General features: G+C 48.2%; 2 protein-coding genes across 2 annotated transcripts; one reads left to right on the top strand and one right to left on the bottom strand.

Annotated features, from left to right (window-relative positions):
• Positions 1–7,650: 7,650 nt before the first annotated feature.
• Positions 7,651–58,297, bottom strand: LOC137541075 (zinc finger protein 182-like). The gene is made up of 4 exons (XM_068262217.1): positions 58,193–58,297; positions 16,981–17,104; positions 7,855–9,021; positions 7,651–7,757 (listed from the first exon to the last, which is right to left on the bottom strand). Exons 1-4 carry the CDS (start codon positions 58,295–58,297, stop codon positions 7,651–7,653), a joined length of 1,503 nt encoding a protein of 500 aa, XP_068118318.1.
• Positions 58,298–76,540: 18,243 nt separating this feature from the next.
• On the top strand, positions 76,541–87,527 carry LOC137540724 (thymidine kinase, cytosolic-like). The gene is made up of 7 exons (XM_068261857.1): positions 76,541–76,635; positions 80,843–80,874; positions 81,140–81,253; positions 82,393–82,486; positions 82,565–82,654; positions 83,635–83,754; positions 85,916–87,527. The coding sequence occupies exons 1-7, from the start codon at positions 76,570–76,572 to the stop codon at positions 86,105–86,107; spliced, it is 708 nt and encodes a 235-aa protein (XP_068117958.1). The 5' UTR covers positions 76,541–76,569; the 3' UTR covers positions 86,108–87,527.
• Positions 87,528–103,130: the final 15,603 nt, after the last annotated feature.

Genomic DNA, 103,130 nt, shown 5'->3' with positions numbered 1-103,130 from the left:
GGAACGGAGTCTTCGAAAAGCCTTTGAGAGCCCGAGTGCTCTTGAAGATGGGCCTCTCTACACTGCGCATGCGCGAGCGGCCACTCATGCGCACTCGTGTGTGCGCAGTTTGGAGCCTCCTGTCTTCGGGAGGACTCGGCTCCTGAAGACTTCTGAAGTCCCGCGCAGCAGGGGATTTGAATGAATGGAGGAGCTGCCGCCTGAACGAGAGGACCGGTAGAGGAGAGGGAAAGCTCATTAGGACTCATAGTCTTCCCTCTCCTGGGGTAAGTATCCGGCTTTGTATTTTAGGGTGGCCACTAGCCATCCAATCTTTTTCATCCAATCTTACCATTTCTATGTAATAGAAGGGCCTGCCTATAGTATCTGTTCAAGTATAATCACTCAGTTTACTCTTCTACTACATAGATTTGGTAAGATTGGATGACAAAGATTGGATCGTCAGTGGCCACCCTTAACCCCCGGTTCCCATTGGCTTTAAGTAGATGCCCACCTTGCCATCGCACTCACGTAGTCTAGAGTGTTCTGTGCAGGTGCAGTAGTTCTTCACCTGCACATTCCAGATTATGCGAGCGCAATTGTGAGTGGCACGGACACGTGCTTGCGCAGGCGATGACGACCTGGCAAGATGGGCATCTGCAGCGGAGGGGATCCTGTGGTCACAGCCACGGCGTTCCGCTTCTGTTCTCCCCAACCCTTCCAAGTCGTTCTCCTTTTGGTTTTCCCTCTTGACTATACCAAGTAGTTATTCCACAGTTGTTGTAGTGCTCTCAGCTGGTGTTTGTACACATACCCTGAGTACGCTGTCAGACATATTCTAATGCTGCAAACAGGTTACTTGTCCCTTCAAAAGGCCACAAAACAATGGCTACTTGCATAGCCGGGACAAGGTCCTCCAGCACCCAAGGCTGAGACACCAAAGTGCGCCCCTCCATCCCTCCCAACCCAGCTGTCACACATTGATTACTATTGAACTAAGAGGCGCCCCAGGGCCCCCAACCCCTCCAACATCTTAAACTTTAGTTACCTGGCTTGTAGTCACTGCCATGTATACCCTTTTCTTACTCCTCTCTGCTTCAAACACAATAGGGGACAGATAGCTGAGTGAGTTGTGCGCCCCCTCCTACACTGCGCCCTGAGGCTGGAGCCTCTCTCGCCTCAGCCTCGGCCCGACCCTGGCTACTTGTTATCACTTCCAGCATTTTCATAACAATGACTTTTTTGTGTACAATGTTCATTGAGGCTCCAAAGGTGTGTGAAAATGTAATTGCTGGCTAGACAGTACTTGCAACCTCAAAATACTTTCAAACAATAGTTATGAGAAAACTGTAATTGTTCCTTTGAAGTCTTGTAATACGAATGTGGAATACACTTATATCACCACCTCTAGCAATGCCTTGTGCACAAGTGGAGTAATGGTAACCATACATCAGATGATGGTGGATGATCGACCATCCAATTATATTATTATAATCGAATTAGATGAAAATCTGTGGCGACAAGTGCTGCGAGTGGCGTATTCTCCCCTAATGTTAAATGTTCCCCCACTGCCCAGTGCAAGTGATACATTACCTGTCCGTATCCTCCACTGGCTCCGTTCTCCTGACAATTGCGACCCACCTGGTTGCCTAGTAAGGACGCGCGAGTGATGTCAGATGTCACACACGCGGGCATGTTACTAGGCAACCACGTGGAGCATGCGTGTACAGAGAATGGAGGAAGCCAGGAGCCAGCAGAGGACAAGTGGTGGACACGGCAGAGAGGTAATGTATAACTTGCAATATGGGGTGGGGGGGGGGGACATTTAACATTACGAGGGATATAGTATCACAAGCAAGATGGCCAGATGCAGTGTCACAAGGCCAATTCGTGATCAATTTCAGCAATGTTACAGTGGCATTTCAGCATGAAATTGACTGGTGATCAGCCTCAGTGTATTGCCAGCTGATCGATCTCTCTCTAATCACATTCCTAAATCAAATTCGGTTACAGAGAGATTTGTATTTTGGTCGGCTCATCATCGCTAGATATATGGTTGCCTTAACCATGGCCAATTTGTTTGCCAAGATGTTTGTGGGTTTTTGTGGTTTGTGGTTCCAAACCTTTTTGAAGTCATTAGTAACAAGACTAGGTTCTATTTAAAGCGTTGTGGAAGATGTCAGCATTATACAAATACTAATTAATACTCATAACACCCAGGTATATCAATGGAAGTGTAAAGGGGGACCAACAGGAAGAGCAAAGGGGGGTGGAGCCACAAGACCACCAAGGAGAGCTATCCTCCCCCTACACCATCCTGTGCCACCTACCCTCTCCCCTACACCATACTGAGCCACCTACCCTCCCATGAGGTGCCTGCTACATTCCCCAACACCGTACTGTACTTCCTGCTTGGCCGGAAGCCAGAAGGGGAATACCGCATACTAACGCAGTATTTCCTGAAGGCCTGTTTTTGATGGTGCGGTGGGCGTGCCGCAATGCTGACACCAAAATACAGTGTGAAACCGGCCTTAAAATAATGGAATACTGTGCATCAAGTTTGTTATCAAATATAGGTGACTTAACGTAATCAAAATAAGGTGTGGAATACATTTTGATGTGTCTTTCAGCTCGGACCCCTGTCATATAAAAAATAGGAAGGGAAAAACTCAATCCTACATCCCAAAAAAATAAATACAAGTATAAGTCATAAATTATTGTTACCTTGCTTTTGAAATATGTTGCCATGAGGGTGTATTACTGTTGTTTTTGCAAATAAGGGTTTGTAATTAATAGATTACAACGAGGGAGAAAAACACAAAATGGAAAACAAATACACCTTTATTTCTAAATACAATAATGTCATTGTACTAGTAACATAACCTAAATGTTGTGATAACCAGGACAAATGGGCAAACAACATGTGTGAGTTTTATCTATAATAGCATTGTTTAATGAAGACATTGTCATTCTTCAATTTCACCCCTTTAAAATGCATAGAAAATAGTAAAACAAAAAAAAAAAAAAACACAAAAACCCTAATTTGGCCCTAAAAAAAAACAAAAAAAAAAACAAAACATAGATTGTTTAGGTATGATGAGTACCGTAATTGGGCGAATGAATGAAAGCAGCGCTGCAATGTGAACAATAAAGTAAAAATGTAATGTTCACTAAGGAGATGAAAAATTAAAGGAACGTGCCCAAAAGAGTAACCAAAGAAAATGGCTCCTTTAGGCCTCTTTTCCACAAACTGTTGAACTGTGTGCTCATCAAGCAGTTGCCAGGCAGCAGTGAGCAGTTACCAGGCAGCAGCGAGCAGTTGTGACAGTTATCTCTGTAAATGACAATGTTTTGATTTTTTTTTTACACACAATTGTCCATTTACAGAGATATTTCTCCCACCCAGCATGGGTATGGGTAAAAATACACCACAAAACATATTATACTACTTCTCCTGAGTACGGCGGAACCACATGTGTGGCACTTTTTTGCACCCTAACTGCGCTAAGGGGCCCAAAGTCCAATGAGCACCTTTAGGATTTCACAGGTCATTTTGAGACATTTGGTTTCAAGACTACGCCTCACGGTTTAGGGCCCCTAAAATGCCAGGGCAGTATAGGAACCCCACAAGTGACCCCATTTTAGAAAAAAGACACCCCAAGGTATTCCGTTAGGTGTATGACGAGTTCATAGAAGATTTTATTTTTTGTCACGAATTAGCAGAAAAAGATTTTTATTGTTTTTTTTTCACAAAGTGTAATTTTCCGCTAACTTGTGACAAAAAATAAAATCTTCTATGAACTCACCATACTCCTAACGAAATACCTTGGGGTGTCTTCTTTCTAAAATGGGGTCACTTGTGGGGTTCCTATACTGCCCTGGCATTTTAGGGGCCCTAAACCGTGAGGAGTAGTCTTGCAACTAAATGTCTCAAAATGACCTGTGAAATCCTAAAGGTACTCATAGGACGTTGGGCCCCTTAGCGCAGTTAGGGTGCAAAAAAGTGCCACACATGTGGTATCGCCGTACTCGGGAGAAGTAGTATAATGTGTTTTGGGGTGTATTTTTACACATACCCATGCTGGGTGGGAGAAATATCCATTTGTCCATTTACAGAGATATTTCTCCCACCCAGCATGGGTATGTGTAAAAATACACCCCAAAACACATTATACTACTTCTCCTGAGTACAGCGATACCACATGTGTGGCACTTTTTTGCACCCTAACTGCGCTAAGGGGCCCAAAGTCCAATGAGTACCTTTAGGATTTCACAGGTCATTTTGAGACATTTGGTTTCAAGACTACTCCTCACGGTTTAGGGCCCCTAAAATGCCAGGGCAGTTTAGGAACCCCACAAGTGACCCCATTTTAGAAAGAAGACACCCCAAGGTATTCTGTTAGGAGTATGGTGAGTTCATAGCAGATTTTTTTTTGTCACAAGTTAGTGGAAATTAACACTTTGTGAAAAAAAAACAATAAAAATCAATTTCCGCTAACTTGTGACAAAAAATAAAATCTTCTATGAACTCATCATACACCTAACGGAATAACTTGGGGTGTCTTCTTTCTAAAATGGGGTCACTTGTGGGGTTCCTATACTGCCCTGGCATTTTAGGGGCCCTAAACCGTAAGGAATAGTCTTGAAACTAAATGTCTCAAAATGACCTGTGAAATCATAAAGGTACTCATTGGACTTTGGGCCCCTTAGCGCAGTTAGAGTGCAAAAAAGTGCCACACATGTGGTACTGCCGTACTCAGGAGAAGTAGTATAATATGTTTTGTGGTGTATTTTTACATATACCCATGCTGGGTGGGAGAAATATCTCTGTAAATGACAATGTTTTGATTTTTTTACACACAATTGTCCATTTACCTTGGGGTGTCTTCTTTCTAAAATGGGGTCACTTGTGGGGTTCCTATACTGCCCTGGCATTTTAGGGGCCCAAAACCATGAGTAGTCTGGAAACCAAATGCCTCAAAATGACTGTTCAGGGGTATAAGCATCTGCAAATTTTGATGACAGGTGGTCTATGAGGGGGTGAATTTTGTGGTCATAAGCAGGGTGGCCCTTTTATATGACAGGTTGTATTGGCACTGAAGTGCAGGAAGCGCAGGATGTTCTCAAATTGTGACCTGGACATGGCAGCAGAGAACACGGGAATGTGATTGATGGGTGTCTCAGGGGGTGATTAGAGGGGAAGATAGATGCAATCAATGAACTGGGAAAGTGATCGGAAGGGGTTCTGAGGGGGATCTGAGGATTTGGCCGAGTGATCAGGAGCCACACGGGGCAAATTAGGGCCTGATCTAATGGGTAGGTGTGCTAGGGGGTGACAGGTGGTGACAGGAGGTGATTGATGGGTGTCTCAAGGTGTGATTAGGAGGGGAGGGAATAGATGCAAGCAATGCACTGGCGAGGTGATCAGGGCTGGGGTCTGAGGGCGTTCTGAGGGAGTGGGAGGGTGATTGGGTGCCCAAGGGGCAGATTAGGGTCTGATCTGATGGGTAGCAGTGACAGGTGGTGACAGGGGGTGATTGATGGGTGATCAGTGGGTGATTAGATTGCAGAACAGATGTAAACAATGCACTTTGGAGGTGATCTGAGGGTGGGTCTGCGGGCGATCTGATGGTGTGGGTGGTTAATCAGATGCCCGTAAGAGGCAGGGTAGGGTCTGATCTGATGGGTGGCAGTGACAGGTGGTGACAGGGTGATTGACGGGTGATTGACAGGTGATTACAGGGGAGAATAGATGTATACAGTACACAGGGGGGAGGTCCGGGGGGTCTGAGGTCGTTCTGAGGGTGTGGGCGGGTGATTGGGTGTCCTAGGGGCAGATAGGGGTCTGATCTGATGGATAGCAGTGACAAGTGGTGACAGGGGGTGATTGATGGGTGATCAGTGGGTGATTAGATGGCAGAACAGATGTAAACAATGCACTTTGGAGGTGATCTGAGAGTGGGTCTGTGGGCAATCTGATGGTGTGGGTGGGTGATCAGATGCCCGTAAGAGGCAGGGTAGGGTCTGATATGATGTGAGGCAGTGACAGGTGGTGACAGGGTGATTGACAGGTGATTACAGGGGAGAATAGATGTATACAGTACACAGGGGGGGAGGTCTGTAGGGGGGGTCTGAGGTCGTTCTGAGGGTGTGGGCGGGTGATTGGGTGCCCTAGGGGCAGATAGGGGTCTGATCTGATGGGTAGCAGTGACAGGTGGTGACAGGGGGTGATTGATGGGTGATCAGTGGGTGATTAGATGGCAGAACAGATGTAAACAATGCACTTTGGAGGTGATCTAAGGGTGGGTCTGTGGGTGATCTGATGGTGTGGGGGGGTGATCAGATGCCCGTAAGAGGCAGGTTAGGGTCTGATCTGATAGGTGGCAGTGACAGGTGGTGATTTACGGGTGATTGACAGGTGATTACAGGGGAGGATAGATGTATACAGTACACGGGGGGGGGGGGTCTGGGGAGGATCTGAGAGAGTGTGTGTGTGTGTGTGTGGGGGGGGGGTGATCAGTTTAGGACCGAATCATAAAAATAGTGTTGACAGATAGTGACAGGGAGTGATTGATGGGTGATTAGGGGGGTGATTGGGTGCAAACAGGGGTCTGAGGGGTGGGCAGGGGGGTCTAAGGGTGCTGTGGGCGATCAGAGGGAAGGGGGGGTAGATCAGTGTGCTTGGGTGCTTACCTGGTTGGCTGCAGCCTGCCCTGGTGGTCCCTCGATCACTGAGACAACCAGGGCAGGAGGCAGCCTGTATAATACACTTTGTATACATTACAAAGTGTATTATACACTTTGTAGCGGCGATCGAGCAGCTAGTAACCCGCCGGCGGGTTACTGCGCCAGGTGGGCGGAGCCTGTTGCCGGCGGCTGATCCCGCCACGTGATCGCCGCATAACCATGCCCGCCGCTGCCGCCGATGGGCGTATTGTGGTCGTTTGGGCCCAGCCCTTGCTGCCGCCCATTGGCTGTGGGCGGTCGGCAAATGGTTAACTATCCCACTGACCGAAACTGGTTTTGAATTAATAGGTTTTAAATTAATAGGCAAATTTGCATGCAAAAACATGCATGCAATTTGACAAATGTTAACACTACCTAAAGCCCAGGTGTGGAGCTCCAGTCCTCGGGGGTGTAAGATCCACTGGCTGCTGATGGTGGCGGAACGCTGAGATCCACGCTGAGGCGCAAGCCTCTGGGTCTCGGCCTGTCTCTGCCATCACTGGAGCGCATGGCGCTCAGCTCCCTTTGGATAAGCGGCGGACGCGCTCTCCATATGCGCTCCGCCGCTGTAAACAATGAGTTGGGTTATATGTCAGTCATATGGGCATACAGTCTGACTCATAGCAGGTGGCCAGGCAAGCCTGGGGGGCACGTGTCCTGGAAGATTACTGGAAACAATGTTACCAGGTAACTAATAACTCTAGTCTTCCCCAGTAATCTACTAGCATATGTACACTGAGATGATCAGCAAGAAATGAGAGGTTAGGGCGAGTCCCCAGCTTGGAGAAAGTCCTGAATGTGGAGCAGGTGACATCTATAGTGTAGTTCCAGCACTGTGAGGCCACGTCATTGCTGCTGCTCTAATAATAAGTGCTTCCAGGAGACTTGTGCTTGTTTCCCCATAGCTTCATAAGCTGCCTGACTGTCACTTTCCTCCTGACATGACTAAGGACGCTTTCCTGTGTGACTTCTCTGAAGTTTAATAAAACTAGCTTTCTGGCTGAAACATTTCCCACACTCTGGACATGAATAAGGACTCTCTTTTGTGATGTCTAAGAAAAATACATTTACAAATGAAACATTTCCCACATTCAGAACATGAATAACGACACTCTCCTGTGTGACTTCTCTGATGTATAATAAGACTACCTTTCTGCATGAAACATTTCCCACACTCTGGACATGAATGTGGACCCTCTCTTGTGTGACTTCTCTGATGTATAATAAGACTACCTTTCTGCATGAAACATTTCCCACACTCTGGACATGAATGTGGACACTCTCCTGTGTGACCTCTCTGATGTATAATAAGACTACCTTTCTGCATGAAACATTTCCCACACTCTGGACATGAATGTGGACGCTCTCCTGTGTGACTTCTCTGATGTATAATAAGACTACCTTTCTGCGTGAAACATTTCCCACACTCTGGACATGAATGTGGACGCTCTCCTGTGTGACTTATCTGATGTATAATAAGACTACCTTTCTGCATGAAACATTTCCCACACTCTGGACATGAATGTGGATGCTCTCCTGTGTGACTTCTCTGATGTATAATAAGACTACCTTTCTGCGTGAAACATTTCTCACACTCTGGACATGAATGTAGACGTTCTCCTGTGTGACTTCTCTGATGTATAATAAGACTACCTTTCTGCGTGAAACATTTCCCACACTCTGGACATGAATGTGGACACTCTCCTGTGTGACTTTTCTGATGTATAATAAGACTACCTTTCTGCGTGAAACATTTCCCACACTCTGGACATGAATGTGGACGCTCTCCTCTGTGACTTCTCTGATGTATAATAAGACTACCTTTCTGCATGAAACATTTCCCACACTCTGGACATGAATGTGGACCCTCTCTTGTGTGACTTCTCTGATGTATAATAAGACTACCTTTCTGCATGAAACATTTCCCACACTCTGCACATGAATGTGGATGCTCTCCTGTGTGACTTCTCTGATGTATAATAAGACTACATTTCTGCATGAAACATTTCCCACACTCTGCACATGAATGTGGATGCTCTCCTGTGTGACTTCTCTGATGTATAATAAGACTACCTTTCTGCATGAAACATTTCCCACACTCTGGACATGAATGTGGACGCTCTCCTGTGTGAATTCTGTGATGTGTACGTAGACCAGTTTTCAAACACAAACATTTCCCACACTCAGAAGATAAAAAGGGATGGGTATTTGAGGTAACAGGATGGGATCTATCAGAAGATTCCTCAGGATTGGACAGATGTGGCGATTTGTCCTCATGGTGACGTCTGCTGTGTATATTTTCTGCAATGGAGTTTCCTGCTGGTAAATGTAGTGTGCACTAGGACTGCACGGGTTTTCGGTTTAAAACCGAAACCGCGGTTCGTGTCAAGATGATCTGGTGATCGTCAGCAGGGGTGAGCCTGGGGTGCCTGGCACCTGGGTGCAAGATTTTCTCTGGCGCCTATGGGAGTGGTTAAATTAACTGTGCCCAACAACATAACCACACCCATGTCCTGCCTAATCACACCCACACCTTCCACCTCTTTACGCATGCATGTGATACCCCATTCCTACCCCTCTTCCATGGGCTTGCTCCTGGCTGGCTTTGGCTGCCTGCGAGTCTGCTAGTCTCTGGACTGACTCAGGTTGAGAGGCTCTGCGAGTGCGACGCAGTCACACACTGCGTATTTATGGCTGCCTGTGGCCACCCTACTCTTGCTCGCTGTCGTCGGCTCCTCCCCCCGCCAAGCCCAAGCGTGAGGTGGGCTGCCTGTATCTTTCCCGTTGCGCCGCACAGCCTGCCAGTGTTGCCAACCTTTCACGTTATTTTTTTTACTGACAAATACCTAAAAATTTACTGACAAAAGATTTTTACTGACAAAATTTCCCCACTAAATGCACATAAGAGAAAGCGTTTCACCAGTAAATGCACGTAATGATGGACAGCCTTTCATCAGTAAATGCACATAATGAGAGACAGCTTTTCCCCAGTAAATGCACATAATAAGAAACAGCTTTTCACCAGTAAATGCACATAAGAGACCTTTTTTTCACCAGTAAATGCACATAAGAGACCGCTTTTCACCAGTAAATGCACATAAGAGACAGCTTTTCACCAGTAAATGCACATAATAGGAAACAGCTTTTAACCAGTAAATGCACTTAAGAGATCGATTTTCACCAGTAAATGCACATAATAAGAGACAGCTTTTCACCACTAAATGCACATAATAGGAAACAGCTTTTAACCAGTAAATGCACATAATAAGAGGCCGCTTTTCACCAGCAAATGCACATAATAAGAGTCCGCTTTTCACCAGCAAATGCACATAATAAGAGGCCGCTTTTCACCAGTAAATGCACATAATAAGAGACAGATTTTCACCAGTAAATGCACATAATGACAAACAGCCAGTGTCCCCAGTATATGTAGCCAGGGATATATGTGCCCAGTAAATGTAGCCAGAGGTATATGGCGTACATTTGAAATCGGCGCCGGTAGACTTGGGCGCAGGATCCAGCTGTTATATGGCTGGTCCTGCTTCTGCACAAGTCCGGGCCGTTTTAATTACTATTCCCCCTCCAGGCCGCCATGGATAGTGGGGGAATGAAATAATTCGGCTTCCAGCAATTGCTGGAGGCCGAATTATTGTGTTTTTTAAGCAACTTCGGCTCCGACCTTCCTCACTGAGCGCCGCTATAGACTGATTCCCATTACAGTCTATGGCGGCGTTGGCTGCGCCCAAAGCTAGCAGCGCTGAAAAGCACTGCTCCGGGTATATGTCCCCAGTATATGTACGAGGGGTATATGTGCCCAGTAGATGTAGCCAGGGGGTATATGTGCCCAGTCGATGTAGCCAGGGGGTATATGTGCCCAGTCGATGTAGCCAGGGGGTATATGTGCCCAGTAGATGTAGCCAGGGGGTATATGTGCCCAGTAGATGTAGCCAGGGGGTATATGTGCCCAGTAGATGTAGCCAGGGGGTATATGTGCCCAGTATATGTAGCCAGGGGGTATATGTGCCCAGTAGATGTAGCCAGGGGGTATATGTGCCCAGTAGATGTAGCCAGGGGGTATATGTGCCCAGCAGATGTAGCCAGGGGGTATATGTGCCCAGTAGATGTAGCCAGGGGGTATATGTGCCCAGTAGATGTAGCCAGGGGGTATATGTGCCCAGTAGATGTAGCCAGGGGTATATGTGCCCAGTAGATGTAGCCAGGGGGTATATATGTGCCCAGTAGATGTAGCCAGGGGGTATATGCGCCCAGTAGATTTAGCCAGAGGTATATGTGCCCAGTAGATGTAGCCAGGGTTATATGTGCCCAGTAGATGTAGCCAGAGGTATATGTGCCCAGTAGATGTAGCCAGAGATTGTATGTGCCCAGTAGATGTAGTCAGGGGGTATATGTGCCCAGTAGATGTAGCCAGGGGTTATATGTGCCCAGTAGATGTAGCCAGAGGTACATGTGCCCAGTAGATGTAGCCAGGGGGTATATGTGCCCAGTAGATGTAGCCAGGGGATATATGTGCCCAGTAGATGTAGCCAGGGGTTATATGTGCCCAGTAGATGTAGTCAGGGCGTATATGTGCCCAGTAGATGTAGCCAGGGGGTATATGTGCCCAGTAGATGTAGCCAGGGGGTATATGTGCCCAGTAGATGTAGCCAGAGGTATATGTGCCCAGTAGATGTAGCCAGGGGGTATATGTGCCCAGTAGATGTAGCCAGGGGGTATATGTGCCCAGTAGATGTAGCCAGGGGTTATATGTGCCCAGTAGATGTAGCCAGGGGGTATATGTGCCCAGTAGATGTAGCCAGGGGGTATATGTGCCCAGTAGATGTAGCCAGGTGGTATATGTGCCCAGTAGATGTAGCCAGGGGGTATATGTGCCCAGTAGATGTAGCCAGAGGTATATGTGCCCAGTAGATGCAGCCAGAGGTATATGTGCCCAGTAGATGTAGCCAGGGGGTATATGTGCCCAGTAGATGTAGCCAGGGGGTATATGTGCCCAGTAGATGTAGCCAGGGGGTATATATGTGCCCAGTAGATGTAGCCAGAGGTATATGTGCCCAGTAGATGTAGCCAGAGATTATATGTGCCCAGTAGATGTAGTCAGGGGGTATATGTGCCCAGTCGATGTAGCCAGGGGGTATATGTGCACAGTAGATGTAGCCAGGGGGTATATGTGCCCAGTCGATGTAGCCAGGGGGTATATGTGCCCAGTAGATGTAGCCAGGGGGTGTATGTGCCCAGTAGATGTAGCCAGGGGGTATATGTGCCCAGTAGATGTAGCCAGGGGGTATATGTGCCCAGTAGATGTAGCCAGAGGTATATGTGCCCAGTAGATGCAGCCAGAGGTATATGTGCCCAGTAGATGTAGCCAGGGGGTATATGTGCCCAGTAGATGTAGCCAGGGGGTATATGTGCCCAGTAGATGTAGCCAGGGGGTATATATGTGCCCAGTAGATGTAGCCAGAGGTATATGTGCCCAGTATATGTAGCCAGAGGTATATGTGCCCAGTAGATGCAGCCAGAGGTATATGTGCCCAGTAGATGTAGCCAGGGGGTATATGTGCCCAGTAGATGTAGCCAGGGGGTATATGTGCCCAGTATATGTAGCCAGGGGGTATATGTGCCCAGTAGATGTAGCCAGGGGGTATATGTGCCCAGTAGATGTAGCCAGGGGGTATATGTGCCCAGTAGATGTAGCCAGGGGGTATATGTGCCCAGTAGATGTAGCCAGGGGGTATATGTGCCCAGTAGATGTAGCCAGGGGGTATATGTGCCCAGTAGATGTAGCCAGGCGGTATATGTGCCCAGTAGATGTAGCCAGGGGGTATATGTGCCCAGTAGATGTAGCCAGGGGGTATATGTGCCCAGTAGATGTAGCCAGATGTATATGTGCCCAGTAGATGTAGCCAGGGTTATATGTGCCCAGTAGATGTAGCCAGAGGTATATGTGCCCAGTAGATGTAGCCAGAGATTATATGTGCCCAGTAAATGTAGTCAGGGGGTATATGTGCCCAGTAGATGTAGCCAGGGGTTATATGTGCCCAGTAGATGTAGCCAGGGGGTATATGTGCCCAGTAGATGTAGCCAGGGGGTATATGTGCCCAGTAGATGTAGCCAGGGGGTATATGTGCCCAGTAGATGTAGCCAGAGGTATATGTGCCCAGTAGATGTAGCCAGGGGGTATATGTGCCCAGTAGATGTAGCCAGGGGGTATATGTGCCCAGTAGATGTAGCCAGGGGGTATATGTGCCCAGTATATGTAGCCAGGGGGTATATGTGCCCAGTAGATGTAGCCAGGGGGTATATGTGCCCAGTAGATGTAGCCAGGGGTTATATGTGCCCAGTAGATGTAGCCAGGGTTATATGTGCCCAGTAGATGTAGCCAGGGGGTATATGTGCCCAGTAGATGTAGCCAGGGGTTATATGTGCCCAGTAGATGTAGCCAGGGTTATATGTGCCCAGTAGATGTAGCCAGGGGGTATATGTGCCCAGTAGATGTAGCCAGGGGGTATATGTGCCCAGTAGATGTAGCCAGGGGGTATATGTGCCCAGTAGATGTAGCCAGGGGGTATATGTGCCCAGTAGATGTAGCCAGGGGTTATATGTGCCCAGTAGATGTAGCCAGAGGTACATGTGCCCAGTAGATGTAGCCAGGGGGTATATGTGCCCAGTAGATGTAGCCAGGGGATATATGTGCCCAGTAGATGTAGCCAGGGGTTATATGTGCCCAGTAGATGTAGCCAGGGGGTATATGTGCCCAGTAGATGTAGCCAGGGGGTATATGTGCCCAGTAGATGTAGCCAGAGGTATATGTGCCCAGTAGATGTAGCCAGGGGGTATATGTGCCCAGTAGATGTAGCCAGGGGGTATATGTGCCCAGTAGATGTAGCCAGGGGGTATATGTGCCCAGTATATGTAGCCAGGGGGTATATGTGCCCAGTAGATGTAGCCAGGGGGTATATGTGCCCAGTAGATGTAGCCAGGGGGTATATGTGCCCAGTAGATGTAGCCAGGGGGTATATGTGCCCAGTAGATGTAGCCAGGGGGTATATGTGCCCAGTAGATGTAGCCAGGGGGTATATGTGCCCAGTAGATGTAGCCAGAGGTATATATGTGCCCAGTAGATGTAGCCAGGGGGTATATGTGCCCAGTAGATGTAGCCAGGGGGTATATGTGCCCAGTAGATGTAGCCAGGGGGTATATGTGCCCAGTAGATGTAGCCAGGGGTTATATGTGCCCAGTAGATGTAGCCAGGGGGTATATGTGCCCAGTAGATGTAGCCAGGGGGTATATGTGCCCAGCAGATGTAGCCATGGGGTATATGTGCCCAGTAGATGTAGCCAGGGGGTATATGTGCCCAGCAGATGTAGCCATGGGGTATATGTGCTCAGAAGATGTAGTGAGTGACAGGGACCCCCTTTAGTTAGTTAGTTAGTGAGTGACAGTACCCTCCCCCCCTAGCCGCCCCCCCCTCACCTTGCAGCAGCGCCATCAGACCTCGATCAGCGGGCGACCCGACCAGTAAGAGGGCGCCGGACGCACCCGCTCTATATGCGGAAGTGATGTCACTTCCGCATATCAGTGCGGCGTGCTAGGTCCTAGCGCCTGCACTACTGGTCGCCGCCTGATCGAGGTCTGACGTGGCGCCAGTGCACCTGCTGCTAGAGGGAGGGAGAGAGGCAGAGCGGCGGCCACAGGGGGAGAGCGACGCCGGGCGGCGCCTCTCAGAGGCAGGCGCCTGGGTGCCTTGCACCCACAGCACCCACCCAGGCTCGGCCCTGATCGTCAGTATCCTCGGTTTTTCTGAGTGCCCGCCCGCTGCCTGCATGCTTGTCTGGCCCGCCTTCCGCTGTGCGCCGATTGGCCAGAGCCGCCACAAGCAGTGAATATGTATTATTGTTAATGAGCGAGCGGGGGGGGGGGGGGGCGGGTCCACTCGAGCGAGCGACACACACAGCTTTACCAATCGCTGGATAGCGATGGAATGACGGCAGCAGTAGGCAGGCCAGACAAGCGTGCAGGCAGTGGGCGGGCACTCAGAAAACTGCAGATAGTGATGATCACTATATCGTCTTCACGTGAGCCACCCCCCGCTCTTAAAAAGGAACTCCAGTGAACACTGCTGACAGGTGATGTAGCTGCTGCATGGTGTTTGACAGTTGGAAACAGCTGTAACAGCTATTTCCCACAATGCAACAAGGTTCACAGACAGGAAACTGCCAAGAGTACGTACTTTTCTTGTTCTTCTGGGAGGGGTTTCACCACAATATCAGCCATACAGAGCCCCCTGATGGTCTGTCTGTGATGGGGTATCAGCTACTGATTGGGATAAAGTTCAATTCTTGGTCGGAGTTTCTCTTTAAGCAATCGTCCGCCTGCAGTATCTGGCTAAACTATACTGGGGGCATAGTGAATTTAGTGCCAAAGCTCGATTTGAAAAAAAATCGTGAAAAAAAAATCGAAATCGTAATTTTTGAAAGAAAAATCAAATTCAATTTTTACCTAAAATCGTGCAGCCCTGGTGCGCACCATTATCGTCTGCACCATAATCTGTTGGAGAAATAATAACAGAGAATAGTCATTGTCCTGTCAGCAGTCGTGTGTGTTGCCGTAGCAGTTACAGATAATAAAGACCGGGTCAGACACAAACTCAATAGATAAAAGGATAAAACCAAGAGAAAAAAACAGCGACCCACCCATAAGATCCAATGTCATAGAAAAAAATCACATCAATCAATCAATCAATCAATCCAGTCCAACAATAGAGCAGATGCCTCCCGCCTTGCAGCACATGTACTGTACAGACTGGGAGCCCCAATACACAGCAAGGTGCCACATAGCATCACAGATAAACCACCCAACACATCATACCAGTATAGAGACATAAATGTAAGTGCTGAAGGGTTAAAGCACTGTGTGCCAAAAGCTCTATAAAGGTGGCCACAGACCATCAAATGTTTCCTTCAGCTCTTTTAACCACTTCCGGGTTTCGGGTGGTTTGGCTGATCTGTGCTGCGGGGGCTCTTCAGCCGGCAGCACAGATCAGATATCAGGCAGGGCGATCAGACTTCCCCCCTTTTTTCCCCACTATGGGGATGTCCTGCTGGGGGGGTCTTATCGCCGCCGCGCTGCTGTGCCTAGCGGGGGCTCCTCAAAGCCCCCCTCCGCAGCGCTATTCCTCCCTCTGCCTCCTTCCCCTCTTCATTATGGGCTGCGCAGGACGGAAACCCATTCTGCGCCGCCTCAGATAGGCTTCAGCCTATCAGATGCCGGCGATCCTCGGCCAATCAGAGGCCGGGGATCGCCGATCTCCTTTACGGTGCTGCTGCGCAGCAGCGTCGTATGTATGTAAACAGCGTGGAAGATCTTCCCTGCGTGTTTACATTTACCCTGCGAGCCGCGATCGGAGGCTCGCAGGGTGTTCACGGAGACACCCTCCGTGATCTGACATGGAACGGCCGCTCGTATGTTTCCATGGAAACCGCTTCAGGATTCAGGGGCGTACTTATGCGTACGCAGAATCCTGAAGTGGTTAAATACAATCAGTTTTCTTGATTGATTTAACAGTTCGCTGCACAGACATACAACTTATCACCCAAATGAATCTTGCCTCCTTTTCTTTCTGTTGGTGGCATCTGATTGTTGCTGCCCACAGAATAACGTGAACTTGAATATCAGGGAGGGACTACTACTCCAGTGCATGATCTGGCATTGTGTATGTTACTGCTTATTACCTGCAGTGTATTGTAATCTTATTTATCGTCCAGCACTATAATATGTTGGTGCTATATGAATCCAATACACCTGCGAAGTGAAAACCTTTTCAGGTGACCTCTTGAAGCTCATCAAGAGAATGCCAAGAGTGTGCAAAGCAGTAATCAAAGCAAAAGGTGGATACTTTGCAGAACCTAGAATATGACATATTTTCAGTTGTTTCACACTTTTTGGTTATGTACTATACTTCCACATGTGTTAGTTCAGAGTTTGGATGCCTTCAGTGTGAATCTACAATGTTCATAGTCATGAAAATAAAGAAAACTCTTTGAATGAGAAGGTGTGTTCATACTATTGGTCTGTACTGTACCTAATGCGGTACTTTACCAAACTATTATTTTTTACCAAACCGCTCTGAGTGATTGGAAGCCAATGTGAAGGCCGGAGGGATGGTGCACATGGTCTTGTCTGGGGCACCAAATAGGTGGGAAATGGCCCTGGGTGTAAGCACATTGTTACATATGGCAATGGGCAAGGCTGCTTGTTCACCTGGAAGTGGCATCCCTGAGTCACTGGTCCCCATCATGTCACTCTCCTCTGCAGATTGCGGCTCCTCCTTCACATGTGTCTCTCCATCTCCATCCTCCAGCTTCACATTTGTCACTCCTTCAGCCTAAACACAGGAAATAACACTGTTACAATGCAATCACTGATGAAGTGAAGTCATTCCATATGGAGTCAATGTTATGTTTACAGCCTCAGTTCCATCTACCTGATGAGGGTGGGGGATGGTGTGATCTTCCTGTGTACTATCCTGGGAATTAAGAGGACCTGTATATCCCTCCGGTGAGGTTCTGTTACTGGACAGACACACTGCTGTTGGCACATTAGGGGCACTGGGGTGGCTGATGCTGGCACATTAGGGGCACTGGGGTGGCTGATGCTGGCACATTAGGGGCACTGGGGTGGCTGATGCTGGCACATTAGGGGCACAGGGGTGGCTTCTGCTGGCACATTAGGGGCACTGGGGTGGCTGCTGCTGGCACATTAGGGGCACTGGGGTGGCTGCTGCTGGCACATTAGGGGCATAGTGGTGACTGCTGCTGGCACATTAGGGGCACTGGGGTGGCTGCTGCTGGCACATTAGGGGCACTGGGGTGGCTGCTGCTGGCACATTAGGGGCACTGGGGTGGCTGATGCTGGCACATTAGGGGTACTGGGGTGGCTGATGCTGGCACATTAGGGGCACTGGGGTAACTGCTGCTGGCACATTAGGGGCACTGGGGTGGCTGATGCTGGCACATTAGGGGCACTGGGGTGGCTGCTGCTAGCACATTAGGGGCACTGGGGTGGCTGCTGCTGGCACATTAGGGGCACTGGGGTGGCTGATACTGGCACATTAGGGGTACTGGGGTGGCTGCTGCTGGCACATTAGGGGCACTGGGGTGGCTGATGCTGGCACATTAGGGGCACTGGGGTGGCTGATGTTGGCACATTAGGGGCACTGGGGTGGCTGCTGCTGGCACATTAGGGGCACAGGGGTGGCTGCTGCTGGCACATTAGGGGCACTGGGGTGGCTACTGCTGGCACATTAGGGGCACTGGGGTGGCTACTGCTGGCACATAAGGGGCACTAGGGTGGCGGCACATAAGGGGCACTGGGGTGGCTGATGCTGGCACATTAGGGGCACTGGGATGGCTGCTGCTGGCACATTAGGGGCACTGTGATGGCTGCTGCTGGCACATTAGGGGCACTGGGGTGGCTGATGCTGGCACATTAGGGGCACTGGGGTGGCTGATGCTGGCACATTAGGGGCACTGGGGTGGCTGATGCTGGCACATTAGGGGCACTGGGGTGGCTGATGCTGGCACATTAGGGGCACTGGGGTGGCTGCTGCTGGCACATTAGGGGCACTGGTGTGGCTACTGCTGGCACATTAGGGGCACTGGGGTGGCTGCTGCTGGCACATTAGGGGCACTGGGGTGGTTGCTGCTGGCACATTAGAGGCACTGGGGTGGCTGCTGCTGGCACATTAGGGGCACTGGGGTGGCTGCTGCTGGCACATTAGGGGCACTGGGGTGGCTGATGCTGGCACATTAGGGGCACTGGGGTGGCTGCTGCTGGCACATTAGGGGCACTGGGGTGGCTGCTGCTGGCACATTAGGGGCACTGGGGTGGCTGATGCTGGCACATTAGGGGCACTGGGGTGGCTACTGCTGGCACATAAGGGGCACTGGGGTAGCGGCACATAAGGGGCACTGGGGTGGCTGATGCTGGCACATTAGGGGCACTGGGATGGCTGCTGCTGGCACATTAGGGGCACTGGGATGGCTGCTGCTGGCACATTAGGGGCACTGGGGTGGCTACTGCTGGCACATTAGGGGCACAGGGGTGGCTGCTGCTGGCACATTAGGGGCACTGGGGTGGCTGCTGCTGGCACATTAGGGGCACTGGGGTGGCTGCTGCTTGCACATTAGGGGCACTGGGGTGGCTGCTGCTGGCACATTAGGGGCACTGGGGTGGCTGCTGCTGGCACATTAGGGGCACTGGGGTGGCTGATGCTGGCACATTAGGGGCACTGGGGTGGCTGCTGCTGGCACATTAGGGGCACTGGCGTGGCTACTGCTGGCACATTAGGGGCACTGGGGTGGCTGCTGCTGGCACATTAAGGGCACTGGGGTGGTTGCTGCTGGCACATTAGAGGCACTGGGGTGGCTGCTGCTGGCACATTAGGGGCACTGGGGTGGCTGCTGCTGGCACATTAGGGGCACTGGGGTGGCTGATGCTGGCACATTAGGGGCACTGGGGTGGCTGCTGCTGGCACATTAGGGGCACTGGGGTGGCTGCTGCTGGCACATTAGGGGCACTGGGGTGGCTGATGCTGGCACATTAGGGGCACTGGGGTGGCTGCTGCTGGCACATTAGGGGCACTGGGGTGGCTGCTGCTGGCACATTAGGGGCACTGGGGTGGCTGCTGCTGGCACATTAGGGGCACTGGGATGGCTGATGCTGGCACATTAGGGGCACTGGGGTGGCTGCTGCTGGCACATTAGGGGCACTGGGGTGGCTGCTGCTGGCACATTAGGGGCACTGGGGTGGCTGATGCTGGCACATTAGGGGCACTGGGGTGGCTGCTGCTGGCACATTAGGGTCACTGGGGTGGCTGCTGCTGGCACATTAGGGGCACTGGGGTGGCTGATGCTGGCACATTAGGGGCACTGGGGTGGCTGATGCTGGCACATTAGGGGCACTGGGGTGGCTGATTCTGGCACATTAGGGGCACTGGGATGGCTGATGCTGGCACATTAGGGTCACTGGGGTGGCTGCTGCTGGCACATTAGGGGCACTGGGGTGGCTGCTGCTGGCACATTAGGGGCACTGGGGTGGCTGCTGCTGGCACATTAGGGGCACAGTGGTGGCTGCTGCTGGCACATTAGGGGCACTGGGGTGGCTGCTGCTGGCACATTAAGGGCACTGGGGTGGCTGCTGCTGGCACATTAGGGGCACTGGGGTGACTGCTGCTGGCACATTAGGGGCACTGGGGTGGCTGCTGCTGGCACATTAGGGGCACTGGGGTGGCTGCTGCTGGCACATTAGGGGCACTGGGGTGGCTGCTGCTGGCACATTAGGGGCACTGGGATGGCTGCTGCTGGCACATTAGGGGCACTGGGGTGGCTGCTGCTGGCACATTAGGGGCACTGGGGTGGCTGCTGCTGGCACATTAGGGGCACTGGGGTGACTGATGCTGGCACATTAGGGGCACTGGGATGGCTGCTGCTGGCACATTAGGGGCACTGGGGTGGCTGCTGCTGGCACATTAAGGGCACAGTGGTGGCTGATGCTGGCACATTAGGGGCACTGGGGTGGCTGATGCTGGCACATTAGGGGCACTGGGATGGCTGCTGCTGGCACATTAGGGGCACTGGGATGGCTGCTGCTGGCACATTAGGGGCACTGGGGTGGCTGCTGCTGGCACATTAGGGGCACTGGGGTGGCTGCTGCTGGCACATTAGGGGCACCGGGGTGGCTGCTGCTGGCACATTAGGGGCACCGGGGTGGCTGATGCTGGCACATTAGGGGCACAGGGGTGGCTGCTGCTGGCACATTAGGGGCACTGGGGTGGCTGCTGCTGGCACATTAGGGGCACTGGGGTGGCTGATGCTGGCACATTAGGGGCACAGGGGTGGCTGCTGCTGGCACATTAGGGGCACTGGGGTGGCTGATGCTGGCACATTAGGGGCACTGGGGTGGCTGATGCTGGCACATTAGGGGCACTGGGGTGGCTGATGCTGGCACATTAGGGGCACTGGGATGGCTGCTGCTGGCACATTAGGGGCACTGGGTGGCTGCTGCTGGCACATTAGGGGCACCGGGGTGGCTGATGCTGGCACATTAGGGGCACCGGGGTGGCTGATGCTGACACATTAGGGGCACCGGGGTGGCTGCTGCTGGCACATTAGGGGCACCGGGGTGGCTGCTGCTGGCACATTAGGGGCACTGGGGTGGCTGATGCTGGCACATTAGGGGCACTGTGGTGGCTGATGCTGGCACATTAGGGGCACTGGGGTGGCTGATGCTGGCACATTAGGGGCACTGGGGTGGCTGCTGCTGGCACATTAGGGGCACTGGGGTGGCTGATGCTGGCACATTAGGGGCACTGGGGTGGCTGCTGCTGGCACATTAGGGGCACTGGAGTGGTTGCTTCTGGCACATTAGGGGCACAGTGGTGGCTGATGCTGGCACATTAGGGGCACCGGGGTGGCTGCTGCTGGCACATTAGGGGCACAGTGGTGGCTGATGCTGACACATTAGGGGCACCGGGGTGGCTGCTGCTGGCACATTAGGGGCACCGGGGTGGCTGCTGCTGGCACATTAGGGGCACTGTGGTGGCTGATGCTGGCACATTAGGGGCACTGGGGTGGCTGATGCTGGCACATTAGGGGCACTGGGGTGGCTGCTGCTGGCACATTAGGGGCACTGGGGTGGCTGATGCTGGCACATTAGGGGCACTGGGGTGGCTGCTGCTGGCACATTAGGGGCACTGGAGTGGTTGCTTCTGGCACATTAGGGGCACAGTGGTGGCTGATGCTGGCACATTAGGGGCACCGGGGTGGCTGCTGCTGGCACATTAGGGGCACAGTGGTGGCTGCTGCTGGCACATTAGGGGCACTGGGGTGGCTGATGCTTGCACATTAGGGGCACTGGGGTGGCTGCTGCTGGCACATTAGGGGCACTGGGGTGGCTGCTGCTGGCACATTAGGGGCACTGGGGTGGCTGCTGCTGGCACATTAGGGGCACAGGGGTGGCTGCTGCTGGCACATTAGGGGCACTGGGGTGGCTGCTGCTGGCACATAAGGGGCACCGGGGTGGCTGCTGCTGGCACATTAGGGGCACTGGGGTGGCTGCTGCTGGCACATTAGGGGCACTGGGGTGGATGATGCTGGCACATTAGGGGCACTGGGGTGACTGATGCTGGCACATTAGGGGCACTGGGGTGGCTGATGCTGGCACATTAGGGGCACTGGGATGGCTGATGCTGGCACATTAGGGGCACTGGGATGGCTGATGCTGGCACATTAGGGGCACTGGGGTGGCTGCAGCTGGCACATTAGGGGCACTGGGGTGGCTGCTGCTGGCACATTAGGGGCTCTGGGGTGGCTGCTGCTGGCACATTAGGTGCACTGGGGTGGCTGCAGCTGGCACATTAGGGGCACTGGGGTGGCTGCTGCTGGCACATTAGGGGCACTGGGATGGCTGATGCTGGCACATTAGGGGCACTGGGGTGGCTGCAGCTGGCACATTAGGGGCACTGGGTTGGCTGATGCTGGCACATTAGGGGCACTGGGATGGCTGCTGCTGGCACATTAGGGGCACTGGGGTGGCTGCTGCTGGCACATTAGGGGCACTGGGGTGGCTGCTGCTGGCACATTAGGGGCACTGGGGTGGCTGCTGCTGGCACATTAGGGGCACTGGGGTGGCTGCTGCTGGCACATTAGGGGCACTGGGGTGGCTGCTGCTGGCACATTAGGGGCACTGGGTGGCTGATGCTGGCACATTAGGGGCACTGGGGTGGATGATGCTGGCACATTAGGGGCACTGGGGTGGCTGATGCTGGCACATTAGGGGCACAGTGGTGGCTGATGCTGGCACATTAGGGGCACTGGGGTAACTGCTGCTGGCACATTAGGGGCACTGGGGTGACTGATGCTGGCACATTAGGGGCACTGGGGTGGCTGCTGCTGGCACATTAGGGGCACTGGGTTGGCTGCTGCTGGCACATTAGGGGCACTGGGGTGGATGATGCTGGCACATTAGGGGCACTGGGGTGGCTGATGCTGGCACATTAGGGGCACTGGGGTAACTGCTGCTGGCACATTAGGGGCACTGGGGTGACTGATGCTGGCACATCAGGGGCACTGGGGTGGCTGCTGCTGGCACATTAGGGGCACTGGGGTGGATGATGCTGGCACATTAGGGGCACTGGGGTGGCTGATGCTGGCACATTAGGGGCACAGGGGTGGCTGCTGCTGGCACATTAGGGGCACTGGGGTGGCTGCTGCTGGCACATTAGGGGCACCGGGGTGGCTGCTGCTGGCACATTAGGGGCACCGGGGTGGCTGCTGCTGGCACATTAGGGGCACTGGGGTGGCTGCTGCTGGCACATTAGGGGCACTGGGTGGCTGCTGCTGGCACATAAGGGGCACCGGGGTGGCTACATCTGGCAAATTAGGGGCAAAGTGATGTGACTGATGTGTTAGTAAGGCTGTATGATAAAAAAGATAGAGGGGTCTACATGTGCCAGCCAGAGTATAAGATGACAGAGGTACACAAGGACTGTCAGCAATGATGTACAACAGACAGGGGTACAGAGGTGTCGCCATATGTCAGTAATTGTGTTTGGTGACAGGCTGGGAGGGATGGGTCGGGGGGAGGGGGTGTATGATGGTGAATGTCAGTAAGACCACCACAGTGACAGACATGCACAGTACACATAGTGCTCACATTAGGCAGGATATAGTATCCATGTGTCAGTAATTGTGTTTGATGACAGGCTTGGAGGGATGGGGGGGGGGGTATGATGGTGAATGTCAGTAAGACCACCACAGTGACAGACATGCACAGTACACATAGTGCTCACATTAGGCAGGATATAGTATCCATGTGTCAGTAATTGTGTTTGATGACAGGCTTGGAGGGATGGGGGGGGGGGTATGATGGTGAATGTCAGTAAGACCACCACAGTGACAGACATGCACAGTACACATAGTGCTCACATTAGGCAGGATATAGTATCCATGTGTCAGTAACTGTGTGTGATGACAGGCTGGGAGGGATGGGGGGTGGGGGGTTATGATGGAGAATGTCAGTAAGACCACCACAGTGACAGACATGCACAGTACACATAGTGCTCACATTAGGCAGGATATAGTATCCATGTGTCAGTAATTGTGTTTGATGACAGGCTGGGAGGGATGGGGCAGGGGGGGTATGATGGTGAATGTCAGTAAGACCACCACAGTGACAGACATGCACAGTACACATAGTGCTCACATTAGGCAGGATGTAGTATCCATGTGTCAGTAACTGTGTTTGATGACAGGCTGGGAGGGAAGGGGCAGGAGGGGGGGTTATGATGGAGAATGTCAGTAAGACCACCACAGTGACAGACATGCACAGTACACATAGTACTCACATTAGGCAGGATATAGTCATAGATCCCAACTGTCCCTTTTTCAGAGGGTCAGTCCCTCTTTGGGAGCCCTGTCCCTCTTTCCCCCTCATTTGTCCCTCTTTCAGGACTTTGTCCCTCTTTCTATGTAAATATATATATTTCTATACTAAAAATGTGTTTGATTGACTCTAAACTTTATTCCCATGCTTTATATTGATATATTACTAATTTTAAAATGTTACTATGAAGGAAAATGCAACAGGATAGAAAGGACCAGTGTGGTTTGAATTATAAAACAACATATTTTTCTTATGAAATCTTTATGGTATGTGTGACTAGGGATGTGGTGGGGGTGTGGCAAGGGGTGTGGCAGGGGCAGGGCTTAAGTGGCCCTTTTTCTCATCTCAAAAAGTTAGGAGGTATGCTGAAGTGATGCACAGGCAGCAGAGGGCACCCCCAGCACAGCCAGACTGGACGGCTCCTTCCCTGAGGGAATCATTGCATCACATGTCCTGAACTCCGAAGCTGCCAGCAACATTTCTGAAAAGCTACAGTCAAGTCTGTAGGATTTATCCCAGGAAACAGGGCTTCAGCCATCATTCCAGTCACCAGTGACCTCCTCCACACAGGAAGCACTCTGCAGCCAGCCAATACGACATGACAGGAAGCACAATACAGGAAGTACTATGCAGCCAGCCTGTGGAGCTCATGGGTAGCTTACAAATACTGCATCTGCGCATGTGCTAAGCCTCCAGGGGACATGTCACGTGATGCAGTGTAATTCTACACGATTTTGATACTGAGCATGCGCGGCAGAGTAATCATTAGGGCAGCGTGATCAGACACAACACCGACATGCACACGCCAGTCACTCACATAACATCCTCCTGTTTCACACACTCCTCCTTCCATTCTCTCTGGCTGCTTGCAGGAGATTACCACATGTGGGGGCGGGGCCAATACGGAGGGAAAAAGAAACTGGCAACATCATTGGCCAATGGGAGGGACAAAGGCTGAGGTTAGGCTGCGGTGATTGGTTTAGCAGGGCGGAGGGGCGGGGCTGTCTTGTCTGCAGGCATATTTATAGGCATTGCAGCGATTCATACAGAAATCCCAGACACAAAAAAGTAACACTATTTATAGAAAGTTTGTTAATTAACAGATGGTTAGCAATGTGTTGTGGGCGGGGCTTGGCGCTTACATCATCATTTAGCTCAGCCTGCAGCTATCCTTATGGGCTGAGGCTGAGCCTGTCACATGAAACCCCGCCCCTGACCAATCACTGGCAGGGGGCGTGGATTTGATGTGAAAAGGTGGGAGCTTTGAGTAGTACTTCGGTACTGTGCATGTGTATCAGCTAATCTAGTCTGGCATGTAGTGCTCACAGCCTGCCTGCCTGCCAGGCTCATGCCTCCTCCAGCAGCTGAAGCCAGCCTCATGCCTCCTCCAGCAGCTGAAGCCAGCCTCATGCCTCCTCCAGCAGCTGAAGCCAGCCTCATGCCTCCTCCAGCAGCTGAAGCCAGCCTCATGCCTCCTCCAGCAGCTGAAGCCAGCCTCATGCCTCCTCCAGCAGCTGAAGCCAGCCTCATGCCTCCTCCAGCAGCTGAAGCCAGCCTCATGCCTCCTCCTCCACCAGAGCCAGCAGCAGAAGCCAGCCTCATGCCTCCTCCTCCACCAGGGCCAGCAGCAGAAGCCAGCCTCATGCCTCCTCCAGCAGCAGAAGCCAGCCTCATGCCTCCTCCTCCACCAGGGCCAGCAGCAGAAGCCAGCCTCCTGCCCCAGCTGTCCTCACAGTAAGTAGCTGAGCTCACTCACTTGCTTTTAAAGGGAAACTTAACTGAGAGGGATATGGATGTTTCCTTTTAAACAATACCAGTTGCCTGGCAGTCCTGCTGATCTTTGGCTGCAGTAGTGTCTGAATCACACACCTGAAACAAGCATGCAGCTAATCCAGTCTGACTTCAGTCAGAGCACCTGATCTGCATGCTTGTTGAGGGGCTGTGGCTAACAGTTTTAGAGACACAGGATCAGCAGGAGAGTCAGGCAACTGGTATTATTTTAAAAGAAAAAATCCATATCCTTCTCAGTTTAGGTTCCTTTTAAACAATACCAGTTTCTTGGCTATCCTGCTTAGCCTCTGCCTGTAGTCTTTTTAGCTATTGGCCCTAAACAAGCATGCAGCATATCAGGTGTTTCTGACATTGTCACTTCTGACAATATTATCTGATGCTTGTTTCTGGTGTGATTCAGTCACTACTGCAACCAAATAGATCAGCTGTATAGCAAAGCAAATGGTATTGTTTAAAGGGAAAATACTTATTTCAGCCTCCATGTCTCTGGTTGCAGTTGTCCTTTTTAAATTATAGGTGAGGCAAAGCCAAGGTGAGCAGGATATGGACGCTGACCTGTTTAGTTCCTTTTAAATAATGCACATTGCCTGGCTGTCCTGCTGTCTGTATGTCTGATATTGTGGTCTAACCCCTCCCACAGTGTGGTGACATCATGATCTGGTCCTAACAGTTTGCTGTCTGTGATCCTCATTGCATTAAGGGAAATAATGGCTTCCTATTGCCAAGCAAGCACTATCTCCCTCTGTGCATAGAACTCTCTAACATTCTATACAGATCACCTGGCAGAACTAACGCCTCCAGTGATACATTTCAGAATAAAAGAGAGGAAAGATTTTATCATGGGCAGACGCTGACTAAATATTCTATAATAAATGAATGTTGTAAACAATAAGCAATTTTATTCATTTGTTGTTATCAGTTTAGCTTTACTTACCTGGAGCCTCCTTCAGTGCTGAAAGTCTGTGTAGCACTCCCTGCAGTTCTGCTGTCACCCATTCTTCTGTTGTTGTGGTGTGTGTGTGTGTGTGTGTGTGTGTGTGTGTGTTGCCTTGCCTGGGAGCATTCTATGCAGTACTATTGCGCAGAACACTCCTGGCCACACCCATGCATGCACAGAAGCCACTGACCCATACGGAGTGGAAGAATGGGTGACAGCAGAACTGCGGCGAGGGACACAGACTTCTCGGGGCTGCAGGAAGTCCCAGGTAAATAAAGCTACACTGATTTCATTTGCCTCATGTTTCCTTCACGTGCACCTGTAGAATTTTTTTTATTCTTTGCCAAATTGAACCTCTGCATAAGGGAGGTTTGGAACTCAGTATGCTAATGGGGATTAGGGGAGCGCAATTTCTTACCTGTAGGACTGTTCATGCAGCCCCTTGTCCCTGTGATGGTCGCCAGCTGTACCTGGCCGCACCTAATAGAATCCTGCTGTAGCGTGTGCTCCTGGCCGCAATGCACACTACAGCTCCCAGTATATATTGCCGCTTGCATCTCCTGGCTGCAGTGCATACTACAGCTCCCAGTATGTATTGCAGCTTGCATCTCCTGGCTGCAGTGCATACTACAGCTCCCAGTATGTATTGCCGCTTGCATCTCCTGGCTGCAGTGCATACTACAGCTCCCAGTATGTATTGCCGCTTGCATCTCCTGGCTGCAGTGCATACTACAGCTCCCAGTATATATTGCTGCTTGCATCTCCTGGCTGCAGTGCATACTACAGCTCCCAGTATATATTGCTGCTTGCATCTCCTGGCTGCAGTGCATACTACAGCTCCCAGTATGTATTGCCGCTTGCATCTCCTGGCTGCAGTGCATACTACAGCTCCCAGTATATATTGCTGCTTGCCTCTCCTGGCCGCAATGCACACTACAGCTCCCAGTATATATTGCCGCTTGCATCTCCTGGCTGCAGTGCATACTACAGCTCCCAGTATGTATTGCAGCTTGCATCTCCTGGCTGCAGTGCATACTACAGCTCCCAGTATGTATTGCCGCTTGCATCTCCTGGCTGCAGTGCATACTACAGCTCCCAGTATGTATTGCCGCTTGCATCTCCTGGCTGCAGTGCATACTACAGCTCCCAGTATGTATTGCCGCTTGCATCTCCTGGCTGCAGTGCATACTACAGCTCCCAGTATGTATTGCCGCTTGCATCTCCTGGCTGCAGTGCATACTACAGCTCCCAGTATGTATTGCCGCTTGCATCTCCTGGCTGCAGTGCATACTACAGCTCCCAGTATGTATTGCCGCTTGCATCTCCTGGCTGCAGTGCATACTACAGCTCCCAGTTTATATTGCCGCTTGCCTCTCCTGGCATGCATTGTGGCCGGGACTGTGCTTTACAGTGGGATTGTGGTTGGTTGGGATAGTGAACATCACATGGAATGGGGGCTTTACGAGTAGCCCCCAGTAGGTAAGCAATGGTGTAACCCCTGGCCTCCCAACAGCATACTGAGTTGCAAACCTCACTTATGGCGGGGTTTATTAAAAAATAAATTTCTTTACTGGTGCTCTGTGTCCTTTAAAGTGTACAAGCATTTATACTTGGGGACTCCTCTAGCCCCTTGAAGCTTGTGGGCTCCCTCGCTGACCTCCTGGGCTGCTTTGTTCCTCCGCTGGCTGGAATGGGTAAAGCCATGACTGGGCGCAGTCATGATCCAATGTGTATACCTGGCTGCGTGCGCCCCCCCAATGGTGCTTCTGTGGTCAGTAGCACACTGTACCTGCGCAGAATGCTCCTAGCCACAGCAGTATGATCAAGAATGTGCATGGCTGCAGATTTCCAGCACTCCCAGACTACCGAGCTAGACAGTGGAAAAATGTGCGGGACTGGGAGGATGATGAGGAAGCCCACAGCCTACAGGGGGCGCTGGAGGAAATACTCGAGTGAGTAAAAATGCTTGTAGTTCTTTGGTTTCCTTTAGGCCTCTTTCAGACAGGAGGCTGAACTGTGCGCTTGTTGGGTAGTTCAGTCTCCCATCTGCTGCCAGTCAGTGCATATCAGGTGCAATTTAAACACAGAACTGCTGCGGTTCTTAGATGACGTTTGTCAAGCGCTAACATGCAGTGGTGTTACGCAGCAGCAGAGCACCGTGACATGTCGGGTCTGAGCATGGCTGTGGCCACGCCTAGATCTGACTCCAGTGCTGATACCGAGGCGCTAACATGCAGTGGTGTTACGCAGCAGAGCACCGTGACATGTAGAGTCTGAGCATGGCTGTGGCTACGCTTAGATCTGACTCCAGTGCTGATACCGAGGCGCTAACATGCAGTGGTGTTACGCAGCAGCAGAGCACAGTGACATGCCGAGTCTGAGCATGGCTGTGGCCACGCCTAGATCTGACTCCAGTGCTGATACCGAGGCGCTAACAGGTGCCCAGCTGGTGCTGGAGAGCAGCTGACAGGCAGTGAATGAAACGCCTGTCTGAAAGTGGCCGTTTATGGTATTTCTGTGGGGGAACACAGCTGCCGCTATTTAGTGGTAAACCGCTGCAGAGGGGGCTCCTGATCTTCCAGGACCCTAAGGGCCAGTTTCCACTAGAGCGAATCCGCATGCGTTGTCTGCATGCGTTTTCGCATAACCAATACAAGTGGATGGCCCAGTTTCCACTTGTCAGTTTTTTCCTGCGTTTTTCTGTGCAGGATTTTTCTGCACGGTAGAGCCTGCAGAATTCGCCTGCGTGTGGAATGCAGGCGATTCGCAGGCTATGCATTTTGATAGGGAAAACGCACATGCGGTTTTTTTGCCACGATTTCGCGTGCAAATTCGCATGAAAACTAATGTAAATTGAACCAGGCAGTGACATGGTTAAATTCGCATATACCCTGCCTATGCAAAATCGTGGCAAAAAACGCACGCGGAATCGCATCCGCATGCGATTTTGTCAGCGGTGGAATCATGGTGATTCGCACCGCACTAGTGGAAACGAGCCCTAACAACTCCCCTGGTCAATGAAATGGTAATTATTCTCTGATGTCAATTGTATGCTAATTGTATGCAATGTTTGCTGTTTATGCTTCATACACACTTAAGATAAAAGTCTTTGGAAAATGAAAGATCACAGACCAATCTTACCACCCTTCATGTAGTATGAGAGCCATACTCTACACAGTCTTTTCTATGGAGCTGAACTCCCCATCAGATAAAATCTTTGCAAGATGCTGCACACAAAGATGCCCGTACACACTCAAAAGATTATTATCTGCAAAAGATCTGTTCCTGCAAAATATCCATTCCTGCAAAATGCATTCATAGTCTATGAGATCTGCAGATCATCATACACACATGATTTAACTGACATTCATCTGCAGATCAGATCCACCAGGATGGATTTTCAGATCTGCGGATGATTGCCTGATCTGCAGATGAAGTCTGTTAAACCAAGTGTGTATGATGATCTGCAGATCTCATAGACTATGAATGCATTTTGCAGGAATGGATATTTTGCAGGAACAGATCTTTTGCAGATAATAATCTTTTGAATGTGTACGGGCATCTTTGTGTGCAGCATCTTGCAAAGATTTTATCTGATGGGGAGTTCAGCTCCATAGAATAGACTGTGTAGAGTATGGCTCTCATACTACATGAAGGGTGGTAAGATTGGTCTGTGATCTTGCCTTTTCCAAAGACTTCTATCTCAAGTGTGTATGAAGCATTAGAATTGGAACAATAAAATATAGCCAGTTTATGTTGTAGAGCCCCCCTGACTAGGGATCATCAGTGATCAGCAAATCATTCCAAGCTGGTGCAGGATTAGGCAAGTTTTACATACAAATGTATGAAGCTTGAAAATGGACCATCACCTCGGCAGAATTCATTTGTCCCATTTCCAAGCTGCATATATTTGCATATAAAATTGCATGATTTTGCATTAACTTGGTAGTATTTGCATCTCATTGCCCCTCCCTACTACTGCATTGTGGGAGACCCCGCCCCCTGCACACTGGTGGGCGGGCTCCTTAGCTCAGCCTGTAAGCTGTTTTCTGACCACAGACCATCAGTCTGTCAGTGTGTAAGTTCTTGGGATTTTTTTTGGAAGGGGTAGGTTATCAAGAAGAATACATGGTGGATAACCACAGGTCAGATATCCTATATAATAAAACCCGTGTCCGTCCCTGCTTCCAGACCTGACAGTTTGCTGTGGGAGATCCTCATTGCATTGGGCTCTATTCTCAATGAGTTACCACATGAGTTAAATTAGGTAGTGATAACACCGACCAAAATATCTCCATTTTCAAATTCACAATTTTTTTTCTCCCTAAATTACCTCCATGCGGATAAAGTGTGGTAATTACCTCAAAGTGTATCTCCAATTTGAGATTCTCGATTGAAAAGTTGGTGTTAATTAAAGGAGAACTGTAGTGAGAGATATATGGAGGCTGCCATATTGATTTCCTTTTAAGAAATACCAGTTCCCTGGCAGCCCTGCTGAGCTATTTGCCTGCACTGCAGTAATGTGATTAACACCAGAAACATGCATGCAGCTAATCTTGTCAGATATGACAAAAATGTCAGAAACCCCTGATATGCTGCATGCTGGTTCAGGGGCTATGCCTGAAAGTATTAAAGGCAGAGGATCTGCAGGACTGCCAGGCAACTGGTATTTCTTCAAAGGAAATATGACAGCCTCTGTATTCCTCTCACTACAGTTCTCCTTTAAGGATTTTTTTTTTTTATCACCTACAAATTGGTAGGTGATAATTATCACTTATCTGCTGTTGGCCTTCAGGATGGAGCCTTTTCAGCTTTCTTTGCTGGAGTTTATGCCAATTTTACATAGAAGGCAGAAAAGACGAGTGGGTCTAATTTCAAGGCGCGCTTTCACACCTCCTACAGTCTTTTATATGATTTTATAGATGGCGAGGAGGAAATTAATCTCTGCTCTCAAAGATAAGCAACAGCCTAATTGCCTTTAAAGAAAAACACTTTTTTTACAGCTGATACAAATCTAACCAAAAATCTCCAGTGTATGTACTTCCTGCTCTCATGGAAGCAGACATAGGGTTCACATCCTGCGTTTACACATTAGCTGCTCTGCTGGGGTAGCCAGCTGAGAGCTCAAATTACAGTTGTGATTATTCCCAGATGAGGGGGAATTAGACAGGCTAAATTATATACATACGGGGTGCATTTATATATGTTTTCATTCTGTCCTGTGCAAGAGTTGAGGTCCCACTTTACATGTGACAGGCTCTCCTGTATCATCTCTGGGTAATGGGTGGCAGCATATGGGCTGCCCTACAGTGGTCAAAAAAGCTTTATTTCCGTACATATTACTGACAGTTTTATCACCTGTTTTACCGCACTTTTTATCAAACATTTATCACACTTGGTACATTTTTAGTGAATACTCACTATTTTCACTATTTTTAGTGAATTATCACTGGAGGTAATTTTTCACCCAAAAAAGTTACCGCGCATGGTTTTGTGACTAGAGCCCAATGTGGGAAATAACCGCCTTTACCAACTGCCAAGCATGCAACTTCTCCCTGTGTGCATATACTGCATACCTACACAGTCTATTCTATGGAGCTGAACTCCCCATCAGATAAAAATCTTTGCAAGATGCTGCACACACAGATGCTGTACAGACACAAAAGATCAGTATCTGCCAAAGATCCGTCCCTGCCAAAGATCCGTTCCTGCAAAATGCATTCATAGTCTGATATCTGCAGATCCTCATACATACCTTGTTTAACAGACATTCATCTGCAGATCAGATCCAGCAGGATGGATTTTCAGATCTGCAGATGATTGTCTGATCTGCAGATGAATGTCAGTTAAGCAAGGTGTGTATGAGGATCTGCAGATCTCATAGACTATGAATGCATTTTGCAGGAACGGATCTTTGGCAGGAACAGATCTTTTGCAGATCCTGATCTTTTGTGTCTGTACAGCATCTGTGTGTGCAGCATCTTGCAAAGATTTTATCTGATGGGGAGTTCAGCTCCATAGAATAGACTGTGTAGGTATGGCTCTCATACTACATGAAGGGGGTGGTAAGATTGGTCTGTGATCTTTCATTTTCAAAAGACTATGGTCTGATGTGTGTATGTGGCCTTAGTGGTCCCAAACCAGCATTCCTGAATGCTTATGTGAAGAATTGTTTGTAAACCATCGTTTGGCAAATTGTACCATTATTGGTCACCTTTTAAAGACTTGCTCATCCTCACTTAAGTTAGGGGTCTAAAACCATTTTTAATTCCTTTGGGTGCCAATGTTCCCATTTTGAGCTATATTTTGTATCCTAGTTGCACCCCATCCAATTGGGGTAGAAATGTTTCAAGTGCACAATTTGACATGTATTTTGGTTTGCAGTCGTGTCTTGCCATAAACTATATATATCTTGCATGTACTTGCATGCAAGACTTTCTGCATCATTTTTTTGATGACGTGATGTTTATGCTGCCGCTGGCAGTCCTTGCACTTGCTTGTGATGTTTTGGTGTGATTTGCATGCATATGTTTTATTAAAGGGAAGTGTAATAGGCCATTAAATATCAGTATTCTATACATAACGGGGTCTTCCGTGCTCTAATGCCAAGTAATCCGCCGTGTCCCCGAAGGTAAACGAGGGCTGCAGAGCCCCCAAATTCCTCCGCAAATATCCACGACCAACTGGTGCGCTGAGGGGCAGAGCTTCCAGCTGTAGCTCTGCCCCTCCTGACGTCAATTGCTGCGCGATCCACGTCAAGGAAATGCCGGACAAATTGTCCCCCCCCCTCCCCCGGGATTTGGGGGCTCTGCAGCGCTCGTTTAGCTTCGGGGACATGGCGGATTACTTGGCATTAGAGCACTGAAGTGAATTATAAGGTAAAATAGGCAAAATTAGTTTGCTTCAGTGCCTCTTTTAACCACCCTGGCGTTCTGATAAGATCGCCAGGGCGGCTGCGGGAGGGTTTTTTTTAAATAAAAAAAAAAACTATTTCATGCAGCCAACTGAAAGTTGGCTGCATGAAAGCCCACTAGAGGGCGCTCCGGAGGCGTTCTTCCGATCGCCTCCGGCGGCCAGAAGTAACACAGAAGGCTGCAATGAGCGGCCTTCCATGTTTCGCTTACCTCGTCGCCATGGCGACGAGCGGAGTGACGTCATGGACGTCAGCCGACGTCCTGACGTCAGCCGCCTCCGATCCAGCCCTTCGCGCTGGCCGGAACTGTTTGTTCCGGCTACGCTGGGCTCGGGCGGCTGGGGGGACCCTCTTTCGCCGCTGCGCGCGGTGGATCGCCGCGCTGCGGCGGCGATCAGGTAGCACACGCGGCTGGCAAAGTGCCGGCTGCGTGTGCTGCTTTTTTATTTCATTAAAATCGGCCCAGCAGGGTCTGAGCGGCAGCCTCCGGCGGTGTTGGACGAGCTGAGCTCGTCCAGACCGCTCAGGTGGTTAAACAATTCCAGTTGCTTGTCAGTCATGCTGATCTCTTTGGTTGCAGTAGTGACTGAATCACACCTGAAACAAGCATGCAGCTAATCCAGTCTGACTTCAGTCAGAGCATCTGGTCTGTATGCTTGTTGAGGGGCTGTGGCTAAAAGTATTAGAGACACAGGATCAGCAGGAGAGTCAGGGAACTGGTATTATATTAAAAGGAAAAATCTATATCCTTCTCAGTTTAGATTCCCTTTAACCTCCCTAGCGGTATGGACAGATATATCCGTCTATAAAAACATGCTGTGAACAGTATAAACATGTATACACATAAATACTCTCCTGCACTGTATACTAGACCCTTGCTTGACACATTTTGGCAAGTTACAGGAAAAAAAAGTTTTTTTAAAAAAAAAATACATTTATCACTTTTTACACAGAAATCCTGGGGAAATTGAACGCCAGGGAGTTAAAGGACATCCAAGGTGAAAATAAACTGATGAGAAAAACAGTTGTATCTATCCTCCTTCTCCTAAAAGTGTGTTTTTTTTTTTGTTTTGTTTTGTTATCCCACAGTATTTTTTATTTTATATTTTAAATCTACTTTTTTTTTAGGTTTTTACTGTTTTTCATTGTCTCTGCTCAATGACACCTTCATTGAAGTATGCTAGAGCTCAAATCTATGAATTATTGACCCTTTTTATCTCTTTCCTGCTCCGGGAAGACATTTACTGACAAGAAATTACAGCCATAAAACACTTTCCTATCAGCGTGGGTTATGCTATAGTCTGAGCCAGTCTGACCTGGTCCCGACCTGGACAGAAAGTGTCACTTGCATACCTGATGTTTAACTCTTTCAAGCAGAGAATGAGGGGAAAAAAAGCAACACAGCCTAGTTATTTGTGTGCTTCGCACTGTACATACATGTCCATCCAGGGCTGGCGCTACCACAGAGGCAAAGGGGGCAATTGCCCCTGGGCCCCAGAGCATGTAGGGGCCCCCATGGCATTTACATCCCATCTTAACTGTTGCTCCCTGGGGCCTTTGCAGAGTCTTTGGCAGAGAAGCGTCTCACCTGTGCTGGTGGGCAGATGAGACATTACATTGCCAAAGACTCTGCAGGGGCCACAGGGAGCACAGTTAAGTTGGGTGGTGATTGGGAAGGAGGGTCAGCAGCCAGCTCGGGGATCCAGGAGGCAATTTGTTGCAAAAAAAGAGCCCCTAATGCCACTTTTTGGTGTGGGTGGGATGTCTATTGGGGGGTCCCCGGATTTATTCTGCCCCGGGGGCCCCACTGTCACAAGATTCGGCCCTGTGTCCATCTCATCATGTGACATGTCACCTCGGTTGTCCTTTAAGGGGTGAAGCAAGTACAAATGGCGCCTGAAGTTTTGGCGTTGCCATAGGCCATAACAGAAATTACAGCTAAACCGGCACTTAGACAGTAATTTGGGTGCCGTCAAGACGCAGGCCAAATGACTTTGATAACTGTGTAATAAAGTTTAGCTGTCAGCAGTAAAGTTAAAGAGAAATCGAGAGCCCAATATGGTGTAGTATGTCAAAATTGATTGGATAAATGAAACAGTGAGATGGTAATCCTCACAAACACGGGTTACCACCTAGGTAACCACTCATTAGGCAGGTGAGGAGATTAGACCTGTCCTCACTCAGGATTAAGAAGTCGCTCTCTGTAGATAGGAAGAAAGGGGATAGATCACCCCTCCACCTGGGGTGGACTCAAATATATTGGTACAATTTTTAACACACTGCGCTGACCAATACGAGAGTTATACTTTATATTCACGGTGGTGCGCTCCTTAAAACTGTTAAAACAAAATTTATAAAATAAAAGCGCTCCTGCTGTGTTCACAGTCCTAAGTAAAGTCCTAAATATAGTCCCTTAGTCCACGTTCTTGCCAGATTTCAACCTCCAGAAGCGTATGGAATGACCACCACCACCTCACCCTCAGAAGTGGGCACTCACCCTTAGAAGATGACCCCCGGCTAGATGGGTCACAAGCGCCTCTGGGATATTTTCAGGCAATCCCTCGCCTATACTGGCTCCTCTGGACGACGTTTAAAAGACAGTGTGTCCACAGCAATTCACCTCAAATAAAGCAAATAGTCCTTTCCATAGCGTAAAACCATATAAACAATTTATTTATATTATATTAAAAATGCACACTCACATTCCACAGAATTTTGTAGCGCATAGAGTTTTATAGGGCTCTACCCCTTCACGTTGGCCGCCTGGCTGGCTCTCCGTGTCCGCATGGAGGATGTTTCCTCGATCTCCCCGCACGCCACGCCGGCTTACTTCCGCCTCTGTCGTCACGCCCTACTAGTTTCGTCCTATTGGACTCATCAGGAGCATGCGCAGAGGCACCCGTAAAGCGTATTTATAGCCGCGTACCCGCCCCTTTCCTCCCACCGCCCTGATTGGCTCCGCCGCCGCTTCCGCGTTCCAGCCGCCGTGGAGCGCAAGCGGTCCAACCAGGAAATAGAACGTAATCACCTCATTGAGATGACGCGTCCAGACTATTTTTAAAAGGAAATAAAAAATGCGTAAAACCCTGTTTGCAGAAATCTAAAATTTAAGAGCCAGCCAACCTGGCCCACACTTGAGGTATGATTACATTGTACACATATAATTCAAATCATTACTATTCATTCTGTCAGTACTTCAACTTGCTAAGATATATAAACAAAAGCTTTACTATTTTGTAGTGCGCGCAATTAGAATAGGACATACGCCCGAATAACAATACACCTTACATGTAATTATAAATCCCATATTGAATATAAATATAAACCCCTCCAATCTCAAAATAAAACACAAACCAATAATATTACCAACTCTAATTCTTAAAGTGACAATAACCTCAGAACCAAAAAAGGAGGGCACTGTCCCAGTCCATTCCGCGCACCTTCACAATATCATCCCACATCTTTTATTTGTCCAATCAGTCATTACTCAAGTAACATATAAGGTCAATTTCTGCATTTAACCCCTTTGGTTTCAAGGAATTCATGTGGTGTATCCACCATGTTTCCCTTCTTGAGACTTCCCTAGTTATATTCCCCCCTCTCCAATGTGAGTTAACTTTTTCCAGACCACAAAATGACAGCAAGGATGCATCACAATTGTGTACCTCCCTAAAATGCGATGACAACGTATGCCCCTTCAAACCCTTCCCCACATTACGTATATGCTCTCCTATACGCTCCTTTAAGGGTCTAGTGGTCCTACCGATGTATTGGAGGCCACATGGGCACCATATCATATACACAACATTCTTGTCATTACATGATATAAACTGACGTATTCTTGTTCTACTATTGTTTGAGTACCCTACTACTTCCTGCATACGAGTTGTATTTATCTCCCTACACCCCTTACACTTTCTACATGGATAAAATCCCGGTTGTTGCCACCCCTGCAGTCTTTCTCCTCTGCTGCTTTTGGGTTCGACGCAACTTGGCGCTAAATAGTTTCTCAAATTGCGGCCTTTCCTATATATAAACTTTGGATTTGCAGGTAAAATTTGTCTGAGTTCAGTATCGGACGTAAGAATGTCCCAATACTTACCTATTATCCCTTGTACCGTTCTATATTGTTCATTATAATCTGAAATAAATGCTACCTCATATTTGTTATTTTCTCCTCCCTTTCTATTATCCTGCAGCAGTTCACTTCTATCTTTATTTCTGACATCATTAAATTGTGTCTGTAAAAACTCCTCATTATACCCCTTCTCAATAAACCTATCTATTAATACCTGTGCCTGTGAATCAAAATCCTCTAACCCCGTGCAGTTACGTTTCACCCTCATCAGTTGTCCTCTAGGGACATTTTTAATCCAATTTGGATGGTGTCCACTATGTACTGAAATATATCCATTACGATCTGTCTCTTTAAAATAATTTTTAGACACCACTACCCCATCCCTAATTGTCAGTGTTAGATCCAAAAAATGTATAGTTTCCCTATGGGCATCATAGGACAATGTGATATTAACATCATTATTATTAAGTGCTTGAATATACTGTAACAAACCTTCTTCCGTGCCCCCCCAAATTATAAACAAGTCATCTATATACCTTTTCCAGGTCAATACCTGGTTTGAAGAATCTTGTGCTAACACCTCTTGCTCCCATTTCCCCATAAAGAGGTTTGCCAAACTAGGGGCGAACCCCGCCCCCATTGCACAACCCCTGTGTTGTTTATAATAGTCACCCCCGTGCCAGAAATAATTTTTTTCCATTGCAAACCTGAGGATTTTCATGAGGTATTTAATTTGGTCCCCTGGTATTGTTCCCTGTTGCTTCATAAAATATTCCACTGCTTGAATCCCCTTGTCTTGAGGGATATTTGTGTACAGCGAGGACACGTCGGCCGTAACCAACCAAACTCCATCTCTGACCGACGTACCCTCGATGCACTGCAAGGTATGTTTGGTATCCCCAAGAACTTGTGGCAGGGACCCTACCAGTGGCTGCAAAAAACTGTCCAAATATTGTCCGAGACGGTGTGTTAAGGAGTCAATCCCACTGACTATGGGCCTCCCTGGGGGGTTCTGCAGATGTTTATGTATCTTGGGTATTTGGTATATGACTGGGATGCGTGGCGCCGAGGGGAGTGCCCTCCTTTTTTGGTTCTGAGGTTATTGTCACTTTAAGAATTAGAGTTGGTAATATTATTGGTTTGTGTTTTATTTTGAGATTGGAGGGGTTTATATTTATATTCAATATGGGATTTATAATTACATGTAAGGTGTATTGTTATTCGGGCGTATGTCCTATTCTAATTGCGCGCACTACAAAATAGTAAAGCTTTTGTTTATATATCTTAGCAAGTTGAAGTACTGACAGAATGAATAGTAATGATTTGAATTATATGTGTACAATGTAATCATACCTCAAGTGTGGGCCAGGTTGGCTGGCTCTTAAATTTTAGATTTCTGCAAACAGGGTTTTACGCATTTTTTATTTCCTTTTAAAAATAGTCTGGACGCGTCATCTCAATGAGGTGATTACGTTCTATTTCCTGGTTGGACCGCTTGCGCTCCACGGCGGCTGGAACGCGGAAGCGGCGGCGGAGCCAATCAGGGCGGTGGGAGGAAAGGGGCGGGTACGCGGCTATAAATACGCTTTACGGGTGCCTCTGCGCATGCTCCTGATGAGTCCAATAGGACGAAACTAGTAGGGCGTGACGACAGAGGCGGAAGTAAGCCGGCGTGGCGTGCGGGGAGATCGAGGAAACATCCTCCATGCGGACACGGAGAGCCAGCCAGGCGGCCAACGTGAAGGGGTAGAGCCCTATAAAACTCTATGCGCTACAAAATTCTGTGGAATGTGAGTGTGCATTTTTAATATAATATAAATAAATTGTTTATATGGTTTTACGCTATGGAAAGGACTATTTGCTTTATTTGAGGTGAATTGCTGTGGACACACTGTCTTTTAAACGTCGTCCAGAGGAGCCAGTATAGGCGAGGGATTGCCTGAAAATATCCCAGAGGCGCTTGTGACCCATCTAGCCGGGGGTCATCTTCTAAGGGTGAGTGCCCACTTCTGAGGGTGAGGTGGTGGTGGTCATTCCATACGCTTCTGGAGGTTGAAATCTGGCAAGAACGTGGACTAAGGGACTATATTTAGGACTTTACTTAGGACTGTGAACACAGCAGGAGCGCTTTTATTTTATATTTTTTTTTTTTTTTTTTTTTTTAAATATATTGATAGGTGAACAGAGGCGCCAGAAGGATAAAAGTACATACAATTTTAAAAAAATTGCTGGGAGGAAGTGGTGGACTAGCCTCCGTTTAAGCAGACCCCAAGGACTGTAAATATATAGATATACACATTTATTGAAAATACCCCAAATATGCAACGCGTTTCGCGGGCACAGCCCACTTCTTCAGGCAATAAGCAGGGGATAAACAACAGCAAATCAGTTATAGCAAGCAGCGCACCTCTGTCTGACATAGTTGCATCTTTGGGGTATTTTCAATAAATGTGTATATCTATATATTTACAGTCCTTGGTGTCTGCTTTAACGGAGGCGAGTCCACCACTTCCTCCCAGCAATTTTTTTAAAAATTTTATGTACTTTTATCCTTCTGGCGCCTCTGTTCACCTACCAATATAGCTGTCAGCAGTAGCTTGCAGCCGGGTTGCGTATTTCCCCACTGTCCACGGCGACCTGGAGGGGGAGTGATAATGCCGCCAGAATGTTTGCAGTAGGCGGGTGAGCAGTTTCTTTACCCTGCGCCCAAATTACCTGCTGGCTTAATGTATATGTGCGTTAAGGGGTCCACCTGCCACCACCTCTCTCTATCTCTCTATCTCTATCTCTACCTCTACCTCTCTACCTCTACCTCTCTATCTCTACCTCTACCTCTCTATCTCTACCTCTACCTCTCTATCTCTACCTCTCTATCTCTCTACCTCTCTCTATCTCTACCTCTCTATCTCTCTACCTCTCTCTATCTCTACCTCTCTCTATCTCTACCTCTCTATCTCTACCTCTCTATCTCTACCTCTCTATCTCTACCTCTCTATCTCTACCTCTCTATCTCTACCTCTCTATCTCTCTACCTCTCTATCTCTCTACCTCTCTATCTCTCTACCTCTCTATCTCTCTACCTCTCTATCTCTCTACCTCTCTATCTCTCTACCTCTCTATCTCTACCTCTCTATCTCTACCTCTCTATCTCTCTACCTCTCTATCTCTACCTCTCTATCTCTACCTCTCTATCTCTACCTCTCTATCTCTACCTCTCTATCTCTCTACCTCTCTATCTCTCTATCTCTCTACCTCTCTATCTCTCTACCTCTCTATCTCTCTATCTCTCTACCTCTCTATCTCTCTACCTCTCTATCTCTCTACCTCTCTATCTCTCTACCTCTCTATCTCTCTACCTCTCTATCTCTACCTCTCTATCTCTACCTCTCTATCTCTCTACCTCTCTATCTCTCTACCTCTCTATCTCTCTATCTCTCTACCTCTCTATCTCTCTACCTCTCTACCTCTACCTCTCTATCTCTACCTCTCTATCTCTACCTCTCTCTCTCTACCTCTCTATCTCTCTACCTCTCTATCTCTCTATCTCTCTACCTCTCTATCTCTCTACCTCTCTATCTCTCTACCTCTCTATCTCTCTACCTCTCTACCTCTCTATCTCTCTACCTCTCTATCTCTCTACCTCTCTATCTCTCTACCTCTCTATCTCTCTACCTCTCTATCTCTCTATCTCTCTACCTCTCTCTCTCTACCTCTCTATCTCTATCTCTCTCTCTCTACCTCTCTATCTCTCTACCTCTCTATCTCTACCTCTCTATCTCTACCTCTCTATCTCTCTACCTCTCTACCTCTCTATCTCTCTCTCTATCTCTCTATCTCTACCTCTCTACCTCTCTACCTCTCTACCTCTCTACCTCTCTACCTCTCTACCTCTCTACCTCTCTACCTCTCTACCTCTACTACAGCTTATCATGAAGGCCACAAGGGGGTGCTAAATGTAATGGGGCGCTAGGCAAGGTGGTACATCTTAATCTGATTCTATGTAGTAGTAAATGTGTACATTCAATGTAACTGTAAAGGCCCAGTGTCGCAAACAATACTGTCAAGCAGTGACGTGTACAAGAGTGCAATTCACCAGGATTTTTTCATTTGTGGACAGAAAATGTATAAACTTCCTGAAATCAATCCTGTGCCTGTACTGGTGTTGGGATGCACTACTGCTGTGTAGGGGGAACATAATCACCCAGCTGACTCATGTATGCTCCCCCAGCCTACATAGACCGTTCCTAACCAGCGCTGCACTTGGAGACTCCTAAGTGACTCAGCTGGGTGAGAGGCTGGCTATGCTCCCCCTGCACAGTGGGAGTGTGTCCCAACGCCAGAACAGGCACAGGATCGATTTCATGAAGGTTATTTTCTGCACCACAAGTTGAAAAATAAATTAAAAATTAAAAAATCCTGGTGACTTGCACTGAACATTCATCAGCAGTAAACATCACTACTTGGCATTGACACTACTTATTGACATTGTCCTTAAAGTAAACCAAAGACTAACAAATAGAGGGAATTGATACTTGCCCAGGACTTTCTCCAGCCCCATAAGCACATGTGAGTTCCTTGTCGTCCTCCCCGCAGTCTGCTGTTCATCCGCAATCAGCCCCGGTAAGAGGCTCAGTCGTGTCAGTCCGGATCTATTGCACATGCGTGGAAGACCCAGACTGGACCTGACTGAGCCAGTTACCGGGGCTGAATGGCAGACTGCGGGAGGACGGCGAGAGACTCAGATGTGTGTTATGGGGCTGGGGGAAGCCCAGGGTAACTATAGATTTGTTCTATTTCTTAGTCTCGGGTACACTTCAAGGAAAGGGACACACTTGTCTTTCAGTTTTCTGAGCATGTTTTTCTGCATGCCATGTATGTTTGTATGCAGGAAAAAAGGTGTGTTTTGTTTTTTTGTTTTTTTTTTTTTTGCGCCTGAAAAGCGCATTGTGTACTACCCATTGATTAACAAGTTCCTCAGAACTCATTCAGAAAACATGCATGGAAACAGTTGTGTCCTCTGCCTCAAGGCTACTCACACTAAGGCATAGTGACATACATTTAGGCTCGGTTCACATTGAGTTACGTTCCGCTCCGATGAGCGGCAGCAATGCTTTCCCAATGGTAAAGTTCACATTGTTCCGCTCCGCTTCTGTTCCGCTCATCAGAGCGGACGTTCCCGACATGTCGGGACCTTGCGTTCCCGCTCCGCTAACGGCAGCGCCGGAGCGGATGTGCTCCAATGTGAACCTGCCCTTACAGTTGCACTGAAGCATACTTTTAACTGCATCAAATTGAATGTCACACCGCATGTAATGTGCAATGGAGCTTTCCATCAATTGGTGGTATGTGTTAACCAGGGCTTTGGAGTTGGTACAAAAATCCACCGACTCCAACTCCTCAGTTTAGGATTCCTCTGACTCCTTGACTCTGACTCCTCTAATTTGCATATTACAATCTTGTTGATAGTATGTAAAATGAAATTAGTCCATTAACTACCAACACTTAGGAATTTTAAAAGACAACTGAAGTGAGAAGGATATGTAGACTGCTATATGTATTCCCTTTAGTCATAGACTAAAACTAGTACTTGTAAAAGGTACAGACCGGAACAAAGAACATCTATCAGGCCCTAGGCAATGTAAGTGTGGGTACATGTAAGAATGATGTGCAGGTACTCTGCAGGGGAATAAGGAGATTCTTCCTCTATTACACAGTCTTCCTGCACAATCTGAACCAGGTTTATGGGTGACAGACAACACCTCTGTGTTCAATGTGCACAACATTCTCAGTGGATTTCCTGCAGCTCTGTGGAGAGTGCATATGTAGAGTATAGTACTACTGTGTAACAAAGTAAACCTGAGACAGATGAAAATAAAGTTTTATACATACCTGGGGCTTCCTCCAGCCCTCTTCAAGCTAATCATTCCCTCGCTGTCCTCCGCCACCTGGATCTTCTGCTATGAGTCCAGGTACTTGAGCCAGTCAGGGCGTAGTGCGCATGCACACAATCTGCCGCCGGGAGCGTACTACACCTGCTCAGCACTATTGTGCAGGTGCAGAACGCTCTTGGCTGTAGGAGCAGCAGGTGGCTGGACTGCGCTGACTGGCTGAATTACCTGGGCTCATAGCAGAAGATCCAGGTGGTGGAGGAGGACAGTGAGGGACTGATTGGACTGAATAGGGCTGGAGGAAGCCCCAGGTATGTATATAACTTTTGTTTTCATCCGTCTCAGGTACCCTTTCATTCGTAGTCACCAACCCAAATTTTAACATTATCAAAATATTTGATTTCATGAGCAAAGAGAGTGCATACATTTGCATAAATCAAAATCAACGCAGAATTATTTCCATCTCATTGACCATCTCTATTAGTGACATGGCTACACATCAGGCTTTATTCTTACAGCACAGATTGTGTGTGTGTGTGTGTGTGTGTGTGTGTGTGTGTGTGTGTGTGTGTGTGTGTGTGTGTGTGTGTGTGTGTGTGTGTGTGTGTGTGTGTGTGTGTGTGTGTGTGTGTGTGTGTGTGTGTGTGTGTGTGTGTGTGTGTGTGTGTGTGTGTGTGTGTGTGTGTGTGTGTGTGTGTGTGTGTGTGTGTGTGTGTGTGTGTGAAAATCAGATGTGTATATCTGACTTAAAAATATGGGGACTGCTTTATTGAAGCAGCACGAGTAACTAATTTTGATTGGTTTATTTCATTTTTGTGGACTAAGCACAGCTATTACTGTGTATATATAAATTATTTAAAGGACTTACAAGGCCAACATATAAAAAAAAAAAGTGAAGTACCTGCATCTCTTTAAAAGACACGGAGGACGCCATCCGCGCCCTCCATGTCATTCCGCCGCGTCCCTGCCGCTCATTGGCCCCCCCCCCCCAGCGGGTCAGGACCGCAGGGCCCGGGTCGGGCTCTCCTGCCTATGCCAAATTGGCCTGCCGGAGCTGGCCGCGGCTGCGCAGTCCACATAGCCGCGAGTGCAGCTGTGCAGCTCTAGGGCCAACCCCCCGATCCATGCTACTGTAGCACTGGGGGATAGCGCTGTTGGTTTTGTTGTTCGTTGCTTGTCCCAATATCACTCGCTGTTACTGCCGTGCACCCGATTGACCATTTCAGCGTGGCATCTTGCAGCATGTTCAATTGGGCATGCAGTTGGCGGCAGTTTTTTAATGTTTTTCTGATTTGATAATTATGGAACTGGATGGTCGATAGTTGCCAAGTCATGTAATGTATGGGCACCCTTACTATGTTGTAATCTCTCCCTGACACAATACAGTTCTCTGACTGGCTCTGTCTACCTCCACTCGCATACAGTGGGATGCGAAAATTTGGAGAATCTTGTTAATCGTCATGATTTTCCTGTACAAATCGTTGTTACGATAAAAAATGTCAAATATATCATATAGGAGACACACACAGTGATAATTGAGAAATGAAATTAAGTGTATTGCATTTACAGAAAGCGTGCAATCATTGTTTAAAATTAGGCAGGTGCATACATTTGGGCACTGTTGTCATTTTAATTCCAAAACATTTAGAACTAATTATTGGAACTCAAATTGGCTTGGTAAGCTCAGTGACCCCTGACCTACATACACAGGTGAATCCAATTATGAGAGAGAGAATGTAGGGGGTAAGTGTAAGTTTCCCTCTTTAAAAAAAAAACAAAAAACTGAAGAATAGAAACATGGGGGTCTCAAAACAACTTTCAAATGACCTGAAGACAAAGATTGTTCCCCATCATGGTTTAGGGGAAGTATACAGAAAGCTGTCTCAGAGATTCCAGCTGTCTGTTTCCACAGTTAGGAACTTATTGAGGAAATTGAAGACCACAGGCTAAGTTCAAGTTAAGGCTCGAAGTGGCAGACCAAGAATAATCTCAGACAGAAGCAACGAATGAATGGTGAGAATAGCCAGTCAACCCACAGACCAGCACCAAAGACCTGCAACATAATATTGCTGCAGATGGAGATGATGTGCATTGTTCAACTATTTGGCACACTTTACACAAGGAGATGCTGTAATGCGAGAGTGATGCAGAGGAAGCCCACAGCCCATGCTCAGAAGCCATCAAACCTGTATGAACTAGAGATGTTTTGTAAAGGGGAATGGTCCAAAATACCTTCAACCACAATCCAGACTCTCAGACTCTCATTGGAACCTACAGGAAGCATTTAGAGGCTGTAATTTCTGCAAAAGGAGGATCTACTAAATATTGATTTCATTTCTTTTTTGTGGTGCCCAAAATTATGCACCTGCCTAATTTTGTTTAAACAATTGTTGCACACGTTCTGTAAATCCAATAAACTTAATTTCACTTATCAAATATCACTCTGTCTCTCCTATATGATATATTTAACTGACTTTTTTTTTTTTTATAGTTAACACCAACGTTTTACACAGGAAAATCCATAAGGATTAACAAGGTTGCCCAAACTTTGGCATCCCACTGTAGAACACAAGATGGCCTGACTAATCCCTCTCTCCACCGCTGTGTATATTTGACTGTGGTGGGATCTCTTTTCATTGGCTGTTGGGTTTGTTCAACATGACGCCCACTTCACTCTTCCTGGCAAAATTTGGCACGGTTACTGGCTGTCACTTTAACCACCCGTTTAACAAGATACCAAATGAACCTTTTTTTTTTCCCATGTGTGATATTTATGAAACAAAGGTGAAAATCATATATGTGGATATACTGTATGCTGTTGTTCTTATTCATTAGAGAGTAGAGATGTAGCTAACGGTTCCAGGCGAACTTTGGGGGTTCGCGTTTGCCTGGACCAAGCGAACTTTTGTGGAAGTTCGATTTGCCCCATAATGCACTATGAGGGTCAACTTTGACCCTCTGCATCACAGTCAGCAGGCACATTGTAGCCATTCGGGCTACACTAAGCCCTGGAGCCCCACCCCCCCCTTATATAAGGCAGGCTCGCCAGTCATTAGCCTCACTCGTGTGCCTGCTAGAGACAGACTAGGGACAGCTGCTGCAGACTTGTTCTTCTAGGGACAGATTAGTTAGGTTCTTGGCTGCTTAGCTTGCCCCTGGCTGATTATTATTGCTTTTATAGCACCCCTCAACAGCTCTTTTAGGAGCTCATCCTGTTTTTTTTTTTTTTTGCTGTGTGTCAAACTGACATTTTTGTTGCATGCACAGCCTTGCTAATTCATAGAGTGTGTGCCACTGCCAGCAGCCAAGCACATTCAGTTGACTACCTGTGTGTGACAGGGAGCTGCACATTGTACTACCCACTACTGCATATACCCAGTACCTGTTGTGTTTACTTAACCCACCTCATCACTGCATATACCTAGCTTTGTGTTGAGTGAACCCACCTCACTGCATCTAAGTACCTTTACTGTTCAGTGGACCCACCTCACTGCATATAACTACCTGTTATGTTGAGTGAACCCAGCTCACTGCTTATACCTAGCATCCTCCCGAGATGGACAAAATGGACAAACCAGGTAGAGGAAGAGGTAGAGGCAGACCCAGAGGAAGGCCACCAGGCACTGGCAGGTCTGTGCGAGGTGGTATTGCTGTGATTTCATGTGGACCTGTCCCAAAATACAGTGCTCAGAAGAAGGCACGTGCCATCACTTCCCAAAACTGTGAGGACGTGGTTGAGTATTTAACACAGAAGACTTCATCTCCCGCAGCCAGTGCCACCAGCGCTAGTACAAGCACCACATCCGCTGCATTTGACACTTCGCAGGAGTTATTTGGTGGTGGTGGTGAAATCACTGATTCCCAGCCACTACTGAAACAAGAAGAAGGCGCAGGTACACCACCTCCTACGTCTGAGTTAGGTGGCGATAGTATGGACGTAACGTGTGAGGAGGGGGATGATGAACCACCTGAAGTTGGTGCAGTTGAGGAGGTGTCTGAGGAAAGCGAAGCTGGGCAGGAAGATTATGATGACGATTATACGGATGCCACGTATGTTCCCGGTAGAGGAGGTGACCAGAGGGACAGTTCAGAGGGGGAGTAGGAGGAGTCGACTCCATGATGGAAGCAGAGGAAGCTCGTCCTCAGAAACAGCTGGGGGCAGTGTCCGGCGCCATGTATCGCCAGCTATGGACAGCCAGCCAACATGCCCTTCAACGTCAGCTGCTGATGCCACCATAGCGCCATCACCCCAGGGGGGCTCAGCGGTTTGGACATTTTTTTCACATGTGTGTCTCAGATCGGAGCAAAGCCATCTGTTGTCTCTGCCAGCAAAAATTGATCCGTGGAAAGGCCAAATCTCACGTAGGGATAAGTGCCTTACGAAGGCACCGGGAGAGAAGGCATAAACAGCTATAGCAAGAACACCTGACGAAAAGCAGCACCCAAAAGACAAGCCACTCTCCTTCTCCTCTTCCTCCTTCAGGTGCATCGTCTTCATCTGCTTTCTCCCTTGCACCTTCACAGCCACCCTCCTCCACACCGCCTCTTCCCTTGAGCGGTTCCTTCTCCTCTGCCCACATCAGTACCCAGCTGTCCGTGAAGGACGTATTTGAGCGTAAGAAGCAAATGTCTGCCAGTCACCCTCTTGCCCGGCGTCTGACAGCTGGTGTGGCGGAACTATTAGCTCTCCAGCTATTAACATACAAGCTGGTGGAGTCTGAGGCTTTCCGTAAGTTTGTGGCCATTGGTACACCGCAGTGGAAGATACCAGGCCGCAATTATTTTTCACAAAAGGCCATACCCAAACTGTACCGTGCAGTTGAGAGGCAAGTGGTGTCATCTATTGCGAAGAGCGTTGGGTCAAGGGTCCACCTGACCTCGGATGCCTGGTCTGCCAAGCATGGACAGGGCCACTACATTACGTACACAGCTCATTGGGTCAACCTGGTGACCGATGGCAGCAAGCAGGGAGTATGTGGCTGTGCAGCGGACCGACTTGTCACACCTCCACTGCTTGCAGGCAGGCCTCCAGCCACCTCCTCGCCGCCTGCTACCACCTCTTCGCTGTCGTCAGCCACCTCCTCCTTGGCTGTTGCCGCGATCTCCACTCCAGCTACACAGCCCCCGCACCCCAGGGCCTATGATGCATGCCAGGTACGGCGGTGTCACGCAGGGTTAGACATGTCTTGCCTCAAAGCGGAGAGTCACACTGGAGCAGCTCTCCTGGCTGCTCTTAACAAACAGGTGGAGCAATGGCTGACCCCGCACAAGCTTGAGATTGGCAACGTGGTGTGTGACAACGGCAGCAATCTCATTTCTACGTTGAATTTGGGAAAGCTGACACACATACCCATGGCACATGTGCTTAATCTGGTTGTGAAAAGATTTGTGTCCAAGTACCCAGGCTTAGAGGACGTCTTGAAGCAGGCCAGGAAGTTGTGTGGGCATTTCAGGCGCTCTTACATGGCCATGGCACGCTTTGCGGACATACAGCGTAGAAACAACTTGCCGGTGAGACGCCTCATTTGCGATAGCCCGACTTGCTGGAATTCCACCCTGCTGATGTTCTCTCGCCTGCTAGACCAGGAGAAAGCCGTCACCCAGTACCTGTATAATTACAGTACAAGGACACAATTTGGGAGGATGGGGATGTTGTGGCCCAACAACTGGACACTGATGCGAAATGCGTGCAGGGTCATGGAGACCTTTGAGGAGGTGACCAAACTGGTGAGTCGTGCTTAGGGCACCATCAGCGACTTGATTCCCCCTACGCCTACTTCCTGGAGCGTGCCGTGCATAGAGTGGTGGATACAGCTGTGGAGGAGCGTGAACGAGAACCGTTACGGCAGCAGGAGTCGTGGGATCAATTTACATCCGAACCTGATGTTTCCACAACACCTGCAGCAGCACAGAGGGGGGAGGAGGAGGAGGAGGAAGAAGAGGAGTCGTGTGCGGAAGGAGAGGAGTCAGACTCTGAGGAAGGTGTTTCTGTGGAGGAGGAAGAACCGCAGCAGCCGTCACAGGGGTCTTCTGTTGCTCCACGTTCCCGTGGTATTGTTCGTGGCTGGGGGGAGGTAGAGGAGTTGCGTCCCATCACTGAGGAAGAGCAAGAGGAGATGGAGAGTACGTCTGCATCCAGCTTTGTGCAGATGGCCTCTTTCATGTTGTCCAGCCTGTTGAGGGACCCCCGTATCAAAAAACTCAAGGCGAATGACCTGTACTGGGTGGCCACGCTACTAGACCCTCGGTACAGGCACAAATTGGCGGAGCTGTTAACAACTTAACAGAAGGCGGAAAGGATGCAGAACAAGCTGTCGATGATGCTTTACAATGCGTTTAAGGGTGATGTGGCTGCACAACACAATCAAGGTACCACTGGCAGTAACCCTCCTCCCAAGTCCACGCAGGCAAGGACAGGATGCTCCAGCAATCTCAGGGTGATGTCGGACATGCGGACATTCTTTAGTCCAACTCCTCGCCATAGTCCTTCCGGATCCACCCTCCACCAACACCTGGACCGGCAGGTAGCCGACTACCTGGCCTTGAGTGTGGATGTAGACTCTGCGAAAAGCGACGATGAACCCTTGGACTACTGGTTGCGCAGGCTTGACCTGTGGCCAGAACTGTCCCAATTTGCCATACAACTTCTCTCTTGCCCTGCCACAAGCGTCCTGTCAGAAAGGACCTTCAGTGCAGCTGGAGGCATAGTTACTGAGAAGAGAAGTCCCCTAAGTCACGACAGTGTTCAGTACCTGACCTTTTTTTCAAAATGAATGAGGAATGGATCCCGGAGGGCTACTGCATGACCGAAGACTAAACACTAATTTTTCTGGTGAGTGTACATGCCTGCCTAATTTTTTTCTGTCTGCACTGCGGGCGGCTGTAACAAAAAAAACAAAAGGCATGTACATGTGCCCATCCCCCTTCGTGATCATTACCTTGCCGCGGTGAAGGGGCTTGCGTATCACAATGAAGCAATGACCGCCGGCTATTTGAGTGTCGGGGGTGGGACACAAAAGATAAGGTCGTTGCTTCATTGTGATCAGACCAAATTTGATCAGCTGGACAGTCACTGTTCTATCATTAAGCTACCACAGCCCGGCCACCATATGGGCTTGAAAACCGCCACGGTGCGCACCAGTCCAGCACGGCCGTCACTACGCAAACCGCTGTTTGCGGTGCGTTACACAGTGAGTTTGGTGTGTCAGTGTGAAGCAGAACTCTAATTACACTCCCTGATTGATGTATACCCATGCAAGATGTTTTAAAGCACTTTAGGCCTGCCATTTAGCATTCAATGTGATTTCTGCCCTTAAAACGCTGCTTTGCGTCAAATCCAGATTTTTCCCCGGGACTTTGGGCATGTATCCCACTCCGCCATGCACCCCTCCAGGTGTTAGACCCCTTGAAACATCTTTTCCATCACTTTTGTGGCCAGCATAATTTTTTGTATTTTTCAAAGTTCGCATCCCCATTGAAATCTATTGCGGTTTGCGAACTTTTCTGCGAACTGAACCTTCCGTGAAGGTTCGTGAACCGAAAATCGAAGGTTGGTGACATCTCTATTAGAGGCGGATGACTGGCAACACATTTTTCTGCAGCAGGAAAATAACCCCACAGATACAGGCAAAGTGATTAGGAACCATGTTTATCATAAAGAAGTCTTTGGAAGTGATGGTTTAGCCCCCACAGAGACCTGATCTCCACGTGGAGTGTGTCTGGGATTACATGGAGACAGAAGGTTGTGAGGAAGCCTACAACTTCACATCTACAGAAGATCTGAGGTTAATTCTCCACTGATGATAGGAACAACCTACCAGGTGAGTTCCTTCAAAAACTGCAAGTGTACCTAAAATGATGCTGTTTTTGAAGGCGAAGGGAGGTCACCCCAAATATTGTTGATTTCTCATTTGTTTGTTCACTGCGTTATTTTAAATGTTGAAAAATAAATGCTACTTAAACTTATAAAAAATTTATTTTGTCTGCAATTTTTATTTTGGTTACACCTGCCTTGAACAGAACAGAACAGAACAGAAGAGAAGAGAAGAGAAGAGAAGAGAAGAGAAGAGAAGAGAAGAGAAGAGAAGAGAAGAGAAGAGAAGAGGAAGAGAAGAGAAGAGAAGAGAAGAGAAGAGAAGAGAAGAGAAGAGAAGAGAAGAGAGAGAAGAGAAGAGAAGAGAAGAGAAGAGAAGAGAAGAGAAGAGAAGAGAAGAGAAGAGAAGAGAAGAGAAGAGAAGAGAAGAGAAGAGAAGAGAAGAGAAGAGAAGAGAAGAGAAGAGAAGAGAAGAGAAGAGAAGAGAAGAGAAGAGAAGAGAAGAGAAGAGAAGAGAACCCCCCGCTTTTAAATTAGCTAAAAATGTGTTGTGAAGAATTCCAGTGAGCTTCCTCAACTTTTGGAGCGATTGAATAAGTGTGTAAACTCCGATATGTATGTTAGATCGAACAAGATTAGCTGTATGGTTGTTTCTGTTGTGATTTAGGCTTTACTGCAGCTAAATAGACCAGCAGGGCTGCCAGGCAACTTGTATTGTTTGAACAGAAATAACACAACATGTTTAGTGTCTAGAGCTAAGAGAGTAAATGGCATGGCCTCGAGTCGCCTCTTAGGCCCGTGAACTTGGCCATGTGGGGGAAGGGTGGTAACGGCCATCTAGCTATTTGTACTGGTGGAGGGTAAGTGGCTAATAGCCACCCGGCTACCTGTGCTGGAGGAGAAGGTGGGGGGGGGGGGGCTGCTGCTTTTCAATTAGGAGGAGAGATACAATCGCTGTGCTGTGTGTGGAAGGAATCGATACCTTTCTGCTGATAGTGCCAGACCACCTATTTGCTTTCTGAATGACCTTTACTTTTTTGTGTCCCCTACAGTTCTAGAAACAGACAGAAGCGCTCTATTTAGCCTGCAGCCATAGTATTCCTATTGTGTGGGGGCGGGGCCTGGCGTAATTCTATCCTAACACTACAATGTATTTTTGTGTTCAGTGTATAGTCAGTACATAAATCTCTGTATTCCCCTGGTGTCACATGGTGTCTGATCTCTCCTCTCTGCAGTGAGTGTAGCAGTAATGGTGATTCGGTCCTGTCATACACCAGCGTACGCAGTAACAGCTCCTACCTGGGCAGCGATAAGATGGGATCAGGTGACCTCTCATTCTTACGTTTGTAACAGGGCTGTGGAGTTGGAGGAGGAGTCGGAGCAATTTTGGGTACCTGGAGTCGAAGTTGGAGTCGCTAGTTTTATAAACTGAGGAGTCTGAGTTGGATGATTTTTTGTACTCCACAGCCCTGATTTGTAAACAGGCTTACCCCATACACACGCTCAACAAGTCTTTTAAAGGCACAATTATAAAAATTGTTTGCTATTTTTCAAGCTACTGATAAGACCCAGCTCAAGTCAATCCAAGTGTTGCATTGACTTGAGCTGGGTCTTATCAGTTGCTTGAACAATAGCAAACCACCTTTTTGGTTTGTTTCAACAGCAAAAGTAGTTTGATAATTGTGCATGTAAAAGACTTTTGTTGAGCGTGTATGGGCCTTTAGGCTAATTTCACACCAGGACGTTGCGTTAGAGGGGGCGTTAAGGTCGCATAACGTCCCCCTAAATCAACGCCTGGTGGTGCTGGATCTGGACGTCAGTGAGCCGCGTTGTGCAGCTCACTCTGGCGTCAGTGATGCCGTGATGCGTACTCTTGTGCGCATGCAGCATCACGTGGTCCCGCCGGCCAATCGCCGCACAGAGCGGCCGCTCCAGGAAGTAAACACTGCACGTCACAACGTGCAGTGCATATTAATTAGCCATGTGCCTGGCCGCTCTCCGCTCCTCCACAAGATTACTGAGCATGTGCAAGCAGTCTAACGCGGCTCAGCCGCGTCCAAAGTACTGCATGCAGTACGTTGTCTTGTGACGCAGCGTTACAATGTAACGCAACGTGGGCACTGTGAACAGCCCCATTGATTTTTCATTACTGTGCGGTGGGGTGTGTTACAGGCTGCTCTAATGTGCGCCTGTAACGTCCCACTGTGAAACCAGCCAAGTGTTATAATTACAGGAAATGTTTTCATCTATTCTAGTTTTTAAAAGGACACCCGAGGTGAAAATAAACTAATGAAATAAACAATTGTATTCATCCTCCTCCTTCTCCTAAATATGAATTTTTATTTATATTCCAGTTTTATTTTATATTTAAATCTACTTTTTACGTTTTTATTGTTTTTGCTCAATGACACATTCATTGAAGTGTGCCAGAACTAAAATCTATGAACTATTGTCCCTTTTTATCTCTTTCCAATTGCAGTGATATGAACAATGAAAACATGCAGTTATGTTACTGACAAGGCTAAGGGTAGACAATCATACACAGGGGTGCTCGGATACCCTTTATCAAAATCCGAATACCCAGATTCCGGATCGGATATCAGAATCCCAACTATGCGGTATCTGCGTATACATGGATATCCGAATGCATTATCTGGGCGGATTTGGATATCCGGATAGAAAACTGGAAGTGTCCTTTAAATTGCTTCCAAAACGTTTTTTAGGGTAAATGAGGCATGTAACATCATGTTTTGTGTTTTTTTTTGTTGTTGTTTTTTTTTTTAAAGGGAAACACTAATTATGTAGAGACTTAAAATAAAAAAAAAAAGAGGTAAATTAACATCAGGACTAGGTTCCAGAAAGCGGTCGTGCAGCCCACATTGTGTCCAAAGTCAAACCGCACAACTGGGACATCAGTTTTCAGCTCAGACCTCTCAAAAAAAAAATGAAAGCCATTGTAGTGGTGTAATAGCTGGTGACAGTGGCAGACTGGCAGTGGCAGCAGAAGATATAGTTCTGTGTGGACCCTGGTGGTGTGGTGGGTACCACAGACAGGAGCAGCAGGAGTAGGTAGATGCAGCTATTGTAGTGGCTGATGGCAGCAGACTATTGTAGTGGCGTAATAGCTGGTGGCAGACTGGCAGTGGCAGCAGAAGATCTAGTTCTGTGTGGACCCTGGTGGTGTGGTGGGTACCACAGACAGGAGCAGCAGGAGTAGGTAGATGCAGCTATTGTAGTGGCTGATGGCAGCAGACTATTGTAGTGGCGTAATAGCTGGTGGCAGACTGGCAGTGGCAGCAGAAGATATAGTTCTGTGTGGACCCTGGTGGTGTGGTGGGTACCACAGACAGGAGCAGCAGGAGTAGGTAGATGCAGCTATTGTAGTGGCTGATGGCAGCAGACTATTGTAGTGGCGTAATAGCTGGTGGCAGACTGGCAGTGGCAGCAGAAGATATAGTTCTGTGTGGACCCTGGTGGTGTGGTGGGTACCACAGACAGGAGCAGCAGGAGTAGGTAGATGCAGCTATTGTAGTGGCTGATGGCAGCAGACTATTGTAGTGGCGTAATAGCTGGTGGCAGACTGGCAGTGGCAGCAGAAGATATAGTTCTGTGTGGACCCTGGTGGTGTGGTGGGTACCACAGACAGGAGCAGCAGGAGTAGGTAGATGCAGCTATTGTAGTGGCTGATGGCAGCAGACTATTGTAGTGGCGTAATAGCTGGTGGCAGACTGGCAGTGGCAGCAGAAGATACAGTTTTGTGTGGACCCTGGTGGTTGGTGGTGGGTACCACAGACGGCAGCAGCAGGAGGAGTAGGTAGATGCAGCTATTGTAGTGGCGTAATAGCTGGTAGTGGCTAGAGATGTCACAAACCTCTGATTTTCGGTTCGTGCGAACTTTTGCAAACCGCAATAGACTTCAATGGGGAGGCGAACTTTGAAAATTAGAAACACTTATGCTGGCCACAAAAGTGATGGAAAAGATGTTTTAAGGGGTCTAACACCTGGAGGGGGGGCATGGCGGAGTAAGATAAATGCCAAAAGTCCCGGGAAAAAATCTGGATTTGACGCAAAGCAGCGTTTTAAAGGATACCCCAACTGAAATGTGACATAATGAGATAGACATGTGTATGTACAGTGCCTAGCACACAGATAACTATGCTGTGTTCCTTTTTTTCGTTCTCTGCCTGAAAGCGTTAAATATCAGGTATGTAAGTGGCTGACTCAGACAGGAAGTGACTACAGTGTGACCCTCACTGATAAGAAATTCCAACTATAAAACACTTTACTAGCAGAAAATGGCCTCTGAGAGCAAGAAAGAGGTAAAAAAGGGGAATTTCTTATCAGTGAGGGTCACACTGTAGTCACTTCCTGTCTGAGTCAGGACTGAGTCAGCCACTTACATACCTGATATTTAACACTTTCACACAGAGAGAGAAAAAAAGGAACACAGCATAGTTATCTGTGTGCTAGGCACTGTACATACACATGTCTATCTCATTATGTCACATTTCAGTTGGGGTATCCTTTAAGGGCAGAAATCACATTAAATGCTAAATGGGAGGCCTAAAGTGCTTTCAAACATCTTGCATGTGTATACATCAATCAGAGTGTTATTAGAGTACTGCTTAACACTGACACACCAAACTCACTGTGTAACGCACCGCAAACAGCTGTTTGTGTAGTGACGGCCGTGCTGGACTGGTGCTCAACATGGCCAGTGTGCAGGCCGTGGCGGTTTTCCAGCCCATATGGTCGCCGGGCTGTGGTAGCTCAATGATAGAGCAGTGACTGTGCAGCTGATCAAATTTGGTCTGACCACAATGAAGCAACGACCTTATTATCTTTGGTGTGCCACCCCCACCCGAGACACTCGTATAGCCAGCGGTCATTGCTTCATTGATACGCAAGCTTCTTCACCGCGGCAAGGTAATTATCAAAAAGGGGAATGGGCACATGTACATGCCTTTTTGTTTTGTTGTTGCAGCCAGAAAAATTAGGCAGGCATGTACACGCACCAGAAAAATTAGTATAGCGGCCGCTGCTAGCAGCGGCCTTAACAATTCAGGAATCCGCCTGGAGTCCTGGACCCTGTTGGTGGTGGCGGAGAAGGCAGTCAAGCGGCCTGCAGGCAGTGATGCTGTGTGTGGGGACTGACTTAGTCTTGGGGCAGGCAGTAGCCATCCGGGATCCATGCTTCATTTATTTTGATAAAGGTGAGGTACTGAACACTTTTGTGACTTGACGCTTGCGGCAGGGCAAGAGAGAAGTTGGATGGCAAATTGGGACAGCTCTGGCCACAGGTCAAGCCTGCACACCCAGTAGTCCAAGGGTTCATCGTCGCTGCTCGCAGTGTCTACATCCACAGATAAGGCCAGGTAGTTGGCTACCTGCCGGTCCAGGCGTTGGTGGAGGGTGGATCCGGAAGGGCTACGGCGAGGCATAGGACTAAAGAATGTCTGCATGTCCGACATCACCATGAGATCGCTGGAGCGTCCTGTCCTTGCCTGCGTGGACATGGGAGGATTACTGCCAGTGGTACCTTTATTGCGTTGTGCTGTCACATCACCCTTAAACGCATTGTAAAGCATCATTGCCAGCTTGTTCTGCAAGTGCTGCATCCTTTCCACCTTCTGTTAAGTTGATAACAGGTCCGCCACTTTGTCTCTACCGAGGGTCTAGTAGCATGGCCACGCAGTACAGGTCATTCCCCTTGAGGTTTTTTTTTTTTATACGGGGCCCCTCAACAGGCTGGACAACATGAAAGAGGCCATCTGCACAAAGTCTGATCCAGACGTACTATCCATCTCCTCTTGCTCTTCCTGTAAGTCCTCTTCCTCCCCCCAGCCACGAACAATACCACAGGAACATGGAGCAGCACAAGCTCCCTGTGATGGCTGCTGTGGTTGTTCTTCTGCCGCCGTCTCTTCCTCCTCCACAGAAACACCTTCCTCATCATCCGAGTCTGACTCCTCTTCTTCCCCACATGACTCCTCTTCTTCCTCCTCCTCCTCCCCCCTCTGTGCTGCAGCAGGTGTTGAGGAAACATCTAGTTCGGATGAAAATCGATCCCACGACTCTCTTCTTCACGCTCCTCCACAGCTTGATCCACCACTCTACGCACGGCACGCTCCAGGAAGTAAGCGTAGGGGATCAAGTCGGTGATGGTGCCTTCAGCGTGACTCACCAGGTTGGTCACCTCCTCAAACGGCTGCATGATCCTGCATGCATTTCGCATTAGTGTACAGTTGTTGGGCCACAACATCCCCATCTTCCCAGATTGTGTCCTTCTATTGTAATTGTACAGGTACTGGGTGACTGCTTTCTCCTGGTCTAGCAGGCGAGAGAACATGAGCAGAGTCGGGCTATCGCATATCAAGCGTCTCACCGAAAAGTTGTTTCTCCGCTGAATGTCCACAAAGCGTGCCATGGCCGTGTAAGACCGCCTGAAATGTACACACAACTTCCTGGCCTGCTTCAGGACGTCCTCTAAGCCTGGGTACTTTGTCACAAATCTTTGAACGACCAGATTCAGCACATGTGCCATGCAGGGTACATGTGTCAGCTTTTCCGAATTCAAAGCGGAAAGGAGATTGCTGCCGTTGTCACACACCACGTTGCCGATCTCCAGCTGGTGTGGGGTCAGCCATTGCTCCACCGATTTAAGAGAGGCCAGGAGAGCTGGTCCAGTGTGACTCTCCGCTTTGAAGCAAGACATGTCTAAGATGGCGCGACACCGTCGTACCTCGCATGCAGCGTAGGCTCTGGGGAGATGGGGCTGTGTAGCTGGAGAGGAGGAGATGGCAGCACCACTAGAGTTGAACTGCCACTCAGCCAAGGAGGAGGAGGATGACAGCGAAGAGGATGTAGCAGGAGGAGAAGGAGAGGAGGTGGCAGGAGGCCTGCCTGCAAGCCGTGGAGGTGTCACAAGTTGGTCCGCTGCGCAGCCACGTACTCCCTGCTTGCCATCGTTCACCAGGTTGACCCAATGGGCTGTGTACGTAAAGTAGCGGCCCTGCCCGTGCTTGGCAGATCAGGCATCCGTGGTCAGGTGGACCCTAGATCCAACGCTCTTCGCCAGAGATGACACCACTTGCCTCTCAACTGCACAGTACGGGTATCGCCTTTTTAGAAAAATAATTGCGGCCTGGTATCTTCCACTGCGGTGTCCCAATGGCCACAAATTTACGGAAAGCCTCAGACTCCACCAGCTTGTATGGTAATAGCTGGCGAGCTAATAGTTCTGCCACGCCAGCTGTCAGATGCCGGGCAAGAGGGTGACTAGCAGAAATTTGCTTCTTCCGCTCAAAGACTTCCTTCACGGACAGCTGGGTACTGTGGACAGAGTAGCAGGAACCGCTCAAGGGCAGAGGCGGTGTGGAGGATAGTGGCTGTGAAGGTGCAAGGGAGAAAGCGGCTGAAGATGCTGCACCTGAAGGAGGAAGAGGAGAAGGAGGGTGGCTTGTCTTTTGGGTGCTGCTTTTCCTCAGGTGTTTTTGCCATTGCTGTTTGCCTTTTCTTCAGGTGCTTTCGTAAGGCACTTATCCCTACGTGAGAGTTGGCCTTTCCACGGCTCAATTTTTGGAGGCAGAGACCACAGATGGCTTTGTTCCGATCTGAGGCACACACGTTAAAAAATTTCTTAAACCGCTGAGCCCCCCTGGGGTGATGGCACTATGGTGGCATCAGCAGCTGAATTTGAAGGGCATGTTGGCTGGCTGTTCATAGCTGGCGATACATGGAGCCGGACACTGCCCCCAGCTGTTTCTGAGGACGAGCTCCCTCTGCTTCTTTCATGGACTCGTCTCCTCCTACTCCTCTCTGACTCCCCCTCTGAACTGTCCCCCTGGTCATCTCCTCTTTTGGGAACATACGTGGCATCCGTAGCATCATCATCCTGCCCAGCTTCGCTTGCCTCAGACACCTCCAAAACTGCACCAACACCAGGTACTTCATTGTCCCCCTCCTCACACGTTAGGTCCAAACCATCGCCACCTAACTTAGACGTATGAGGTGGTGTAACTTCCTTAGTGCCTTCACCTTGTTGTAGCAGTGTTGGCTGTGAATCAGTGATTTCCCCACCAAATAACTCCTGCGAAGTGTCAAATGCAGCGGATGTGGTGCTTGTAGTAGTGCTGGTGGCTGCAGGAGATGATGTGTTCTGTGTTAAATAGTCAAGCACGTCCTGACATTTTTGGGAAGTGATGGCACGTGCCTTCTTCTGAGCACTTTACTTTGGGCCAGGGCCACACAAAATAACAACATCCGCACGACCTCGCACAGACCTGCCGGTGCCAGGTGGCCTTCTTCTGGGTCTGCCTCTACCTCTTCCTCTACCTGGTTTGTCCATCTCGGGGGATGCTAGGTATATGCAGTGAGGTGGGTTCACTCAACACAAAGGTAGGTAGATGCAGTGAGGTGGGTTCACTCAACACAAAGGGGGTTATTTATTCCCTCCAGTTATTAGTTGCCCAGTAGAGGAGGGTGCTGTGTGAGAATAGGGTTAGGTTGGGTTGCATTTTCTGATACAAATACATTGAGATCAATGGTAAAGTTGCACTTTCTGATAGCTATAAAGGTGGCCACACACGATACAATAAAATGATCCGATTTTACAGCAATTCGATAAATATGATCGGATCTCCAGAGAAAAATCGAGAGGTTTTTTTTTTTTTTTTTTTTTTTTTTTTTTTTTTTTTTTTCATTCGACTAAAAATCCAATCGGATTTCCCATTATTTTTTTTTTTATTTTTTTTTTTATCGATCCGGAATGCTGGAAATTTTTCTAAAGATTGTATGGTGCGTGTTAGAATGTTAATTTATTAATATACACACCCCAACAATTTTCTCAGTTTCCAATAATTTTTATCATAATTGGGGAAAAATTGAACATAGGTGTGTGGTACATTGTTCAGATTTTTGAAATGTTACAATCAGTTGGAAAAATTGATTGCAGTTCTTGAATTGAACAGATATTTAAACCGTATGGTGTGTGGCCAACTTAAAGAGACTCTGAAGTCTCCCCAAAAATGAGGTTTTTACTTTAAAAACCTTATTAACATTTTTGCCCCTCCTTAAAACGCAGCAGAACCGTGGCTGAAAACTCCCTCAATCACCCCAAACTCACCCCTTAATCGGCAGGCAAAATCCACGACTTTCTTGGTCGTGGATTTTGCTGCCGCCTCTATGCGCGTCAATGAGCGCGTATCTCCGCCTCTTCCCCGCCTGCCTCTATGGAAGGAGCACGCAATGTACCCCCGAGAGTTTTGGGGGTTTTTTTTTTGCAGCAGGAGTTGTGTAAAGTAAACCATGGTGTTCCACGGCGGTCATTATAATTGAGGTTTGGAGCTGCAGGAGATGTCACATAAGCCATGGTGTTCCACGGCAGTCATTTACAAGTGTTGTTTGGAGCAGCAGGAGTTGTCGTAGGCCATGAGAGCTACAGGTTCCACGGTAGTCCTAAAAATTGTTAGGAGCAGCAGGAGCAATTGTAGCCAATGGGACCTAGAGGTGGTTTCACAGCAGTCTGTATAATTTTTGGGGAGCAGCAGGAGAAGTTGTAGACCATGGGACCTAGAGGTGGTTTCACAGCAGTCTGTATAATTTTTTTGGAAGCAGCAGGAGAAGTTGTAGGCCATGGGACCTAGAGGTGGTTCCACTGCAGTCCTAAAAATTGTTTGTAGCAGCAGGACTTGTCGTAGGCCATGGGACCTAGAGGTGGTTCCACGGCAGTCCTAAAAATTTTTTTGACAATAATGTATTGGACTCGTTCTCTTATATCAGTGAGAGGGGCCTTGTAATTGTCACTGATCCATGCCTCATTCATTTTAATGAATGTTAGCATGTCCACATTGTCCGTGGACAGACGGGTCCATTGGTCGGTGACCACTCCACCTGCAGCACTAAATACTCGCTCAGAAAGAACACTGGCGGCGCGGCATGCAAGAACCTCCAGTGCATACTGAGCGAGTTCAGGCCAGGTATCTAATTGTTTGGTCCAATATTGCATGGGGTCATCATTACTCTCCATATTGTCTGGAGCACTGGCTGACCCCAGGTAATCGTCCACCATACGGGCAAGACCGCTGGCGGTGGTGACCACTTTGTCCGCTGGTGGTGCTGCTGCTAGAAGGAGTATCTGGCACTGGCTGGTAAAATGCCTTCAGCATACTCAGCAGGTTCACAAATTGGCTACTGGTGCTGCTGCTGGGAGTGGGACCACCAGACCTTTGCTGAGTGTGATGACTACTACTAGGCTTGGTAGCTTGGGGCCGGGGTAAAGGTGAAGGAAACTCATCTTCTACCCAACGATGAAGGGCATCCCGGATCTGGCTCATCCTGGCGTCTGCTTGGGAGGTGGGTATGAACTGGTGCATTTTCCCCTTGCCTTGGGGATCTAAGATGGTGGCCACTGGCCACCCACATGTCGGGCCTTGCTTTTAAAGTTTTAATCCGGGGGTCTTTCTTTAGGCACTGGATCATAGGTGCAGCCATAGGGAAGAGATGTCTGCCATGAATCACCTCTTCCTGGCTGTCAGAGCTGTCGTCGTCATGATCCAGCTCCGCATCAAAATATTCTTCCCACCCCCGGACAATGTGCTCTTTCCCTTCCACAAGCTCTGCCTCCTCATCCAGGACTGGAGCATGCCCACTCACTTTTTCACCTAACTGGCCACTGTTCAGTAGGGCTTCCTCCCATCGTTCAAGCAGTTTTTCAAGAGTCTTTTCCATTGTGAAGACAAGAGGGAGCACCTCTGATATACTGCAGTGCTCCTCACTGACCACTTTTGTAGCCTGCTCAAATGGCTACAACAAAATATCATCCAGTCCAATAAGTGAGTCTTCTGGACCCTCCACCTGGCCACCAAACACCTCTGTAGTTGAGTGGTGTTGGTGATGACGATGTTGACTGGTGACACTGGATGAAGAAAACACAGTGGCCATTTCTGTCACCACAGAACCCACCGCTTCTTGGGAGCTTGGTCCCATGGTCTCCTCCAATGCCTCATGCCAAACATTCTGCACATCTTTCTCAGCGATGGTGTGCTGTACTTCTGGAGCGGAGTACTGGGAGGAAACAAGCTCGTCATCGTCATCAACAGAAGCAGCTGCGGTCGGGTTCTGGTCATGAGGAACCTGGCGGCCACTGCTGGCGCTGCTGCAACTAGCTTCAAGTTCCTAAAACTGGGTAGAGGGTTCTGAATCCCAATCTAAATAATCCACAACTGTCTTTGCCTCCTGCTCCTACAGAGACATTTCTGACTGGGGGGGAGGGACGCTTCCTGCTGCTTCTGCCACTCTCACCCTGATCACATACTTGACGTGAAGATATACCACGTCCATGACTCCATGTCCTTGTAGGAGTGGCAGGAATTTTCTGCTGCCCTCGCTCCATTTTTTGGGGGCCACAAACTTTATTGGGGAAGGGGTACGTATGAACAGAGAACAGATCATAAAATAAGGGGGTGAAATAATGAAAATTCAAAACACAAAGTAAAGAAAACAAAAAAGAAATGCACTAAACTCACTCAACTAATCAATCACTAATCCAACAAATCACTAACAGCTAACTCACTCTCACTCTGTCAAACACTAATCCTGCGGCCTGGCTGGCTCTGCAGCAAGCAACTAGTAACACACTACACTACAATCTCTCTACTATAGCTGACACTCTAACTCTCTCTCTCACAGTCACAGAGTCTTTAAAAAGACTTTTTTGATTTATATACAGTCTTGAAAAAGACTTTTGTTTTATGTTAAAACCACTATTGGTCTGCGTCTGTCTCTCCTCTCTCCACACTAGACTGAAACCCACAAGCTTCCTGGCTGCACGTCTCTTATATACAAAATGGGTGGGATAGCTGCTGATAGGTAGCTAGGGAGCTGGTTGCTAAGGTAGGATTGGTTGGTTCTCATTCTCAGACTCTTATTGGTGCAGAAAATCAGTTTTTGAGGCAGAAATGCACTTACAAGCTTCTTCCTTGTCATTGGCGAACGTAAATTTGCATTCCAGCGGAATTTCGTTTCGTTCCACGGAAATTCCGCATTGCCGCTATAGCAATTCCGTTCCGACCACCGGAATCGGAATTGGCCCAATTCCGGCTAGAATCGCGGAATTCAGAATTCCGCGGAATCCAGCAACCATCCCTACTGCTCAGTTGCAGTCTATTAAGTGTCCCTAAATGAAAAAATCATGAACTATTTTGACCCTTTTCTCTCTCCCTCTACTCTCAGAAATATGTAGAAAATTTTAATTTGTAGAAAATATGTAGAAAAAATTGCTTATCAGTGATGTTTACTGTATTACTGACAAGCTCCTGACAAGACAGAAGCTGTCACTTCCATGCCTAGAAATTAACTCTTTCAGGCAGCAAAATTAAAACGAGTAAAACACCCTGGTTATTAACTACTTTACCCCCAGCAGTGCGGATATCTCCGTCCCTTTTTCCACCCTGTCAACACCAGGGACGGAAATATCCGCACCTCCCGCCCGCTCCCGCCGCTGTCTGCGCTCCCGCTCGCTCGTGCGTGCCCCCCTTGCGCTTATGCATGCCACCCCCCGCGGCGCCCATTCGTTGATCTAAGCCCCCGCAATGATCGGCTGCTTCTATGAGAAGCAGCGATCATTGTGAAAAAAAAAAAGTTTCCCAGCCTCATAACACTTTCTGCAAGCGTACTTCCTGCACGCTTGCAGGTCGCATAAACAAAAAGTTACTGTGGCCATCTTGTGGCCAAATAGTAAAACTACACCCTAAAGCATTTTTCATATACAGATACATTACTTTTACACTAAAAATTAACTCATTACCTCCCACACTCCCCAATTTTTTGTAATTAAAAAAAAAATTGCAATAAAAAAAATACATAGTTACCTTAGGGATTGAACTTTTTTTTTAAATATTTGTCAACAGGGTATAACACTGTTACTTTATAAACTATGGGCTTGTAATTAGGGATGGACGCAAAACTGAAAAAAATGCACCTTTTTTTCCAAATAAAATATTGGCGCCAAACATTGTGATAGGGACATAATTTACATGGTTTTATAACCCGGACAAATGGACAAATTTCATGGGTTTTAACCACTTGAGGACCACAGTCTTTTCGCCCCTTAAGGACCAGAGCCTTTTTCTCCATTCAGACCACTGCAGCTTTCACGGTTTATTGCTCGGTCATACAACCTACCACCTAAAGGAATTTTACCTCCTTTTCTTGTCACTAATACAGCTTTCTTTTGCTGCTATTTGATTGCTGCTGCGAGTTTTAGTTTTTATTATATTCATCAAGACGAATGAATGGAAGGAGCGCTGAAAGGTGAAAATTGCTCTGGTGCTCAAGGGGTAAAACCCCTCAGTGGTGAAGTGGTTAATATGTTTAGTACTATACATAAACATGTTTATCTCATCATGTCATATGTCCCCTCGAGTACACTTTAAAGCAGTGTTTTTCAACCGCTGTTCCGCGGCACACTAGTGAGATGTTGCCTGGTGTGCCGTACGGCAGGGATCCCCAACCAGGTCTGGCCTCTCGCTGCATATCGCCGCTACAGGAAGCCGCTGTACCGCTTCCTGCTCATCACAGCAGCCGCCGAGCGCGCTGCTGTAATAGGAGATGCCACTAAGGAGAGCGGCTACAGGGGAATCTAATCGGACAAGCGGCCGCCCGCTCATGATATGGTAACAGGAGCGGAGGGGGGAGGGGCACTACCTACCTATTGTAATGATTTGCTCAGCTGCCTGTGCAGGCAGGCAGCTTTTTGACCATTGTTTAGGTTTGCATGCTGCAGGACTCTGGAAAGGAGAGCTTCTGTCAGTTTTGCAGCTTGTGCTTGCTGAGGAATTTGCATACGTTGTCATGCAAATTGCCTGGCCACATTCATTGGAGGCGTGTACTATAAGTACTATGTGTTTCCCACAATGCTTGGCTGGTCATAAGGATTTAGTCCTGTGTAACACTCTTGGAGGAGTGTCAGCCTTACTCTTTGTTTGAAGATCCGCTTAGAATAATCCCTGGAAACTGCATTGGGCATGTTTCCTTAGTGCAGTTAGGATTGCTTATCTGTTTTGTTTGTCTGTTGCGATTGTCCTGTCCCAGCGGTGGTCGACAGGAAATCGCTCTGTGTGTCTGGGTGCTAACCGGAACAGCGGTTGTTACTAGTAGCCCCTTCTGATCTGTACCTGGATCGCACTAGCATCCTGCGCTAGTGCTGTGGATCCTTCTGTTCTGTCTTCCTGGATCGCACTCGCCTTGCGCTAGTGCTGTGGATCCTTCTGTTCTGCCTTCCTGGATCGCACTCGCCTTGCGCTAGTGCTGTGGATCCTTCTGGTCTGCTACTCTGTTCTGTCTTCCTGGATCGCACTCGCCTTGCGCTAGTGCTGTGGATCCTTCTGGTCTGCTACTCTGTTCTGTCTACCTGGATCGCACTGGCATCCTGCGCTAGTTCTGTGGATCCTTCTGTTCTGTCTTCCTGGATCGCACTAGCCACTTTCGCTAGTGCTGCGGATCCTATCTCTCGCTTGTCCCTGTTTTCGTGTGTCTGTCTTGTCTGCTACGAACGCTTGCTGGAGGCTCGGTGAGGTAACCGTTAAGCAAGCGCTCGCTTCCTCTGTTTCATGTTTGTCTGTCGATGGTTAGTTAGGCGTGCTTGTCTCTATTGTGCTTATCTCTATTGTGCTTATCACGTGGAGACCGCGCATAAACGCGTGCACTGTTGCGAATGAGTGCGGTGTCCACGTTTAGCTAGCGTTTGTTATTTTCCGTATCTCCTCATTGTATGATTTGCTGTGCCTTTGCTACTCTCGTGCTCTGCCTTGCTATAACCTTGTGTCACGTCTGGCGATCGCACCTCTCGCGATCGCGTTCCTACTTCATATCTGCTGTTGTGTGTGCGCGGTCGCGGGGTGGCGACTGGATTGGCGCACACACATACAACCTATCCCTTTGCTCAATCTCATTCGCAATCACTTCTCTTGCGATTGCGTTCTGCGCTTCGTACAATTCCTGTCTGGCATTTGTGGAGGTACAGAGGATTGGTTCCTCTGCACTCCACAACGCCATCTGCCGACAGGAATTTCCCTCTATGGGTGTGTAGCACCTTTTGCTGGGTTCCTGCAATTATACGCTTGTGGAGGATTTCCGCCGTATCAGCGCACGCGTTGTGCGCTGATCACGGAGGAAGTTCCACAATCGTTACACCTATACTAGGAAGCTATACTGGGCACTATACTAGCTATACTGGGTACTACCTACCTATACTGGGCACTATACTAGCTATACTGGGCACTATACGGGGCACTACCTACCTATACTGGGCACTATACTACCTATACTGGGCACTACCTACCTATACTAGGCACTATACTAGCTATACTGGGCACCATGCTGGCTATACTGGGCACTATACTACCTATACTGGGCACTACCTACCTATACTGGGCACTATACTAGCTATACTGGGCACTTTACTGGCTATACTGGGGCACTACCTACCCATACTGGGCACTATACTGGGGCACTACCTATCCATACTGGGATTATACTAGCTATACTGGTCATTATACTAGCTATACTGGGGCACTACACTAGCTATACTGGGGTAACTATACTAGCCATACTGGGGCAACTAAACTCCCTATACTGGGGCAACTATGCTAGCTATGCAGCCGCACCCCAGGCCCCCTCCTCCCCCCCCCCCCCCCCCCCATACCCCGCTGTGCATGACACTGTCCACTAGGTCGCGCAAACAACCCCCCCCCCCCCACACACACACACACACACACACACACCCTCCCGCCGTTCCCCGGAGAAAAATTTGGTCAGAAAGTGGTCCCCGGGCCGGAAAAGGTTGGGGACCACAGCTTTAAAGACTGTATATAAACCAAAAGTCTTTTTACAGACTCTGTGAGAGAGAGTTAGAGTGTGAGCTATATTAGTAGTAGTAGTTGGCTGATGATGTAATGGTTAAGGGCTCTGCCTCTGACACAGGAGACCAGGGTTCGAATCTCGGCTCTGCCTGTGCAGTAAGCCAGCACTAATTCAGTAGGAGACTTTTGGTAAGTCTCCCTTACACTGCTACTGCCAATAGAGCGCGCCCTAGTGGCTGCTGCTCTACTCTGGCGCTTTGAGTCTGCAAGGAGAAAAGCGCAATATAAATGTTATTTGTCTTGTCTTGTCTAGTAGTAAGCTAGGTGTATTTGTGAGAGAGTGACAGTAGATTGTTAGCTTGAGTGATAGATTGCAGTGTAGTGTGCTAGTAGTTGCTGCAGAGCCAGCCAGGCCGCAGGCTTAGTGTTTGACAGAAGGAGGCCTGGAACCCACTGCAAAACGCAATCGCTAATCGCAAACGCTAGCGTTTCCTTGACCGTTTTAGGGAGCGATTTTAAAAAGTTTATCAATTTGCCAGCGGTTGTGTAGCGATTAGCGTTTTAAAGTCTGACTGGTCCTTTCTATTAATTTTGTTACGGTGTACATTAACTTCAAAACGCTAGCAAAATCACTCCGTGCAAGTTTTGATGAGCGATTACACCAGCTATTATATACTTTACATTGAAGCGCAAACGCTAACAAAATGCTGCATGTCCTGCGTTTGCGGTTTTGCTAATCGCAATCACTTCTGTGGAATTTGCACCATCCATTTACTTGGCAGATCGTTTAGGGAAATTAGCGATTTCTCACGCTCCCTAAACGCTCAAAAAAATCGCTCTAGTGGGTTCCAGCCCTGAGAGTGAGTTAGGTGATTGATTAGTTGAGTGAGTGTAGTGCAAGTTTTTTTTTTGTTTTGTTTTTTGTTTTCTTTAATTTGTTTTTTTTTATTTATTTTCTTTATTTCACCCCCTTATTTTCTGATTTGTTCTGTCGCTCATACCCCTTCCCCAATAAAGTTTGTGGCTCCAAAATAATGGGCACATATACCCCTGCCTACATATACTGGGCACATATACCCCTGACTACATATACTGGGCACATATACCCCTGACTACATATACTGGGCACATATACCCCTGACTACATATACTGGGCACATATACCCCTGACTATATATACTGGGCACATATACCCCTGACTACATATACTGGGCACATATACCCCTGACTATATATACTGGGCACATATTATACCCCTCGCTACATATACTGGGCACATATAACCCTGGCTACATATACTGGGCACATATACCCCTGTCTACATATACTGGGCACATGTACCCCTGGCTATATATACTGGGCACATATACCCCTGACTACAAATACTGGGCACATATACCCCTGACTACATATACTGGGCACATATACCCCTGACTATATATATACTGGGCACATATTATACCCCTGACTATATATACTGAGCACGTATTATACCCCTGACTATATATACTGGGCACATATACCCCTGACTATATATACTGGGCACATATACCCTTGACTATATATACTGGGCACATATACCCCTGACTATATATACTGGGCACATATACCCCTGACTATATATACTGGGCACATATACCCCTGACTATATATACTGGGCACATATACCCCTGACTACATATACTGGGCACATATACCCCTGACTATATATACTGGGCACATATACCCCTGACTATATATACTGGGCACATATACCCCTGACTATATATACTGGGCACATATACCCCTGACTACATATATTGGGCACATATACCCCTGACTATATATACTGGGCACATATACCCTTGACTATATATACTGGGCACATATTATACCCCTCGCTACATATACTGGGCACATATAACCCTGGCTACATATACTGGGCACATATACCCCTGTCTACATATACTGGGCACATGTACCCCTGGCTATATATACTGGGCACATATACCCCTGACTACAAATACTGGGCACATATACCCCTGACTACATATACTGGGCACATATACCCCTGACTATATATATACTGGGCACATATTATACCCCTGACTATATATACTGAGCACGTATTATACCCCTGACTATATATACTGGGCACATATACCCCTGACTATATATACTGGGCACATATACCCTTGACTATATATACTGGGCACATATTATACCCCTCGCTACATATACTGGGCACATATAACCCTGGCTACATATACTGGGCACATATACCCCTGTCTACATATACTGGGCACATATACCCCTGACTACATATACTGGGCACATATACCCCTGACTACATATACTGGGCACATATACCCCTGACTATATATACTGGGAACATATACCCCTGACTATATATACTGGGCACATATTATACCCCTGACTATATATACTGGGCACATATACCCCTGGCTACATATACTGGGCACATGTAACCCTAACTACATATACTGGGCACATGTACCCCTGGCTATATATACTGGGCACATATACCCCTGACTATATATACTGGGCACATATACCCTTGACTATATATACTGGGCACATATACCCTTGACTACATATACTGGGCACATATACCCCTGACTACATATACTGGGCACATATACCCCTGACTACATATACTAGGCACATATACCCCTGACTATATATACTGGGCACATATACACTAGAGATGTCGCGAACCTCCGATTTTCGGTTCGCGAACCGGGTTCGTGAACTTCCGCAGAAGGTTCGGTTCGCGGAAAAATTCGCGAACCGCAATAGACTTCAATGGGGAGGCGAACTTTGAAAAATAGAAAAAATTATGCTGGCCACAAAAGTGATGGAAAAGATGTTTCAAGGAGTCTAACACCTGGAGGGGGGCATGGCGGAGTGGGATACATGACAAAAGTCCCGGTGAAAAATCTGGATGTGACGCAAAGCAGCGTTTTAAGGGCAGAAATCACATTGAATGCTAAATTGGAGGCATAAAGTGCTTTACAACATCTTGCATGTGTATACATCAAACAGGGAGTGTAATTAGAGTACTGCTTCACACTGACACACCAAACTCACTGTGTAACGCACCGCAAACAGCTGTTTGTGTAGTGACGGCCATGCTGGACTACTGCGCAACATGGCGTGATTGCTCTTCCTCACTCAGTGATGTCAGGTAATGTGTGACTTCCTTCTCAACTTTCCATGGCATTGTTAAAAAGCTTACGTTTTGTTTTTAATTTACATTTTCTACTTGCTGTGTTCTTGTTCAGTACCGCTACAATGAGAATCCTGTGGAGGCGGGCAAGTCTGCCATTGTGACCCCGGGTAATGGCCAGGGAATGAGAGGTTTGAATCCGGTGTGGAGCCTGAGCAACGGCTACCACTACACATCCAAGGAGGGCAGCGGGCAGGCATGCACGCCCGCCCGCCCCGAGGTAGTGACCAAAAATAACAATACAGGAGGAGGACTTTCGAGGCCCTGCTGTGTATTTGAAATGAATGTACTTTAAATCCTTTAACGAGAACCAGTTATGGCGGGCAAAGATGACACCACATTCCTTTCACGAGAATCATATGGAGGCGGGCAAGTCTGTCATTTGTGACCCCGGGTAATGGCCGGGGAATGAGGGATGGAATCCGGTGTGGAGCCTGAGAAACGGCTACCACCACACATCCAAGGAGGGCAGCAGGTAGGCATGCACGCCCGCCCCGAGGTAGTGACCAAAAATAACAATACAGGAGGCGGACTTTCGAGGCCCTGCTGTGTATTTGAAATGAATGTACTTTAAATCCTTTAACGAGAACCAGTTATGGCGGGCAAAGATGACACCACATTCCTTTCACGAGAATCATATGGAGGCGGGCAAGTCTGTCATTTGTGACCCCGGGTAATGGCCGGGAAATGAGAGATGGAATCCGGTGTGGAGCCTGAGAAACGGCTACCACCACACATCCAAGGAGGGCAGCAGGTAGGCATGCACGCCCGCCCCGAGGTAGTGACCAAAAATAACAATACAGGAGGCGGACTTTCGAGGCCCTGCTGTGTATTTGAAATGAATGTACTTTAAATCCTTTAACGAGAACCAGTTATGGCGGGCAAAGATGACACCACATTCCTTTCACGAGAATCATATGGAGGCGGGCAAGTCTGTCATTTGTGACCCCGGGTAATGGCCGGGGAATGAGGGATGGAATCCGGTGTGGAGCCTGAGAAACGGCTACCACCACACATCCAAGGAGGGCAGCAGGTAGGCATGCACGCCCGCCCCGAGGTAGTGACCAAAAATAACAATACAGGAGGCGGACTTTCGAGGCCCTGCTGTGTATTTGAAATGAATTAACTTTAAATCCTTTAACGGGAATCCGTTACGGAGGGCAAGTCAGCCATTGTCACCGCGGGGAATGAAGGTTGGATTGCGGCCCGAAGTGGGAGCCTGCTGAGACCCATGCTGTAGCTGCCCTGACCGTGCTTTGCAGACCAGGCATCTGTGGTCAGATGGACCCTTGAGCCAGCGGAAGACAAACCAAGTCGAAAGCATTTGCCAAGAATGTTTTACGGAGGGCAAGTTTTTTTGCCCTTTTTTTAAATTTTTTGAAAACGATAGATGGTTGTATTTTTAAATTGTTTGAAAGTTTAGATGGTTGTATTTTTAAATTGTTTAAAAGTGTATCCATTCTTCCTCCCCCCCCAGCCACGAACAATACCATGGGAACGTGGAGCAGCAGAAGCCCCCTGTGACGGCTGCCACGGTTGTTCTCCGCTGCTTGTCTTTTGAGGGGTGCTTCTTTTCCTCAGGTGTTCTTGCCATAGCTGTTTGTGCCTTCTCTCCAGGTGCCTTCGTAAAGCACTTGTCCCTACGTGACAGTTGGCCTTTCCACGGCTCAATTTTTGCTGGCAGAGACAACAGATGGCTTTGCTCCGATCTGAGACACACACGTGAAAAAATTTCCAAACCGCTGAGGCCCCCTGGGGTGATGGCGCTACGGTGGCATCAGCAGCAGCTGACGTTGAAGGGCATGTGTGCTCCCTGGCCATAGCTGGCGATACATGGCACCGGACACTGCCCCCAGCTGTTTCTGAGGACGAGCTCCCTCTGCTTCTATCATGGAGTCGTCTCCTCCTAATCCTCTCTGACTCCTCCTCTGAACTGTCCCCCTGGTCATCTCCTCTACCGGGAACATATGTGCTATCCGTATAATCGTCATCATAATCCTCCTGGCCAGCTGCGCTTTCCTCAGACACCTCCTCAAGTGCACCAACTTCAGGTGGTCCACCATCATCCCCATCCACACACGTTACGTCCATACTATCGCCACCTAACTCAGACGTATGAGGTGGTGTACCTGCGCCTTCTTGTTGTTGTTGCAGTAGTGGCTGGGAATCAGTGATTTCACCACCACCACCAAATAACTCCTGCGAAGTGTCAAATGCAGCGGATGTGGTGCTTGTTGTAGCGCTGGTGGCTGCGGGAGATGAGGTGTTCTGTGTTAAATACTCAATCACCTCCTCACGATTTTGGGAAGTGATGGCACGTGCCTTCTTCTGAGCACTGTATTTTAGGGCAGGTCCGCATGAAATCACAGCAACACCACCTCGCACAGCCACAGACCTGCCGGTGCCTGGTGGCCTTCCTCTGGGTCTGCCTCTACCTCTTCCTCTACCTGGTTTGTCCATTTTGTCCATCTCGGGGGTATGCTAGCTATATGCAGTGAGGTGGGTTCTCACTCAACACAACAGGTAGTTAGATGCAGTGAGCTGGGTTCACTCAACAGTAAAGGTACTTAAGATGCAGTGAGGTGGGTTCTCACTCAACACAACAGGTAGTTAGATGCAGTGAGGTGGCCAGGTGGGTTCACACTCAACACAACAGGTAATTAGATGCAGTGAGGTGGGTTCACTCAACACAAGGCTAGGTATATGCAGTGATGAGGTGGGTTAAGTAAACACAACAGGTATTGGGTAGTTAGATGCAGTGAGCTGGGTTCACTCAACAGTAAAGGTACTTAAGATGCAGTGAGGTGGGTTCTCACTCAACACAACAGGTAGTTAGATGCAGTGAGGTGGCCAGGTGGGTTCACACTCAACACAACAGGTAGTTAGATGCAGTGAGCTGGGTTCACTCAACAGTAAAGGTACTTAAGATGCAGTGAGGTGGGTTCTCACTCAACACAACAGGTAGTTAGATGCAGTGAGGTGGCCAGGTGGGTTCACACTCAACACAACAGGTAGTTAGATGCAGTGAGCTGGGTTCACTCAACACCACGCTAGGTATATGCAGTGATGATGTGGGTTAAGTAAACACAACAGGTACTGGGTAGTTAGATGCAGTGAGCTGGGTTCACTGAACAGTATACAGTAAAGGTACTTGTGTTGAGTGAGAACCCACCTCACTGCATCTTAACAGGTAGTTAGACTTAGATGCAGTGAGCTGGGTTCACTCAACACAACGCTAGGTATATGCAGTGATGAGGTGGGTTAAGTAAACACAACAGGTACTGGGTAGTTAGATGCAGTGAGCTGGGTTCACTCAACACAAAGCTAGGTATATGCAGTGATGAGGTGGGTTAAGTAAACACAACAGGTACTGGGGTATATGCAGTACTGGGTAGTACAATGTGCAGCTCCCTGTCACACACACAGGCAGTCAGTCACTGAATGTGCTGGGCTGCTGGCAGTGGCACACACACTATCAATTAGCAAGGCTGTGCATGCAACAAAAGTGTCAGAAAAAAAAATGTACAGGTTGAGCTCTGAAAAGAGCTGTTGCTGGGTGCTTTAAAAGCAATATTAATCAGTCAGGAACAAGCAAAGCAGCCTAGAACCTAACTAATCTGTCCCTAAGAGAAAAAGTCTGCAGCAGCTGTCCCTTTCCTCTCTCTAGCAGGCACACGAGTGACTGTAATGGCCGCCGGAGGCTGCCTTATATAAGGGGGGGTGGGGCTCCAGGGCTTACTGTAGCCTGAATGGCTACAATGTGCCTGCTGACTGTGATGCAGAGGGTCAAAGTTGACCCTTATAGTGCATTATGGGGCGAATCGAACTTCCGGAAAAGTTCGCCTGGCGCAGGCGAACGCGAACCCCCAATGTTCGCCTGGAACCGTTCGCCGGCGAACCGTTCGGTACACCTCTAATATACACCTGGCTATATATACTGGGCACATATACACCCGGCTACATATACTGGGACATATACCCCCGACTACATATACTGGGGACATATACCCCCTACTACATATACTGGGCACATATACACCTGGCTATATATACTGAGAACATATATCCCTGCCTACATATACTGGGCATATATACCCCTGGCTACATATACTGGGCACATATCTCTGGCTACATATACTGGGGACACATACCCCTGCCTACATATACTGGGCACATATACCCCTGGCTACCTGTTCTGTGGACCTCTCTACCCCTGGCTACCTGTTCTGGGCACATATTATACCCCTGGCTACATATACTAGGCACATATACCCCTGGCTACATATACCCCTGACTACATATACTGGGCACATATAACCCTGACTACATATACTGGGGACATATACCCCTGCCTACATATACTGGGCACATATACCCCTGGCTACCTGTTCTGGGGACATCTATACCGCTGGCCACCTATTCTGGGGACACCTATAGACCTGGGGCTACCTATTTTTGGGGAACCACTGCTGTCAGATTGAGTGTATTTTGGGGAACTGCTGCCAGGTGAGAGGTGTCTACCATATTAAGGGGGCATTCTGCCTATGTATGTGAAATGCTGTCTATTTATGTGCCTCCTGATCGCTGAATTTGTCTTGTTGGGGGATTCATGGTTACTGAATTTGTCTTGTTGGGGGACTCATGATTGCTGAATTTGTCTTGTTGGGGGCCTCATGATTGCTGAGTTGGTCATGTTGGGGGCCTCATGTTTGCTCATGATTGCTGAATTTGTCTTGATTGGGGGGGGGGGGCTCATGATTGCTGAATTTGTCTTGGAACATGCTGGAAGGTACATACTGAGGGAGGGTGGGTGAGCATGAGCCTGCTAACCTCCATGTACATTTGGCTCCACCCATAACCACACCCACATTTATTTGGTCACGCCCCTTGTTTGACGCGGCGCAATCTTCACCTTGGGGGCGCATTAATAGTCTTTGTACCTAGCTACGCCTCTGGGCACGCCCCCCTCAGCGTGCAGGGGGGTCCTGGAAGCAGACGAGCAGAGATGGATCGCTCTGTTGGAGGGGAGGCAGCCTTGCAGGGACAGGTAGATAAGAGAGAGGGGACATGGGTGCCACTGCCAGATATGTGTAGAGCACACATACTGGCTATAATGTGCTGCTCATTATAGGCTGTCTGGTCCGTAGTTGTGCACAGTGAACAAATTGGAAACTTTTGGCACAGCTCAGTAACGTTACAGGCAGCGTGCTGGGCTATGACAGGGCAGGCACTGTGATTGCTGTGCAATATGATCCTCCTGCACTCGGCACTAAACAGCTGCACTTCACTTCTGGGAATGCTTTGGGGAATGGGAGTTGGGAGTATACAGATGAACATATAGGTGAAATATATGTAAAGCATATGATTGTATGTGGGTATTGTGTGCAAACAAACATTTCTGCTCTCTGCTCGTCCCTCCTCCCTTCTCTGTCCACTCCCTGCCCTCTGTCCATCTTCTCCCCTTCTCCTGTCCTGCTAGTCATTTCACCCCCGAATGCTTCCCTTGTAAAATGATTTGGATCTTTTCAATGATCTGATTCGAATCATCCGGATCATTGAAAAGATCCGAACTCCGCATCTCACACTGATTGTTACATTTACATCACAGTGCAGCTTTTGGCGGGAATCCCAGCTGTCAGCCAGCCAGCCGCTAGCTCCGCCCCCTCACGTACGCAGCCGGGTATAATGAATGCCTCCAGCTGCGGTGACGCTCGCTGATTGGCCGGCCGGATTCCCGAGATGCTCGCTGATTGGCCGGCCGGATTCCCGAGATGCTCGCTGATTGGCCGGGTTCCAGAGCCCGCGCGCGGTGCAGTTTGAACGTTGTATAGAGCGCTGTTTCCGCTCATTCTTTATCCCTCTATCCTCCCGCGCTGCAGCCGCTCCGCCGCCTCCGCTATGAACTGCCTGAATGTGGCCGATGTCATGCCGAGCTCTCCCAGCAAGATCAGGGGGCAGATCCAGGTCGGTGCATGTGTGTCTGCAGCAGCCTCCGCATTGTGCAGCACTGTAATGTGGGTGGCAGAGGATGGGGGGATTGGAGCGTATATGGAGGTATATAGGGACGGGAAGTGATGGGAGGGTATATGGGAATAGGTTATATAGGGGATGATGGGAAGGTATATGGGGGTAGCTGGTAATACAGGGATAGGGGGTAATGATAGGGTATATGGGGATAGCTGGTTATACAGGGGTAGGGGGTAATGATAGGGTATATGGGGATAGCTGGTTATATAGGGGGTGATGTGTGGGTATATGGGGATAGCTGGTTATACAGGGATAGGGGGTGATGGGAGGATATATGGGGATAGCTGGTTATACAGGGATAGGGTGTGATGGGAGGGTATATGGGAATAGCTGGTTATACATGGATAGGGTGTGATGGGAGGATAGGTACTTATCCGTTAGCCGGGCGCATCCGGCAGGTGGCGCTAATTACTATTCCCCCTCCAGGCCGACATGGATAGTAGGGAAAGATGTAACTCTGGTGGAGTTTTGTCGCTACCTGCCGGATGCGCCCGGCTAACAGATAAGTACTGGAGGATATATGGGGATAGCTGGTTGTACAGGGATAGGGTGTGATGGGAGGATATATAGGAATAGCTGGTTATACAGGGATAGGGGGTGATGGGAAGGTATATGGGGATAGCTGGTTATACAGGGATAGGGGGTGATGGGAGGATATATAGGAATAGCTGGTTATACAGGGATAGGGGTTGATGGGAGGATATATGGGGATAGCTGGTCATATAGGGATAGGGTGTGATGGGAGGGTATATGGGGATAGCTGGTTATACAGGGATAGGGGGTGATGGGAAGGTATATGGGGATAGCTGGTTATACAGGGATAGGGGGTGATGGGAAGGTATATGGGGATAGCTGGTTATACAGGGATAGGGGGTGATGGGAAGGTATATGGGGATAGCTGGTTATACAGGGATAGGGTGTGATGGGAGAATATATGGGGATAGCTGGTTGTACAGGGATAGGGGGTGATGGGAGGGTATATAGGGATAGCAGGTCATGCAGGGATAGGGGGTGGTGATGGGAGGGGTTATTGGATCATACATGGATAGGGAGTGATTGGAGGATATATGGGGGATAGCTGGTCACACAGGGATAGGGGGTGATTGAAAGGCATATGGAGATCCTGGGCCACATACAGTAGGGATAGACAAGACTCATTTATATCGTATTATTCTCCTGGGATGTGCTCTAGGGCACTAGCAGCTGTGTTAGGGAGTCTTGCCCAAGATTTCCTTACCGATAAGGAAGAGCTGAGATTCCAACCCTGGTCTCCTGTGTCAGAGCCCAGCACACTATCCTGCTGCTACAGACATGGGGTGATGTTGGTATGGGGCGATCAGTCATGGAGGGAGGTCTGGTCAAAGCAGTATTCACTCCCGAGCCACCAACGATTCAACCAAACGACAGGATAGAAACTGAGTTCTGCAGGAGACCATTTTGAAGTCAGGACAATGGGGAAAGCCAGCCTTGGTACTGCTTCACTAGCGTTTATTCTCTTTAGGTTGGCTTTAGATGTATACAGTATTATTAATGGGTTACGGGCACATGCATGCACATCCGGTGTCACTCCTAACGATGGTGGCTTATTGGTTAGGCTGATGCTGCACAGGATGAGTGTTGTACAGACATGTTGTAGTCAATCGGTGTGGGGAGGAGGGGACAGCAGGTGGCACACGATAGAACAGCCTCTGTCTGGTGAGCTGTGCGTGAGAATGATGAACTCTTTTGTCATTGTGACTTAGGTGTGTACACACGTCTGATATTTCTGAACAACTTGTCGTTTGAACGACTTGTAGTTGAAACAAGTCGTTCAGACATCATGTACATACTGAGCAACAAGTCGTTTAATATGTTAATTTACTTAATTAACATGACTTAACCAACTTGGTAATGGGCAGGATAGAACAATGGACCAGATTAAATGACTGATTAAACAACTTGTTTGAATGTCTTTAAGGGCCCTTTTCCACTACAGCGTTTGCGATGGCTTAATCGCAAAACCGCAAACCGCTAGTGATTTTAAAATCGATATGGTTTGCTTTTTAACATAGGAATCGCGGTAGGTAATTTCCACTAACGCGATTCGTTTTTTACTTGATCGCGATCGCGCCGCGGAACGATTTTTGCCTCGCTTTTGCTATGCAGTGCATAGCATAGCAAAATCGCGATCGAAAACGTCGGGAAATCGTCGGGAATTTTTTTTCTTTTGCTGAATCGCAATCACTAGCGTTCAGCGCGAATGCTAGCGATTGCTAGTGGAAAAGGGCCCTTAGTGTCAAACTAATAGACTTTCAAACAGCGAGACATTTGTACACATGTACGGACCTAACTGTCGTTTGAACGACGGTTAGTTCACGGATCGGCCAAGCCGATGAGTCGAAACTTCTGCTATCAGTCTATCATTTGTACACGCCAAACTGTTGTTGAAACTACTGGTTTGAACAATAAGTCGTTTAAAAATATCAGACGTACGTGTATGCGTACGTACCTTTTAGAGATCAGGGCTGCTGGATCTGTGAGTGGCATCATGGGACAGCTGTACTCAAGCTAGCCGGTGGGGTGTGGCTTAGAGATCAGGGCTGCTGGATCTGTGAGTGGCATCATGGGACAGCTGTACTCAAGCTAGCCGGTGGGGTGGGGTGTGGCTTAGAGATCAGGGCTGCGGGATCTGTGAGTGATGTCATGGGACAGCTGTGCACAGGCTAGCCTCTGGGGTGTGGCTTAGAGATCAGGGCTGCTGGAACTGTGTGACATCATGGGGCAGCTGTGCACAGGCTAGCCTCTGGGGTGTGGCTTAGAGATCAGGGCTGCTGGAACTGTGTGACATCATGGGGCAGCTGTGCACAGGCTAGCCTCTGGGGTGTGGCTTAGAGATCAGGGCTGCTGGATCTGTGAGTGATGCCATGGGACAGCTGTACTCAGGCCTCTGCGGTGAGGTGTGGCTTAGAGATAAGGGCTGCTAGATCTGTGAGTGATGTCATGGGACAGCTGTACACAGGCTAGCCTCTGGGGTGGGGTGTGGCTTAGAGATCAGGACTGCTGGATCTGTGGGTGACATCATGGGACAGCTGTGCACAGGCTAGCTTCTGGGGTGTGGCTTAGAGATCAGGGCTGCTGGACTGTACACAGGCTAGCCAGGGGCGTAGCAATAGGGGGTGCAGAGGTAGCGACCGCATCGGGGCCCTTGGGCCAGAGGGGCCCCGAAGGGCCCTCCCTCAACTACAGTATTAGCTCTCTATTGGTCCTGTGCTCATAACAATAACTTCTATAGATACTTTGAATAGTGTTAATAATTAACAAGCTGTCCCCTGTCCCCTTCTTGCACCTCTGACACTGTATTTGCCATTGATAGGTTTCGGCGCGCCGTATCATTTGTTATTTATACAGTGCTTGGGGGGCCCCCATTGTAAAACTTGCATTGGGGCCCACAGCTCCTTAGCTACGCCACTGAGGCTAGCCTTTGGGGTGTGGCTTAGAGATCAGGGCTGGTGGATCTGTGAGTGATGTCACGGGACAGCTGTACACAGGCTAGCCTCTGGAGTGGGGTATGGCTTAGAGATAAGGGTTGCTGGATCTGTGAGTGACATGATGGGAGAGCTGTGCACAGGCTAGCCTCTGGGGTGTGGCTTAGAGATCAGGGCTGCTGGATCTGTGAGTGACACAAACATGCACCAGATCAGGTGTTTGTGACCGTGTCAGATCTGACAACATTAGCTGCATGCTTGCTGTGATTCAGACACTGCGGCAGCCAAATGGATCAGCAGGCCTGTCAGGCAACTGGTATTGTTTAACAGGAAATAAATGTGGCAGCTTCCATCTGCCTCTCACTTCAGTTGTCCTTTAAGGTGTGCAGTCTTTTGGAACTTGCTTTATGAATCTGTCTGCCAGCGAGGGAGACGGTAAGCCCTGGCATCCAAACATCCACTTTATCAGGGATTGCCAGGGAGATTCTATGAATCTTGTGTTGATGTAAATGTTATGCAGCTTGGTATTGAACCAATCGGATGTTGTCTGGTCCTTTTCCAAGGTGTTTGAATTTTTCATCAACTTGGAGTGACTTATAATGGAAGTAATTTTGACTTTTTGCTGAGGGAGGCTGTGAGGAGGAACATGAAATAAGTGTTTCTGTTTTTTTGTATTTCAGGTGATTTTTGGGCCAATGTTCTCAGGGAAAAGGTGAGTGTTTGCCCTCGTTGGGCACGTTCTGTGAGATGTTACTCATTTCAAGTTGGTGCAAATTTTTACAATAACATTTCTATAGCGCTTATCTCCCATAGGACTCAAAGCACTTGTATGTTAACTTCATGCACCTTTATGTTGACTTTATCCTCAAGTTACTTAAATTTTGACGGTCAGAGCTCATGTTAGCGTGTCGTGCGCAGTGCATGATGGGATACGACCTGTCAATTGACCCAGTGTCTCCTCCCCTTTGCCGTTACAGTACGGAGTTAATGCGAAGGGTGCGCAGGTTCCAGATCGCACAGTATAAGTGTATGGTGATTAAATACGCAAAGGACACCAGGTACAACTCCGAGCAGCTCGCAACACATGATCGGTAAGCCTTGCGTTGGATTCCTCGCTGCTAAGCGCAGCGTCTCACAATTAAACATTACGATTTGCTGACGTTCACCTTGAGTTAAATTAGCTTGTCTAGAAACTATTAAGTACTGTGCTTTTTTTAGATGAGTTTGTCTTTCTCCTAAGCTCTGCCCACAATGTTCTACATAGAAACTTTTTTTTCTAGCTGGGTGGCATGATAAAGTAGCCGGGTGGGGTGAGAGAATGCAGGGCCAGAGCTTCTGTGCACAACTCTGCTTACAGCATAGGAGGAGGTGAGCTGATGATAGCCGGGTGCTCACCAAAACTAGCTGGGTGGAGCACCTGGCTAAAAGACTGGCGAGAACACTGCCCAGATACACAATCGCTGTTACTTTGTTAAAGTGCACCACCACGATGTTATAAGACCTTATGTTGTCTTATATGCGAAGCCTGACTTGCTGTGCCAACAGATTAGCATGGCTAGGCCCCTCTATTACAGATAGCAACATGCTAATATTTGGGCTTGGTGTAAATGCTGGAAGATTACATCCCATTGGCTATCTCTGCTCTTTATTGGTCCAATCACCAAGAGGGGCAGCCTATGTGCTTTCTGACACCAAATTATAACTTGTATAGCGGCTGAAAAAGGAGGTCCGAAAGTCTCCTTAAAGGAAATCTAAAATGACTTTAAAAAAAAAGTTTCACTTACTTTGGTCCTTTGCCATCCCTCTGTGCCCGCACTGTCTCGGAACGATCCTCTGGTCCCCCACCACGGCTTAGTTTTGTTATTGCCGACTTGCAAGTTGACTACGTCTGCATGGCTCTGGCATTGCATTGGACGTGTGGCCTTTTCTTTGACCGTGCCTTTGAGGTGAGGGAGGAGCCTAAGCTGGATTTTTCTTCCCTTTCCTACCACCCAGATAGGCAGAGAGAAGTCACCCACAAGACTGGGTGAAGGCTGTTCAACTCCCATGGAGCTGATCCAAAAGAGATTTGGAAATGGGCACATAGACCATGTGACTAGCACTTTGGGGTTTATAAAAAAAAAAAAAAAAAAAAAAAAAATTTATGCATATTCCTGCCGATGTGAGATTGTAAAATCTGATGCCGCAAAGTATTTTTACCCCCTCCTAATCCCCGCCTCTTTCCCGCCAGGCACACCATGTCTGCTGTTTCTGCCTGTCTTCTGGCCGAAGTGTCGACGGAGGCATTGCACTACTCGGTGATCGGGATTGATGAGGGACAGTTTGTGAGTTTTTCTTTACGACTTTAATGTGTTTCTGATTGGCTGTCAGCCCAGTGGCTCATGTACGGCTCTCCTCTGCAGTTCCCAGATGTGGTGGACTTCTGTGAAGAAATGGCCAACCAAGGCAAGACAGTCATCGTAGCAGCTCTGGACGGCACCTTCCAAAGAAAGGTGAGGTGAACCTGCCATTGCTAGAGATCTGATACACTGTGAACTGAAGTCTATGGAGCAATGCCATGGATCAGACTAGGGAGGTGGACCTTCTGTGTTCCCCGCCAGATGTCTTTTATGGGACAGTTTGGGGGAACAGAACCAGTGTGAGGTACAGGGGCAGATAACCGATAACCAAAAGATAGTCTGGATCAGTAACGGACTGCACCAGTGTCAGTAATGTTCTCTGGAGACTCTCTCCAGGACCGTTATCTTCCAAAATTACCTTCAGAGAGTTTAGGGGAAGAGATGCTTCTTGCAAGCATCTTTCCCCTAAACTCTTTGAAGGTAATTTTTAGCTTATGGATGTCTTGTTATCCAGTTGCAGTTCCTTTAACTTAGGAACTTAGACATGGTAACTACAGATCAAGGGTCTTCTGAGGCCGTGTTGAACAGAGAATTCCAATAGAGATGGCGCTGCGCACTCCTTGGGCCAAAGGTTGGAGAAGACCAGGCCTCTGGATCCAGAGAGATGTGAGTATCAAGTCCTGGAGGGACAGCAGGCACCCAGATCAGGAGTTGGAGGAAAGAGCTGGGTGGAGCTTCAGCAGGGCGGGTGTCTAGTGTAGGAGGGATGGCACACATCAAATCCTGGACCAGATTTTGGACAGCCAGTTTTCCCTAGCAAAAAACAGGCTTTAAAGGAGGGTTCCACCTATCGGCATGTGTTGCCAAGGGTGGCAGTGTATGCAGGTGTGACTACTCTCCACACTAAAGACCGCCATGTTGCCTTGAAGTTTCTGGCTTGTAGCGTCACATGGGCTCGTTCTCCTGAATTCATGGCAAATTGTAACCGAAGGAAAAGGGATACCAAGCAATAATTGTAAGATCTGGCAGGAATGGTGGATACGTCTATTTACATGGCGGGCTCCTTTAAGGATGCAATGAACCGGACCTTTCCAGCATGCTGGAGCTCACACGTCTCCTCTTTTCCTTCTCAGGCATTTGGCAACATCCTGAATCTGGTGCCGTTGGCAGAAAGCGTGGTGAAGCTGAACGCCGTGTGCATGCAGTGCTACCGGGAGGCATCCTACACCAAGAGGCTGGGGGTGGAGAAAGAGGTGAGCACGCCCCAAATACTGGGAGGGAGGAGTCAGATCCCATCCAGAGGCCCCAAATTTTGGGGGGAGAAGTCAGATCCCATCGAGAGTCCCAAAATGGTGGGAGGGAGGAGCCAGTTTCCATCCACAGGCCCCAAATACTGGGAGGGATGAGTCGGCTCTCATCCAGAGACCCCAAATGATGGGTGGGAGGAGTCAGTTCCCACCCAGACTGGTGTCATACATCAGGAGGCTCCTCACACTATCGCACGTCTTTCCTGGTTGCTGCTGAAATGTGATCGCTAAGCATGGTCAATGGATGCAAACAATTCAGAGATTATGTAGATTTATGCAAATGTGTTATGCATTCTTAAAGTGGACCTGAACTCAATTTCATCTCTGCTCTAAAAGATTCATAACCGCGTAATAACCTTTAACCTCCTTGCCGGTCTAAAAAATCCGGCAAGGAGGCAGCGCCGCACTTTTTTTTTTTTTATTTTATTTTTTTTAAATCATGTAGCGAGCCCAGGGCTCGCTACATGATAGCCGCTAAGCGGCGGCATCCCCCCACCCTCTCTGATCGCCTTTGGCGATCAGAGTATGCAGGGAATCCCGTTGAGAACGGGATTTCCTGCAGGGCTTCCCCCGGCCGCCATGGCGACCGGGCGGGATGACGTCACCGACGTCATAGACGTCGTGACGTCAGAGGGAACTCCGATCCGCCCCTTAGCGCTGCCTGGCACTGATTGGCCAGGCTGCGCAGGGGTCTGGGGCGGGGGGGGCGGCGCGGCGGATAGCGGCGAGAGGCGGCGATCGCGTACTACACGCAGCTAGCAAAGTGCTAGCTGCGTGTAGGGGGAAAAAATTATGCAAATCGGCCCAGCGGGGCCTGAGAAATCCTCCTGCGCAGGTTACCCCGAGCTGAGCTCGGGATAACCGGCAAGGAGGTTAAAGAATACATTTCTTTGTTACAGCTGATACAAATCCTGCAATACATCTGCAGTGTCTACTTCCTGGTTTCAAGGAAGCAGTCATATTGTTAACATCCTTTTGTTTACAAATTAGCTACTCTGCTGTGGCAGTTAGGTGACACAGCTGAGATCAACATTATGCTTAGTCACCGGTGTGTGACAGGTGTGGGGGGCGGGTTATAGATGTGCAGGGGTGTGTGACAGATGTGGGGGGCGGGTTATAGATGTGCAGGGGTGTGTGACAGGTGTGGGGGGTGGGTTATAGATGTGCTGGGGTGTGTGACAGGTGTGGGGGGCGGGTTATAGATGTGCAGGGGTGTGACAGATGTGGGGGGCGGGTTATAGATGTGCAGGGGTGTGTGACAGGTGTGGGGGGCGGGTTATAGATGTGCAGGGGTGTGTGACAGGTGTGGGGGGCGGGTTATAGATGTGCTGGGGTGTGTGACAGATGTGGGGGGCGGGTTATAGATAAGCGAGGGTTGGCTCCTTAATCCTTCTCTTCTGGATGCGTTTTCTACACAGCACTGTTTTTGCTGTGAATAGGCCTGAAGTAGTTTTTGTAGAAAAGCACTAAAAAAATTGTATTATAATAATGCAAGTGCATAGTATATTCACTTAAAGGGACACTGTAGGGGTTGGGGGGAAAATGAGTTGAACTTACCAGAGGCTTCTAATGGTCCCACGCAGACTTCCTGTGCCCGTGCAGCCACTCACCGATGCTCTGGCCCCACATCAGCGGGGGCGAGGACACGGCAACGCAGGCGTAGTGGTTTTCAGACCTTAAAGTCTGGAATTCCAGACGTGAACCGGAGGCAGGGCCGGAGCATCGGTGAGTGTCTGCATGGGCACAGGATGTCTGTGGGGGACCATTAGAAGCCCCGGGTAAGTTCAACTCATCTCCCCCCCCCCCCCCCCCACAGTATTCCTTTAACCTCCCCAGCGTTCAATTTCCACAGGATTTCTGTGCAAACAGTGATAAAATTTATTTTTAAAACTTTTTTTTTCCTGTAACTTGCCAAAATGTGTCAAGCAAGGGTCTAGTATCCAGTGCAGGAGAGTATTGATGTGTATGTATGTTGATACTGTTCACAGCATGTTTTTTTGAACTGACATTTCTGTCCATACCGCTGGGGAGGTTAAGCATAATAATCACTGTTCGGTCTCTCTTCATAAAGATGGCATGTCCCTCTAACCTTGTTTCTGCGCTGCAGGTGGAGGTGATCGGAGGGGCGGACAAGTACCACTCTGTGTGTCGGCTGTGTTACTTCAGAAAGCCACATCTGGCGGAAGGCAAAGAGAATCTTATCCATACTCTGAAGGACAAACCCTGTCGTTTAACTGTCCCCAACGCCATACCGGCAGTATCGCCGCGGAAACCTCTATCACAGATCCAGCGCCCCTGACCAGCAGTATCGCCGCGGAAACCTCTATCACAGAACCTGCGCCCCTGACCATATACGTGTGTAAGGTGAATCTGACAGCAGCTGCGCTGAGCCTCCGGCCACTGGGTGGGACTAGAGAGCTGGTCTGGAAAATTTTTTCCTTGATTTTAATAATTTGCAAACATTCTCCTAACAAGCAAATCTTTACTGAACCGAGGAGGGAAATGCCAGTAAATTCACATCACACGTAAAGTTACCATTTAATTCCCCAATTGCTGTTAACCAAGGTGCAGGTGCTTATTTAATAGGCTCAATTTCTTACTTTCTGGGCCAGTGGAAAATTGCATATAAGGAGAATTTTTGCTCATGGCTGCAGAGGGTTAATGACTTCAGGCTAAGCTGGGATGGTGTGCTATGTGTTTGTGTATATTTGTTTTATATGTCTTTTGCCTGACCTCACATTTTAGGCCTCCTTTACACTCACTGTGTTGCGTCGTGTCTTGGTACTCTTCTCCTTAGTTGTGGCCATTATTGTCAATGACCTAACACACTGCCTGTGGTGCAATGTGACAGATGTGCTCTGGGCGTTGCAGAAGTGATGCATGCACAAGCTGCAGTGCGTTACCCTGGCCACTCCCAGCAGTCGCGTGGTCACCTTGTTTTTCTTTGGGCGTGGCTATAATGCGCAATGCAACTTTTCGGCTGTGGTGCAATCGTTCCTAGCACACACATGTAAAAAACGTCCCCTAAAGGAATAATTTCAAAAAGCTGATCAATACAAAGTGTTGCTGAATAAAACACATGACTGAAAGTGGCTGTGGAAACTGCATGTCAAACAAATCAGTAGTTCTAGTGCCTGCCACTAAACTCTGGTGGTCAGTCGCCAAATCGGTAGAAGTCTGGCCTCCTGTAGACTATATTACAGAGTTTGGAGACCTCAGTATTAGATCATATTTAGACCTTTCTATTTCTGGAGCAGGATGTGCTTGAACACCATGCGGTGTTATTGAATGGGGCTTTTGCCCTGTCAGAGTGGAAATATGCAACAGCTAAATAGTCTATTGCCCCGATTATCCTATTTTAGTCCAGAGATGACTAGATAAACAGATTTGCTTCAAGGGCAAGGTTCTCACTGAAGCTGATAGAATGACTGGGCTCTGCATGGGAGGATTCGTAGTTATTCAGTGTTTACTAATGTGAAGAAAAGTCTCTCTGGCTGGGCTCCTGATCATGTGACCACCAAGATGCATGCTGGGAGACTTGTCATCAGCAGCCTAATTCAATCTCTGCTGCTCTACAACCAAATAAACTTTTTTTTTTTTTTTATTGCTCAAACTAAACAAATGTTGTTTTTGATACAGAAGCCTCAATTAAACTGAAAGCTAGTGTTTTAAAGTGTAACTGTCGGGGCATAAAATCAAAAATCAATTCTTTATTTTTATCTGCTAAACAAGTAATAGGGATGCTAGTCAGGCAATCCAAAAGTTAAAATCTCTATTACTTGTTTATAAATGATCATTCCCCAGTTTACCTGACTCTTATTTGGTACGTTGGCGCACAAAGGAAGTTGCAGGGCATGCTGGGTTGTCTTTTTTTGCTTCTTTATTTCCCCTCAGACTAAACTAATGTACAGAAGCAAAAAAGGACAACCCAGCATGCCCTGCAATTTCCTTTGTGCGGCAACGTACAAAATAAGTCAGGTAAACTGGGGAATGATCATTAATGAACAAGAAAAGTAAGGGAGATTTTAACTTTTGGATTGCCTGATTAGCATACTTATTACTTGTTTACCAGATAAAAATAAAGAATTGATTTTCTGCCCGACAGTTACACTTTTAGTGAGAGGTATAGAGGAAATATTTCTACCTAGTTTCAATAACAATGGTTCCTCAAACAATAAGGCATAGTAAGTCAGTTAACTTCATGTATGGATGGCTTAACCAATCGGGAACCTTGTATTTATGACAGTATGTTGTGCGTCTGGAACTACTCATACTTTTGACATGCAGTTTCGCAAAAGCTAATCCGATTACTAATTTTTTGATTACTGATTATTTTCTGTTGCTCAGCTTTGTGGAAGTCTTTCTCACAAGCCATGGTCTACCCAGATCTACCCGTTGTGGTTATTTGCTGGCGTAGTGAGTTGCATACCCGCTGCTGGCTCCGCCCCTGTTTATGGGGCTTCCCTGCGGAGCTGTGGGGTCTCCCTGGTGCTGACAAGCACTTCCCCATTACAGGTAGTGTCCTGTGACTGTGACTGCAGCCAGCTCCCTCTGCCCTCCAGACTGTAAAGGTGTCCATAAATCAGCGACTTGGCAGTCGATTAACCATCCAATTTCATTGTTATTGAATTGGATGAAAATCGTTGCTGCCAACAGCATGCTCAATCGATAATGCAACTCATTTTGGGCCGAGCATGTCGATCAGACATATGCTGCAAGATGTCGGGTGATTGGTGGAAACAGTGAGCGATATTGGGACAAGTGACAAAATCCCCCGCACTGTTCCCCAGTGTATAAATGTACATGTATGTGTGCAGGCTGAATTGATTGGGAATCTGCCTGTAGTGTATGGGAAGCTGACTGATCTTTAATTGATTAGAGATTGGTCTCTTGGTCAAATCTGCCCATCATTGCTAGATGTATGGCAAGCTTAAAAATATTTCTGTGATCTGATCTCCTTATCCTGGATTGGCTATCTGCACATCTGGTCTGGGTGTAGAACAGGATGGGCAGTCGATCAGATATGGGACTCTATTTACAAAGCTATACAGTACATGATGCTGGTATTGGGGTAGTGTAGGGGGGTGCAGAGAGACGGGCTTTGCTGTTAGAGGCCTCTGCATACATATTATTGTTTAGGCTCCCTTCCCTATTACTGGGGGGAGAGGGGGAACACAATCCATACCTGATTAGATCACTGGTTTGTGGTTTCCTTTCAGGTGAAATATAGCTGCCTGATTTACCTCTCTAAGGGGCGGTTCACGCGGGCAGTTACCGCTGGAGTCTGGGACTCGTCGTTAAACGCTCCCATTCAAGTGAATGAGTGCGTTTGTATCTGGCGTTTGCGTGAACGCGGTGTTCCCAGGCGACCCTGGATGCTACATGTACCGTCCAGGGTCAGTTACCGCCACGTCTTCATCCCCCCCCCAGCCAGGATGAAAACCGCTGATCGCGACAGGTCGCTGCTGAGAGCCCCAATAAGACACCGCCCAACAAGAAGCTGCTGGAAGCTGGGCAGGAGCCGTGTGAACTGGCCCTAATAAAGGAAATTGCTTTATTTTTTTCAGCTGTGCCTAGTAATTAGTCATGTGGCCACTCGGCACTGGAACCTCATGTGTCAGGTGTTACAGTATTGGGGGGGCTGGTTCTGGGGATGGCACATGGCCCTGCCCTGTTAGGTTTTATCTTTGATAAATCATCAAAAATAGCTGCCTTAAACTTTTCACCTGGACAACCTTATTATTGTAGACTGAGGCCAGAACTAAAGCACTGCCAAAATGTAAAACTGGCTTCAGTGTCAGCCCACCACTAGGGGGTGGTAGACTAAAGGGAAGCTGTAGTCATGAAGGGTTGGGTGACTGGATGTATTAACCTGCTGAGCGGTCTGGACGAGCTCACCTCGTCCAACACCGCCAGAGGCTGCCGCTCAGGCCCTGCTGGGCCGATTTTCGTCAAATAAAAAGCAGCACACGCAGCCGGCACTTTGCCAGCCGCGTGTGCTGCCTGATCGCCGCCGCTCTGCGCGAGCAGCGGCGAAAGAGGGTCCCCCCCAGCCGCCTGAGCCCAGCGTAGCCGGAACAAAAAGTTCCGGCCAGCGCTAAGGGCTGGATCGGAGGCGGCGGACGTCGGCTGACGTCGATGACGTCACTCCGCTCGTCGCTATGGCGACGATGTAAGCAAAACAAGGAAGGCCGCTCATTGCGGCCTTCCTTGTTTATTCTGGGCGCCGGAGGCGATCGGAAGAACGCCTCCGGAGCGCCCTCTAGTGGGCTTTCATGCAGCCAACTTTCAGTTGGCTGCATGAAATAGTTTTTTTTTAATTTAAAAAAAAAACCCTCCCGCAGCCACCCTGGCGATTTAATCAGAACGCCAGGGTGGTTAAGTGAACACCAACACACTAATCTTTACTGAATCACAAATTTAAGGAGACCTCGGGCACAACTCCCTAACACTGCTACTGCCTAGAGTGCCCCCTAGTGGCTACAGCTTCGGCCTAACACTGCTACTGCCTATAGAGCGCCCCCTAGTGGCTGCAGCTGTGGCCTAACACTGCTACTGCCTATAGAGTGCCCACCCACTAGTGGCTGCAGCTCTAACCTAACACTGCTACTGCCTATAGAGCACCCCTAGTGGCTGCAGCTCTGGTCTAACACTGCTACTGCCTATAGAGCGCCCCCTAGTGGCTGCAGCTCTGGCCTAACACTGCTACTGCCTATAGAGCGCCCCCTAGTGGCTGCAGCTCTGGCACTTTGAGTCCTCCAGGGGAAAAGCACAATATAAATGTTCTGTCTTACTCCTGCACTTGCGCTATAATGAATTTTAAAGTATAACATGAATGGTGCGTGGTTTTTTTTTTTTTTGTGTGTGTGTGTGTGCAATACTCCATTTCTGTGGGGTTTATAATGCACATCCCTCCATAGCTGTAATTCTGCGTTCCGAACATGGGTCAGTCTGGTCAAGATGTACGCACATTCAGGGCTCTGGTGGGTCTGGTTATGTACGCATGTGGGGCGGTCTGATGGGTGTGGTCATATGTAATCCGCTTGCTTGCAGATGATATCTTGTGACTTTTTAATTTGTATTTATTTATTTTTACATACAAATAAAATGTATATAAAAAGTTTAATGTTTTTGTTTTACTTATTTGCCTGTTTAGAAAAATAGTGAGTCTACAGATTTGTTCCTGTGTCTTTGCTTCAGAAAGAGGCTACAGGAAACGTGGGGGTGGGGTGAGGGTAGACACTCGCACAGCGATTTGCATTTAGTACAATTCTTGAAAAGGTAGACACTTGCTTGGCCATTTCATCCATCCTGCCGGTGTAGGGCCGCAATGTGTCGTACACCCCCCCCCCCCCCCCCCTCCTACCCTCATGGTGGTAAACTGGCTTGTGGCGTCCAGCAGACACTGCGCCAGTTCACCTGCCGCAGCTAACCTGTTCCAGGCTGTGGGCTGTGGATACCGGTAAATAAAAAGGGCTAGGGGAATATGGTGTCTGAAGCCCAGCGCTGGAGTCTATTTGTGTCTCCACTGCAGGGCTTTGGGCGCCATTTTCCTGTAGCTCTGTCAGCGAGGGAGTTTTGCAGCCAGACTTGCTGCAATGAAGATTTACCATGGAGCAATGTTGGCGCCTGAGGGAGGAGTCACCTACCAGAGTTACAGATTGCAGTTTATTCAGGTTGCAGTGAGTAGACATCTCCCACAATGCATCACTGCTAAATATGCAAATCATCCTTTGTTGTCCCTGTAAGCTAGCCACACCTCCAGAACCGCTGGAATGCAATCTCAGGATTTGCATATTCAGCAGTGATGCATTGTTGCATCAGAACTCATTCCAACCTGAATAATCGCAAATACCGTCTGTTTTGAAAGGCATCTTTCTGTTCTGCCAAGTAGTTAACAGGTACACAAGGGCTATTGGGGGGCATTATCTGTTGCGAGGGGGGGGGGGGGGGGGCAAATGAATATTACATCCTAACCTCACAGACAGTTCTCAGAAGCTCACCATTTTCTTCTTACAGTGATCCCTTCCAGTTCTGACAATATTTTGTCAGAACTGAAATATATCAGTTGCTGTCAGTTACATCAACTGCTGTTAGTTACAACTTAATGTGCAAGGTAATGTCCATGTTTCCCTATGGCTCAAGTGGGTGATATTACAGTTTAACAGTGTACTGACCAGGAAGCTGTTATGGGGTAATGGCCATTTTTAAAATGGAGGATGGAGAATTCCATTGATCACAGTGGACAAATGGGATTCAGGAGAGAAGAGAGAGATTGAGTAGACTCCAAAAAAAAGTTAATGTTGCCACTTGGCTATATGTTTTACTTTTGCATAGAAGTGCTATATGCTATGTGGGTATGGTATACAATATTTTGTTTTGAAAAATATTGTAGTATATTGCACTATGTACTGATCAACATGACACCTTCATTATTGCACATATACATGGAAGACAAACCTAGCTGAGGCCTGGAACCCACTACAAAACGCTATTACTAATTGCAATGCCTAGCGTTTTGTAAGCGATTTCATAAGCGTTTTTGGGTGCAAATTTTTTTTTTTTGTGTAACCAATTTGCCAGCGGTTGTGTAGAGATTAGCGGTTTCAATTCTGATGGGTCCTTTCAATTTTCATTTTGTTAGTGTGCAGTAATTGGAGATGGCCCGAATAGTTCCTGGCGAACTTCCGTGATTCGCCCCCATAGTGCATCATTAGGGTCAACTTTTGACCCTCAATCAGTCAGCAGGCACATTGTAGCCAAGCAGGCTACACTCCCTCCTGGAGCCTAACCACCCCCCCCCCCCCCCCCCCTTATAAAAGGCAAGCAGCGTCAGGCATTGGACTCACTCGTGTGCCTGCAGTAATTAGAGAATGGAGAGCTGCTGCAGACTCGCATAAGGAAAGCTTAGTTAGGCTCTTGTTAGCTTGCTCCTGGCTGATTCTTATTGCTAAAAAAAAACACCCATCAACAGCTCTTTTGAGAGCTAATCTTGTTCTTGAGGTGTGTGTGTGTGGCGCGCGCGCCCACTTGCATTATATACAGCCCTGTCAGTCAGTCACAGCTGGCCTTTGGTGTAGTTCCTACTGTGCCACTGCCAGGCCCAGTACATTCAGTGACTACTCATGTGTGTGACAGGCAGCTGCAGATTTATAATCCCATCCCAATCACAGCACCTGTTCACTGTTCAGTGCACCTACCTATGTGAGCGCACGCATTAATACCACCAGTCATTGCACCTGTCCAAGGCTGTGTGTGTGTGTCAGATGCACATTTGTAATACCCATCACTGCATATACCTACCTATTGTGTTCAGTACACCCACCTACCTACGTGAGTGCACGCAGTGTGATATACCACTCCGTGCACACCTGTTAACGTCACCTGTGTGACTGCATATTGTATTAGTCAAGTCAGTGCATACCTTTCACTTCATCCCCCTGATATGGACAAAACAGGTAGAGGTAGGCCACCCGGCAGGTCTGTTCGAGGTCGTGCTGATGTGATTTTGTGTGGCCCTGGGCCAAAGTACAGTGCTCAGAAGAAGGCACATCCCATCAACTCCCAAGATTGTCAGGACATGGTTGACTATTTAACACAGAACACCTCATCTTCCGCAGCCACCAGTGCTCCTTCAAGCACCACATCAGCTACATTTGACACTTTGCAGGAGTTATTTGGTGGGGAATTTAAAGGGAACCAGAGCTGAAATAATAAAGAAGTTATACATACCTGGAGCTTCCTCCAGCCCCATACACGCTGATCGATCCCATGCCGCCATCCTCCTCTGCTCGCAGCTACGAGAACAGGCTCCGCGCTGTTCCATCAGTTGGAGCCAGTCTAAGCGTAGCAGAGGTGCGCTCTTTGCGTATCTCTGCAGCAGTGTATGGAGAGATACGTAGAGGGCGCACTTCTCCTGCGTAGGTTGGCTCCAATGATGTCAGCGACAAGAGCCTGTTCTCATAGTTGCGGGCAGCGGTGGACGGCGGCGTGGGATTGATCAGTGCGTATGGGACTGGAGGAAGTCCCAGGTATGTAGAAGTTTTTAATTTTTTCAGCTAGGGTAAATCTCTGGTACCCTTTAAAGGGACACTTAAGTCAAACAAAAAAAAAAAGTTTTACTCACCTGGGGCTTCCAATAGCCCGCTGCAGCTGTCCGGTTCCCTCGCCGTCTCCTTCCAATCCTCCTGGCCCCGCCGGCAGCCACTTCCTGTATCGGTGACAGGCGCTGACAGGCTGGGGACGCGAGTGATTCTTCGCGTTCCCAGACACATTAGCACCCTCTATGCTGCTATATGGTATATGATGTATGTTATAGCAGCATAGATGGTGCTATTGTGGCCAGGAACGCGAAGAATCACTCGTGTCCCCAGCCTGTCAGCTCCTGTCACAGAAACAAGAAGTGGCTGCCAGCGGGGCCAGGAGGATCGGAGGGAGACGGCGAGGGCACCGGACAGCTGTAGGGGGCTATTGGAAGCCCCAGGTGAGTAAAACTCATTTTTTTTGTTTGACTTAAGTGTCCCTTTAAGTGATTCACAGCCACTACTGCTACAACCAGATCAAGGTGCTAAGCAAGTTACACCACCTCATATGTCTGAGTTAGGTGACACTATAGACGTAACGTGTGATGAAGTACCTGCTGTTGGTGCAGTTTATAAGGTGTCTGAGGCAAGCAAAGCTGGGGAGAATGATGATATCATGTGGGATCCTAAGAGACAAGATGACCAAAGGAACAGTTCAGAGGAGGAGTAGGAGGAGACTAGTTGCTGAAAGAAGCAGGGGGAGCTCATTTTCAGAAACAACTGGTGGCAGTGTCTGGCGCCATGTATCGCCACCTATGGACAGCCAGCCAACATGCCCTTCAACGTCAGCTGCTGATGTCACCATAGTGCCCCAGGGGCGCTCAGCGATTTGAATTTTTTTTTAATGTGTCTGCCTCAGATTAGAGCAATGCCATCTGTTCTCTCTGCCTCCAAAAATTGAGTCATGGAACGGCCAACACCCACGTAGGGACAACTGCCTTACGAAGGCACCTGCAGAAAAGGCACAAACTGCAATGGGAAGAGCACCTGAGCAAAAGCAGCACACAAAAGAAAAGCCTTCTCCTCTTCCTCCTTCAGGTGCAGCATCTTCAGCCTCTTTCTCCCTTGCACCTTCACAGCCACCCTCCTCCACTCCGCCTCTCACCTTGAGCGGTTCCTGCTCCTCTATCCATAGCAGCAGCCAGGTGTCTGAAGGAAATCCTTGAGCGGACGAAGCCAATTTCTGCCAGTCACCCCCTTGCCTGGCGTGGCGGAACTGTTAGCTCGCCAGCTGTTACCATACCAGCTGGTGGACTCTGAGGCTTTCCGTAAATTTGTGGCCATTGGGCCTCCGCAGTGGATAATACCAGGCCGCAATTATTTCTCTAAAAAGGTGATACCCAAACTGTGCCGTGAAGTTGAGAGGCAAGCGGTGTCATCTCTGGCACAGCGTTGGGTCAAGGGTCCACCTGACCACGGATGCCTGGTCTGCCAAGCACGGTCAGGGCAGGTACATTACTTACACAATAAACAATTGAAACAACAAAAGGTCATACGGCCACCATGATTATACCAATATACAAAATGATTTTAGTACAATATAGTACAATATGAAGCACAATCCCCTAAATATAACCTTTAAAGGGGAGCTGAAGTGAGAGGTATATGGAGGCTGCCATGTTTATTTCTTTTTAAGCAATACCAGTTGCCTGGCAGCCCTGCTGATCCTCTTCCTCTAATACTTTTAGCCATAGCCCCTGAACAAGCATGCAGCAGATCAGGTGTTTCAGACTTTAAAGTCAGATCTGACAAGACTAGCTGCATGCTTGTTTCTGGTGTTATTCAGATACTACTGCAGAGAAATACACCAGCAGGGCTGCCAGGAAACTGGTATTGATTAAAAGGAAATAAATATGGCAGCCTCCGTATACCTCTTACTTCAGTTCCCCTTTAAAAAGACAAATAAGCCCTCCCCACATAAAAACCAGAGAACAGTGCGAAGCACAAGTCATGCATGATTGGGTACAGTGCCTGCAGGCTGGGTGGTAAATCAATCTTGGCCTAAGCCTATGCGACTATATATATCCACACAATCGCCCGCGCATACACACACCTTTCAGTCGGCCACAATAACTGATTATGTAGATCGGGGGCCCCCCTCTCTCCCTTGGCTCATTCTCAAGGATAGAGAGATCCAACTGCAAATGACAAGTTCCAGTCAAAGATAACCAAAGGTTTCCAGGTATCCTGTCAAGTCAAGGGAGAGAGGGGGGCCCCCCTCAGAAAGGATGCAGCACTTGCAGAACAAGTTGGCAACTATGCTTTACAATGCGACAGGGTGACGTCACAGCACAACGCAATAAAGGTACCACTGCCAGTAATCCTCCTCCCATGTCCACGCAGGCAAGGACAGGACGCTCCAGGGATCTCATGGTGATGTTGGACATGCGGACATTCTTTAGTCCAATGCCTCGCCTTAGCGCTTCCGGATCCACCCTCCACCAATGCCTGGACCGGCAGGTAGCCGACTACAGCCGTGTGGATGTAGACACTGTGAACAGTTGTCCCAATTTCCCATCCAACTTCTGTCTTGCCCTGCCTCAAGCGTCCTGTCAGAAAGGACCTTCAGTGCAGCTGGAGGCATTGTCACTGAAAAGTCGCCTAATTCACAAAAGTGTTCAGTACCTCACCTTTATCAAAATTAATGAGGCATAAATCCCGAGGACTACTGCCCACCCCAAGACTAAGTCAGACCCCACACACAGCATCTCTGCCTGCACACCGTGTGACTGCCCACCCCAAGACTAAGTCAGACCCCACACACAGAATCTCTGCCTGCACGCCGTGTGACTGCCTGCCCCAAGACTAAGTCGCTCCCCACAAAGCATCTCTGCCTGCAGGCCGCTTTACTGCCTTCTCCGCCACCACCAACAGGGTCCAGGACTCCAGGTGGATTCCTGAATTTTTAAGGCCACTGCTAGCAGCGGCCGCTATAGTCATTTTTCTGGTGCGTGTACATGCCTGCCTAATTTTTCTGGCTGCACTGCAGTTGCATTAACAAAACAAAAGGCATGTGCCAATTCCCTCTTCGTGAGCATTACCTTGCCGTGGTGAAGGGGCTTGCATATCCCAAGGAAGCAATGGCCGACTGCTATACGAGTGTCTCGGGGGGTGGCACACCAAAGATAATATGGTGGTTGTTTCATTGTGGACAGACCAAATTTGATCAGCTGGACAGTCACTGTTGTTCATCGGTGAGCTGGCACAGCCCGGCGACCATATGGGCTTGAAAACAGCCACAGCCTGCACTCTGGCCATGGTGCGCACCAGTCCAGCACGGCTGTTACTACACAAACAGCTGTTTGCGGTGCGTTACACAGTGAGTTTGGCGTGTCAGTGTGAAGCAGTACTCTAATTACACTCCCTGATTGATGTATACACATGCAAGATGTTTTAAAGCACTTTAGGCCTGCAATTCAGCATTCAATGTGATTTCTGCCCTTAAACCGCTGCTTTGCATCACATCCAGATTTTTCCCCGGGACTTTTGGCATCAATCCCACTTATCCATGCAAAAACTCAGATGTTAGATCCCTTGAAACATATCTTCCATCACTTTTGTGGCCTGCATAAGTGTTTCTAGTTTTCAAAGTTCACCTCCCTATAGAAGTCTATTGCAGCTCGCGAAAGTTCGCGCGAATTGAACTTTCGCGTAAGTTCACAAACCAAAAATCGGAGGTTTGAACCATCTTTAGCAGTAATGTAAAAACGCTAGCAAAATGGCTCTGTGTAGGTTTTGACAAGCAATTATTCCAGCGTTTATATACTTTACATTGCAGAAACACTAATCACTAACGCTCAAAAATGCTGCATGTCCTGAGTTTTGCGATTTGGTAATTGCGATTGCTCCAGTGGACTTTAGTCCATCCATTAACCCTTTCCACTCGGATTTCCCGCATAGCGTTTTGCAATCAGCAAGTGTGAATGAGCCCTTAAAGGACTTACGGGGCCAAGATTTTAGAAAAAAAAAAAATAAAGAAAGTTAGCTACCTGCATCAGCTTGTCAGGCACGGAGGACATCCGTGCCGTTCCGCCGGGTCCCCGCCGCTCAGTAGCCCCCCCGAACAGTCCCCGACCGCGCGGCCCGGGCTCTCCAGCCTGTACAAAGATGGCGGCCAAAGCTGGCCGCGGCTGCGCAGTACGCACAGCCGCAAGTGCGGCTGCGCAGCTCTAAGGCCAACCCCCCGATCCACGTAACAGTAGCGTGGATCGGGGGGTTGGCCTTAGAGCTGCGCAGCCGCACTCGCGGCTATGCGTACTGCGCAGCCGCACTCGCGGCTATGCGTACTGCGCAGCCGTGGCCAGCTCCGGACGCCATCTTTGTACAGGCTGGAGAGCCCGGGCTGCGCGGTCGGGAGCCGTTCGGGGGGCTACTGAGCGGTGGGGACCCGGCGGAACGGCACGGAGGGCGCGGACAGCGTCCTCCGTGCCTGACAAGCTGACGCAGGTAGCTAACTTTTTTTTCCCCTAAAATCTTGGCCTCGTAAGTCCTTTAAGGAACTACAAGTCCCACAATGCATTTGCCTTTATGATTCATGACTGTGGTTGTCAAGACTTCTGCAATGCATTTTGGGACTTGTAGTTCCTTAAAGTGTAACTGTCAGGCATAAAATAAATCCATTCTTTATTTTTATCTGATAAACAAGTAATACGGATGCTAACCAGGCAATCCAAAAGTTAAAATCTCTATTACTTTTCTTGTTTATAAATGATCATTTCCCAGTTTACCTGACTCTTATTTGGTACGTTGCCGCACAAAAGGAAGTTGCAGAGCATGTTGGGTTGTCTTTTTTGCTTCTTTATTTCCCCTCAGACTTAACTAATGTACAGAAGCAAAAAAGGACAACCCAGCATGCCCTGCAACTTCCTTTTGGATTGCCTGGTTAGCATCCTTATTACTTGTCTACCAGATAAAAACAAAGAATTGATTTTATGCCCGACAGTTACACTTTAACAGCTGGAGAGCTAAGTTTGCAGATCACTGCACTAGGACAGAAAGCTCCACAGCTATACAACCTAGGCTGTGACATTACTGGGAGGGGCTACAAACCCATAAACAGCAATATATAGTTTACTGCATTCTATTTCCTATTAGCTTGTCTCCTAGCCTGGATCATACTTGTGGATGTGTTTCAGAGATGGAATATTAACACAGCCTGCTCTCTTATAATAAAGAAACCGCCACACTTGGTGAATAGAAATCTTTATTAACAATCAGTCCAGTGCAATGTGACATGCAGCAATAGGGGTCATACGGCTACCCAACACCAATAACATCATCCACCTGTCCACACCCTAATCATACCTCTACTCCCTGCAATATACATTGAGTGCTGCAGTTCAGCTAAATGGCCACTAGAGGGAGGCTTTGGCATCAGAGACACACAGTGGTTCTGTAATAAACAATAGTGCACAGAAATCACAATACAATGGCAACCAATCAGGTTCTAGCTTTGGTTATTAACCTGCTTTCCATCTGCTCAGAGCCCGTCTACCAGCTGTTCCTGCGACACAAAGGATGAGTGATGAGTGTCAGTGTATACAGTTATGTGTGCTTAAAATGTCCATAAACGGGCCAGTGCTGAATAATGCAGATTATCGGCATGGCTGATTCCTCCCCCCCGGGTATGTCACCTGCGATCGCAAATGTCGGGAAATCTTGGACTTTTGCTGAATCGCAATCGCTGGAGTTTAATGCGAACGCTAGCGATTGCTAGTGTGTCTGAGCCCTCAGGGCCCTTTTCCACTAAGGACTTCTTCACACTATGAACGCTTTTGTTTTTATGCGCTGGCGATTTTAAAAGCGCTTGCGTAATGAAATCCTATGTAAGTTCCTGAGCGTTTGCGCTTCAATGCAAGGTATAGGGGAAATGGCAAAGCGCTTGGAAAAGCACCTGGAAGAGCAATTTTGTGAGCGCTTTTCCTAACAAAGTACATTAAAGTTATTTAGTTCCCGGTCAAACAGTTCGCTTCCCGATTGTTTCTTTTACAAAAAAAAAAAAACGCTTAGATAAACGCTTATCGCTCAAAGCGCTGGGAAAAGCGTGCAGCGCTTGCGATTCCTAATCTGAACAAGGCCTATGCGCTTTTCTGAGCACATTTTGGCCTCTACAGCTTTCTGAGAACTAAAACTGCTCCCATTGACTTACATTAAAATCGGTAAAATGGCGCTTGCGATAAAATCGCACGATTTTAATGCAAGTTAATGGGAGCGCTTTTTAAAAAGCGCTCAGAAAGCTCTGGAGCCCAAAAAGCACGTAAAGTGTGTCTGAGCCCCTAGTGCGGTGTGAAAAGTGCTCTTACAGTTTCCTCTGATCCTACAGCAATCAACTGACTCTCTACATTCCTGAATATGCCTCTATTGTGAGGCAAATGGCGATAACAGGAGGGCGAGGCTGTGGATGCCGCGTCTGGAAATGACATGCGTGTATTTTAACACTGGTAAAATAGTAAGGAAAGCAGGTCTACAGCTCAGACCCCTCATTTTAAGTTATTTTAGTGCACTGAAGTGTAAACGTTTAGAAAAGGCACTATGGCAAAAGTGTAAAGTCCCGATATCGTGGACAACGCCAAAATAAAATGGCCACCTTGCTGTGCATAATAACACCCATTTAAGTGTCTGTCCATCATGATTGAGGAATATACTAATAGCGCCATTTGAGAATTGTTTGGCAAAACATGTAAAGTATTTTCTTCTGCACGGCTGTGATGGAAATAGGTCGTCAAACTTTAATTAGAAGCATGAAAAAAAAATGTGGACGTTCCTTTGAAATTGTTCAAAAATCTCACATGAGCCAAAAATAAAATGCAAAAAGAAATCAGAAAAGCTTTAGAGCTCAGCTACAGTACAGATAAAAATCCAGTCAGTCGCCAGTCGGGGTTCCGTCACGTCTGTCCCACCCACATGCTGATGTCAGACCTTAACACCGCCTGCTGGTATCCCTGCCCACTCCCACAACTTAGGACAGGGAAAGAGTTCACTTATACCTTACAGGACACCTGAAGCGAAAGTGGTATGGGGGCTGCCATGTTTATTTCTTTTTAAGCAATTCCAGTTGCCTGAGGCCACATACAGACATCAGACCATAGTCTTTGGAAAATGAAAGATCACAGACCAATCTTACCACCCTTCCTGTAGTATAAGAGCCATACTCTACACAGTCTTTTCTATGGAGCTGAACTCCACATCAGAAAAAAATCATTGCAAGATGCTGCACACACAGATGCTGTACAGACACAAAAGATCAGTATCTGCAAAAGATCTGTTCCTGCCAAAAATCCATTCCTGCAAATTGCAATGATAGTCTATGAGATCTGCAGATCATCATACACACATGATTTAACTGACATTCATCTGCAGATCAGATCCACCAGGATGGATTTTCAGATCTGCAGATGAATGTCAGTTAAATCATGTGTGTATGATGATCTGCAGATCTCATAGACTATCATTGCAATTTGCAGGAATGGATTTTTGGCAGGAACAGATCCTTTGCAGATACTGATCTTTTGTGTCTGTACAGCATCTGTGTGTGCAGCATCTTGCAATGATTTTTTTCTGATGTGGAGTTCAGCTCCATAGAAAAGACTGTGTAGAGTATGGCTCTTATACTACAGGAAGGGTGGTAAGATTGGTCTGTGATCTTTCATTTTCCAAAGACTATGGTCTGATGTCTGTATGTGGCCTGACTCTCCTGCTGATCCTCTGCCTCTAATACTTTTAGGCACAGCCCCTGAAAAAAGCATGCAGCAGATCAGGTGTTTCTGGCATGGTCAGATCTGACAAGTTTAGCTGTATGCTTGTTTCTGGTGTGATTCAGACAATACTGCAGCCAAATAGATCGGCAGGACTGCCTGGCAGCCTCCATATCCCTCACACTTCAGTTCCCCTTTAAGCTGCTGCATGTGCAGTGTGATGTCGTTAAGCAATAAATATGTACATGCTATTTCTATTATCCCACCACCGCTCTGTCCGCGGACCACCTGTGTGAGAAAACGCCAGTAAACAGTAAGCTGCATCTTAAAACCGGAAAAACAAAAAAATCTGGATTAATATTAAAAAAAAAAAAAAAAATGGCCGACTTTGCATACAATGGTTATGTAAAAACAGTCAAATCTGCCAGCAACTCAAGAACAAATGGAAAAAAAATCATATATATTTTATGTCCTCATCGACTAAATTAATGAGTTTTCAAACAGTCTATCTAGGGAAATAACGCCATGGCCTTAATCCAGGCTTATTGTATAAGAAGGACAAGGACGTGATGTGTGACAACCCAACGCAACGCAACCAATCAGAGCTCATCTTACTGAGGTCAGAGAGAGATGGATTATGATTGGCTGCTACGCACAATATAATTACTAAAGCTAAACCTCTGAAATTTGGACTAAAAAAGGCGCAGTTCAGCATTTATTAGATGCATTTAATAAACCAAAATGTATTTATTACACAGCAGAGCGTTTTTTTTTTTGTTTTGTTTTTTAAGCAAGAATTATCTTAACGCTATGCATATTTTAAAATAATGAGATATTAAATGCATATAAAGCACTGTGTCTGGCATTACACTAAGCTGTACTGTAGTATATAGAATAGTGAACATCTTGTCAGCTTTATCCCGGAGACCAGTTTCTTCCACAGCTACTAAACACCAGGTCTCAGACACGCCCCCCTGTGTTTGTGGATCACAGTAGTATGCAATGATGTCACATAAAGCTCCTCCCTCCAATCTCCTGGACAGTCGTCCCTCTTAACATGCGCTGCAATAACGTTTACACTGCTTATCAGGCAGTGATGGTGTCCTATTTTGCTTTGCAATTTTTAATTACAGATTATATCTAATCAGTGAGTTTTTTCGCTTGTAGACCTGTGTTTATGCTTTAATAGGAAACCTTCACCAGTGCATCTGCCCATCTCAGGAAAGATCTAAAGTGAAACTCTCACAAGGCAGTGCAACTTCAGAGAAGGGCGGGGTTAGTGCAATGACATACAACAGGCGTGTCTGAGACCAGTCTTGAGAACTATAACAGCCTTGGGAAAACTCAAAGGTCTTCTGGTTAAGAGGAACTCAACTTCAACTGTAGCACTACATTATCAGAAGAACTGCCTCTGCATGTTGTAGAGATGATCAAGAATATTCTAATTTCTAGTTGTTGGAGGAGTTTGTGGCTCAGAACTGAAGTAATTAAGTTCAGTAGAGGCTGAATTTGGAACAAACCCCAACCCCAAGCCATGAACTTTCCA

This window comes from Hyperolius riggenbachi, chromosome 12, assembly GCF_040937935.1.
Source record: "Hyperolius riggenbachi isolate aHypRig1 chromosome 12, aHypRig1.pri, whole genome shotgun sequence".
Classification (NCBI taxonomy): Eukaryota; Metazoa; Chordata; class Amphibia; order Anura; family Hyperoliidae; genus Hyperolius; species Hyperolius riggenbachi.
Note: the sequence above shows the minus strand (reverse complement) of the source record. Positions and strands in the feature narration are given on the sequence as shown.

What these genes read in the sequence shown, in the direction of transcription:
- LOC137541075 (XM_068262217.1), bottom strand. Translation starts at nt 58,297, where the DNA reads ATGTCTTGCTTCAAAGCGGAGAGTCACACTGGACCAGCTCTCCTGGCC. An exon ending in CTCAGGGATGCCACTTCCAG is followed by an intron (nt 9,022 to 16,980) that starts GTGAACAAGCAG and finishes ATTTACCAGCAG; the next exon opens with GAAACTCCATTGCAGAAAAT. An exon ending in GAAATGTTTCATGCAGAAAG is followed by an intron (nt 7,758 to 7,854) that starts GTAGTCTTATTA and finishes TATTTTTCTTAG; the next exon opens with ACATCACAAAAGAGAGTCCT.
- LOC137540724 (XM_068261857.1), top strand. Translation starts at nt 76,570, where the DNA reads ATGAACTGCCTGAATGTGGCCGATGTCATGCCGAGCTCTCCCAGCAAG. An exon ending in CAGCTCGCAACACATGATCG is followed by an intron (nt 81,254 to 82,392) that starts GTAAGCCTTGCG and finishes CTTTCCCGCCAG; the next exon opens with GCACACCATGTCTGCTGTTT. An exon ending in GGCTGGGGGTGGAGAAAGAG is followed by an intron (nt 83,755 to 85,915) that starts GTGAGCACGCCC and finishes TCTGCGCTGCAG; the next exon opens with GTGGAGGTGATCGGAGGGGC.